Source organism: Cyrtonyx montezumae, unplaced genomic scaffold, assembly GCF_038088225.1.
Source record: "Cyrtonyx montezumae isolate F1298 unplaced genomic scaffold, pur_monq_1.0 scaffold_44, whole genome shotgun sequence".
Lineage (NCBI taxonomy): Eukaryota > Metazoa > Chordata > Aves > Galliformes > Odontophoridae > Cyrtonyx > Cyrtonyx montezumae.
In genome coordinates, this window is record NW_027072050.1 from 1,417,380 (window position 1) to 1,542,674 (window position 125,295).

At 42.7% G+C, this 125,295-nt stretch overlaps 1 protein-coding gene across 1 annotated transcript; it reads left to right on the forward strand.

Moving 5' to 3' along the window:
- The first annotated feature begins 21,429 nt into the window (after positions 1 to 21,429).
- Positions 21,430 to 71,258, forward strand: CERS4 (ceramide synthase 4). The gene is made up of 11 exons (XM_065747297.1): positions 21,430 to 21,468; positions 40,982 to 41,155; positions 57,212 to 57,329; positions 58,183 to 58,301; positions 59,604 to 59,661; positions 61,927 to 61,977; positions 65,579 to 65,671; positions 66,803 to 66,931; positions 67,196 to 67,302; positions 67,706 to 67,862; positions 71,055 to 71,258. Exons 1-11 carry the CDS (start codon positions 21,449 to 21,451, stop codon positions 71,244 to 71,246), a joined length of 1,218 nt encoding a protein of 405 aa, XP_065603369.1. The 5' UTR covers positions 21,430 to 21,448; the 3' UTR covers positions 71,247 to 71,258.
- The last annotated feature ends 54,037 nt before the right edge of the window (positions 71,259 to 125,295 follow it).

Consider the following 125,295-nt stretch of genomic DNA (forward strand, 5'->3'; position numbering starts at 1 on the left):
GATAGCTTTCCTCTTCGTAGCCCCTGAAGCAGGACACTCAGTAGCAGTCCTTTGAGGTTTGAAACATAACTCCTGCCTGGCTTCAGAGGGGAGACAAAATTGCTCTTGGCTTCTTCAGTCTGTCCTTTAAATAGCAACAAAGCTGCTCCCACATACATCCCCATAAAGCTTGAGCCTGGGGGAAAGCACTCACGGTTTCCACATTTCTCTTCTGCCTATTACACTCCCAAAGCCACCTTCTGGACAGGGTGAGGGCACTGCTGGCACACAGAGACTGCTGCTTTTGCTGAGAGAAGCACATACCCTGCAGCTCACCAACCCTGTCAGGCAGGGAAAGCTGAACAGCCCTCATGGCTCAGTTGTGTTCACCACCCATCCGAGTACCTGCATAATTGTTGGCTTTCTAGAAGGACAGCAGACAAAACTAAGGGCCTCACCCTCATCTTTTCTTCTCAAGTTCAAAAAAGCAGTGATGCGATGGCAGATAATTCCCCCTGAGGGAGTCTGACACTTAACAGGGATTTCAGACTCATAATGGCAGATGTTTTAGAAACACTAGTGACAAAATGAACACAAATATCCTCAAGTCATACAGAATGTTCATCCGTTCAGGCTGAACATCTTAATATCAAATTCACTTTCAAAAATCATTGGCAAGCAGTTTTGTGCTGTTGTTATGTGTGAACTTCCCCCAAAGCATGAGTTTCGACCACGCACCTGAAAGAGGAATGGTTCCAGAAGGTGAAAGACTCGGGTCTATGACTAACATAACACACAAATCCTTGTCCAAAACAACAGCTGAACCCTAGGTTTTGTGTATCCTTCCTTACTGACTTGAATGGTTCCCTGCTTAATGAAAGCATTTTCATTTTGAGGAAGATTCTTTCCTCACTGAGGCATTCAGTACAGATTTTGAAAGGTTACCCTTAAAACACAATAGCATAGGACCTGATTAGTATTAAGGCACATAAAAACTGGGGTATACCAAAGGCTGCTGTCTTAGGAACTGAACAGACTTCCTTTTAGAATACAAAGCTATATTTTCCCTTTTATGTTTTTGGAAATGTTGCCAGATTTTCACTCTTCCTCCTTCAGATATGTGGCTAGTGCTTACTCATTACTTTTTAACCACATGAAATGTTTTTCATGCATGAGATTTTCAAGCTTCAGCCCTAACATAGGACTGGGAGTACTGGCAGAGGGAGGGATGTCCACTCCTGAGTAGAAATGGGCTAGAGGAGGCATGGAGGAACAGCATGTGACATTAAAAGGGAATGAGATATATACAGCTAGAATTTTTTGCTTGTAACTGCAACTAGAAATCACATTTCTATCTGGTTACCATGATAAAATTAACCAACACACATGAAGAGAGTAGAAGAGTCACTCAATGCAGCTCTGCCCCATACTTTCCTGTTGAGTGTGGCTCATAGTGCCATGTTAGAGTTTAGAAACCAAATGACAGTGGAGCTGGTGTTAGCAGAGGAAAAGAGAGGAAGAGAAGCTGTGTTAATGGGCCATCAGCTGTCATCTGCAATATTTAGAGCAGAGTTCAGGCAGCAGATGGCAGTTCAGAGACAGACAAGGGGCAGGGATTCAATACGCCTGAACAAAATAGTCTGAATCAAGCATGAAACAAGGGAGGAAACTAACAGGCACAGAGCTGCAGACAGCCTAAGTGGGAAAAGGGAAAAAGGAGAGCAAATTAACAAAAACTTCCATGTAGTTGAGGCAAAGAAGTGCTGCTCATTATCCTCCTAGGAAATAACTATGTTCAGTAGTACTACAGTCTATTGGTATGATGTTGACCTCAAAAGGGATCTAGCACTCCAAGAAATTAATAGACACTGCTTTTACAGGACTAGACATTGATGGATGAAAAGAGTAAGGGACCTACAAGGCTTGCAAATATATATAATCTCTTCCTATTTAAATACTACTATATATTCTGCATTTCAGGTAACATAAGACAGCACTGCTCAAAGCACTCTGCATTATATCTAGGAGGGTATATGAAAGGACTTCCTTTGCAATATTTATTTTGCTTATTGTACTTCATGAGAATATTAACAAACAAGTTGAGATCTGGATAGAAGTCCCCAAACCAAAAACCTTTCAGTGTAACCACAACCCATACTATGCGTAAGCCAGTGTTTCCAGTGTAAGACAGCACAATCATCATAAAGTAGCCAGTAAACAGGAGCACAGTCAGAACAACTGCGTTGTCATTCCAGAACATGCTGTAAGTAAAACTAAGCTCTTGCTAATATAAATTGCAGGCTCCAATGGCTCAGAGTAGTAAGATGAAAGATCTTCTGTGTGAAGTTCTTGCACTATTATGCGTTATATTATTGCATATTTTGTTGAACTGAGCTCCTTCTGGTACACCTTATTTGAGTAAATGCCTATTACCCTGTTCATCTCAATAAAGTTCAGAGAATTCTGTCAGTGCTGAAGCTCTGCCAGTGCAGGTGTTTCTAGCAAGCATACGCAGGGGTGGCCTGAATAGAGCTAAAGTTCATGCTCTTTAAAGGAAAGGGCAGCCAGCAATACAGTTATCTACTTTCCGTGAAGACATGAGGGTTTATTTTCAGTGGCCCAGATCAGCTGACTACATAAAGGCTTTAAGAGTCCCTAGTCTGTTAGACAGGCTTGAGGAATCTCACCAGTCTAAAAGAACACTTCTAGAAGAAACTGAGGTTCATTGAAGTTAATAATAGTTAGATGTCCTCTTTTGAAATATAAATAATGTGTGACCCACAATTACCTACCTACTGTCACCCCCACTGCCTGGCCATAATCATATGCCTAACCATAACACAGAGCATGGGTGTCCAACCTTTGGGCTTGCCCAGCCTGTATAGAGTGAAGAGAAATAGGCTTGGGCTCCATATAAAAGACATGACATAGATAATAAATATAGGTAAGAAAATTTCTTCATTTTAATGTTTTGGGTTTTTTTAATTAAAAGGTAACAAAAAGAGGGCAACAAAAACATAAAACTAGTAGAATATTTGACCTTGTTTTTGCAAAGCAAATGCATCAACATCTGTTTCAATAAAAGGGGTTGCAATTCTCAGCAAGCTCTCACAGTGCTCAATAGAGATTTTTGATCTTAACTTACTCTTCCTATGCTTCATCCTTGAAAACAGTTGTTCTCAAATATGTACTGCCAGAAAGTGAAGTAGCTATAGATGGTTGAAGTCAAATGCATCCAAAGGAGATTATAGAGTTTTATGGAGATTAAATTCATAGGCAATTACATAATATACAGAAAACATTTGCTTTCTGAGTCAAAACAGGTGGAAGCATTGTATCACAGGAAGCATTTTGTCATCCCCTCATCGAGGGAAAGCACTATATATGCCAGATCTGGACTAATGCTTGCCCAGATACATGAAAGACAAAAACTTTTCTTCATTTTTTGTCTCAAAGCTTTCTTGTGATAAGACTCTGACAACTACAGTTTATTTATGGGGGTGTCATTATGCCACAGTGCCTCTGCTTATTGGTTGTAAAGATAAGCAGAAATAGAGGCAAGCAGTCTTTCTCAAGGCACGGAGAAGCTGATCACTGCAAAGGACAATAATGTTTGTGCATGGCAACAAAGGCACCACTCCCTGCTGCCTTATCTGTTGGGCCAGATATGTCACACTAACAGAGAGAAAAGAAAAAAACGAACTGAGAAACTAGATGAAAGGCCTTCACTAAACTAAGGACTTTGAAAAAAGAACTCCCAAAGAAAAAAGCCTCTTTGGAAGAACCCCTGAGGCCTGTTTGCTGCAGAGCTTCCTGTCTTTTTCCCATCCCCCCCCAGTTACCAGACAAGTTCGTGAGAACAACAGATTGGAGTAGGACAGTGTATCCAACACAAAAATCATCGTGGAGACAGCCCCTGGATTACACAGTCCTTTCATCTGTCCCAGTACAACTGCTCCTAAGGCCTTTTTAGGATATAATGCATTAAAGCACATGTGACTCCTCCCACCAAGAGAGTCCTGTAAATCTCATCAGGTAGCTGCTGGCATCTGTGGTTATCTAACACTTTTTAAAATATGTGTCAAAAATACTTTCCTCCTAAACATAGGAGATAAGCCAGAATGTATAGAACTACAGAACCACCAAGGTTGGAAAAGACCTATAAGATCCAGTTATCCATCCACCTATCACCGGTAGTTCTCACCAAACCATGTCCCGCAGTGCAACATCTAAATGTACCTTGAACACCTCCAGGGTAGGTGACTCCACCACCTCCCTGGGCAGCCCATTCCAGTGCCTGACCACTCTTTCAGAAAAGTGGTCACCCAGTCTGAATCTCCCATGGTGTAACTCAAAGCCATTCCCTCTAGTCCTACTATCAGTTACGTGAGACAACAGGCTGTCCCCCAGCTCACTAAAACCTGCCTTCAGGTAGCTACAGAGAGCAGTAATGTCTCCCTTGAGCCTCCTTTTCTCCAAACTGATGAATCTCAGCTACGTCAGCCACTCCTCATAGCCCTGTGCTCCAGACCTCTCACCAGCTTCATTGCCTTTCTCTGGACACACACTCCAGGGCCTCGATGTCTTTCTTGCAGTGAAGGGCCCAAAACCGGACACAGGATTGAGGTGTAGCCTCATCAGTGAGGAATACAAAGGGATGATTATTTCTCTGCTCCTGCTGGCACAATTTCTGATACAGGCCAGGATTACATTAGCATTCTTGACCACCTGGGCACTCTGCTGGCTTATGTTCAGCTGAGCATTGACCAATACCCCCAATTCCATTTCTTCTACGCAGTCTTCCAGTCACTCTGCCCCAAGCCCATAGCATTGCCTGGAGTTGCCGTGGTCAAAGTGCAGGACCCAGCACTTGGTCTTGCTGAACTTCATCCCATTGGCTTCAGCCAAGCAATCCCCTGTTCAGATCCCTTTGTAGAGCCTTACTACCCCAAAGCAGATCGACACTTCGAGACAACTTGGGGTCATCTGCACTCTTACTGAGGGTGCACTCAATGCCCTTATCCAGGTCATCAATAAAGATACTGAAGAGGACAGGCCCCGGCACCAATCCCTGGGGAACACCACTCGTGATCAGTCATCAGCTGGATTTAACTCCATTCACCACCACTTTCTGGACCCGGCCCTCCAGCCAGTTCCTTACCCAGCCAAGAGTGTACCTACCCATGCCATGGGCTGCCAGCTTATGCAGGAGAATACTGTGGGAGACAGTGACAGAGGCTTTGCTGAAGTCTAGGTAGACCACATCAACAGCCTTTCCCTCATCCACCAGATGGGTCACTAGATCACAGAAGGAGATCAGGTTGGTCAAGCAGGACCCTTCATGAACCCATGCTGGCTAGGCCTGATGCCCCGGTTTGTCCTACACATGCCACATGATCTTCCTCAAGACATTCCGCTCCATAACCTTCCCTGGCACTGAGGTCAGGTTGACAGGCCTGTAGTTCCCTGTATCTGCCTTACAACCCTTCTTGTAGATGGGAATCACATTGGCAAGCCTCCAGTCTTCTGGTGCCTCACCAGCCAACCAAGAATGCTGATAGATGATAAAAGAAAAAGGCTAAGCTATCACTTCTGTCAGCTCGCTCAGCACTCTCCACTCATCCGACCCCATGCACTTCTGGAAGTCCATTTGGAGTAGTACGTCTCTTACTGTTTCCTCATGAATCTGAGGGGGGTATTCTGCTGCCTAGCCAAAACAGGTCAAAAAGTTGAGTACCTTGAAGATAACTGGTCTGGCTTTTAAAGACAGACATAAAGAAGGCATTGATAACATCAGCATTTCCCTCATCCTCAGTGGTCACATTTCCAGTCACATCCAGTAAAGAATGGAGATTCTCCTTGGTCTTCCTCTTACTACTGATATATTTGTAAGAGTTTGTTTCCTTTTACCCCAGCAGCCACATTGAGATAAAAACTGTGAGGCTATAGTCAGAGTGCATGAAGTTCACACACCAAAAGATCATTCCTCATCACACAGTTGTGTGGTATAATCCAAAATGCTATGTTGAAGGCATTTGAAGTTAAAAAAAAAAACAGGTTTTTGGTGGGTTATTTACATGGCAACTGAATACACCACAATATAATAGGGCTGACTGTTAAAGAACATGATCTACCTGATGAGCAAGAGGTAGTTAGTGATTGTATATTTGCATTTATCTAGCTAAATAAGGCAGCTACATGTTAAGCATGTAACATTCTGCTCTCTTGTTCCAAGTTTAATTTGTTATTATCATCTGTCTGGGAATTCTTATTTTAATACATGCAAAGAACTCAAGTTAGCCACTTTTATCTCCTGAGATAGAATATATCTTGGCATGATTCTTAGATGGTTCACTCTCAAGGTATTAGCCACAGATAGTGCAGTGGGAAACTTAAGCCATCTAATGAGAATTTCAGAAGTGACACTGAATTGATGTGGTTGCATAGAAGAAACCTAAGACCAGATTAGCAAGCTCCCTGAAGTTCAACTTTGTAGGTCATAATCCCTACACAGCACAAAGCCAGCCTAAATGTTTCCACACCACTTCCTACACTGCAGGAGGAAACAGGCAGAACCAAGTCATGCTGAAGTGGGCAGTGTGAATGCAGACACCACCTAAGGATGTGACTGTGATCCAAGCACAGAAATCTCCAGGACACAAGAGATGCTGCAGAACAGCTGTTGGAAGGGGCTTGGCAACTGACAGGAGGACATTGATACAGACTGGGTTTCAATATTACTTCAAGGTAGTGCTATCATAAAATGGTTCAACACCACAATGCTGTTTAACTACAGTTATAATAAATACACAAATGCAGCATCACATTCTCAGTGCTACTGCTCATGCCAATGAGCTTTGGATATTCTTCCCTTGTTGGAATATAAGTTAGCAACATTTCATGCTCATATCGGGGAAACAATCTGCTGTGACAGATCAATTGTCTGGATGTCCAAGGACAATGCCTGGTCTTTGCCTATGCTGCAAGGAGAGTGACTATGAATACATCCTTCCCATCTATTAATTTGTATTAATATTTCATTGTGAGATTTCTCACCACATTGGCTTTTACATATGATTTATTTTAAATAATTAAGGCTTATCTTCAGAGACTTTCCTCCAGCACACACAGCCTTAAACCTTTCTCTAATCTTCCCAGACACAGCTGCTGAACAGACTTTCCCATGTGAGCTGTGTGATACTTGAGAAGTTTAAATTTAAAGTGGCAGTATTCCTTCTTTAGTAAAAACATCATTCTCATGTGAAAACTGAAGTCTCCATATGCTTTCAGTACAACTATTTGCTTCTAAAGTAAGCTGTCATGTCATGAAATTATTTATTTTGTTACAATCCCTGTATATACTCTCCAAACCTCCTCAGTTAATTTCTCCAGGTTCCTTACTTCTGGTTCCTTTATCTAGGACATATTGCTCATGTTTACCTTCCTCAGCCCGTGCCTTTCCCAAATCCATTTCACTTTCCAAACCTTCATCATTACACAAATTATTTCAGTTTCACCTCCAACCCTGAAGGCTTCCCATGCTCACACTGGGATATCAGTTTCCTAGATCTCTGCAGATGAAGGCCACTCTTGCTTCAAACATCCTGTTCCCCCACACCTGCTGCATTCACAAGTAATACACTGTTTACAGCACGTGTCTCCACCCACAGCCTCCCTGCCCCTCTCCCTCCCCCCCCACTCTCTTTCACTCTCTCAAAAGTTGCATTTGCAAGCTGCAGTGACTCTATGTTGGGCAACTGCTCCTCCTAGGTAGAGTCCACCAGCTTCCTCAGGGCAAGGTTGTTTACTGAATTCCTTCAAGGAACTATAACCTATATCTCCCAGCAAGATGGGAATTCCCTTTGTTAATTAATCCTAGATCTCAAACTCACCATTTTCCTTAATCCTTCTGCTGCTTTTTTCTTTTTTTCCCCCCTCTCACCCCCCCACACACACACACAATTCCACTATTCATACCATCTGTAACACTCCAGTATAAAGGAGGGAGACAAGGTTCTTTATGTGTATACCCGATGGTGAGATTAAGACACAACGGGTCAAATGTTAGCCTAACCAGTATATTACAAATACTAGTTGCTTAGGGATATGGGGAAGGGAAGGTGGGCGATAGAAAAGAGATGAAAAGCAAGGAGATTGGCAGAAAGCAAGAGATATAATCACCATCGTGGATCCAGCGAGGTTCGTAGTAGGTCTATTGATCTCAGGAACTTGTCTGGTCACCACGGGGGATGGGAGCTGGCAGCAAGCAGGCCTCAGGGTCCGTCCTAAGTCTCCTCGGGAGTTCTAATCAAAGATTTTTTCTTTGGGAGTTCTCCAAAGTTCATTTCTGAAAGTTCTTCCCCTGAAATCCTTAGTTCAGTGAAGGCTTTTTATCCCTCATTTCTCAGGTGTTTTTTCCTTTTCTTCGTTTGTGTGACACGTCTGGCCCAACAGATAAGCCAGCAGGGGATGTCATCTTCATTGCTATGCAGGAGCATCGTTGTCTTTTTGTGGTGGTCAGCTTCTCCAAGCCATACCCCACAGAAAAGACTATTTGCACCTATTTCTGCTTACAACCATAAGCAGAGACAATGAGGCACCGTAACACCCACCTAGATAACCAGCAGTTATCACTCAGAATCTTGTCACCAGAAAAGGCCATACGAAGCAAACTTTGAGACAAAAGAAAGGAAAACAGTTTCTGTCTTTCACACCATCAACTACAATTCCGTATATATCATCAATTACCCTTTTGTAGGGTAAATACCCAGATCAACAGTATCCTGTAGGTTGTTGACCCAAAAAGAATAGTTCCCAAGCAGTATATTTTTAGATTGATTATCCAGATGGTATAAGGACACCTGATAACATAGAAAGGGCTCACCTGTCATGGATGGTCCAGGCTTGCCTGGAATTCCACAGGATGGATCTCCAACAAGAGATCCTTCACTACTGGTGGTCAGCCCTTAAATGGGGTCTGGGAGAGGTGGACACAGACTCCAGCCCTTGTGGTCACACAGGTGAACTGCCTTAACTTGTGCTCCCACAGCTGACTCGGTGCTTGCCTCAGGTGATCAATCAGTGGTTCAAGCCGTGATTCAAGAGTTCCCATACACACTTCCTATACCATTAAAGTCATGAATTCCTTTTACCATCATTTAAACTTTCATATACCATCGGTTACGCTTCTGTATAACATCAAAACAGTTTGTCCACTTCCTTTGAAAACCACAAGTTAAACAATACAGTCCTCCAACTTCTATAAACATCCAGCTCTTAGTCTCAATTAGGACATTCAATTATAAAAACTAGTCCTGTTACTTCCTTTATGTTCCCGGTTTCTCATTCAGTGTTCCACGTGGCTCACCAGCGACATCTCTTCAGTGAACCAATATACAACTCAGAGGGGTCTTTTATGGAATTTCTTTAGAAACTCCTTGTCCATAACAGCTATTTATCTTGGCCGGTCTTAGCTTTTGGGTGAAAATCCCTTGTTTTGCTGGGTAATGGAATCCACCTACTTCCCTGGGGCACAAGAACACTGAATGCCCTGGACAAGTGAATGGAGGCAGAGACCCCAGTATGGTCCCTGTACAGGGGAGTTGTACAGGGGGGCCTCTATTCACAGAATTAGCCAAGGGGAGGAGCACTCGCTCCAGAGATGGAAATTGAGGAGTGGTTTATTAGCAATAGGCTGGCACTTGGGAGGATTCTGCTAGAAATGGTGCAAAGCTTTCACTTATCTATGGAACACTGTGAGGTGGTAGATTCCCTGAATTCCAGGTCTGAAGCTTTCAGATAAGAAACTGGACCAACCACTACAAAGGGAAGTCATATTCAAAAAACCTACCTATACACAGTGCATATCCAAGGAGTGGAGAGCAAGATAGTGTTTGCAGAATTAATTAGCATAGGATGACCCACTGTCTAGAAAGATTATCATTTCTCACTTTGCGGAATCATGATTGTGCATTTTGTGTGGTATGTCTGCTTACGAGCCACTGGTTGCACAATTAGGGCAATGTAAACCCCATGCGCTGGTGTGCACCTTAAACTGATTAACTACCTTCATTCTGACTCTCTGTGAGTCTGAGTGCTGTTCTGCAGGTCACAAGAGTCTTAACCAGCATGTCCCAGCAAGACAAGAGTATTTTAAACAAGAAATAGAATTCCACAAATATAACTTTTACAACACAAACATTTAACAATCACAAACACAGTGGCATTAACCAGTACAGTTTACACAATCAAGAGAAAGAAAACCAGTTCAGACATTTACTCCTTCCACAAAGTACCACCCATCACTTTTCTGCCAAGCCCCTCCTGGAAGTACAACATTACAGTGTCTTGTTTTGTCAGGGACGGTAAATGTCCTACCCAATCCAGTCCTACTGTGCCAGGGTCTTACCCCCGTTAACTTTCAGGCAGATTCATGATTTCTGTCCCATGCCAAAATAAATCACCAGTTTGGTGCCTTCTGGGCTGATACACAATTTATACTGCCCTGCACTCTGTGGTGCCCACCCACACTTACGAATCTGTCCCCAAGGCCATAACCAGAGAAAAGAACCAGATAAAAGATTCCAAACTTAAGGAATACCTTTATCCAGAGCATCTTGTCTGCTTCTACGGTGATCTGCCTGAGACTCCAGTCCTTCCCAGAAAATCTGCTGGTGGGCCCAAGGAGTCCTTCTCTCAGCAGGTTCCACAGCTGAGCAGATTCTACTAGCTGGCTCTGCAATTGAAGCTGAGAAATCCAACAAAGTAATTTGACATGCCAATGAGTCATGTCAAGCAGATATTCCCTTTATTGCAGGGCTGGGTGTGGGGGAATCGCTCACCAAGCATGCACACCAGGGAAAGCAGCAACTACACATTTATAGGCATAGTGTATACACATTCATCACATTTCCAAGAAATTGGTTACATCCTAGAATGTGGGGTAGTTTTCTGGGCCCATCTTGTGGTATTCTTGTGAAACATTTAGGGGGTTGCACTGTGTCACAACAGCAGCTCTGTCTCCATATCTTCATGGGACTCTCTCATTGAGTTGCAAACAGCAGCTCTACGTGTCTTCACTTATCTTCAATGGACCACACATTTCTATGGTCCCTGTGTTCCTTCCTAAAGTTACCTGTTTGCACAAGCTATGAGGCCTAGTTTTAACAAGTCTGTACAAGTCTCCTTGCTTCAGTGGACGCCTGTCAGATTTTTCTGATTGTCATTTTGATTGCAGTTTCCCACGTACCCCTAGTTGCTGCAGTTGCTAGGTAGCTAAAATCAGATACACATACTGGAACAACATCATGGCTTGGAGTATCTTTGTAACTATGTGAGTGGAAAATCTTTTTTTTAATTTATTTTCAGTGGCATCATGTCCTTGAACTGGTTTAGAATGCCTCTGCATGAATGCCAGTGTTGGAGCAAAGAAACTATGAGGATGATCTTTTTACAAGGTTAGTTTCTTTTTAGTTTAGCTCCTGGAACTGGGCCATCAGAAGGTAAAGAGAATGGCAGAACTGTGCCCAAGGGAATGCAAATGTCTGGAAAGGTCAGGACAGCCTCTTTTCGCTGTCAGTGACTAAGTAGTTTTGCTGTAATACAACTCTGCCCTCTGAAGAAACTCGACGCAAAGTGCCTGAGATGGGATAACTCAGAGCTGTGATTCACAACTCAGTCCTTTCCAGGTGCAGCAACTCTGTGTTTCCTTCACAATGATCTATTCTCTGTCATGGTTTCACTTTCAGTAATACAAAATAATCTTAACTATTACGTCCTCCCTCCTGAAACATGACCTACCCACAGGCAGAGCATGCTGGCAGGCTGCAGGGGCAGCTGGTTCATGTGCTTCTCAAAGCACCCAAGGAAGGAATTTCTTTTTGCTGCCACAGGACAGAGTCAGTACCTGGTCAGCTTTGGTCTTCCTTAAAATTGAGCTGAGGAGGAACAACTGCCTGTGTATCCACTGAGGGGAAAAACAGAAACTTTCCAACAAGTCCCGCAGTGTTCACAGGAGGGTTTCACACCTCGGGTCACTGCCACTCTCCCTGCCTACCACAGCACCGCAAACATTATCAACACTTGAACTGCTGAAACAACCTCCCTTTGAGATCTGAAAAGGTCACTGGAATGTGCAGTGAGGTAAACAGACTGAAAAGTAATCAAGAGCAAAAAGAATTCAGTTTTGTTCCAAAACAGTCTAGCATCACTGCAAGCTGCAATGTTTGGGATCATTACAGAACATTGTGGCACTTTTATTAGAGCTTTGGGAGTTACTAAAAAGTGGAAGTGGATCCTGTTTGCACAGCTTGTTACTCTGTGAGGTTAGTTCCTGTCTGAACTTGAGCATATGAAATCAAAGTGAGAGAGACATTTTAACAAGAAAAGACTGGCATTTGGCAAATCACAAAGTCACAAACAAAAGGTTCACAATCCATGCTGCATTTGAATTTTGGCAAAAGTGAAGCTTCATCTGTATATTATTGGAAAGATAAATGTGTGATCAACTGCCAGAACACTGGTATTGGAGAGCATCATTCTGCAGTCACACCAAACTGTCACAGTGTAGTTTGCACCAAGTCCTCACACGTATGGAGCTGTGCTGCTGCAGGTACACAGAGGTGCCACTGCGTCAACTTAAACCTCCATACCTGTTTCTAAATCCCCTGAAAGCCAATGCAGATGGGATTTTCTAACTCTCAGTAACAAGGAGTTCATGTTACAGTCAGGCATTAGCACCTCAACTTGAAGGTGTCCATTTGTTTCTAAATACATGGCAGTGACTCAGAGCAGCTTCCTACCCAACCAAGGGGTTGGGAGAACGGGCTGGGTCAGGGAGTTCCCACTGAGTTTCTGGTCATTGCAGAGTGCAAGCTCTACAGAAGGAGGTGAAGTGATGGGCAACAGTGGGCAAATGCATGGTCCAGAAAGGAAAGTGCTTTCCTTTCACGTCACAGTCACTGCTATAAAGAGCACATCTGCATTTTGCACGGAAGATAGATAAAATGCATTTACAAATCCCGAGAACAAACACAAGCTTGATTATCCCAAATTAAGTCCACAGTCAATTTCCCTTTTGCTTGAAACTGCTGTGTTCTTTGCCTTCTGTCTGATGTCTGTCTCTCTTTTTTGCCTCCCTTGTGTGCTATTGTCCATTCCTCTGTTCCTTGACCTGTATCATTCTATTAGTTTCTACTACATAAATCTTGTTTGAAAAAGGGAGGAACCCAGCCCTCATAACCTCCACATGTTCTCTATGATCCACCAGTAGGTTCATAGGTTCATAGGTACATTAGGTTGGAAAGGACCTATAAGATCATCTAGTCCAACCATCCTCCTATCACCATCCCTACCCACTGAACTACTAAATCCAATCCCTCAGCACCTCATCTAAACGCTTCTTGAACAGCGCTAGGGATGGTGCCTCACCCACCTCCCTAGGCAGGCCATCCCAGTGCCTGACCACTCTTTCAGAGAAAAAATGTTTCCTCAGGTCTCATCTAAATCTTCCCCGGCGCAACTTGTGGCCATTCCCTCTCGTCCTGTCATTATTTATCAGGGAGAAGAGGCCCACCCCCTCCTCACCACAACCCCCCTTCAGGAAGTGGGAGAGTGCAATAAGGTCTCCTCTGAGCCTCCTCTTCTCCAGACTAAACCATCCCAGCTCCCTCAGCCGCTCCTCATAAGACTTGTGCTCCAGACCCCTCACCAGTTTTGTTGCCAGTAGTAGCTTCGCAAACCATCAAAACATAACTGTGCTTTTCAGTTATTTCCCCCATGGTAATATTATCAGCTCAGTGCTTCACTTTGTAGTATACCATTTTGGTGGCATGTAACTTCCAATAGTTTATTTATTACCACGCTATTTTCCATGCCATAATCCATTAATATGTGCATAAATGGAGTTTGATCATACCAAGAGATGAGTGTGCATGTGCTTTGGTTTTCCACACGAGGGTGCTGTTCACACTGACACAGACACAGTCGGGTTTTCCAGCGCATGACAACCAGCGATTGCAGGCAAATTGACCTTTGGGTCCGGTCAGAGCCTTAGGCAGACAAGTTGAACAGAATTTCAGAGGATGACTCTTCCATGGGCTGTCACTAGAGGATTTTTTGGACATCTGAACACAGTACTGTTCACCCCACATCGAGCATTTGGTGGAAGACTACATTCAAAATAGCAGTTGTTTTTTAGTCACAGACATATAGTAATATAAATAATAACCTCAAATGAGATCAGCAGCCTATGTTCTAAAGTTATTTTTAAGTACTTCCTAATTGTTTCATGAAACAACTCGAAGATGCCTGATATTTAGAGATGGTGCGTGCTTCCTTGCATTAGACAGTGTACATCCCCCAAATGAACTGATACCCTTTAAGTGGTTAAGATAGCACTCACTTCCATTGGAATTAGAGGCACTCATAGCCACAGTTTAAATATAAATGACAAGACCTGCGCAGGTCATGTCCCTGTGCACTAGGCCAGGACTCATCAACAAGGCTGTGCGTCCTGAATTGCTTTGCTGCATGGAAATTTTCAGGTTTGTGATGTGCTTTGCTGCTTCTGTGCTGGTTACTTTGGTGATTAAGCAGAAACTGCTGCTCCTGAGTGGTATGACTAATATTACAACTCTGTAACAGAGGAAGTCAAGATGCTTTTGTTTCAGTCCTTGCATACACCAAAACGAGCAGATTCATTCTTATGGAAGGCCAAGTCCATTTTCGTTCAAAGTCAATGGGAGTTCTTCACAGATATCAGTGGGCTTTGGATCAGGTCCAGAGAAGCTGGGTTTATAAATACAGACACTGCAAGCCAAGCACTGTATTAAACTGATTTTGGTGATGTCATACAACCAGCTACAGGAATACTAATGTATGTAGGAGCACTGGGGTTCCAAAAAGGGAATATGACACAGCCAAAGATTCCTAACGTTATTATAACTTCAGGGCTGGAACTCTTTTTGTAAATATTCACCAATTTATTTACCCATATGATAGAGCAACCCAGTTACTGCAACAGAAACTAGTTTCAAGCCATCAGTCTGCTTCAAGCTTGATTCTGTCTTGTTTGATTGGAACTGAGCATGTGAAATACAATGTGTAAGAGAGAAAACTGTAAGAAGTGACTATATTTATTTTCAAATTGTTGACAGTACTATCAAGATAGGTATTTATAACTATGCTTATCATATCCATCCTGGCTACAGCTTTAGAAAAGCCTGGAAATAACAAGCTGATGGAAAGTGTTTTAGTAAGATGAGAGAACAGTCTTAAGTGCTCCAAGAATGCATTATAGCACACTGGCAAACAAGAATAGTACACATGATCTGTACTCCCAAGACTTGAAAGCAAGAATGATGGGATGGAAATTTTTTTTTGCCTACGTAATGTAGGAAGACAGAACAGATAGTCCTTGCTTTCCTATTTTTATTTTTGTTTTTGTTTTTATTTTTATTTATTTTTATCTTGATTTTTATTTTTTCTGTCCTTAAAATCTACCCAGCTATACTGCAGTGATTCCAAAGCTGTCCACTGTCTCAGCACTTCCTCTTTGCTTTGACTTGTCCCATCAAGAACTTGAAATAACATGTAGTACCCAAACCACTTGTTCTCCACATAAAGGGCAGCTGCAGTTTACTGGGGGACTTTATTCCTCCTCCTTTTTTTCTGCATTTATGAAGAAAATACTGGGTTCAACTAATCACGCTCATTGTTGGCAAGATCAGGAAGCATGAGACTCAGGATGAAGATTCCAACTATGCATTCGTTTTTTCATTCACTCACGAAAACTGCATATATATTAACAGTCTAATTCAGTAGCTCTATATTCTCACTCTGACAGCAATAAATGGCACCATGCAATCAGCAGTCATACAGTAACAGAGAATATAAGGTCTTTGGCATCTCTGTTCTGGTGCTATGCCATTCTGTTAATAGGGTTGCTGTGGCACATATGTCATACTATACATGTCCTAGCACAGTTGTCCCTTCCAGCTGACTCCTGCTTCTCTTGTTAGGAAGAACTTCTCGGAAAGAGGGGTCAGGCATTGGAAAAGGCTGGTGGTGGAGTCACTATCCCAAAGCTGTTCAAGAAAAGATACCTGTGGGCAATTAGGCTTTTAGAGGGCATGATGGAGATGGGTTGGTGACTGGACTAGATGATCTTAGTGATCTTTTCCAGCCTTCTGTAATATCCATTTGACTCTTCCTGGAGATATTTATGCTGTCAGGGGTAAGACATAACAGGCCACATTTTCCATTAATATCTTAACACGCATGGGCCTTCCTGTAACAGCCCTGTCACCTCCTCAGTGCTTTAGTCCTGCCAAGGCTCAGACTGCAGGGTCACCAGGACCAGCCTGCCCTCACTTGCCGGTGCCCCCAAACCCTCTTCATAGAATCACAGAATGGTTTTGTTTGGAAAGGACCTCATAGTCCCCCCAACCCCCACTGTGCTATGGGCTGGATGTCCCCCAGCTCCAGTTGCCCAGGGCACATCCATGGGCTAGAGCACATCCAGGGGTGGGGCACCCACAGATCTGGGCAGTGCTGGGGCCTCACTGTCCTCTGAAGAATTTTTTCCATACATTTAACCTAAATCTCCCCTCTTTTAGTTCAAAAACTATTTCCCCTTGTTCTATTGCAGTCAGCATAAAAAGCAGCTTGTTCCTTTACTCCCTTTAGGAACTAGAAGGCCGCAGTGAAGTCTCCCCCGTTCCTAGCAGCCACCAAAGCCTTCTAGCCTGAAGGACACCATTCCTAAGCTGCGGGTGGGCCGCGGGCCTCAGCCCTAACCCGGTCCTCCCCTCCGCGCGGGGAGCAGCGCCCGGCCCGGCCCCGCCCCGGGGCGCGCACAGCCCGGACGCCGAGCGGGTCTCCAGGGAGGCCGGGTCGGCGCCGCCCTGGAGGACAGAGGTGTCCGGGGCAGCAGCCCCGGGGAGGCGGAGGTGAGGGGCCAGAGCGTGGCAGCGCGGGGAGGCGGAGAGCCGGCGGCTGCGAGGAGACATCGAGGTCAGGGAGCGGAGGAGCGGGGGCTGTGGGGAGGGAAGGCGGTGCCCTCGGAGGGGCTGCGGGGGCGCGGGGTCCGCCGGGATGCTTGTTGTGTGGAGCGGCCGCGCGGATCTGCGTCCTAGCTGCTGCCGCGGGATAGAGCGGTGATGGCCGGCCTGGCTGGCGATCGGGAGGAGAAGAGCTATCCGTCGCGCCGCTCCTCTGCACGGGGTGAGAATTCCGCGAGCACAGCGAGGCAGAATGGGATGAGTACAGAAGGCGCGGGTGACACCGAGCTGCGTTTGTGGTGAGGATGATCGGAACTCCGGTCCGAACGGTTCTACTGCAAAAACCCTTCGGGTAGGCATATGCGGTGCTGCGCTCCGACCACTTCGCATAGAAGAATGATGAAATGGAAGAACCATTTCTTTCCTTGCTGGTAATGACAACTGCTCCCGGATAAGAGGAAGTACTGTATTGCTGTTCCCACTTCTGGAATCATTTGAAGCAGTGGATTTTAGGAGGCACTGGCAGTTGAATGAGGGAAAAGTTAGGTGTCAGAGAGTGAGGTGAATGCTTCCAGGTTAGATACTGATAAATAATTTGAATTAAGACTTCTGAGTTTTAGCTGGCAAAGTTTAAAAATGCTTGTTGACTTACTTATGCTATTTGTCTGCATCTAAAAGTAAAATGTTCTTGTTTTGCAAGTTTATGATGAAGTTCCATTTATAAATTTTGTGAAAGTCAGATTGAAGATTTGTTTGAAGGGACAAATGTGGGGACTGTGTCCTCCAGAGGAGCCAGTCTCCCTTCTGACTGACCAGGGACAACTGCAAGATGTGAAAATGTGCTGATGACTCATCTGCCTTCAAGCTCAGCTTTATTGAGGTATTCAAAAGAGTTACAGAAACTTACAATCACAGAGGAGCCTTTTCCCCATTTCTCCTGAAAAAAAAAAAAAGCTTTTATGTTGTTAACCCAAGGCTGTATGCTGGAAGATTACAGACAGAGCAGTCGGTCAGGTGCTCGTACCGGTGAAGAAGCTGGCAAAACTGAACCATGCATCTGATATTAAGCTGTCTAGAATCAAGACGACTATTGAGGAATACCTGTTCTGGATTATTAACTGTTACAAACTGGTGAAATTAATGTGAAATATTAATTTTATTAATCTAATTCCCCTCATGTGTTGGGATTGAAGAGATAAGAAGAGAGACTTCTCTGATTGTTGTTTCCAAGCAGGAAGGAGAGCAAATACATACAGTGAAAAATGATAATTATATTATTATTCCATTATAGTCCACCTAAGCCCACAGAAACTAGGTTTATTTTTGCAGTCTATCAGTCTGTTAATTCCGAGGGACTCAGCTTCTCTCTTCAGATAAGTCAAGGATTAGGTTCCTGCTACAAAATCCACAGGCTGTGGTTGAGAAACAATTGCTATATTTCTGCTCTAACCAAAATAAAAAATGTTTCTTCTGAGTGGGTGCCCCTTCCCCTTATTTTTAGAGTGTTTCTAAAGGAGTCTCTAACCCATGAAGCAATAAAGACAAATGGTGCTGCTTAGTGTCATCTAAGCTATCCACTCTTCCAAGTTCACCTGGGGATGCTCACTAACGTCTGAAATCAGAAGCTCAGTGGCTCTGTCCTTGTGCAGACATCACCAGAGACTTAACATTTCAGTTTAATACTTGCTTTTCTTGCAGAAATAGGACTGATGAAAGCATCTTTTTAAAACTCCCTTCTCCTCAACTTGAGCAAGTTCTTTTTCTCCTCATGAAGGAGAACCAGCTTGATGGAAGGCATTTTCATTCCAGTTCTGAAATTTACTTGTAGTTTGCTGAAATCCTTTTGAATGCAGAACTTTAATAGTGTTTGGTCTGGAATCACAACAATGACCAGGCTTTTATAGACCTGGTGCTGTCCAGTAAACATGGGACTTACTTTATGAAGTGTTCCTGCAACTGTGAGTTCTTCTGAAAGACAGCTGATTTTGATCTTTTATTATATTCATGAGCCCAAATAGGGTCAGGAGAGAAAAAGGTGTCAGGATGGAATGTCTGATAGCTTTCTGTCCTTTGAGATAGATATCCCTCTTATTACAATTTGAATTGTTTTTGTGTTTATGGACTCACAAATGGTTTGAGTTGGAAGAGACCTTTACAGATAATCATGTCCAATCACCCTGCTGTGGCATCTTTCACTAGATCAGCTTGCACAGGCCCATGTCCCACATGGCACATAAAAATTGTTGATCTACAGCTTCTTTGGACAACCTGTTCCAGTGCCTCACCACTCTCATAATGAACAGTTTCTTCATTGTATGTAATCTAAATTTACTCTTTCAATTCTTTCAGTTCAAAACTAATGCCTCTTCTCTTGTCACTACTTGCCTTTGTAAGAAGTTGCTGTTGGCATTCTGGGCTTGCAGGTGCAAGCTGCCTTGTGTCCAGCTTTTCATTCACTGGGACCTTGAAGTCCTTCTTCACAGGGCTTCTGTCAATCCATCCATCCCCTAGTCTGTGCTGACATTTGAGATTGCTCCAACCCAGGTGCAGCACCTTGCACTTGGCATCATTGAACTTTATGAGTTCTTAAGCCTGTCAAATTCCCTCTGGGTGGCGTCCATTCTGTCCAATATGACTGCATGACTCAGCTTGGTGTCATCCTCAGACTTGCTGAGGTGTGCTCACTCCCATTTCTGTGTTGTTAATGAAGATATTAAACAGCACCAGACCCTATTGGGAGCTCTGTGGGACATCACTTATCTCTAATCTCCACATAGATATCTAGCCATTGACCACAGGTTTTTGACTGCAGCTATCCAGCCAATTCCTTATCCACTGTACAGTCCACCCTTCAAATTCACCTCTCTAATTCAGAGACAAGGATGTTGTGTGGGGTCATGTTAAAGGCCTTATAGAACTCCAGGTAGATGACATTTATCTCCCTTCCCATGTCCACTGATGCATTCACTCCATCATAGAAGGCCTCCAGATTGGTCAGACATGGTCACGTGACTGATGAAGTCATGCTGGCTCAGATCTCTTCCCTTGTCTATGCTTTGCCATAACATAGCTTCCAGGAGGATCTGTGCCACAATCTTCCGAGGTACAGAGGAGAGGCTGACTGTTTTGTAATTCCTTGGATCTTCCCTTCTAACCTTTTTAAAATGGGAGCATTTTTTTCCTTTTTCCAGTCGCTGGGGCTTCACCACTCAGCTATGACTGGTTCACGTGTTGATCTACAATATCGTAGATTTGAGAGCACTTATAATATGTAAAGGAAGACCTGAAAATATATTGCTGTCTGTAGCAGGATATTTTGACTGCACTTATTACCATACAGATGGGGAACTTCATTCTTTTGTATGTACAGCTCCTTAGGTGTTTATAACAGGACATCAACAGATGCCTTCAAGAGAGATCAAAGGGCATTTTGTTGGCAGAATAGCCAATGAATGTCTGATTGTTATCTGAAGGTTTCTGAGAAGGTTCTGAATCCTCAAGCCCTAAGTTTTTAGTAACATTGTGTTGCAAGCAGAAGTAAAGATCATCAGCAATGCTAGAGCAGAAGCTTAAATAAATATCTAGAAACTTGAAAACCTAAGTGAATGTTAGTTCATCAGTCCTCAAACAAATTTTACCTGATCTTCATTTGAAAATCACTTTCTAGAATGAGCAAAAAGGAATAAACCACAACCATGTCGTACGGACAATTCCAGCTCTGTTAAGAGCTGTTCTCCCAGATCTCATATTTAGATTTACCTCAAGGCAGCAGTTCAAAGATGAAGATGAAGAAGATGCATTTTTAATTCCTTTAACAGATGTATCATTTTTCTTACTAATTCTCTTTCTTCCTGAAACAGAAATGCAATTAAGCTAGGACACATTAGCCAGTAACTACTTTGTTAATTGCTTGTAGTGTTTTCTTTTTTGTTTCTAATTGTTGACAAAGCTTTGGGAAAACTGACTTCAGAGAAGCTTCTGCACAATAAAGACTACATCTGTTTTTGTATGTTTGATGGTGAAAAGCTCTAACAAAAATTAAATATTATGTAAAGGCAAGAAAATTAGCAATGTTTTCTAAATTTTTATTCTACATTATAACAACAGTTCCTGAAATGCTCGAATAACTTGTAATATCCATGAAAAGCTTTTTGAGATTAATTTGCTTTTTGGCTCATAGATTTTGACAGATTTTTCATCCTCTTTCTAAAATTCAGATTGGATGTTATCATGTACTGTACATGTTTCTTTCAGGTCAAAGATGAGTAAAGGAAAATTTTATCAGCTTCCCATTCACCTCTATTAGAAATCCAAGATAAATACAGAGTATTTTATGTGATGTGAAGCTGCAGATTCGTGCAAGTTAGTTGAATTTACTTTGGGCCATGTATATACATACTTTGCAATTCCTTCTTCTTTTTTTATTTTTATTTTTTTTGCAGATTACTCTTCAATAAAGACTTGATGACATGAATCTGGAAATTACAAGGTATGGTGTTGCAGTTGGAGATTTGGAGTTCAGGGAAGGTGTTTTCTGCAGCAGCTTGAGCTGCATTCATGTAGAGAAGTGAACACTTCTGCCCTGCCAGGCCACTTGTGCTTGTCTTCCCTACCTTTTGGTTCATCAGAACGAATGATTTTGAAGCTAGATAGTAAAGCACTCTCATGAACTGGTATGAGGTGAAATTACTAAAAGCAGAAAGAATAAGGGTTCTAACTGAAATAATTTTCTCAGCCTGACTCACCACATGTCCACTCAAGCTGCTGTGCTAAGTACAAGGAGGTTATAGCACTGGAGTGGTTGTGCTGCTTAGGGATGTGTGGAGACCAGGACCTAGTTGAGTTGGCATTATTGGTTTTCCCTGTCTGTGTGTTATCTGAAACCAGTGACAGCAGGGGAGTCCCTTCACTCTGAAAAGAGCAGCACTTTCATTTCAAGGGAGGTGGTGAATCTCTTCCACACGTTAAAATCAAAGAATCATATTGGTTGGAAAAGAACTCCTAAGGTCCAGCCCTTAACCTGGCACTGCCAGCTCCATCAAGAAACCATGTCTGTAAGCACCACATCTCCATGTGTTTTAAATATCTTGAGGAATGGTGACTCAACTATGAGAGCTTCTCCAAAAGTAATGCCTTCTAATTTATGGTGTTGTCCCATGATGTCAGAGGCAGATGTTTGTGAGATGGCAGTAGAGGTTGAACCTTCCCACCAATATCCTGTTACATTTTCTTGCTGTGTGACAGATAGCAGCAAAGGGGCAGTCTGACAGAATGAGTCTGACGTGAATGTGTAGATGAAGCAAGGGATTTTTTTTCCACTTGGATTCCTCCACGTGGAAAAAATAGCACCTTTGTTGGCACTTGCTTGAATATGTATGGAGACCAACCAGTGGATATAAGCACAATGGGACTGCTTGGGCAATATTTTCCTGGCAATGTCACCACCATAGTAGATGTGAAACAGTGGGTCACCTCTACTTATGCAGTTTTTTACAAGTTCAGCATGTAGGCTTATTCTTCACTGGTGAAAATGCATAGGTAATATGGTGACTACATTGAAAAAATAGTGTTTTGTAGCTGAGAACTTGCCTTATCAATAGAGTAATTGTGCTCTTTGTAGTTGCTTTATTTTCCATGGAAATAAATAGGAGGCATTACTTTTGAAATGACCTGCATACTTCCCTGGAAATCTTCTTTACAATCCTTTCAGTAAAATGTTTTTTTTCCTGATACCCAACCTAAATGTCCCCTGGTGCAAATTCAGGCCATTTCATCTTGTCTCATCTCTTGTTGCCTGGGAGAAGAGACCAACACTCTTCCCTCCCTTTGAGATAGTTGTAGAATTGAGAGAATCACTGAGAAAATTGCAAAGGAAACCCTCCCTCACTGTCGTCATCTGTACTTCAGTCTGGCTGTGTTCAGGTGAAAGCAAACTTAGAAAGTCTCTAAGGACCAACATCTGTAAAATAAATAGTTAGTCTTGATTTTCTGTACTGGAAGCTCTAACTAACATGTTTGTTCTCTGAAGACTGCATAAATCTCAGCTCTCTGAAAGATATTTTTTGTTGTTGTTTGTTTATTGTTTTTTAAATTTGAATGCTTTAGGTACATCCAAGCATTTCTGTGTCATAACAAGTTCACACTAAAATCCAATGCAAACAGGAGAGCAGTTTTGATCTGATTCTACTTCAGCTGTGAAGACAGAGACTGTTGATAAGAACAAAATTGTAACGAGATTTCTGGTTTCAGGATCATTTATTGAACTATGAGTTTTATCTCCTGCTTGTACTGCTGATATCCATTCCAACTTTCTTCCCTGTAGCAAGAAAACACATATGTTCACCTGAGGGCAAAGGGGAAGGCAAGAGTTGTTATCTGATACAAGAATTTACTTAAAAACAGATTGTGTAATTATTTCTTAACAGTAAACAATTAATGAATTAACTGAGCATTTCAGACACACCTGTAGTGTAACATGTCACAGGTGTAGAATTTATGCCGCTATTGACATTGCAATGCGGTGCACTGCAGGCTGTGTTGTAAAAGTTCCAGATAGCTCAGTCTTTGGATCTGGAGGACATCTGATGAACAAGTGTATAGAAAGCTCTGCCAAGAGCTGGAGCACTGCATCCTTCCCAGCAGGATATAAAGCACAGGCAGTGCAGTCTTGTTTCATTACATAACACCAGTCAGTTTCAGGAGATGTTACTTATCCCAGGCTGATGTCTGTTGCAAGGCTGCCATGAAGGGCTAAGCTGTGCAACCCAGTGCACTCCACCAGAACATCACTGGTGTCTGAAAAGGAAGACAGCTACTCTTCCTGGACCTAGTGATGCCAGTGCCCTTGTTCCATGTCTTTAACTACTGTTGTCTTTGAAATAAAGGCTTTCATTTTATTGTGGGTACCTATTCTATGCATATATTAGCCTTTAGGATGGCTATATCAAAATTTGATACTTAATTCCAATGGCATTTCATGGTAGGGTCTTCTAAAGAGGAATTAAATGTTCTTCCCAGTTTTGAAAATCTACTGAAGGCTGTTCTGTTGAGGCTAATTTCTGTAGGTGCTTTTTTTTACTGCAGAGCACACCTCAGCATGGCTTGTCCATAATTACATAGCTTTGTCGAGGACCCTGTGAGTGTTTTCCATTCCTTTTAAAAATATGCACTGGTTTTAGTTAATCCAATTAATTTGAAAAAATTGGAAAGTATGGTTTAAGAGGACCAACTGTGGTAATCCTGTTAACTTCAAGTTACATTCATTTTCTTTTTTAAACTGGTTTTGGAAACATCGAGTCTCTTTACTTTAAAAGTCTGTTTCAAAAACCAAGAATCTCTTCAAATGTTTATGAGATAACTGTGCAGATGGCAGCTGAAAGGAGTATGGCATACACTTTCCAGCAGAATGAGCACCAGTGGGCACTGGGTCAAAATAAGGAAAAAAATCTTGAAAGAGGGAAACAGGCTCTGCTCAGATTTGTTTTGTTGGTTCTTTTTTGGTAATAAGTGTTATTTTTACCCGTTGGGTTACTGTCTGAGTTTTCTGGGGGAGCTACTTCCTTATTATCTGTCTGCCTTTGTACATGTATAAAAGATAGACTGATTCTTGAGGATTTGAAAGACGGTATGTCAGAGACTGTGTTTAGTATTTTTGAAGAAAAAATCAGAAGATTTTATCTGTTTAGAGATGATACTGAAGTGAAACCATAAATTCAGAAATCCTGAAAAGATGATTGTTACAGGATTTTTCTTGCAAAGTTATTTTCCCCTAGTAATTACATTGATATGTGGTGAACTGAAGAAAGGAGAAAATGACCCTGAGATCTGTATTTTAAAAATAAAAAATTTAAAAGCCTGAGCTCAGCCAGCATGGATTAGGGCAGTGCTCTGACAGCCAAAGACATTAACTTTGTGCAGGGAGGCCAGTATATCTGTGGCTGCCACCCAGGCCTGGGCTCCGTTTGCTCATTCAGGCTCTGTATCCAGTACAGGTGTGATTGTCTCAGCTCAGGCAGGGCTGGACTGATGACTACAGGGAAGGCAGATTGATAGATTTATTGTAGAGCAAATGTTGAGTGGGAGAAATATGGCATCTGAGTCTTCTATCACAGTTCCATCACATCTGCAGTGTAGAACAGGGACTTAGCAGAGCAGGGGCAGAAGCTGTTGCTTATGGAGGAACTGTTAATAACAGAGAGAAGGCCACCTAGGCTAAATAGTCTGAAAGAATCTCTGTGCATTTGGTGGGATTTCTCATGAAAATGATCCCATCATACATCAAATTCAGAAAGCAGGATGATAAAATTGCTGGATACATAGTGCAATGCAGTCGCAACATGAAGTGATAAATAATTGAGTGGCCCATAATGATATTTTTATGTAGTAGGTAAAGCACAACAGGGAACAGTTCTTCGTGATGTTGGATACTCTTCCAGATAAAGCGTGAAGAAGGAGAATCACTGTTGAAAGAAGTTGAGACATTTACATTCTGCATTTAAGTTGTCAGTGCATTGATATACACATATGTTTTAATAAGCATAAGAACATGTTAGATTGCATTACTGCTTAAGAAGTGATTGATCAGAGTACGATCACCGGAAATATAAGATTGTTCTCAGATAAAATTGTAAGTTTTCTGTTTCGAAATTTGAAAAAAAATAATAAAAACGTATTGAAAGCTTATCAGTTAAAGAATCTTAATTTTAAAGTAATTACATTTCATTTTTCTCTCTTAAGCTTTGAAGTTGCCTCGGGAGTTTGTGGGAACAAATAACCTGGGAAACTGATGGAACTGTTGATACTGAAATTCAGAGCCAGCTGGTAGAAAGCCTGTGCGTTCCCAGAATGAGGGAGGAGAATGGAGATTATGTGAAGAGTCATGATCTGCATCTGTAGGTGTGCCAAGGTGTTAAGTAGGATACTTCCCTCAGACTCGTGCAAACAAACTCATCTAGTGTGGAATGATTGATAAGCACTTTTGCAGTCTACACTGGCATTCAAGATGATCCAGTTCCACTTTGATGTTTCATTGTTGTTTCTTTGTCTTTCCATTTTCTTATTTATCGCAATATATTCTCTCATTTTGACCTAAGATTGTTCAGCAGTTCTGTGCTTTAGCTAGGTGAATGTTCATTGTTGTTGGTATGATGAATTAGAAACAAATATCTAGGGGAATTTCTTATTTGTGGGATACTGAAGGATAACCCAAGGCTTGACTCATTGTAGGGGCTGACTTTACAAATGAGGAGCAATTGGTGACACTTCTGCCAGCAGGAAACCAGGTGCTCTGGGTGATAGGAGGGATAAAGAGCTTCTGACTGCTGCGAACTGCAGAACCAAGTGTGTGGTAGCAGGACAGACAAGGAAAGGCCCACCTGGAACAGAACAGAAAGCCTTGCCAAGGGTGATTTCTAGAGGAGAAACTAGACCTGAACCAGATGGCTAATTAGGCATATTTATGCTTTGAAAGGGCTGAAAATCAGGTGACATGTTGGAGAAGTGCTATGTTGTTACATGAGCTTATATGAAAAAGACTTTATTGAGAGCTGTGCTGGGTTTTAATTCTGCCTTTCCCATCCTGACTTAGAAATTGTATTATTATTTTACGCTCAGTAAGTTTGCAGATGACACAAAGCTGGGAGGATGTGTCAAACTGCCTGAGGGTAGGGAGGCCCTTCAGAGGGATTTGGATAGGCTGAACAGCTGGGCTGAGCAAAATGGGATGAGGTTCAATAAGACCAAGTGCCGGGTCCTGCACTTTGGCCACAATAACCCCATGCAATGCTATAGGCTTGGGGCAGAATGGCTTGAAGAATGTAGAGAGGAAAAGGACCTGGGGGTGTTGGTTGATGCTCGGCTCAACATGAGCCGGCAGTGTGCCCAGGTGGCCAAGAAGGCCAGCAGCATCCTGGCCTGTATTAGAAATAGTGTAGCCAGCAGGAGCAGGGAGGTGATCATCCCCCTGTACTCAGCTCTGGTACGGCCGCACCTCGAGTACTGTGTTCAGTTTTGGGCCCCTCACTACAAGAAGGACATTGAGGCCCTGGAGTGTGTTCAGAGAAGGGCAACAAAACTGGGGAGGGGTCTGGAGCACAAGTCTTATGAGGAGCGGCTGAGGGAGCTGGGATTGTTCAGTCTGGAGAAGAGGAGGCTCAGAGGAGACCTTATTGCACTCTCCCACTTCCTGAAGGGGGGTTGTGGTGAGGAGGGGGTGGGCCTCTTCTCCCTGATAAGTAATGACAGGACGAGAGGGAATGGCCACAAGTTGCGCCGGGGAAGATTTAGATTAGACCTGAGGAAGCATTTCTTTTCTGAAAGAGTGGTCAGGCACTGGAATGGCCTGCCTAGGGAGGTGGTTGAGGCACCATCCCTAGCGCTGTTCAAGAAGCGTTTAGATGAGGTGCTGAAGGACTTAATTTAGTAGTTGGGTAGAGATAGTGATAGGAGGATGGTTGGACTAGATGATCTTATAGGTCCTTTCCAACCTTATGAACTTATGAACTTATGAACTTATTTCAGTTTATACAGCAGGAAAATTTCCTAACATTTATGACTGCATCAAAAAGTTTTAAGATGTGATTTAAATAAGGCCTAAGACTTGGAAAATTGAACCTACTCCCCACTACGTTATTTTCACAGGTTTTCATTTAGTTCACTGGTTGGAATTAAATATTTTGAGGTCCAGAAACAGGGATATTGATAAGCAGTTGAAAAATCAGTGGAAAAGATGGAGTATTTAAGAAAGATATGAACATGCAGTTCCTGTTTCTGCAAGCATCTGAACTTCCATGCGCTGATTGGAAGAGCAGAACTTAGAACTTGCCTTTGGAAAGAGGGTTTTTTTTAATTATTTATTTATTTATTTTTAGGATTTCCTGTAATTATTGTTTTTCATGCCTAAAGTTTTGAGGTTTATTCAGTGTAGATTCTCACAATGTATAATTCCTTTTTTTTTTTTTTTTTTCTCCCTCAGAAATCCCTACTTGCTTTTACAGTCTTTGGGGATACATAGCATTTCTGTTTTGAGGGTTTTATGACAGATATTTACAGTCTCTTAACTCAGTTTAAAAGAAAGTTCTCACTAAGACTTGCTTTGCCTAGTTCTGTTTGTTATTGATGCATTGAGAGAAAGGAAATGAGCAGTTAAGGTTGAATTAAACATCCTCTTGATTTCTTTATGTGATCTCACTGTAGCCTGAACCCAATGACTTGGTTCTCTTCCTCAGCTCGATCAGTCTGCAGAGAGGCTGGAGAAATAACAGGCATTTGAAAAAAGAAAGAATAAACTGCTAAGTAGCTGACCTGGATTTTATAAGTTCCTCCTCCTTGCATCTTATATTTGTATGCTTTCAAGGAACACAGAGATGATAATACATGCTTCTGTACTTGTGGGGACATTCTGACTGGTTCTGAATGGTAAAAGGGAGCATTTCATTTAATAATAGAGGAGTCTGAAGATCTTCAGCTTTTGTCTGCTGTTTTTCACACAGGTTTCTCAAGACAGAACTTTATATTTTTGTGACTTGTTTGACTAACGGCTGCTGTGGTTTCACCCAAGTTTCTTCAGCTTTAATAGAGAAGCATCTTTAGGGGTCTGGAGGAGCAGAAACAGTCATGGCATTTCTATTTCTAAGTGTGCTTATACGGATGACAAGCTGGGGTGAGCATGAAATTTTGATGGAGCTCAAACATAGAATGCAATTATTAAGAAGGTGGAAATGGGGACAGCTGGCCAGGAGGAATAGAGAAGTATTGTCCAAGCTTGCAAGAATTAAGGTAGGAAAGCAAAAGTTGAGCTTGAGTGAGGGATGTGAAGGGCTTCTGTAAGCAAATGGAAGGCTGAGAAAAATATGGACTCACTATTCTAAGCACTTCTTACCAAAGAGTGGAGAAGCCAGAGGTACTTACTGTCTTTTCTGGCCTTGTTTTTCACTAGTACAATAAAATCAAAGGATCTTACCCATCCCCCTCAGGAAGGGATAATAGAGTGAGAAGAGCTGTGTAATTTGCACTCTGACGTGGCTGTCTGATGGCATCCTGAATGCTGTGCTGTCGACCTGGCAGTCTACCTGGGAGTCAAGCACTCAGCAGTCAGAGCAGCAGCCAAGAAGCTGACAGAAGGTATGGAAGTTAATAAGTAATTTATGCTGGGTAAGGACAAGAGCTGTTCCTTGAAGATTTGGGTAAACAAGTTTGTAGTTTTCCTAGACTTTGAATTGTAGCTTCCAGCATTTCTTAGGGTTTTTTATGCTTTTTCTGGGACAGGGGACTCCCAGAAGTGGATATTAAAGAAACTTTTTGCCTTTAAACAGAGTGGCACGTGCCCAGCCCATGCTAAACCATGAGTCAGGTCTAAAGTTGGTGAAAACTGGGAGGTCTACGTAGCAAAGCAGAACAACCCAGCTCTCAGAGGGCTGAAAAGAGATGTTTTCTATATTATGGAGGCAAACTTTGTTATTCTGCTTTTAAATCTAGGAATGAAGAATCAAGCTTCTGTTGGACTAGTAGTGGAGGTAAACAGCCATATTTCATTGAAAATTATGAATCGCAAAATGAATTTATTCTTGTATGAGATGATTTGGTAGGAAATGTCAACTGGCAGATCAAAATGTTGGATGTTGAGGATAAACAGTCACTGGTGGAGACGCCAGCTTCCAAAGGACAAGATGTGGAGAACAAAGTCTGGGTGAGGAGGGTAAGCCTGGGAGAATTTAGTGCTGACCGATACAGAATGGAAAAAGATTTTTTTTTTTCATCTCTAATATGGGTTGAAAAACAGTCTTATTTCACACGAAAAACAAAGTGGAGATTCTACCAGAACCTGAGGACAAGAATCATAAGAGAAAAAGATGAGAATGCTGGGAAACAGAGGAGATAATATACTTTTCCAAGAGAAGTTCAAAGAAATTGAGGTGTATAGGGTGGTGGTTTTCCAAGGAAAGTTACACTGACAAAATGAGAAGACAGTCCAAGAGAGTGAAAGCTAATAGACAGTGGACTGTTACTACAAGGAAAGATTTTGGATGTGTTTTGACATCAAAGGATGTTCTTAGAAAGATATTTTTCTTAACTGATAAGTTTCAGCTGTGTTCCTTTGACACTGGCTGTCTGTGGTTAAACCTGTATAAGAAAATCTTTAAATTAAAATGGAGAAGAACTAACACAAGAACAGGGAAAGAGCAATATTAGGCAAAGGAAATACTGATAAGGTGAGATCAGAAGACAGGCATATCCCCAGGGGTGAGGAAATGTAAATGAGCATATCAAAGCTGGGATGAAATTTGAAAAGGTTAATGCTTTCCTTTCAAGAGACTGGAATTGGATAATCAGTGTCTCAGCATGCTGAAAATAATGGTGCATGTAACTTAAGAATTTTGGAGCAATTTTTTTTTTTATCTATACATTTTACCTCATTGACAATACATAATAACATGTTAGATGGAAAAATCATCCAACCAACTGATTAACTAGCCATTAGGGTGTCCAGCCTTTTGGCTTGCCCGGGCTGCACTGAGTGAAGGGGAATTATCTTGGGTCACATGTATGTATGTCACTCCAAAAGTAATGTCTCCTATTTATTTTTGTGGAAAGTATCTACAGTATTGTATATGTATCTACAGTAGATATAAAGAGCACGGTAACATTTTCTGTTATAGGTTCATAGGTTCATAAGGTTGGAAAGGACCTACAAGATCATCTAGTCCAACCATCCTCCTATCACCATCCCTACCCACTGAACTACTAAATCAAATCCCTCAGCACCTCATCTAAATGCTTCTTGAACAGCGCTAGGGACGGTGCCTCAACCACCTCCCTAGGCAGGCCATTCCAGTGCCTGACCACTCTTTCAGAGAAAAAATGTTTCCTCAGGTCTCATCTAAATCTTCCCCGGCGCAACTTGTGGCCATTCCCTCTCGTCCTGTCATTACTTATCAGGGAGAAGAGGCCCACCCCCTCCTCACCACAACCTCCCTTCAGGAAGTGGGAGAGTGCAATAAGGTCTCCTCTGAGCCTCCTCTTCTCCAGACTAAACCATCCCAGCTCCCTCAGCCGCTCCTCATAAGACTTGTGCTCCAGACCCCTCCCCAGTTTTGTTGCCCTTCTCTGAACACACTCCAGGGCCTCAATGTCCTTCTTGTAGTGAGGGGCCCAAAACTGAACACAGTACTCGAGGTGCGGCTGTAAAGAGCAAATTCTCATCTGCAAAACTCTGTTTCTCAACATACTCACTGCCAGTAGCTGTGCATTTCTTCCAGCAAGGAACAAGAGGTGCATTGCCACACTTGTAACAGTCTGCCCCATAGAAGTGAGCCACTGTTGCAGACACTGCTGCTGAAGCATGCCAAGCCCCTGCAGTGTGCTGTATCCACTGGTTCTTCTCCATAAGCATTCAGTGTTAAAAGATGTCAATGGGTGCTATTTTTTCCACAAGGAGGAATTCAATTTCACCCCTTTGTTTCATCCACACATCCACCTCAGACTCATTTTGTCAGACTGTCCCTCTGCTGCCATTTGTCACACACAACAAAATGTAACAGGATATCAGTGGGAAGGTTCAACCTCTACTGCCATTCCACCAACATCTGCCTCTGAGCCAACACGATGAAATAGGAAGCATAATTTGTAGAGCAGCCTTCATAAAATATGCCATATAGTTAATGCATCTAAGTAAAAAACCTTTAAGTGTTTTTTTTTTAATTAAGAAAAACAGCAATATAAATCTAGTGAAATTTGAGCTTGTTTTTGTGAAACTAATGCATTGGTCTAGGTTAGTGGAAGTGACTGCAATGAGTGAGGTCTCAAGGTGTTTGTTAGTGATTTTTGATAGTTTTATTCTTCCTGTGCTTCATCCTTGAAAACAGTTACTAACAGTTGTACGTACTGCCAAAAAGCAATGTCATGAATACGCCATGTCTGTGAAAGGAGAGATATTTCTCTCTGCTAGGAGAGAGCTTTTAAACATCTGATAAAGAGACAAGATCACATTTTAGATTGCAACTCTATGCATTCCATTTGAAAATTTGCAAGAAGTATATTTATGTCAATTGAATACTGAGTCACAAATAAACCAGAACACTGATTATTTTTTTGGCACTCTTAAACTATTTGCAAATTCCTTTATCAAAGAGGGGAGCAAGAGTGCTCACAAGACTGTGTTCAGATGGTGAATCAAAATCTATAAATTTCTTTGCTATAACTGGACTTGGAGTTTGGGTGGTGCTGAGTGACAGAAGAATAAGGAAAGCCTGTCTGTTTAGCCCTCTGAATTATCAAGGTTTGAAAGACTTTTTTTTTCCAGTTATTTCAGCCATAGCCTCATGCAAAACAAACAAACAAACAAAAAAATACATAAAGCGGTTTGAATTCAGAAGCAATGTAACTGCATCCATATGATGGTGTGATTCCACATTAGTTAATACTTTCCCCTGTGGCACTTCTGTGCTGCTAGTGGTTAATTAAATCCTGGGAAAACTGGTTACACCAGGAAGTCTGCCACAAGAATACCTGTGCTGGTTCTGGCAGTGAGGTAGTCAGCATGATGCTACACTTCAGTTAATTAGACTTGCAGACTTGTGCCTGGCCCAGAGGCACTTTGTGGATGTTTATGTCTGTGGCATTATCCACCCACAAATTTGGCTAATCCATCTTTGGAGAGTGGACCATCTGTGGTATAATCAAGAACTGGAAGGCCTTTGTAGGCTGAGTAAAGAGGAATCAGATTATATTCAATAGTATAAAGGGTAGGGTTGTGTATGTGGGAACTAATGACATAAATTTGTTTTAAAAATGGTGATGATAAAGGTAGACACTTCCTCAGAAGCTAAGAGTGTTAACAGTGTAGTCATGAACAGAAGAATGCACAAAGAGAGATGTTCTGTTTCTTCAGCTGTGGCTTTTTATATTTGGAGATAATTAGAAGCCATACACTTGTTTAGCTGGGACAAGTGAAAGATGAATGAAAAATACTGCTCTTCTATGAACGGTAAGAAGAACTAGTTCATGGGAAAACCCCGTACTGATACAAAGTCAAATGGCAGCGACACTCTTGATTGTAGCCACCAGAGAATGAAGTTTAGGAAGTTTTCAATGTAAGTAATTGCTGCAAAAGCCTCCAACCTTCAATAAGAAGGTTGTTCCCTGTCATAGCAAAAAGCTGAAAGTGGCTCAATGTAGTCAGGGATGTTTCTAAAATTAACTGCTTCCTCGTGTGGAGAAAGGGATGAAACAGGTTAGTGAGTTGCATATCGAAACTTGGAAAGGGGTTGAATTCTGACAGCAGAGACGTAAATCACTCTTACGTATGTGTCCTGGGTTAAGTGCTGTGCAAACGTTAAGGCAGGGGCAGAATGGTTGAGGGAGGGAATGGTGATGAGTCAAAAGACTAATTAAAAACTCCAGTATATTTTTGTATTTATTATTATGGACATTTATACTATTTATACATTGTAATTACCCAGTTCTTTAAGAAGACTTGTCGTTTCTTTCTCTCTCACTCCTATTTCACATACACAAAATTATATGAGTATTCATGTACTTATATATTAATGCTTAGCTTGGGAATAGATTCTGCAAGTGATGCGGGAGAATAACTCTTTGAAGATCTAAGCAACAGTTACACTTTCTGAGTAAACCTGCTTGGCTGTTTTAACTATGAGGCGAGGAGTAACCTTTCTAGCTAGATACTGTGCTGCTTCTCAAACAGTTCTGCTTTCAAAGTGAAACTACAGAAATATGTCCCTGAGGGCTTCAGGCATAGCAATGTTATTAAGCTGCGGCTCAGGTTTCATGGAGCCCAGTTGTGCTGTTCTTTGCTGCAGAGCTTAGATAGTGCCTCACATTCCTTCTGCACAGCACAGCCATTTCTGCTTTTCCAGGAGCAGTTTGATGCAGCTTGGTAGGAGAGATGTTTGTTAATCTAAGGGTTCGGATGGAAATCAAAAGTTAAAAAGAAAAAAAATCAAGAATGGCGAAATGTGGCAATGTCAGTGCAGGAGTCAGGACAGTTGCTTCAAGACATTTTTGTGTTGACTTCCAGGAGCCTTATCAGCTTATATATAGAATGCCTTCCCATGGTATAGGCTCAGTTATGGTCTAAGCCTTCCTCTATGCCCCTTGGCATAATTATGATACTTCACATTTCTTGATTTCATCTTCACATACATATTTTACTATAAACTTAATGCTTTTCCTTCAGTATTTAGTGTTATATTCACTGTCTGTGAAATCTTAATGCTGCTCTACTGTGTGTCACGTATGGGGGAATGTTTTCAGTGTTGTTTTTAACTTTGTTCATGTTGAACTCTCCTCTGTGAAAGAAGCTGTCCTTTTTGTTACTCTTGTACCCGAGCTAGAGATCTCCATCCAAAGTTGCAACTAATAACACAGGATGTTCTGAGAGTCCTAAAGAACTTTGCAAGAAGAAATTGTCTAGTTTATGCTTTTCTGGGTGTGCTTTTTTCAGAATTTACTATAACAGTTCTTTTATAATCCAAAATTTAGCTAAGAGGCAGTTGTCTCTTCTTGGCCACCAGGGCACACTGCTGGCTTGAGGTTACCTGTTAGTCACCAGTACACCAGGTCTTCTCCACAGAGCTCCTTTCCAGCAGGGCAGCCCTCAACCTCAGTGGTTATTCCTCCCCAGTTGTAGAGCTCTGCACTTGCTCTTGTTGAACTTGTTGCTCTTGTAGGGTTGAACTACTGTTGAACTACTGTTGGTCTTGTAGGGTTCCTCTCTGCCCAACTCTCTAGCAAGTCCAGGCCAGATTTGGCAGGCAACTTAAAATCTGTTACATCTTTATTGTTAGGCTCTTAAAACAGAATTTATCTTTATTTTATGTGTCAGTGATCTTTATCCAGAGATTGCACTGAAAGAAGTGGTAATGGAATGGAAAACAGCCTGGAAATGGGATCAAAAGTGCACTTCTCAGAGGCCCAGAAGTTGCACCAGGAAGAAAATGCTTTGTCTGTTGTCAAACTGAAATCAGGCAAAAGTACTGAGTGAATTGTCAGGGTTAGTGAAATTGGGTGCTGAATATCATTCTTGTGGTATTAGCTGTTTCTAAGTAGATTGCTCTGGAAGTAACACATCATAAAATCATAGGGGTTGGAAAGGACCTTGGGATACTAGAACAGATAAAAGGTCACAATGACATTGTTTAATAGAGAAAATTCTGAGCTATGAAACAAGATTTTTCAATATAGTTACTACCATTAGCTGTGCATTTTTTGCCATCAGTGAAAAAGACCTTCATTCCATGCTTGTCAAAATTGTCATGGCCATCCAGCATATGGCTTGTCTTTCACATTGCTGTCACCACTGCTGAAATGCACCACCCATCCCTCTCTGTGTCATATCCACTGGTTCATCTCCATAAACATTCAGCAAGCATCCATGAATGTCACTGGGTGCCTTTTTTCCATGTGGAGGTATTCAGTTCCAGTCCTTTGCTTCATACATGCTTCCGCTGTCAGACCCATCCTGTCAGACTGCCCCTCTGCTGCCATCTGTCACATGGCAACAAATGTAATGGGATACTGTAGGGAAGGGTCAGCCTCTACTGCTAAACCACCAACACACATCTCTGCTGTTGTATGCTAACATCATAAAATAGGAGGCCTTACTTTTGGAGCAGCCTTCATACTTCTGGATACAGCTTTACTGCAAGTCAGGCTCTTGATTTTTAGGAGTTGTTTCAGTCTTGTCTATTTAGATATCAAATGCTGAAATGAGTAAATGCATGATAAATGCATTTTTAGTATGTTTTCCTTTTTTTATTTTTTGATTGAAAAGGGTAAAGCATTTTCCTGCTTTGTATATCTTAAATGCTCAGAAAATTTGCATTCACTTTTTATGTCAAATATATTTGCAATAAGCTTTGTCATCATGGTGAATTAGCTGTGAATGTTCTAGGAGAAATGAGAGTCAGTGTGAAGTCCTGTTCTTCCCTGTTATAATGAGACCAAAAAACACATTGAGATCAATCACAGCATCACAGGGATTCATGGAATCATAGAATGGCCTGGGTTAAAAAGGACCATAATGATCATCTAGTTTCAACCCCCACACCATGTGCAGGGCCGACAACCACTAGACCAGTGCCACATCCAGCCTGGGCTTGAATGCCTCCAGGGATGGGGCATCCAGGACCTCCCTGGGCAACCTGTTCCAGTGCACCAGCACCCTCTATGTGAAAACATTCCTCCTAATCTCTAACCTAAACCTCCCCTGTCTCAGTTTAAAACCATTCTCCCTCGTCCTATCACTATCCACCCTCGTAAACAGGCATTCCCCGTCCTGTTTATACACTGCCTTCAAGCACTGGAAGACCACAATGAGGTCTCCCTGGAGCCTTCTCTTCTCTAAGCTGAACAAGCCCAGTTCCCTCAACCTTTCCTCACAGGAGAGGTGCTCCAGCCTTCTGATCATCTTAGTGTCCCTCCTCTGGACCTGCTCCAAGAGCTCCACATCCTTCCTGTACTGTGGCCCCCAGGCCTGGATGCAGTACTCCAGATGGGGTCTCACAAGAGCTGAGTAGAGGGGGACAATCCCCTCCCTCTCCCTGCTGGCTACCCCTTTTTTAATGCAGCCCAGAACACAGTTGGCCTTCAGGGCTGCAGGCACACACTGCCAGGTCATGTCCAGCTTCTCGTCCACCAGGACCCCCAATACTTCTCCTCCTGGCTGCTCTCAAAGAGATCTTCCCCCAGTTTGTATAAATACATGGGGTTGCCCCAACCCAAGTGCAGCACCCTGCACTTGGCCTTATTGAACCTCATCAGGTTTTCATGGGCCCACTTCTCCAGCTTGTCCAGGTTCCTCTGAATGGCTTTCCTTCCTTCCAGTGTATCGACTGCACACTCAGCTTTGTATCATCCACAAACTTGCTGAGAGTGCATTCAATGCCATCATCTGTGTCATTGATGAAGATGTTGAAGAGCACCAGTCCCATGACCGACCCCTGAGGGACACCGCTCGTGACCGGCCTCCACCCTGACACAGAACCACCTATCACAACCCTTTGGCTGCGTCCAGCCAGCCAATTCCTAATCCATTAAACTGTCCATTCTTCAAATCCACACCTCTCCAATTTAGAGAGAGGGACGTAGTGAGGGACCGTGTCAAAGGCTTTGCAGAAGTCCACGTAGATGACATCCATTGCCCTTCCCCCATCCACCAAAGCCGTCACTCCATCATAGAAGGCCACCAGATTGGTCAGGCAAGATCTGCCCTTGGTGAAGCCATGCTGGCTGTCTCAAATCACCTCTTTGTCTCATATGTGCCTTAGCATAGCTTCTAGGAGGATCTGTTCCATGATCTTCCCAGGCACAGTGGTGAGGCTCACCGGACTGTAGTTCCTCAGGTCTTCCTTTCTCCCCTTCTTAAAAATGGGAGTCATATTTCCGTTTTTCCAGTCTCCAGAGACTTCACCAGACAGACAGGATTTTTCAAATATGACGGAGAGTGGCTCAGCAACCGCATCAGCCATCTCCTTCAGAACCCTAGGATGGATGCCATCCGGTCCCATGGACTTATACACGTTCAGTTTCATGAAGAGGACTCGGACTTGTTCCACCATTACAGTGTGACAGAAACCACTCTGCACACCCTCACCTAGAGGCTCATGGTCCTGGCAGACATGAGAAGACTGAGGCAAAGCACTCATTGAGCACCTCAGCTTTTTCTGTGTCTGAGGAATCCAGCTCTCCATTACCTTTCATAAGGGGGGGAACACTCTCCTTGGCCTGTCTCCTCCTGCCTATCTACCTGTAGAACCCCTTGTTATCTTTCACATCCCTCACCAAGTTCAGCTCCATCTGCATCTTGGTTTTCCTAGTTCTATCTCTACACACATGGACAACAGCCCTGTATTCCTCCCAGGCTACACAACCCTGCCTCCACTTCCTGTACATTTCCCTCTTTTCCCTCAGTTTAAGCTGCAGGTCCTCGCACAGCCATGATGGTCACCTGCCTGCCCTGCTCGACTTCTTCTGCTGGGGTATGGAGAGCCGTTGCACTCTCAAAAGGGTGTCCTTAAAGAGCTGCAAGCTCTGTTCTGCACCCATGCCCTTAAGGACAGTTTCCCAGGGGATCCCACTTGAGCAGCCAGAAGTTTGCTCTCCTGAAGCACAGGGTCCTAGCTCTGCTTTTTGCCAGGTCCACATTCCTCCAGATCACAAACTCCACCAAGGCATGGTCACTGCAGCCCAGGCTGCCTCCAATCTTAACCCCTGTAATGCTCTCCTCCACATTTGTGAGGACCAGGTCCAGTAGGGCTTCACCTCGGGTCGGTCTATCTATTACCTGCAACAGGAAGTTGTCCTCAACAGACTCCAGGAATCTCCTGGATTGTCTGCCACCCGCAGAAGAAACAACCTGGATGTCTGTTCCATCAACTACCCATCCCAGTCCCCTGAAGTCTTTTATGATAGTCCTCACACTTTTCTCAGTGACTTCATCACTGCCAGCCTGAACTATCAATAAGGGGTTATAATCCAAAGGGCGAATCAGTCTAGGAAGTTTCCTAGAAATGTCGCTGACCCGTGCCCCAGGGAGGCAGCACACCTCCCTGCGGGTAGGGTCAGGCGGACATAAAGGGCCATCCATTCCTCTCAGAAGGAAGTCACCTATGACAACTGCCCTTCTGTCCTTCTGGGTGGAGGCAGTCTTGAGGCATGGGGCCGGGGGCTTCACCCGAGGCATCCTAACAGGTGGTTCTCCCCCCATACCGCCACTCACTTCTCCCTCGAGTTCCAGGGCCTCAAACCTATTTTGCAGAGGCACCTCATCCTCAGCCACCTCACCCTCCAGTTTCCATGCTTCAGATCTGTTGCGTAGAGGCATCTGAGGATCCGAGGTAGGTTGGGATGGGCGTTGCCTGCGTCGCCGAGCTGTTGCCATTCCTCCTCTCCTCTCAAGTTGTCTCTCTCTGCATGACTATGGCAAGGGAGAGGGTCCACTACAGTTTGGGGAGTGCAGTCTCTGTGCCTTTCTTACAGAGAGTCACACCACCGGTCAGTCTCCCGCTCGCACTCTCTGATGGTTCTTAATCTCTCTACCTCCTCCCTAAGCTCCACCACCAGGTTGAGCAGCTCATCCACCTGCTCATACCTCACACAGGTGGTATCCTTCCCATCCTCTCCTGGCAGCAGCAGGCTTTGGCACTCCCTGCAGCCAGAGACCTGAACTGCTGCACTTCTTGGAAGGTCCTCCATCTGGGTCAATACAGTCTTCTTGAGGCAAGCTCGCCATCTGGTAGAGGCCATGTTTGAACCTGTCACCTCAGGGTCTGTCAGTAGGAGAACTGGATTGCATGAGGCCTTAAAGATCATCTAGTCCAATCCTTTGCTAAAGCAGTTCCCTACAATATGTCATACAGATAGACGTCCAGACAAGTCTTGAATATCTCCATAGGAGGAGACTTTGACACCCCTGTAGGCATTCTGTTCCTGTGCTCCATCACCCTTACTGTGAAGTTCTTCCGCGTGTTAGTACAGAATTTCCTGTGTTCAAGTTTTAGGCCATTACTCCTTTCCTATTGCTATGCACCACTGAGAAGAGCCTGGCTCATCCATTTGCCTCTTGTCTCCCTTTATATTGGGAGGTATGTTATGTATATATATCTATACGGATATACACATGTATGTACATATATATGTATTTATACATTTATTGGATCCACCCTCAGTCTTCTTTTCCCCAGGCTGAATAGACCCAGGTTACTGTGCCTTTCCTCATACGGGAAATGCTCCTTGTCCTTCTGGGACATCATCCTTTATCATCTTTGTGGCCCTCTGCTGGACTTCTTCTAGGAGATCCCTCTATTTTTAGAAATTGGAAGCCCAGAAGTGGACACAGTGGTCTAAATGTGGCCTCCCCAGGGCAGAGCAGAGAGGACCACCTCCCTTGCCCTACTGGCCATGCTCTTTTTATTGCACCTCAGGATCCCATTGGCCTTCTTGGCCACCAGTGTACGCAGTGTGGCTCATGACCAACCTGTTGTCCACCAGGACCCCCAGTTCCTTCTCTGCTGTGCTCACTTTCAGCACGTCGTCCCCTACCCTGTGCTGATGCTTGCAGTTATTCCTCCCCAGGATCAAGACGCTATGCTTGCTCCTGTTAAACCTCATCAGGTTTCTCCCTGCTGAACTCTCCAATAATGAAGTCCAGATCGAGAAGAAAGTTTGTGCTTCAGACTGTGTATCCCTCAGACTCTACAGAATTCTGGAATAAACCTGATCTTCAGTTTAGCTAACAAAGCATCTATTCAAAAATTGAAGATATCTTCAAAGGCAAATGTATGATTCATTTTCAACCTGTTATGCACTTCTTGCAGAAAATGGGCCAGAGTTTGGCCCTCCTCTGGATCATACGTTTTACGATAATCAGGTCTGAATCTATCTTACCACATAGATTCTTCCTTGGATGCACTTTCCTTAATTATTGAAAGTAGAAGATAAGCCTTTTTTTTCTTCCTTTTTTAAGGGAAAACTTCAGAATAATAGTAATTACAGTGCAAATGAAATTGCAGTGTGCAAATAGATACAAATAAATACAAAAGATCAGAGGCTAGATAGTACAGATATTGTACATATAGAGGAGAAATCTGAAAGGTAAGGATATGTACATATAGAGGAGTGCTGATAGCCAGCCTGGAAGCAGACTTGCCATATCTTCATGACATCTTTCCTGTAGAAAGGACTTTTCCTTGTGAAGTTGCAGTATTAGGCTTAAATTTCCTGAGCGTTACACTAGTGTTCTGTTGAATTTTGAGACACGTAATCTCCATTTTAGCTTTTTTTTTTTTTCCCTGTGTTAGGAATCTGCAATCACTGAGCACCTGATAAACATCTCTTAGTAGTTTATCAGTTCCTTGGGCATTGATGTGTTCCACACCTCTTCTTGTTTCATAGTCAGATGCTACCTCAGCTAGGGTGTAATCTTTTCTCTGCCTCACTAGCTTGTGTTGACAGGTTTCCTCAGTGTACTCTGGTCTCCCTTCCAGGATGGCACACTCTTTGAATGAATGGCTATGGCAGCACAAGTTCTGGCTCCCCCCAGGAATTACATGGGAGGACATGAAAGAATCTGAAGACATCCATTATCCTCAGCCTCGTGATCTCCTGCTCAGTATCCCTTTCGCCTTAATCCTGGTTGTCATTCGATGTATCTTTGAAAGGTAAGTTCTTTAGTGATGTTTGTGGTGTTTTAGGGATAACAATGTCCAAACAGGGTCCAAAAGCTGGCTTTGTTGTCTGGACCAATGCATGTTTGAAGAGGTTCACAGGAATGTCAGATCACAAATTCTGGTGAATGTTTCAGCGCATACTTCACAGCTGTGTTTATTTACTGAAGAAGCATGTTGAGTATAGAGCACAAATCCTACCCTTGAGATCTAATTATAAGCATCATGACTTCCTAGACTTAAAACAGGTAAGCCCTAGAATTAGTGCTTCTGCTTCAGAAGGCAGACATACTGTTTCTGTTGTATATTGCTTGCTGTTTCTGGGTCAAGTGCAGTGGTAATAATGTTCAGACTTCCCAAATACAGCTGATTTTCTCTTATCTTGGAAAATGGGGATTTGGAATATCTCACATGACAGGGGAGCCTAAATAACATGCATTGAGATAAGCTGAGACATGTCCTCAGAATCAGCACTGCATAACAGCATGAACATACACATTTCACTGACCACAGTTTGGGATTTAGGAGTGTAATTTTCTTCAGAGCACCATGCAGGGAGGTTTGTGACTGCTTCCTCCAGGTCAGGGCCTTCTAAAGCTGCTTGCAGTGCTGGGCTGCCAGGATCTCTCCTCCTCTTCCCCTTTCATTGCCAGATCTGCTTTGTGGCTGCTTTTAGGTTCTGGGATATTATCTTCCAGGATCAGCACAAGAGTTGCTCTGGTTCTAGGATCTTTCTGGCCAAAACCATTTGAAAATGTTACTCTTCAGGACAGAAAATTTGGGAATTATGGCAAAGGCACAGCTGGAAATCCATCAGCATTTGTTTTCTGGGTTTCATAAAGGTCCTTAACTGCTACTGTTGCTATATGAGGTTTAGCTGTGGTTGGTGTGGTATGCAACATGATGTCTGCAGATTAACTGAGAGTTACCATCAGGGCCGCAGAGTAAATCCACATGAATGATTTTGAAAATTATTTAGAATGGTCTTTGCTGCTCTGAAAAATCACTATTCCTATCTGCTATCTGAAGAGGCGTTCTTTTGAAATATGATGGCGGCTCCAAAAGTAATGCCTCCTGATTTATGATGTTGTCCCATGACATCAGAGGCAGATGTTGGTGGGACAGCAGTAGAGGCTGAACCTTCCCACTAATATCCCATTACATTTTGTTGCTGTGTGACAGGTGGGAGCAGAAAGGCAGTCTGACAGAATAGTGTATGACTTGAGAGTGTGGATGAAGGAAAGGGGTAAAATTGAATTCCTCTATGTGGAAAAAATGTTACACACTGACATTCATCGACATTATGGAGACCAACCAGTGGATGTGAGCACAGTGAGTGGTGGGTGGTGTGTTTCAGCAGTGGCTAGAGTGAAAGTAGGTTACCTCCACTAGTTCAGATTTGTACAAGTGCACCTTTCAGGTAATGTTGGCAAAAATGCACAGCTAATGGTGCTGACTGTGTTGAGAAATAGTGTTTTGTAGCTGAGAATTTGCTCTATCAAATAGTGTTTTTGTGCTCTTTGTATCTATTGTCCCTGGAAATAATTGGGAAGCATTACTTCTGGAGCAACTCACATAGTTTAGTCAAAATCTGTGGTGGTTTTAAGCTCAGAAAAAAAGTTTAAAAAAAAGTTTATATTTTGTTATTCTTTTCAAAAAAGAGTCTGCACTAGAAAATGGAAATAGACCTCTCTATAGACTAGCAACATATTTCTTCTCTGGTTCATCTGTGATATAAGAACATAATGGAAAACCTTTTAAAAGTTGATTCTGATCTCTGCTGTGAAAACACTTCTACGTAAAATTTCTGGCATTCAACTAGATTGTTATTAAAACCAAATACGTGATTGAATATTTAAAGAATCTTTTTATGATGATAATTGGAATTGTTTGTAAAGAATATGTTTAGTGTGCATTCCATAAATTCTACTGTTTTTATCTTTCACTTAGTGAGGACCTAAGTGTCTCAGTTACCTCCACTCATGAGGGAACCAAGGCGCTGTAGGAAACTATTAAAACAGAAGTGAATCACATTTCTTCCTTGCTGACCTGTAGGACTTCTTTGGATAGGTAATGTTAGCTGGTCACTTAGACATGCTTGGGGAGTGAAGCTAGACATTACCATCCATGTTCTGTATTGACCAGAATTGCCCCATTCTGGGCCCTTCAGACATAGACATGAAGACAAAGGAGCCAAAATCTGCTCAGTGATGCCTAGTAGCAGGATAAGAAGAGGCATCAAACACAAACTGAAACATGTGGTATTCCATCTGAATATAAGGAAACACATTTTTACTGTGAGGGTGGTCAAATACTGGGACAGATTACCCAGGGAAGGAGTGCTCTCCCACTGTGGAGACACTCAAAACCCAGCTGGACTCTCAGCAGCCTGCTCTAGCCACCTCAGCCTGAGCAGCAGTTGGGCTATGTGTCCCTTCAAGCTGCAACAGTTCAGTACTTTTGTCCTTGTATTCCTCTTCCTCCTGCTGCATTAGTCCTAGTCAGCCTAAATATCTTTTCTATCTTCTATCTTAAAGATCACCCTGACCATGTAAAAAGATTTTATTTTCTTTTCTATCCAAACACTGTGTCAGCTGGAAGAGTTTCCATGGGCCTAGACCTGCTCATGCATTTTAAAGCCATTTTAATTCATAAACTTCATTAAATAAAAGCTTCTTGCCACACCCTTAAAAAGATAGTATCTCAAGCCCATTTTACAGGTCCAGGAAACCTGTAATCATGTCTCTATCTTACCTATGCAAATTACAAGCTAATGTTCTGAGATTTATTACTGTTTGCCCTAAATCTCTACAGTCATCTATTTCAGCATGGAATTTTCACTTTGTTAATCATTACTGTTTCACATTCAATTCATCCTGGAAAAATAGCTTCTCTTAGAGAGGTGTGAATAAAGCCCTCTGTCTCTCTGTTAAGTTGTACCAGTGGGCTATAGGATGGTTTAAACTCATTTGTAGAGTTTGGAGAAATGCAGGCTGGAAGGATGTGGATTATTTCTAATTTTCCATGCAGATGGCCCTGACTTTGTAGTTTTGCACATTTGTGGGTCAAAATGAGTGTGATTTTGGAGAATGTAAATGAGCTACAAGATTGGCTTCAATGGTTTTCCCTTGGCCTCAGTCAATTTATTATTGACTTGCAACTATACACCAGGTGCAAAGCATTTCTTTTGTTTAGGTGTGCCCTCTTGTTTCTGGTGGTGCCTGGTTTGGATAGCAGAAATGCTGTGTCAGAATTCCAAGAAAATTCTCAAGAGGCAAGAGAAGCCCAGATAATTTTCTGTGAGCCTTATTTCAGCAGCTACATTGGACACCTTGTTTGGCATTTCTTAATGATGCCATCTTCTTGTTTTGGATATTATGTTTTATGATATTATGTTTTGGATATTACCTGGGGAGTACCCTGCTACCTCGAGTGGGTTTTTTTGTTTGTTTGTTTATTTCTTTGTTTCTCTTCTTGCCATGTATGGGCTGAACATGGATAAACTGAGATAGAAATATCCAACAACCAGTTGTTCAGAGGATTAGGTGGTGACTGGGTGGAGGCCTGGGAGAACTGAGGATATTATGAGTGCAACCCTGGAGGAAAAAACTCACACTTCAGTGAAGCAACTCCTCTGTGAACTGCTATGATCTGGGTAAGGTGGAAAAGTAGGGGGTGTTGAGGGCTGGTGAGCAGGATCCAGAACTCTTTGTCTCCCTACTGTAGTACTGAGGCAGGTCATAGAATCTTAAAATCGTTCAGACTGGAAAGACTGAAAAGATCATCTTGTCCATCTGTCAGTCCATACTTGTGACCACCGTAGACCATGTCACTTACTGCTACATCTCCATGTTTCTTGAATACCTCCAGGGATGGCAGCCTGTTCCAGTGCCTCACCACTTGTTCTGAAAATAAATTTTTCCTAATATTCAACCTGCACCTCCCCTTGAGCAACTTCAGGCCATTACCAGATGTTGGGGAAGGTAGGTAATTCTGTCATAACACAAGACAGGTGCTAAGGGTTGAGAACCTCTTCAGTTCCTCTGATTGTGCTTGTACATATGAGGTGTGTCCTGGACCCATAATTTGAAGCCTGATTTTAAACACTTGTGTGCCTTAACAGAACGTTTCCCTTGGTGGTATCAAGTAGTACAACAAATGACAAAGGCAAGAAACTGCAGCCTGGAAGATTCACTTTGGGCTTTAGGAAAAACTTCATTCCTGGGAAGATGGTACAGCCTTGGGACATGTCACCAGCGACATGGAGAATCTTTGTACTTGGTGTCCTCAAGACTTAGCTATGGTTCATTTCCAAGACTTCATGTTGAAACCTCTATTGTCATGATCTGATGTTAGCGATGGTCTCACCTTGAGCAGGACATTGGACTGGAGAAATCCAGAGGTCTCTTTCAGCCATTGCTAATTTATTGGACACTACTTTGACAGCCTTATACCCTGCCTTTCTGTAATGGTTAGCAGCCTGACAAGCTCTACCTTATACAGGTTTCTGTACAAGCTCAGAGTTCCCTCTGGATGGATGCTTCTGAGCCTTAGCACAAATCCTGCTAAGCTGGCAAGTCTCCTGTATCACTGCCTGTTATGTTGTCCTTTCCTGTGTTTCTGTCCATGTTTTTTTACAGGACGCTGGTGCTTAAAGGTTGGTTTTGAGTCTCTGTATCCCATACTTGAATTGTGGTCTCCTGATATTACCCAAAATTTCCCATAGTTGCATTTAAAGGCCAGGATCTTAGATGCACTGTATTTGTTTCAGCGGTTATGTATCTCCATGCAGATGTACTTTGGAGCTGTCTCAGTGACTCATTTCTTGACTACATGGGAAAAACTTAATGATTTTGGAGCTTATGACATTAACGTTTCCACAAGACCTGTGTACTTCCTTTGGGGGAGACAACTGCCTCTTAGCTAAATTTTGGATGATAAAACAACTGTTCTAGTAAATGCTGAAGAGAGCTTTTAGTAGGAGAAAACGATAAAAGAAATCCCAAACCTTACATGTTCCAAAGTGATTCAACAAGTGATAGCAACATCAGGTTTCAGGCACAAGTAGACACCGAAATTCTAGATTGTGAAACAATTTTCTGAAGGAAACTGGAGCTGAAACAGGCTTGGAATTGCACAGGGGTCTCTTTAAATCCACTGGAGGTGCTATTGATGTTAGAATACTTCAATCTAAAGTAACTTTTTCTCACCATTAGATTCTACTTGGACTGTAATCTCTAAACTCATTTATCTTTGTGCATGTTTCTAGATAAGTTGGATTGTATTCAGGTGCTACACAAATAGCAGTCATTAAACAATACACATCAAAATCAAAGCATTCTATCTGAACAAAAACCCAAGGAAACTCTGGTTTTTAGTTGTTACCAGTGCAAAACTACAAGACAAAAATTATTTTATACTTTAAAAATCTTGATTATCAAGTAATAGAACCATTGATTCTCATTCAAGTTAGCTAAAATCAGCTTAAATAAATCTCTCTACTATATAAATGCATACATGCATGTTTGTGTATATACACATGCACTTTATACTTCTATATCAGTTTAATCTGGACTCTATAGCATTGGAAATAATTTAGCGTTCATTTAAATATAGCTCCATCAACTACACTGATGTCTTTAAAAGTGCCTGTTGTGTCCTGTTTGCAGAAGTCTTTACTGAGCTACTGCTCAGTAAGTAATCAATTTGATTTACTCAAGACCACTTCTCCAGTAGGAGAAGTGTCATTGTTCAACTCCTCAGAGCAGGCAAGCAGAGAATTGCTACTTGTGGTGTGTCTGCTGCTCTCCTGGGTGTGTAGGTAGTAACAGTATCATTCAGGGTTGACAGAATGAATGACACAGTAAAGTATGGGAGCTGCTATTTTTGTGCTGGGTTGGGTTGCACTAAACATATTTCATGAGGAGATTTCAAGCATTATTTCTGCATTATTAAAATGTTTTGAGTTCTTTCCAGCTTGTAATGGACATGGCTGGGTATGGTGCATTCTGCTGCTCATTTTGAATGGAAGCTTAGCTTTGCTTCTGCTTGTTGCCCTTTCCGAAGCTGAAATATCACCAAGGTTCTGTGGAGAGTGAGTATGAACCCCATTCTCTGAGCCTGGAGATTTTGCAGAACAGATTTTTTTTTTTTAGGCTGGCTCCTAGAGTTCTCATTTTTTACCGTCCCATAGGAATGAGAAATAAATCTACTCTGGATTTCCTATCCTGGACTTTCTCACAAAAGATATATACTTATAAGCCAGAAAGGTAATGCTGATGCAAATAATGTTTGAGGTTCCAGAAGAAGTTCCTGGCCACATATATGCTTGTGGGTGTATCACTGAGAGCCAGTTCAGTAGCACTGGAGAACCAAGGGTGCAGGGCCCTGTGAATGTCATGCCCTAAAAATACCTAAATAGTCAGTGGAGCTTTAAGCTCCAGAAGCTGACCTCCTGGAAAACTGCAGTCCTGTCAACCTCACCTCCTTTTCTGGGAAGGTGATGGAGTGGCTTACTCTGGGTGCCATCTTCAAGCAGGTGGAAGAAAATAAGGTTATCAGAAGTAGTCAGCATCGTTTCACCATGCTTGACCAACCTGGTCACCCTCTGTGATATCATGACCAGCTGGGTAGTTGAGGGGAGAGCAGTGAGTGTTGTCTTCAGCAAGACTTTTGACACTGGTCTTACATAACATCCTTGTAATGAAGCTTGGGAAGAGTGGGATAGATGAGCAGACAGTGAGGTGGTGAGAACTGGGCAGAGCTCAGAGGGCTGTGATCAGCAGCACAGTCTGACAGTCCTCTTGGAGGCTGTAACCAGCGGTGCCCCCCAGAGGTCCGTGCTGGGCCAGGTCTTGTTCAGTGCCTTCATCGGTGACCCTGGATGAAGGGACAGAGCACACCCTCAGCAAGTTTGCTGATAGTACAAAGCTGGGAGGAGTGGCTGACACTGCAGAAGGCCGTGCTGCCATTCAGCGAGAGCTGGGCAGGATGGAGAGAGGAAGAGAGGAACCTTAGGAAGTTCACAAGAGCAAGTGCAGAGTCTGGCACTGGGCAGGAATAATGCATACATCAGTGCAGACTGGGGGCTGCCCTGCTGGAAAGAAGCCCTGCAGAGAAGACCTGGGTGCCCTGGTGGCCATGTACCAAGAAGGCCAATGGGACCCCAGAGTGCATTGCACAGTGTGGCCAGTAGGGCAAGGGGAGTGCTGCTCCCATCTGCTCTGCCCTGGGGAGGCACATCTGGAGCACAGCCCAGTGCTGGGCTCCCAGTTCAGGGAAGACAGGGAACTGCTGGAGAGAGCCCAGGGGAGGATGCAGAGATGGTTGGGGCCTGGAGCATTTCCTGGTGGGGATAAACTGAGAGCTATGGGGCTGCTCGCCTGGAGAAGGAGAGGCTGAGGGGGATCTGATCAGTGCTGATCAATATCTGAAGCGTGGGAGTTAAGTGGATGTGGTGTCTCCTTTCAGCCGTGCCCAGTGACAGGACAAGGGACACTGGGCAAAACTGGAACCCAGGGAGTTCCATCTGAACATGAGGAAGAACTTCTTTATTGTGAGGGTGGCAGAGCCCTGGCACAAACTGCCCAGATTGGTTTTGGAGTTCCATCTGGAGATATTAAAAATCCTCTTAGATGTTTTCTTGTCCACCTGCTGTAGGGAATTGCTTCGGGGGAGTCAGACTGGCGGGTCTCCAGAGTCCCTTCCAGCCTCTATGGTTCTGTGACTGAGCAACTGTTTTGGGGTGTTTTACCCCTTGGTTATGGCATTCATGAAAGCCTGCATAAAGTCTTCAAAAAGGAAGGGAAAAGAAAGGAAAGGAATTTGAATCCTGGAGCAGGATTTTGAAGAGGCATGTGGAGAAGATAGCTGTGCTTCTCTTTTACAAGTTTAGTACAGATAAAGTGCTTGAAAACTGAACCCAGATATACCTTTTGATCCTGGACAAATTATCTCAGTTTACAAATAATTCACAAAAAATTTCTTTCAAGATATCTTTTAATTATTATTATTTTAACTTCTAGTTTTTGGGTTTGTTGTTGCTGTTGTTCCTGAAATTGAGTGTACAGTTGCTTTTATCATCTCTTGTTAGTAATCAGTAGCTGGACTGACACCTCTGATACTCTTTAAACTAAGTAGCATAGAGTGATTAAAGGACATCTTGTAAGGACTACTGTTACAGGATTTTTTACCTGTGCTCTGCTCCGAAATGAAGAGCATTCTGAACAACTGCATTTGAAAAAAAGAAAAAGAAAAATCTCTTAGTGTCGTGACTGCTGATTTCTAGAAAGCATGACCGTGGAAGAGTCCTGAAATAAGTGAGAGCATTAATGTTTTGCTGTTCTGATCGCAGTGAGGGAGTCAAACCTGCTAAAAAATAGCATCTGGGAGTTATCTTGTTATACCCACGGCCATTAGTGTAGCAGAGTCTTGCACCATGTTCACAGTTCTCTGTGATGCTATCTGTCACCTTTGCTCAGTTTGCACTGTGCATGCTGTGCTTTCTCTTATTAAATTGTCAAATTCAAGGTTTCTGGAGTCTAGATTAAAACACCTTTCTTCTGTCCTTTAAAGTGATGCACTGTGAGTCATTGAATACTAGTTGGAGAAAATTTATTTTGAATTAAATTCTTGGAATATGAAGAAGAGGAAAAAAAAGGAAGTTTTAGCTGTGGAGCTCTCTGTGTCTGCACTGTCCTTCCTCGGGCTGCTCCTGTGCTTCAGCCACAACTCTGGTGTGGAAGGAGCTCCAGTAGAGCAAATTGTGGCCTTCTGAAAGCCCAGAGCTCCTCATCCCAGAGTCCAGTGGTTGAGAGACTATATTGTACAGATTATTAATGCTTAACCAGTTAACCAATCAAGTCCTATTTAAAATTAGAGAAATTCTCACAAGTGATTTTCCTGCTCCTTCTTCTTTCCCATCACGATACAGAGTAAAATGTTAAGTGATTTCCATTATCTCTCAGCTTAGCTGGAACCTCTGGTATTTCTGAAGAACTAAAGATGTGAAGAATTTGGTGAATTCTTTTTTATTTTTATTATTTTTTTTAATGAATGTGATGATATTTAAAGGTGTGCAGTACTTAGCTCAGGTCTGCTTCACATTTCCTTCAAGCTTCTGCTCTGATCTTCCATTTTATTCTCTGGATTATCATTTCCCTCAATTAAGAAAGTATTTTGATTTCTTTGTGTATGTTTGCAACAGATTCATATGGGATGAAACTGATGTCATATAAACAGAAAATAGAGTTTAATGGAAGATTAAATGATGTTTCAAACACAGAAAAACTGTAAGACAGATCTCTCAGTTCAAATCTTGCCAGACGGTGAACTGCAGGTTAAATACTACCCAGGGATTTCAGATATTCTGAAAATTGATTTGCATTCTGTTGAAAATAATACATTCATCCTGGTTGCCTGCAATGGTTTTCTTAGCTGAAGCTATAATGGCTTAGAGATTTCTTCTCAAATCTTGTCATAAGGTCATGCTTCATCAACACTGGGCATCAGCAAGTGAAACATAGTGAAGTCCAGACCAGTATTTAGGTCAGATGTTACACTCCCACATTCAAAAATCAGCAGTGATCCCAGTGCAGGAGAAGTGAAGTTCTGCTTCCTGAACTTCTAGTGTCCTCTTGAGCCATCTCCCCAGCCCTACTGGCTGGAAAGCTTCTGGTTAGCTCCTAAGCTAGCTTTCTGATTTGCTTCCAATCAATTTAGCTTCATAAGACATTCAACTTCTTTAGCTTTAGCAACCTCACTGTAAGTATACCTACAGAAAGAGATGCATTTGATGGATGTACTTGTATTTAAATATGAAGGTTGTGGTGGAAATTTCTGCAGAAACAAAGCTCGTTTGAAATTTCCCAGTCCTTCTCTTCAAATGCAAACTATGCTACTGAATGCATTATTACACCAAAGTAATACTTAATATTTGAAATAAAACCTTACAGAAAACAATTGTTGTGCCAATCGTTTACTTTGGGAAAAGAATAAAAAGGATAAAGGTCAAATTAATGCAATGTCTGCTAACAAGTGCTCAGGTATAATCAAGATGAGTGCAATGTCACCTTTATATCAGAGTTTAAAGCAACAGATCTTTGTACAGCCCAGAGCTCTGGATTTCTGCGTGAGCTCAGAACGAGCCCATGGACACTCTATCCCCATTGCTGGGTGAAATTCCTCTTAAATGGGGAATTTGATAACTGAGTTTCATTTTTCATTAGATGGAGAATCCACCTGATTTAGTTGTGTCTTTCAAAACTTCTTGGCTGGAGACAGTAGGTGTTTGTCACCTCTGCTGTTATTTGTGCTTGGCAGCATTAATTGGGCGCATGAGAGAAAAAGTTCAAGCTGGAAAGCAGCTACTGTCTTCCCTCTCACTTGTTCCCATGATGCTGAATGATATTGTTCTCCGTGCAGCAACAGGTTACACTGATGCTAGAACTCTAATAATAATTAATGCAGATGGTGCAGAATTCAAAGTAAATACTGCAGCAAAGTGCTATTTAGTTAATGCTTCATTTAAATGCAGTTTCACATTCCATGACATGCTAGCTCATTCAGCTGCTGCCTATTTCATCCCAGCTGTAGCCAGCTTGTTCCCATGGCATCTGTATTCTGTACCATGCTCTTTTTATGCCTGCTGTGAGGTTTACGGGCTGTGAAGTGACGGTTGTTAGTAAGTACAGGGAATTCTTTCATTTAAGCAGCTGCTCTGTGCTTGCCCTTCCAAAAATGATTCAATACAAGGGGCGATGGGCACAAAATGGAACATTGGAAATTCCATATGAACACGAGGAAAAGCTTCTGTACTGTGAGGGTGACAGAGCACTGGAACAACCTGCCCAGAGAGGTGATCGAGTCTCCTTCTCTGGAGATATTCAAAACCCATCTGGACTCAATGGTCAGTGGAGGTCTCTTCCAATCCCTACAGTTCTGTGATTCTGTAGCAGGAGGTGCTTTGGATAGCAGTGTACTTTATCTTTTCCAGTCCTTTAGTGTCTGTGGTTCCTGCACTGACACTGAGATATTTTTATACATGAAGACTAATAATTGAAATATATCCCTACACACAAACAATAGTTTGCAGGTAACATATCTTGTTATTATGGGCAGAGAATAAATGCTGCATCCTGAGCACTAATTGCAGCAAGAGCTGTTAAAACAAGTCTTAAAAGATTTTTTTTCTTTGTTCAGAGAGAAACTTGCTCCCTCCCACTCTAAACATTTGCCCTAGAATTCCTTTGCCTGTTTGGGCAGCAGCAGCTGACTGCAGTGTGAGACAACGGGCAGCTAAGTTTGTTACTAGCAGTCTCCCCTGGCTGAGCTCATGGTGAAGTTGTAGGAGATTTGCAGCTCGCTGTCATAGCACAGCTCAGCCCAGTAGTTCTGGGTGAATGGAAAGGCAGATGAAGTTCAGAGGGAAGGGAGAGACGAACAGGTCTCTAGCTTGGGTATCCTGAAAGATTATCTCAATCAGAAATTACAGCTATAATGCGAGAATTAGCGTCTCAACATGGGACCTGCTTTATTTGGGGATCAGTCTGCGTGCAGACAATTTAAGGGCAGATTGTTAATGTGAATGACAAGAACTGTTCTCCTTGCTTCACATATCCTAATGCTTTCTTCAGGTGCTAAGATCCATAAATCTGCTGATCTCTATGCATCTTTCCTTGGTAAGCACACAGAACAATGAATTAGTTGCAGCTTACAAGAACAGAAAGCACAATAAACTGCTCTGTGATGGTGACTTGACATTGATTTTAGATATTGTCTTGCAGAGAGAGCTGAAATAGTTCTCTTCCTGAGTCCTTGTGACGTTTCAACAAAGCCATGGGGTAGGAGGAGAATTTGGCATCTAGTTTGCCTTTGAAGAAGGGAGTTTCCCTGCTGATGCACATGATAAAGCAAAAAAAAAAACAAAACAAAAAAAAGTCTCTATCCTCTTGTGCAATAGTGGAAGTAGAACAAGCTTTACAAGGTCCATAGCCATTTAGGACAAATTTTATTGGCCTAAATTTTGTATGGAAGCTTAGGACTAACACATTAATTTACAGAGGATCAAACGCTAAGGAATAAATGAAGAAATCTTAAACACAGTCTTACTCACAAATGAAATACATTCTAACAAATATGCCTAAATAATAGTATAACTTTGATTCCTATCATGGGAATTTTTAACTCTCTGTGACTCAATCAATATTTAAGCATTTTCTTCCAAGTGGAAATGTTTAAACTGGAAAGTCTGAGGGCAAATGTTCAAAAATACCCTCCTCCATAGTCACGATACTCTGTTGGCTGTTACAGTCTTATATCTTCTGAGTCGTAGGATAGAGCTGCACCAAAGTGCCCCACATTCTGGAGAAAGTCTTTGCCGTGATCGTACCTGTTACTCCCTTCTAATTTGTTGATTTACTTTCATTTAGACTCCCCAAGTGCTAGAAGAATGGGAGAACAATAGCTTTATTTTAGTTTAGCTCCAGTTCTTTCCTCCATCTGCCTGCCTCTGGCATTCCTCAGTTCTATAGGGTTGGAGGAGGCTGGCTGTTACACTGTTGAGATAGCTTACTCTCCATGAAAGCCCATTAATTCAGATGTAACTGAGTGTACTGCCAATGAAAGGTGAATGACTGTAGCCCATTGAATATAACTCTTCTACCAAGTAAGTAGATTTTGGATAATTTCTATTTCTATAAAAGGGGAAATGCCTGTTGATGTGAACTGGTGCATCTCTCATGGGAGCAGAACTGTAAATCAGGATTATTAACAAGAGAAATAGTAAATTTTATTTCACTGCTTCTTTTTCAAATGTAGCTAATGCAGAAATTTCCATGGTGATAGTTGTGTGGAGGATGTGGAGAGGTCATGGCAAGAAGTTATTGATGGGACATAAAGGAGCATTAGGAGCATGCCTCCTGTCTTAAATCAGGACTGTTTTTAATGACTCTTTAAACAGACTCCTTGCTTAGTCAGAATGGTTAGGTCTCTTCTTTAGGAGATTGGTGGTGGTTTGTTAACCATACTTTGTACATTATAAGAAAGGAATATTGTTGATCTGCAGAGAACATAAGAACTCAGAACCAGAAAAGAGATGGAAGATAAGACCCTTGTCAAGTTGCTTATTTTAAAATGTATTCATATGCAATTCATTTTCCACAGAGATCTTTGTTATTATATAGAAACTAAAGTGTCTGAAAACATCTTTCTCTTAGATGCTCTGGGTGTGTTGGGTTTTTTTTTGATGCAAAGTTGTAATCTGACTGTTCTGTGCAACATAGCTGTGATGATAACTTCTTGACAGAATTTTCCTGGAACCATGTAGAAGAGATTTGTGGAGCAAAGAGAGCCAATACAGTGTATGAGGCTTCAAGAGATTGTGCAATTCCAAGAGAGGACATTGCCACATTCACTGGTTCTTGGTGCTGGAAGATATTGGCAGAGTGGCATCCTTATAAATTCAGTAACATTTGTGGAAAGTAAGCCCACAAAAGCTAAATTATTTTGTCTCATCCTAACTCTGAAAGCCTCTGCAGGTGAGGGATTACGGATTTATGCCCCTTCATCCATTTAGTTTCAGCTTCAGCAGGTTTTGCTCAAGACAGTTTGCTCATTGGTGGTTATTGAATAAAATGCCTTTGTGTGGACTTTCTCTTGTAAACCTTGAAATTGGAGAACCTATCTTCACCTCAACCCAACAGAAGAAGAAACAGGGTTGAGTTGAGAGTCATGTCACTGTCTGTGTCTTGTCGTACGTAGCTATGGAATTCTGTCCAATATAGTCTTCAGGCTTTCTTCTTCCATATTCCAGAAAGCTGTTAAAGATTCCATTGGTGAGACGATCCCCTGCAATTGACACTACGAACGTGTGATGTTGAAATCAGTACAAGCATCATTCTCTTAGGGTTGTGTTTGGAACAAGATTCAACTAAAAAGTGAGTCAGAGCACACATTCAACATGTACCAACATCCCTTTGGAGGAATTTCCCAATAATGTTCATAAAAGTAGGATTGGTTCTATAATTCATAGTTTAATTCAGTACCTCAACAACAAGGAAATTGGACCTTTGATTACTCATACTCTATCTTCTTCGGCTGCAACTGGCTTGTTTTTACTACAGTGAGATTTTGTACTATGACCATGACAAAACATCAAGAAAGAGAAAATAAGGAGGAGTCAGTCAAGATAATTTAAATAGCTTTTCAGGTCTGTTGACTGCCCTGACACCCAGCAGAAATATTCTCTTTAATCTGTCGGGAAAATTTTAGATCATTCTGTTTCCATGTGCATTGATAAGAAGTTGCCGTAAGGTTCTTCTTAAACAACAGAAACTGATTACATCTTCATTTTCAGAGAAGCTTGAATCAGCCTTCTTGAAAAGGTAAAGAGAAGGTAAAAAAAGAGGAACTGAAATTCAGAGCTGGCATGCAAAAGAACGTTTGAAATCAAGTGCTACACAAAAGAACTGAATGTGCAAGCCATTCTGTATTTTATGATTTGATGTAATAGAAGCTGCAAAATTCCATATCTAGGTGATCTCTTCAGGAAGCTGGTTCTGATATCTGTCTATTAAATGATGATACAAGTTCTTGAAAAGAAAACTTCCAGAAGAACCCCTGATAGGATATTTGGTCTAGAATAGTCCCCAGGCACATGAACACATGGGGTACAGTCCATATAGCTAGAAGAGGTAACCACAGGCAACTAGCATATCACAAACTATTTTTAAGTAAAACATCTTTAAAAAACCTGCATAGTGAATGTTCCACAGCTTGTTTGCTGCAGTGGAAAAAGAGAATTCTTGTTAGTTGTTTGAATCGTTTGGTATAAATGACCAGAGGAGAGAAGCTACCTGAACAGAATTAAGACTGGCTAGGCAGCTGCATATTCATCAGCTCATAATCATTGCCAGCACTGATGTACAGTTCATAATTCAGTATCCATTCAAGAAAGCTATTAGCACTTTGAGGGAAAAAAAGAAAGAAAAAAAAGAAATCTCCAAAATGCAGAAATAGGGTTTTCCATTTTGCATGTTTCATGTTCAGAAGCAGGAACATGTACCCTTGGTAGAAGAAGTTCTGTTCAGAGAATACTTACATAAGCAAAACCGTGGGCCCTGATGGGATTCTTCATGCTATTGACACTGTTATTTCCTACTGCCATGGAAGAGAAGAGGGTTTGTAGTGCAGAAGCTGAGTTGTTAAGCACAGGAAGATTTGTCATCTCTAGGTCCTTTTCCTAGTTATACAGATATTTTTCTTTGCATTGTTTCACTTTGAAAGAGTGAAGGTGCACAGCTGGCATAAGTCCTTATGATTAAGTATCTAGTTGTTGTGCCCTAATTTTCCCACAGTTTGGCTTGCCATAGGAAAAACTGAAGAACATTCTTCCAATAAAGACCAAGTAGCCTCCTGTTTCTTATGGACATTTCTTTTACATAATACACATAGTCTTCTTCCTGATCCTGAGCCGAGTCCTTAGTTCAAGTGAGTGCCTTATATGCACAACATCAAAACTGAACAGCATTTCACAGGAACACAGGATGCCAGAGATTGGAAGGGACCTCCAGAGGTTATCTAGTCCAATCCTCCTGCCAGAGCAGGAGCACCTGAAATAGGTCGTATGTCCACATGGGACAGGGGCACGATGTTCCCAGTGTTACCCATCAGTCTCTTTGCACCCCTGTGTCCATAACATCACCCAGATGTCCCTGTGGGACCCCAGTGTCACCTAGATTTAGGTCTCACCATCAGCGTGGCACTCTGCATAAGCTTCAGGTAAGGCAAAAAACAATGGCAGGGATCACAGCTGTCTCTGCAAGCACTGACAAAGCAGGATGTGGTATTTCCAAACTCATTCAACACCGAACAGAGCTCAGGCCTGTATAATACAAGACTCACTGTTTCTGCTGCAAGGTTTTGTACTTGATTTTCTCACCTGATACTTGTGCTGTGACTCAGAATTGTAGGAGGAAACTGTTATGTACTACACAATGTTTTGCACTGTTACTGTTCTGTTTTGGGCTGAATCTTTATTTTTTCCTCTTGCAGAGCCATAGCCCTGCCTCTCAGTGCCAAACTGGGTGTGAAGGACAAGCTGAGACCTAAAGCTCAGCCCATCTCTGTTCTGGAAACATTCTACACTACGAATTGTAAGAACCCTAAAGAGGTGAGTCCTTTACTCCTTTGCTTTCTTCTAGGATTTCGCCTCCGTATATTTACCTCAATGGAATCACACTTGGAATCTTGCATTTGGACACTCAACGGACTGTAAGGAAGCACTGTAGCACTGGCCACCTGACACCAGCCAGTCACATCGTCCTGCAAACGCTGTCAGTCTGCTTCTGAACATGTGGGAATAACAGCTTTCCAGACACAGCACTCAAAAAAATTGAATCTCAGACTTGTTTGGACAGGAAACTGCTCTCCAAACTCCTGTTTCCTCTTGTTTGCCTTGTACAAGGCTTTTTCTTCATGTATTAGCAAATCACTGTCAGATCAGGTCACTTGGAACTGACTGCCCATTGCGAATCCTTGCAGCTTAGCACATGTGGATTGCATGATTCTTTTAGGTCTGGGAGGCAGAGCATTCTGTTGCTGTACAATCAACAGGTTTTTGGTTGGTCTTTAAGGAAGCCTGTTAAAATCTTCTCTGTCATCAGAGACACAATAAGCACCATCAGAATACTGCAAGACAAATGAAGTAATTCAACAAGTAGTAGCCTGTGAGTAGAAGAGACCACAGTTTGAAACTTGAAATGTGAAACTTTGACATACAAAACAAAATGTAAAGTTTTAACATTTAGCATTAATAATTGTTGCTCGTAAGCAGAAGTGAAAGATTTTTTATTACCTGAAATCTCTATGCTAGGAAAGGACAACTTTCTGAATGATGCCTCAGTCAGACCCGAGCTTGCCAGGAACCTCCAGCAAGGTTCTGTGGTGGCCTCAGATCAGAAGGCCCTGGAGCCTTCTGACCTTCAAACCTGAATCTGAACATGACTTCCTCACCTGTTTTACAGGGAGAGCTGATCAGTTTAGCCAAACAGTGTGACCTGCCATTGAGAAAGGTGGAGAGGTGGTTCCGGCGCCGGAGGAACACTGACCGACCAAGCCTATCGAAGAAGTTCTGCGAGGCCTGGTGAGCAGGAGCACAAGCTCGGAGCTGTAAGGGCTTCTCACTGGCTCTGAGCTTGGCAGGCAGCTTGCTGCCTCCAGCCTGCCTGCACTCATGCACAGAGAGCTTCCTGAGCCTTCCAAGCCCCACCTGATTCTTCTGTGTCTCTGCTACTACTTCCCTGTTCCTGAATTGTTCCTTGTTTCTCCCCTTTATTTTCACTTCCAAGACTCCTTTTACTCCTCTCTCACTTCATTCCTTATAGGGTGCCTGTTTTTGACTTTGAAAGACTCCACTTTGAAACATGATAACTGAATATTCAGTATTGTTTTGCTTCCTACCGCTTCCTACTGCTTAGTTGCTACTCTTGTGACTCCAGAACAGCCTACCATTGCCTCTGTGTTTCCTTCCTATTTGCTTCATTGCAAGCTGATACCTTCTGCTGCATCTTTCCTGCAACTGTTCTCCACAGTGCTGCTTTTTTTGCTCGGCTGCCTTGCAGTAAATAGTTCCAGTAAACACTAGACAGTAAATAGGTTTCTAACTCAGCTCACTGACAGTAATGTCTTTCTGCCTGCCCTCTGTTGCCATTTGCAGTCTACAGATCAAATGCCCTTCTAACATAAAATAGTAGCTTGTCTTCCTTGGAATCCTGGGTGGTTCATTAACAAATGGAATCTTTCAAAACATAAAGCTGCTTCCAGTTTGTTACAGATATGTTTGGTAATTTAAGAGCTGTTGTAGGCAGTTTGACTCCTTTGCAGATTTTCTGTGTTCAGTCTATTAGCTACTAATTTGTTCTTCTGGAATGAAATTTCCCTCATTTCTTACTGTAGGTGTAAATATTCAGTATGACATTTCTATTTTATACATATCTTATATGTACTTCTCTGTTGGTTTAATGTGGGTAAGTCATTAGCAGCTCTCACAGAGGCTGAACATGTTTTGTTTTTTCTTTTTCATTTGCTTTACATGATAATGAACTTAGCATACCTAATCTTCAAAAGCCTAAGAAGGAGATAGGTACTGTTTTGAGTTTTACGCATGCCTCTAGTTGGGCTTGGAAGGTTTGGGATGATTATCTGGGCAATTTCCAGGTAATCATCCAGAAAACGATGGTTTTCCTAGATGGTTATCTGGGTGATTTCAACAGCCCTTGTGACCTCTGTTGAATTTGCTAACTATACAAAATCTGTTAGGATCTAGACAAACCTTGATGTTTTTGTTTGCTTCAATGGCATAATTCTCTGAATGAGTGGGACTGATACACAGAAGTGAATCTTGGTGGTTAATGGGTTACTGACATGCTTCTTTCTTTCTTTGTAGCTGGAGGTTTACGTTTTATGTCGTTTCGTTCTTCACTGGGCTTGCTGTACTCTACGATGTGAGTATACAAGCAGTGCCACCTGCTGTCCTATCTAGGGAGTGCCTCAGAATGGCAGATGTGGGTGCCAAACCTGTGTCTTCAAACCTGATGACTTTCCCATCAGATATATCAGCTGCACAGCACACTTCTGAGAACACAGAAATAGGGAATCATGCTTACCTTAACACAACTTCAGCAAGAGAAGGCTGAGACTTAAATGTTATGAGTTGGAATAACTGAGACAGAAGAGGTAGTGGAAGTCATGCCATACGCTCACTTGATCATGAGGGGCACCTGTCCTCTGTCTGTGGGATGAAGTTTCCCCTGGCTCTTGTGCTGTTTCCTTTGCAAAATGTTCTCCCCTGTGATCTTCTGGAGTGTTGAGGAATGGGAGCTCTTCAAATCTCAAGTCAGTGGGCACAGACTGTGCTAGGGCTGCTTGTTATAAAAACTGAAGAGCAATGAAACTTAACTTTCAAGGCAGAATGTAAGATACCTGACATGTACGGGGATTGCAAGATGAACTAGCATAGGAGTGGAGGCGTCTAAATCCTAACTACACTGTGTTGTGGTTCTTTACATCAAAATAGAAGGGTGTTCTGTGAAGCCAGCTCTGAAAGGTTAGAATTAATGACCTGTTCAGCATAGCTCAAGATCCCCGTGGTGACAGAAGGGACAAAATCCTGTTCTGAATGTAACCTTCCCATTCTGGGAATGAGACTACCTGTACTTTTCATGAAAGTTTTTCTTCATTCATGAGATGTTTTCCAGTTTCCACAAAATAAATTGTTTTGTGAAATACTTTTGTTTGTCTAAAAAAAGAAAAACAACAAACGCTGAAGTTTAAATTCAATAGTATATGTTGTTGCTAAAGAGCTGGAATTTGGCATTCCTAAAATTAAGTTTCCTGGTTTTATTCTTTGTCCAATATCAGTCGTGAGTGTGAACTCCTCCATTGCATGGTCACTGCAGCCAGGCAGCCTCCAATTCTGATGTCACCAGTCAGTTCACGCACACTGGTGAGCAACTGGTCTGGCATTGCATCACCCTTGCTGGGGCTGTCTATCACTTTACTCAGGAAGCTGTCCTCAGTGCATTCCAGGAGCCTCCTGGATTGCCTACAGATCGTTATTGTATTTTTCCAGCAGATGTCCAGGTGGATGTGGTCCCCCAGCAGGATGAGAGCCCGCAATCACAATACTTCCTATAGCTAGAGGAAGAAGGCTTCATCGACAGGCTCCACTTGATCAGATGGCCTGTAGTAGATACCAACCACAAGGCTCCCTTTGTTGCCTCAGTCTCTAACTCTCACACAAAAACTTTTGACTTGCCTTTGTCCCTTCTTCAAGGACAGCTCTTCACACTGTATTCCTTTTTTTTTTTTATGTAAGGGCAATGCCTCCTACTCTCCTTCCTTGCCTGTCCCTTCTGAACAGCTTGTAGCCATCAGGAGCCACTTTGCAATCATGGAATCATCCCGCTGCTTTCAGTGACAGCAATTACATCATGGTTTTCCAGTGGCACGGTGGCTTCCAACTCCTGTTTCTTTCACAAACTGCATGCATTTGGTGTAGATGCAGTCCAGATGGGCAACTGGTCTTGTCACCTTGAAGGATAAGGCCTTAATTCCTTTGATATTTTTACCTTGAGTATCCTTGTTGCCTTCATCATCATAAGATGCAGAAGGTTGAGAGCCCCCACTAGCACCTTGTCCCTCTGAGCTATTCCATCCCACACCTTGTTGTGCGCAGACTTGCTATCACCCCTTTACCCCTTCAAACCTCATTTAAAGCCCTGTGAAACTACAAGTTCTACATTACAGTTTTCTTTGAAGTGTAAGCAGCGCTTTGAAGCAATTGTCTTTTCAGAGATTCATTACTTCCAGCCTGCAGCATGAAAAAGACATATTCCTGACAGGGGTGCTTAGCCTTTTTGCAGTACTCAACAATTGTTGTACGATCCATAGCAATACATAATGACATACTTTTCAAAATACTTCAATATATTCAAAATAGACCCCCTAGAAATCTTTCCTAGGCTGTTTTATTTGGAAATGAGCTGAACAACATATAAAATTTCAGCTGGGTGGCAGTTCGTTGGTAGCATAAGAACAACTGCAAGCTGTGCAGTAGAAGTTTCTTGACAACCAAATTTCAGACAGCACAACCAGCTCTGTGATAACATGCAGCAAATCTGTGATAGCCAACAAGTAAAAGATTTAGTTTGTTGATAAGAAAAGACTTTCTTCGGCATCCTCCCATTCATGTTGCTTTTTCTTTCCAGAAGCCTTGGCTTTGGGACCACAGAGAGTGCTGGACAGGATACCCACAACAGGTGAGTCATCCAGGAGTGAAAATTGCTGTTATAAATCGTGTATTGTCCTGGTATATCTTTTGAACGTCAGATTTCATTACAGATACAAGAGGTAGTGCTGAACACAATTCAGACTGATGAGCCTTAGGAATTCAAATCCAATCCTTGTCAGTAGATAACATCTCAATATCTGTCTTAATCTAAACACGATAGGAGTCAGTATAGCAGAAGAAAACTTCTTTAAGGAAAGGGAAAGTGACACTTTGGACCAGGTAAGCAAAGAACTGAAAAATAAGCATGCTCCTTGTTTAGTTTATAGAGTAGACTGAGGTTAGACACTTAGCCAAAGGAGGAGAAAACTTCTGTGTAGAGCAGAGGACATGCTCTGAGAAATACACTCCTTCCGCTACACCAAAGAATCCTGTCCACAGTGCTCTCCCATGAGCTCGTTTCCCAGAGGAACTGGCAATATGGCCAGTAGCAATAAAGCACAATTTCCATTAATTTTGGAGGTTGTTATTTTACAGTTCTACAATGTATATTTTGTGCTTTCTTGTGCCACAACAGCGCTGTAAGAAGCTATCCCAGGGGATGGAGAGTATGCATCTCTTACCTGCTAAGGGCAAAGTAACCTCAAAGAAAATTGTCAGTTAAACACAAAATTTGTTCCTTTGTTACCAGGTACACAAGGAGCAAGGATGGCCACAAAAAAACAAGTATACTCATGCTTATTTGCCTCCCCAGATATTCATAAGTTCATAAGTTGAGAAGCTGAAAGAGTTAGAATGGGGCTTCACCCACTGAGCTTGTGAACCATTGACTATTCCACCCTTCCCCTTAAGTTTTTATGACTGTTCTGTAGCAGCAGCCTTCGTATATACAGGCTTGATTAGCGTTATGAACTAATTAATGAGACACCTGGGTATCATTCCTTCTCTAAGAGTGAACAATTTTTGATTTGCTGTAGGACAGTGTCCTTGTCAGTGAAAGGCAAGAATCACCACAGAGCTGACAAAGCCTTTGCAAACTACACAGATCCCACAGAGATCTTTAATACTCCCTTGCCTTCATCTCCTGGAAAATATTTTCAGAGTGCTGTGGCAAAACTAGAGGAGTCTGAACTCATGCCAGAGCTAAGAAGAAAAAAGCAAGCACTTTCCAGTCTGTAAGTGACCAAGTGCTGGAACCCTCTGCCCAGAGTGCTGTAAGCCAACTGAACGTGGTACTGCACTGCTCTGGGTGGCCCTGCTTGAGCAGGGGTTGGTCCAGATGGCCTCCAGATGTGCCTGATAACCTCGGCCTTTCTGAGATTCTGTCAAACGTAGTTCAGTATCTTTAGTTAAGCTACTTCTTCCTAAGCAGACAAAACCTGCCTTCTGTGAGGTGTTGTCAGGTGCCAGAAGGAGTGTGTTGCCCTACAAGGGAAACCTACTGCAAGAAGAGGGTGACAGCAGCAGTCAGCTGACAAGAGGAAAAGAACAAGAGCAGATACAGCTGGGATCAGCTGAGGATTCAGGTCACCAGACAAGTCTGCAGTTAGATGACAGGTCCAAAATCAAGTGGGAGGATCCAGGATAGTGAGGTACAGCAGCACACACAACGTATCTATAACATTGTTCAAGTGACAACAAAGGCTGAAACTGAAACACAGATCCTGAGCTGAGGGATGAAGGTTACCTGATGAGTTACTGACTGCTCTTTCTCACACAGCTCATTCAGCACTTGTGATTTGAGGTGAAACAGATAGACCGTGTGAGAAGTGACCTTGACCACAGGCAGCCAAACCCCCTCAGAGGAATCCTTTGCAGAGTCTGCTGGTATGCTCAGAGCTCTGACAGTGCAATTCAGAGTTCAGTGAAGGAGACACAAAGGATCCCGTGGACTTGGAAGACTTTGATCCCTTTCATTTTTTGCTCATTGCGATCCAAAGGCTGCTAAGTATTTCTGGCAGGAGAATGATTTCCACTGATACCATGCAGGGAGCTCCCACGCACATAGTTTTACAACGCTAGAATGTCCTGTGTGAGAAATAATTATTTCATTAATTGAAGGAGAGGTTGGAGGACAGTATGATCCCAGCACCAAGACAGACTGAAGCCTGCTTGTGCTTCAGGGCTGCTTGGCCTGTCAGTCAGTATTAGAACATTTGAATGTACATTGAGATTTACCAACCTGTAAAGGGAAATATAATGCACAGGTTTAACCACAGAAACGATAATGGAGCAAATGAGTGAAGAATGAGGTACTGTCTTTCAAGCCAAGTCTCCAAATTTCTTTTGTCACCCATAGGCAGAAATTTTAAGGGTGAATTTGTAGTTCAGAGTAGAAGTCAAAACATCCAGACAGGTGATGTTTGAATAGGACAGTATGGCAAAGAGAATCACTGAGATCTTTCTTTCTTTCTCTGTACATCTGCAGTACATGAATTTTCCAGAAAAATTTATATCATCGTAACAAAGCAGCTTCTAAGAGCTGTAATAAATAGAAAAGACCAGAACTAGAGCTAGTAACATTCCACAGGAAAAGAGTAGAAAGTCCCAAGAACATACCTGTGTCCTAACAGGAGCCAAGAATATTTTAAATATAATTTCTGCTAAACGAACCATGCTCTGTCGTACAGACAAGGGCAAAAGAAGCATCAATTCTCCCAAACAATCTATCTTTGGGAAATAAAAGAATCCCTTCTGATCCAGAGCTCGCATTTGGATGACCCGCAGAGCACAGAGAGCATGAACCAACCTGAGAGACACACTGGTACCCTCCAGCAGCAGCAGTGTGTCCAGCCATGCTTCCTCCTGCTGCACTCACTGCTGTATTAAAGAAAAACAAAGCAACGTCTACAGAACCATCTATTGGCATTTTGGGTAGAGAAAACCTAAGGAATAAATTGGTATTCGGGAGTGACATGCTCCAAGATTATTAAGAAATGCTAGTTGCAAAGTTCTAGTTATAGCAATATTTTTATCAGATGGGTTCTGGTTTAAAGAGGCCATTCAGTGCCACAACAGAAAAATTACTCCTTAATTGGCACGAGCTTGCTGATTGTGTCTGAGCTTTTAGTTTACCATGTATAAAACCCCAGAACAAATTACTCAAAAGAATGTAGATGACTGCTCGCGCTGTACAATCCCCTGTTCACACAGGAGGACTGTACTTTTTCCTGACAATTTCATTAGATTGAAAAATCTGTCACAGAGTCCAAGAAATCTGAAGTGTCTCCCTGAATGCTATCAAACAGAATGATTTATTCAGGTGCCAATCTGTTCCACCATAGTGAAACAGTGTATAGAGTTTGTAAGGTTCTACAGTGATGGCTTGTCAATTCACACAGTGCTGAAGAAAACCTAAAACCATTCTGGATCTTCCCTGAGTTCCCAGATGTTCTCCCTGGTAAGGCAAAGTAGAGTAACCCCTGCTGTTTGCTTTTACCTCAGCACAAGCTGATGTTTGTTTAGTGACTAGATTGTTCTGTTGATTTTTGTTTCCGGAACGTTGTAGGAGCCAGATCTTTTCATGATGGTGATCTGATAGGTTGTATTTTGCATAGAAAGGAGTTGTCATTTCCATCTCTCTTTCTGCCTTATCTGATGGGTATATCACTGTCTCTCCCTTGATGTTGCAGCCTCTCCAGCCCTCTCTGTTCTGGTACTACCTGCTGGAGCTCTCCTTCTACTGCTCTCTGGTTTTCACCTTGCCTTTTGATGTGAAGAGGAAGGTGAGTGACAATGCCAGGGAAGAATCAAGTGCAAACACAATGCAAGCTTAATACTTGGGAGAGTGTTCTTCAAGAGTATAATGCATACAGTGCCAGTCTGATGTTCTGTGGGACGCTGTCCTTGCTCGTTGCCAGGCATTTCCATCCCAGTCACTGTCTTCCTTCTCCTCTGGGAGGTGGGGATTGCAAACCCTGTCATGGAAAGGTGTGAGCTACCGCACGGGATGCAGTCGTCACACCAGAGGGACAAGATGACATTCAGAGGGACCTAGACAGACCTCATGAGGTTCAGCAAAGCTAAATGCAAGGTCTTGCACCTGGATCAAGGCATTCCCCACTACCAATACAAACTGTATGATGTAAGGATAGAGCACAGCCCTGCTGAAAAGTACTTAGGGCTACTGGTGGATGGGAAGCTGGGCATGAGCCATCAATGTGCCATCACAGCCCAGAAGGCCCTGGGCTGCATCCAAAGCAGCATGGTCTACAGAGTGAGGGAGGTGCTCCTTCCCCTCTTGCTCTCTGCTGTGAGACTTCACCTAGAGTACTGTGTCCTGATGGGGTGTCCTCAGTACTGGAGGGACATGGACCTGTTGGAGTGCGTCCAGAGGAGGGCCACAAAAATGACCCCAGGGACAGAACACCTCCCCTGCAAGGACAGGCTGAGAGAGCTGGGGCTGTGCAGCATGGAGAAGGGAAGGCTCTGAGGAGACCTGAGAGCGGCCTGTCAGTATCTAAGGGGAACTACAGGGAAGAGGTGGACAGATTCTTTAGCAGAGTCTATGGTGATAGAACAAGGGTTACAAACTAAAAGAGGGAAGATTTAGACTGGATATAAGGAAAAAGTATTCTATAGTGAGGGTGATGAGGCACTGGCACAGGTTGCCCAGAGATGTGGATGCCCGTCCTTGGAGGCACTCAAAATCAGGCTGGACAAGACTCTGAGCAACCTGATCTAGATGTGGAGGTCCCTGTTCACTGCAGGAAAGGTGAATGATTCTGTTATTCTGAGACCTTACAGTGAAAGGTTTTTTGCCTCATTGAGAGATTTTATTACCTGAAAGAGACGTGCTTAACCAGGACAGATAAAACACTGTGTGTTTCATTCTCTCCTGTCCCCTTTTTCTTTAGGACTTCAAGGAGCAGATAGTCCATCATGCTGCAACCATCTTCCTGATCAGTTTCTCATACTGTGCCAATTACATCCGCATTGGGACACTGGTGATGGTGATTCATGATGCGTCTGATTGCTTCCTAGAGGTGAGCTCCAGTTATTTGCCAGGCAAAGCCTAGTGGTCAGCGATGCTTTTCAGCCAAATGCTGTCTTTTGATCTAGCACAGCAAGGGCTAAGCATTATTTCACTGATAACTCAATGCTGATCTCTCAACCTAGCTTAGGTGCCCTACAGAGGAGAGATGATTACCTGCATGTGGATTGTATTATATCTGGCTCATTAGCCTCTTGGAGCATGTGCAGATGCAGTGTCTTGGCTTGCTTTGTCTTATTGTTCTTTCTCCTTCCAGCCAACTAAGATATTAAATTACATGAAGTGGAAAAAAACTTGTGACAGCCTCTTTATGATCTTCTCAGCTGTTTTCCTCATCAGCCGCCTGGTCATTTTCCCTTACACGTGAGTCTGCTGCAGTCAAGGAAAACGAAAAACTGCCTTCTCAGAGGCAGGACAATTCAGCTGTGGGCTGAATCTTTTGCTACAGCCTTTGCTTTTTGATTCTTGAGCTCATGTCTCTGATCTCTGCATAGATTACAGTGCCATATGGCTGTTGCACCTGCCTTGGGGTAAACAAGGGTGGTCTGCTTTGGAGTTCATAGAGGAGTCATAAAGACCTGATATATACTGTAGAAGAGTCCTTAGCTTTTGGCTCTACTCTGCTTATTTCCAGTGGGGAACTCACATGCTATATAGAAGAAGGAAAAGACTGACCTGTAACTTCCTCTGTGACAAGAGCTTATGGGGGCTTACAGTCCTGCTAAGAACACAATTGCCCTTCAGTGCAACTTTTTCTCTCTTGCAGAGTGCTCTATAACACCTACTATTACTCCATGGAGATATTCCAGCCCTTCTTTGGATACTATTTTGTGAATACTCTCCTGATAATTCTACAGTTGCTTCACGTCTTCTGGTCCTGCCTCATTATTCATATGGTCTACAAGTTCATGCGCCAGGGCACGGTATGAATCAACTTCTAGTCCCTTGCACATCACATGGGGAGGGAGGGTGCCCTAAAACTACTCGGGAGCACAGAAGTTCATCTGGGATTGATTCTTTCTTGTTGTAGTGTAATTGTACATGCAGACTCCTGTCCACAAGGTAAAAGGAGCACTCAGTAAGCATAATCCATTCAAGACTGAAGCTAGATATTGTCTTTCTCTATCAGTCGTAGAGCAACATTCCATTCCTGAGATGCAGCTGTATAAACTTAAGACAAATGCATCCCCATTCTTTCTGTCTACAGCATTTAGCATCTGCTGTGCAACCAAACTGCTGTTCAGCATGAAATTCTTCTCAAAATCAAAGGTGTGACCTAATGTCATCAGGTTGGCCACCTGCCAGTGTAGGAGAAACAACTTTATGCTCTGTGGGAGTTGACCTCATGCCCTGGGATGAGTTGTTTTGTTACTACCCAACTGGGGAATTCTGTCTTAGGGGAACTGAGAACAAGCATGGATAGCTCATCTTCATCCATATTGTCCAGAGCTTCCTTATTAGCCTTCCCTTAAGGTAGCACAAAGCAAATTACTTGCAAATTAAAACCAGAAACTTCACACGCTGCAGAAAACGAAGAGGTGACTGAGGAGGTCCTACTTCTGTTTTCCTAAATCTAGTGCAGGGTGAAATGCCACTGCATTTATTGCAGTGAGAAATGATGAGGCAATAAATAGCCTTATTAGAAATAAATGAGCCATCAGGAAGGCTGGAGCACATCCAGATTTTTTCATATTTTATCTCTAAGTGTCATGGTTTAAACCAGGCAGGTATCTAATTGCCACACAACCACTCACTGCTCACCACAAGCAGGATGGTAGAATCAGAAAGGGAAAAATATGAGAACTGTTGGGTTGAGATGAAGACAGTTTATTAGGTAAAGCAAAAGCTGCATGCACAAACAAAGCAAAACAAGGAATTCATTCACTACCTCCCATGGACAGGCTGCTTCAAGGAAAGCAGGGCTTATGCATAATGATCTCTTGAGAGCAAACACCATCACTCTGCAGATACCCTTCTTCCTCCTTTCCAGCTTTTATTGCTGATGTCAAATGGTGTGGCCATATGACATATACTTTGGCCACTTTGGGTCCACTGTCCTAGTTCTGTCTGCTCCCAGCCCCTTATGCCCACCCAGTTCCACACTGGCAGGTAGTATGAGAAGCAGAAAGGTCCCTGACTCAGTGCCAACACTGCTCTGCAGCAACTAAAACACAGCTACTTTCATCAAATATCCAAAACACAGCATCACATGAGCCTCAGCAAAGAAAGTTAACTGTATCCCAGCCCCCCCAAAAATCCCAACCCACAATATAAATTACCTGCTATATTTGATATGAAAAAATAAAATTGAGAACATGACATATTGAGCCATCAATAGCAAATTAAAATGGTCCTGAAGGGATGTCTCAGTGATGATTTCAGACATGCAATTTAATTTTTATGTAGTCCTGTGTGGAGCCAGAAGTTGGATTCAGTAATTCTTATGTGTTCTTTTCAGCTCAGGATATTCTCTGATTCTGTGATAATAGCACAAGGCAGTATTAGGAGAAATACAGAGCACTGTCTCCTTTCCATACCCTTGAAACTCACTCCAGTTCAAAAGTTCGTATTCTTCTTATGAGCCTTTCTGACCCCCACGGTTTTCTACCATGGCTACAGCCTTATCTGAACCACCTTTTCATATGATGTTCCCTTATCCCAAGTAATTAGGATTCAGCCAAATCCTGAAGTAATAGGTTTCACTTCCTCATAGAGGCAACCATCTTTTTAGTCCATGCAGCTGTCTAGTTTCTTTAGAAACCTTGCAATGTGTAAGACCTCAGCCACATTCTGCACCTCCGAATAAAGAAAAAACAAAACTTAAAAGAGTACTGATCATTGCTTTCACTTATGCTGCAGATCAGTGCTCTTTGTGCATAGTTCTGCAGTTGCCAATTCCAGAATGACATAGGTTGCTCACAAAATTTGGCACCTCCTATTCATATTGTTCTTGCAGGCAGTAAGAATTCAGTGCAAGTTCAGAGTCTTACAATTCCTGACTGCTCTGTGGTGTGGGGATTTCTAAAAAAGGCTTCAGGCTTCATGGACACTGTGAATGTTGTGGGGCTACCCTGGGATGAATCCCATCAGGCCCTATGGACTGAACTGCATCCAGCTGGATGGAGGGCCTGATGGGATTCATCCCAGGGTAGTCCAAGAGTTTTCTCAATTTTTTTCCAACAGTCTTGGGGGTCTGGAGAGGTCCCAGTAAACTGGAAGTTGGCAAATATTCTCCCAGTTTTCAAGAAGGGCAAGAAAAAGGATCATGGTAATTACAGGCCTTTCAAATTGACTTTAGTGACCGGAAAGAAAACAGCTTGCATTCATTGGAGGAGCTGTTGACTCCCTCAAGGGCAGGGAGGCCTTGCGGAGACCTCGATAAATGGCAGGGCTGGGCAACTCCCAGGAGCATGAAGTTCAGCAGGAGCAAAGGCCGAATCCTACCCGTGGGTGGGCAGACCTGGCCATGGGTACAGGCAGGGGATGTGAGGCCAGCCTGCAGAAAGGGACTGGGGGATTCTGGGTGCCAGTGAGTGGAGTCTGAGGCAGCAGCATGCCCTGGAGCCCAAAGACTCAGGGAGTGTTGGGACACCATTCTCAGCCAAAGGGTTTGGGTTTGGGTGGTGCTGCAGAGCTGGGAGCTGGACTCAGGGATCCTGTGGGTTCATTCCAACTTGGGCTGTGCTGTGATCCTGGGACTCTGTATGGTCTCCATATCAGAGTGCTCAGCTGGTAGCACCCAGAAGCTATAGTCATGTCCCCTTTGGAAAATGTAAGATTTTGATCAACTGCCTTGCCCCTTCCTTCATCTGCACGATGATGCCCAAAGCAGCAGTGTGGATCTCTTCAGTCTGACGTGGCTGTCCTCACTCCCGGGCAGCTGTGATCTGGGGCTGCTTCAGCCTGTTTGTGTAACATACACCAGGATCACAGTTAAGATTTAGTTGGGGCAGAAATCAAATTGCTTGCAAAGGTGAACTAAAGCTAAAAGCACACTGCAGAAATGCATGCCACAGGCAGGTGGCTGAAGGAACAGTTTCAGCCTGTGGCTCAGCTGGCACTGCTTCTTGAGCACTTCTGCATTTGTACTGTTTCTCATTTACATTGTTCTGTAGATGGAAAAGGACATGAGAAGTGAAACAGAAGAAAGTGACGTGGATGAAGAAAGAGAAAACATGACGGAAAAGGAGAAAAATGGGATTGCACATTTCAGCAATGTCACGAGCAGCAATTACATCCAGAGGAATGGGACCGACCCACTGAATAACAGAGCCCATCTCACCAACGGCCACGTCAAGGAAAGATAGCCACTGCTATTATCTGTCATGAGTCCACTTCACTGTCTTTAGAAGTAGTTCTGTTCATTGTTTAGGTATGAAAGATTGCAATTGCAGTATCATAACTGAACTCCTTCTTATTGTAAACAGAATTGTGTATAGTCATTGATACCTGAGGAGAGTTTTTGGTCTCTCTTCAACAAACGCTTACTATATGTTGTAGCCTTGAGGCAAACAGAAAGGGATCAAAGTGTTTTGACTTGAATTAGACTGCACCATAGCAATTGTTAAATGTGTTAATCCTGAAAAATACTCAGAACAGTGGATGAACTTTGGCAATGTCACATCTTAACTGCCTAATGTTGTTTGATAGGAGTTTAGCCTCGAACGGCCTCTGAAAGCCTCAGCCCATTGCCACTAATGACTATTATTATGACCTGAGAAAACGTTTTCTTATGGTAAATGCCACTGTGCACCACATGATTGGTTTTGTACTGGAAGGGATCTCATTCCCTTCTGTTATCAGCATTATTGCCACAAAGGGGTGAACTCCAAAGCCTGTACTGAAGAAAGTTCCCACCCAAATCATGGTTGGAGAGCTGGAAAATCCAAGCAGCTGTGTCTCAGCTGCCAGAGAATCCATTAATCCTACCTTGGAAAGTTACACTGTCAGGAGAAGAGAGGGGACAAGGAAATATCCATTTGAGAAGAAAACACTGAAGAAGTATTCATGTTTTTATCTAAGATAATTGGTACAGTGGGAGATATTTACAGAGACAGCTTGTGGTAAGAAGGGAATAGATTATCCCTGTTCTCAAAGGGAGAAGAATCAGAGAAGATCTGCTGAACTTCTTGACACAGTGCTTTAACTTAGTCTTCTAATTCTGGGGCCTGTGCCTAGATGTGTAGAGTTTAAAGCAGTAGGTGATGAAGTCATGATGCAATTCTGATTCAGTTTCCTTAGACATTCTGTATCTTATATCTTGTGTAGTCTTAGACTTTTGATTCTGTAATGCCTTGAAGGAGTTAAATAAGTATGGCATAGATTTCTATTTTATAGATCTATGAAACAATGAAATGGTATTATTAACAGATTAGCTGTTAGGACATCAGGGACTTAAACTGCCCAGGCTGTGCAGACACGAGTGACTGACAGAGTCCAATGCTAAGTGAGGGCCATGGACCAAGGAAATGCCCTATTCCAGGAGGTGATGCCATTTATATAATTATGACCCAAATGACAGTCTAGTAGGATGAGGGTTTTCAGCAGCTCACCAAGTTCACCTGAAATATAACAGGGGGAGCTTTGATTTCAGCTTTTGGTCTTAGGTTTCAATCAAAATGTATTGGATAACTTCAGAGGAAAAAGTGGTTCTAGCTCAAGTGATTCCAGGGCAGTGACATGCAGAGTCATCAGCAGAGCATCTCTTCCTGCACTGTCGTTGAAATCAATGTTTATTGAGGACGGCTTCTCTCTGGATGTTGGGGCAATTTGAAATTCGGAGTACATGTTCTGAATACTGTCATGTTTCTTTAATCCACATGTACAATCTTGCCACTCCTCTGCACGTGGCGAGGTGAGGAGGAATGGGTCTGTACTGTTTTGTACTGAATGTAAAAGTTCTTTATAAATTACTTTTGAATGGTTTGACTCTCTGGGCTCTTTTCTACTTCTTGGACTCACAGGAGGTGTCCTGGCTGGTTGGGTGAGTGACAGTAAAGACACGTCTGGGTGCTGTTGCCATGGCTGTTAAACATGCAGCATGCATGGAGGTGATGTTGCAGACCCAGAGCATTCAGTCATATTAGGCCGTGCCAGTAAAGAACAGCAGCTGCCTCGTTTGTGTCCTGCTGGGTGAAGCTTCATTTGGCCCTGAAACAGTTTGGAGCACCCCTGTGATAAATCTGGAGGCAGCCCAGGTGACATGACACTGACAGAGCAATGGCAAGTCCACAGCTTGGCAGATGATTTGGAGCTGTGAGGACGTGGGAAGGGAAGTGCGTGTCTCTTTTTCTTTGTCATGTGGTTTCAGAGGATGGGAAGGATCGATGTTGTAAAATCGCAACACATCTGAGGAGCAGAATGATCCCCGGAGACTGCACCACGTGCTGTGGAACCAGTGCAGACATATAGTGATGCCAGCTGTTTCATCCTGTTTCGCTGTCCCACTGACTGTTGAGAGAAGCAATTTCTCATTATAAGCCCAATCTGATCACTGTGAAAGGATACATCAAGGATTCAAGAGGGCTCTTGGAACTGAATTAGGACACTTTAACTGAGTAACCAAGCGTGGCAACAGTGAATCACTGGGACCCATGGCGCAGCAAACGTTTTCTTGTCATCAAATTGCTATGGCTCAGTCAAGTCCTGCGTGCAGTTTTCTTCCCACAATGGCTCCACATTCTGTGTGTGCTCTGGTGTCAGGAATTCTGTGAGTGCTGTATTAGTATTTCTGAATTCACCCTCTGTCACCACCACCACCCACTGACACAGTTCCTCTTGGAGCATCACAGACCTCAAAACTTGAAGCTACTGTAAAAAGCTGCAGCAAGATGCCACGTTATGTCTGATAAATAACCCAGCAGAGCAGATGGAGCACAGGGTGCCACAGCCTGGCAGTGAAATAGAACTGCACCAGCAGGACAATGAATTGCAATCTTCAGTAACATGGACACCAACCTTCTCTATTCTCAACAACGGCCTCTGCAGGAGTTCTGTCCCATACGAGATGGCTGTGCCTTCATGGCTGCTGTGGTTTTGTGGTTTTGATGCTGGTATTCCACATCAAACCAGCATGCTGGGAGTTGAAGAGTTGAAGAGGGATGGAGCTCCAGACCGGATGCCGTCCTCCCTCGGCTGCCGCGGAGATGCAGTGTGTGAACTTCTGCTGCAGTTTTTCTAATGTAAGCTCTTAGTTTTTGGTTTGGAAACTTTTGTCTCTCCCAATTGTTCCATTCTGTTAGATTTAGTAAAGTTACTGTTCCTCCTCAAAAAGATTTTTCCTTTTTTGACCCATCTGTTATCTCCATACCCTTCCCCTCTTCCTTCCTTCCCCCTCCTCCCCCCACCCCGAGTGTAAGGCCACCAACGATGCATTTTTTTCCCTTTTTTTTCCCCTTGTATCCCTGTCGTCACAGATAACACCGTGACAATGGCTGTCCAAGTTACAGTCGCAACATGAAATAAGCGGTACAGTTACAGCTGCAGAATTCCCTGCCTGCAGTGTAAATTGGGGTGAGCACTCAGAAAACGGTGTTAATTCTGATCTGTTCATATTTCATCTCAAAATAAGTACTTCTTTCTCATTAAAGACAATGTGTTTTACCCTAAACATATCACACTAGGCCAGTTAATTGGATAAATTGCATAGCTCCATGGTTGCCAACCAGCATTTAATTCCAGGGTTAACTTCTGCATTATCTGATAGGAGGAAGTGCTGCTTTGCAACAGGCATAAGATAACACAGAACCTAAGGCACATGCAGTAAGACAAGTTGTTTCCTAGGGTCTAAGCCCCAGCATCATCTCAATTCTTTGTCTGGTCTGCTGGACTTACATGTGAGATTCCTACTCTTCATTTCCTACGTGGAATGGAAACCTCTGAGGGGAAGGCATGGCTCAGTGGGCACAGGAAGGTTGGGCTGAAGGTTGACTGATGATCTTAGAGGTCTTTTCCAACCTTAATGATTCTGTGACTCTTATCAAGTTGTTCATATGAAATATGAACAACAACTGCAAACAATGCCTTAAAAGCCTGCATGGCATAGGGTGCCTTGGGACTACAAACTGTCTTTTTGCAGGAACCTGCAAAGCTGTGTGTAAAGGTTGTAATGGTATGAAATGGTAATGGCTGAACCATTGCACCAGTAAAATGGGTCCGTTGGTTGCTCTTGATGACTTGAGGTGTCCCATAGGCAGCCATCAACTCAACAAGTGGGTCCCTTGATAGTAATGCCTGGTTTGCTCTTGGCACTGGATAGGCCTGCATTAGCCCACTTGCTGTGTTGAAACAGGTCAGGGCATATCTCGCTCCCTCAGACTGAGGGCAGGGCCTCATGTAATTGACTTGCCATTGCTGGACAGGACTGTGTCCTCTGGCAAGATGGGCTGTTGTTTTGGGCAGTAGTCTCAGTCTCATCTTGGAGCAAGTACTGTGGTCTCAGCATGCCTGGATGATATCAGAGAGTCGTATGGGCAGCCCCCATGCTTTAACAGCTGCCACATTGCCTTTTGCCCAGCATGCCGCAGCTTCTGATATAACCAGCAGGTGCTGTTCTGGATGGTGTATTCTCAATCTATTGAACTCAGGCCAGTGTGCCAGCTTCATCATTTCCTGGTGACTGTGGAGGTCGGTGCCCATATACATGGTAGACATGTACAGTCCCATGTTTAACTGCATTCCATATGTCTAACCACGTATCTCTTCCCCATATCAGTTGGGTGCAAATAGTCAATTCCTGGGTGCTGTGCAATCCAAAGAGTGAGCCCCCAGTACGCAGCCCAACTACCTTTGTTGATGCTCAGGTTACCATCACTGGGTTCCTTGGTTATAACCGTCCACACAGCTTGCAGTTCTGTCCATTGGCTACTCTGACCATCCCTCTCTTCAAACCAGACTGTTTCAGTGGAGGGATGGTATGCCACTGTTCTCCACTTGCTCATATTACCCTTGCTGGACTCAATGTCTGGGGTGAGGTGAGTAGCAGAACCTCATCCAAGTGTTGGCTGAAGGTCCCCTCTGGTGCAGCCACCTGATGCAGTGTGGCAGCAGGAGAGCAGGTAGGGCTCATGGCTGCCTTGCTCAGGATGAGTCCTGAGCTGGATGAAAAAGCCTTTCCTTGTCCCCAGGCTGAACACCTCCAGTTTCACACAATGGCCCTTGTCTTTTGTCCTCCCACTGTGCACCACAGTGCTGAGCCTAGCTGTATCACCTTGCACGTACTATCAGACTGCAATGCAGTTACAAACATCCTGTTGCACCTTCCTGGCTTGCACGTGTCACCAAGGGCACAGACTGATCTCCTCTCCCCTGCACCTGCTGATCTTGTGTCCTTCCTGAATCCCTAGCTCTGCTCCACAAAGCCCTTGCGCAAATCCTCACCCTGCATCACCACAGCTCAGCTAACAGTGGTGTTTCCTTCTGTTGGGAACATCCCAGACCAGTTCCTCCCCAGCCTCACTCCTTGCCCTCTCCCCAGCCCAGCAGCCCAATGGCAGTGCCGGCCACTGGTTATGCAGAGCTCTGGCAGTGCCACCACAGCCCTGCACTATGAAGGCACAGCAGCTGCTAGTCAGGGGCTGTGTCCTGAAGGAACAGGTCAGTGAAGCTCCCAGCCCAGCAGATGGGAAATTTTCCCCTGGAAATGCCTGCAGAAATAGCTTTCCCTTTCTCATCTGACCTTCCCTGAAGGCACAGAAATGCTCTCTTGGTCTTCACCACGGCCATCCCTGCTCCCAGAGAGCCAGAGAATCACTAGAAGGCAAACTAGGCAGGAGAGCGGTTGGGGAAGAAAACTTTTTTAAGAAAACTTATTTAAGAGAAATACCAGTAGCTACTGGGGGACCAAACCCAGGAGTTGGATATGTTTCAGTTCCCTTAAATTCAGGAGATCTGAGGGAATTTAAAAAGGAGATAGGAAATTTGTTAGAGGATCCTTTAGGGGTCTCCGAGAGGCTAGATCAATTTTTGGGTCCCAGTCTCTACACCTGGGATGAAATACAGGCAATTTTGGGCATACTATTTACAGTAGAAGAAAAGGATATGATTAGGAGGGCAGGTATGCAGATTTGGGATCAGCAACATCAGGCTGGCCCAGGAGCAGATATAAAGTGTCCCCTACGGCGATGCAGTTGGGATAGTCAGAACCAGGAACATCGCACCCACATGGCAGATTTGCAAACCATTATTATTTAGGGAATAAATAGATGAATTATTAAGAGAGGCTCAGAAAGTATACGTAAGGAGAGAGGAGGAGACTCAGAAGAGGCAAGCTAGAATTCTGGTAGCCGTGGTAAGAGAAGGACAGAAGGGGGCGTTCCAGGCAAAGAGAAGAGGGAATATTCCTCTAGCAGGGGATGCGCCTCGACCTAACCAGACGAGACCCAGAGATATGAAGACAGTAGAATGCTTCTACTGTCAGTAAAGGGGACTGTAGAAGGAGAATCCAGGGTGAGAAAATGTTTAAGGAAGACTGAGGGGGTCAGGGGCTCTATGTGCTGGGAACCCCGAAAGGAAGTGAGCCCTTGATAAAATCTAAATTGGGTCCTCAGCATCAGCAAGTAGAATTTTTGGTAAACTCTGGGGTGGAAAGATCAACCGTCTAATATTTACCTTGAGGATGTTCTTTATCTGTAGGATATGATTTGTATATGTAGGAGTTCAAAGAAAATATATCCTTCTGTAACACCCTTAGAACAGAAAACTACTCAGAGCTTGCTATGGAAAATGGTATTGGCATCATATGAGATTTTGAACGCTAGCCATCTTAATGTGACTACAGGATATTGGCTTTGTTATGATACAAACCCCCCTTACTACGAAGTTGTCAGAGTGAATTTCACTTATAGCCTGCGTGTAGAAGAAGCACCTTCCCTATGCCAGTGAGGAGATAGGAGGGAGGGACTAACCATGAAACATGTCACAGGCTCAGGGGCATGTATAGGGCGAGTACCAAAAAGGAAGAAATCACTTTGTGGTTCCTTCTGAACGTCAGTAGTTAAAACAGATAAGAAATGGGTAATTCCAGCACCAGGAGCTAAATGGATATGTTCAAAGACAGGGCTTACCCCTTGTATATCCCTACGTGTATTTAGGACCTTCAGTCCCTGTATACTGAGTAATTGCGGTAGTGAAGAAGCGCCTGGAGGCAGCACACTTAATGGTACACAGGAAACAATATGAACAATTGGAAGGAAATGATGATCATGTTTTAGCCCGAGAAGCAGTGGCTTGGTTTGAGGAACAAAATGAGAAAAAGAAAAAGGGGGGATTCTGGTAAAAATTAATTTTGTACTTGTTAATCAAACCAACTCAAAATAGACACGTCAGTGTTTTTTTAAGAATTATGTAGTTTGTAAAAGTCTTGAAATAGATATATAGATGTTTTGTCTGGAAACTATGTAGTTTGTGCAAATTGGAGCCACAGCACTTAGTTCTAACATCCTGTACAATGGACAACAGATAACAATGACCTTCTGAGAAAATGTGAGAAATATGTGTCACATCTAATCCCCTAAATCTCCTCTTGAGTGCGCATGATCAGAGCTGAGGAAGACTTTGGCCTTCATCACCTCGACCACCAGTAGGCAAAGAATGACCCCCAAGTAACAGCCAGCACAGCTGCAGAAAGAAAAGAAGATATGCTATGAATGTGGAAGTAAGAGACAATAAAAAAAAGGCATGGGAGGTCCTGGGCACGTGCCTTTGGTGGAGCAGAGACTCCCCACCACCCAGTGCTGTTTCACTCATTTATTCCTTACTTGATAAAATTCTGAACTAAATTGGTATTGATTGGAGCGTACCTTTCTCTCAGCACTTCTAAAAAACCTAGCCCTGGCCCCTCTAGCTCAAGCCTTAGCCCAAGCCCTAATAATAGCCCTAGCCCCTCTAACCAAAAACCTAGCCCTAGCCCCTCAAACCCTAGCCCTAGCCCTAGCCCCTCTATACCTAGCCCTTGTCCTAGCCCTCACCTTAGCCCTAGCCCTAACCCCTCGAGCCCTAGCTCCTCTAATCCAAGACCTAACTATAGCCCTAGCCCCTCTAACCCTAGCCCTAGTCCTAGCCATATCCCTAGCCCCTCTATCCCTAGCCCTAGCTCTAGCCCTAAGCCTAGCACTAGCCCCTCTAAGCCTAACCCAAGCCTAACCCAAAGCACTAACCCTAGCCCTAGCCCCTCTTATCCTAAAACTAGTCATAGCCCTAACCCTAGCCTGAACACATGTAACACTACCCCAGCCCCAAAAACCCTATCCCTATCCCTAGCCTTAGCCACAGCCATAGCCCTTGCCTTAGCCCTAGCCCCTCTAACCCAAGCCCTAGCACTAGCCCTAGACCATCTAACCCTAGCCTTATCACAAGCCCTACACCTAGCCCCTCTAATCCTCACCCTAGCCCTAGCGCTAACCATAGACCAAACCCCTCTAGCCCTAGCCCCTCTATCCCTATCCCTATCCCTATCCCCTCTAAACCTAGCCCTAGCTGCTAGGGCTGGGATAGGTCTAGGGCTGGGACTAGGGCTAGGGTGGGTCTAGGGCAAGTGTGGTGCTAGAGCTAGAGGGGCTTGGGCTAGGGCTGGGGTAGGGCTAGAAAGGCTAGGGCTAGAGAGGTTAGGGCTACAGGGGTTAGAAATAGAGGGGCGAGGGATTGAGGGGCTAAGGTTAGGGATAGAGTGGCTTGGGTGAGAGGCTAGGGATAGGGCTGGGCTAGGGATAGGGTGGGGCTAGGGTTAGTGCTGTGCTAGGGCTAGAGGAGCTTGGGCTAGAGGGGATAGGGTAAGGGCTGGGCTAGGGATAGAGCTGGGGTAGGGCTAGAGTCGCTAGGGCTAGAGGTGCTAGGGTGGGGCTAGGGCTAGGGCAAGGATAGGGCTAGAGGGGCTAGGGTTAGGGCTGGGCTAGGTCTAGAGAGGTTAGGGCTTTAGGGGCTAGGGCTGGACTAGGGCTGTGGCTGGATTAGGGCTAAGGCTGGCCTAAGTCTAAGGCTAGGGATAGGGCAAGAAAGGCTAGGGCTAGGGCTGGGCTATGGCTAGAGGGGCAAGGGCTTGTCTAGGGCTGAGCTAGGGCTAGAGTGGCAAAGGCTAGAGGGGCTAGGGCTAAAGGGGGTAGTGCTAGGGCTGGGCTAGGTCTAGAGGGATTAGGGCTAGAGGGGTTAGGGCTATGGCTGGGCTATGGCTAGGGCTGGCTTAGGGCTAGAGCTAGTGCTAGAACTAGAGGAGGTAGGGCTATGGCTGGGCTAGTGCTAGAGTGGCAAGGGCTTGAGGGGCTAGGTTTAGAGAGGGTAGGGCTAGTGCTGGGCTTGTGCTAGAGGGTATAGGGCTAGAGAGGCTAGGGGCTAGGACTGCCCTAGGGCTAAGACTGGGCTAGGGCTAGAACTGGGCTAGGTCTGGGCTAGGGTTAGAGGGGCTAGGGCAAGAGGAGCTAGGGCTAGGTCTAGGGCTGGGCTGGGCAAGGGCTATTGCAGGGCTAGGGCTGGGCTAGGTCTAGAGGGGCTATGGCCAGGGTTGGGATTGGGCTAGGGCTAGGGCTGGGCTACGTCTAAGGCTGGGCTAGGTCTAAGGCTAGAGGAGCTAGGTCTAGGGCTGGGCTAGAGGGTCTAGAGCTAGCCTAGGGCTAGAGGGGCTAGTGCTAGAGAGGCTAGGGCTTGTGCGTGTGGCCAATCGTGGTGGCAGATATCTCCCGGAAAAAAGACCAGGGCGGGGCTTGCGTATGATAGGCAACAGCAGCAACCAGTGAGAGGAGGGCCTGAAGGAACATCTGGCCAATAGGAGAGGCGGAGAGGCGGGCAGTGTCGTTTGGTTCGGGTGGTGCTTGGATGCCTGCAGAGCAGTTAGGAGCTGACTTACACGCTTCCTTATTGAGTTGGGTGAGATTGATGAGTACATTTGGCTAGGGTCATGCCATTACCTGTTCCACCACATACTGAACGTGCAGCTCTTCTGTTGCATCCCTGTTCATTTACTTGTTTGATTGCGTTTGATACTGTACACTGTAATGGGCAAATAAGTGATGGATGTTGTTTCATTCTAAAGGTATGCAAATTTTAGAAAACAGGCCAATTTCCATCCAGTCATAATTTTGTAATGGGAACCATCAAGGTTTCGATCAGGCTTTCAGACATATAATATTATAAGATTTATGAATTATATTTTAATATTAAAATTCCATTGGTTTCTATGAAATGTAGTTATGTATGTTTCCTTCTTTAAAGTTTTCTTAAAAATTACCCACTTATTTTACTGTGAAGTTAGTTTTTTTTTCAAATTTCTTACTCTATCTGTTTTTATATTCAGAAATAGCTTTATAGATTTATATTAAAGAAAATTTGAAATTCAATGACAAATCATAAAGAATGTTCAACATGATTGTAATTTTTATGGTCCTGTTGGATTAATTCTATAAATGCAGTGTTTGTCTTTTCTGAAATTGTGTAGCTCCTTTGCAGAGAAAATCTTTGCTGGAATTTCATGAGAGAACAATGTTTAGATGTTCAAACTGAGCTGTCTGTGTTTGTGTGTGATGCCATGCCCCGTAGGCTGTTCAGAACACTTCTATCTCCAATCTTGGTGATTCTGTGGACTTTTTCTTCCTCTAGGAACCCGCTGTAGCAGGTTGGACTACATGATCTCCTTCCAACCGCTACGATTCTGTGTGTGATTCCACCCATACAACTTGACTGGTGATATAATTACCCTGACCTCTGAACTCTGGAGCTGATAGCAGCACTGTGAGTGAGTAAGGGGGGGCTGCTGATTCTGGCTTCCTCTTGAGAAGTGAGAAGAGCATAATAATTTTACATAATAATTTTAAATTTGTATATGTTGTGGAATACGATTGGTAATGTTTATTGAATCAGAGAATCGGAGAATATCCTGAGTTGGAAGGGACTCATAATGACCACCTTGTCGGGCTCCTGGCTATACACAGGATCAACCAAAAATCAGACCATAGATCTGAGAGCACGGGCTCTGCTGCTGTCACAAAGAGCAGAGCTCAGCACTGCCCCACCACGCCCTGTGAAGAGCTGCTCAGCCTGCTCTTGCACCTTCCCCTCCAGATCCTTCTCCATCTTCGTAGCCCTCCTTCAGACACTCTCTAATAGCTTTATGTGATTCCACAAATACTGATGCATCAGTGTCACACAGCTTTGAGTGTGTTCCAGGAGTGTGTGGTATGCATAAGGACCTTAGGAAGTTTGTGATCAGGCATGCCTATGAGAAGCCCACTACTATCATGTCTCATCCTGATCAGAAAATAATGTTTATATATATCCCAGAGAGATTTATGTTTAAAAATAAACCAAATAATAAGTTGATGCCGAGAAATCCAACAAAGTAACTTGACACACCAATGAAATATGTCAAGCAGGTATTCCCTTTATTGCAGCACTGGGTGCATGGGGAATTCCTCCTCCAAACGTGCACACTGACAAGAGAAACAACTGCACATTTAAAGGCATAACACATTCATATTCATCACATTCCAAAGATATGGACAAAAATTCCAAAGTGAGTGTCATATCTGGTGGTCAGAGGATTAAAACTAAATTTCCAGATGTTAAGGGGATTACGTTATGTTGCAAGCAAATCTGCCTCCTTGTCTTCACAGACTCCCCCACTGAGTTGCAAACAGCAACTTCACTTGTCTTCTCTGGACCCTCTCCTGTGTTGTAAACAACCACCCTACCCACCATTGTGTTGTCCTTATCTTTATGGGACCTCCCTTGTATTGAGTTGCAAACAGCAGCTCTCTTCAGCAGTACTGCATTTCTGTGGACCCATGTTTCTTCCTAAAGTTTCCTGTTTCTTCAAGCTGTAATGCCTACTTTAGATTCAATCCAATTCAATTCCTTGATTCAGTTCCCCCTTTTCTATGTCCTAGGCAAAAGAATTTGCCTACTGTACCTCACTTGGTGCATTAATGTCTTCCTGAATTATTTCCCTGTTTCCACCTGGTGCATTATTTGCCAGGCCTTTTCAGCAGCACCAGAAGGTAACACTGTATTCAAAAATTCTCTTCTTGCCCTACTATCTCTGTATAACCACCATTTTCCTGGTCCCAATCTGCACTTTTTGACACCTTTGCTATGATAAAACAAACTCCCTGTTCTGTGTTCCCTGAAGTTGTACTTAAAATCCTTACCTCCTGACTAGAATGTGATTGGTTCCTGTGATATATTACCCTTCTCTTATCCCTGTAGGATGAACCTAGGGCCTAAGACTTTTTTCATATATTGTCCATAGGTACAGTTCAACCTCCTTCCTGTCCCAGTTCATGCATTCTCCACCCAATTTCTGCTGAGGTTTACATATCCTAGTGTCTAAAGAGACCCTGAGGCTTGACAGTACATACCAATCTGAAAGACTAAAACCTTGTGCTATTTTTCTGAGCCATTATCAAAAGTTTCAAGGGTTCTTTGATGGCAGATGTCCACTGAGTGCCTGGAGCCTTCTTGATCCACAAGTAGCGTACCCACAAAGTGCTTCCTTGATCCTGATCACTGTATAAGTGATGAGCAGGACTTGATAGGGTCCACCCAACTTTCTTCTAACAAGTCACCAACTTTCTTCTAACAAGTCACCAACTTTCTTCTAACAAGTCACCTTAACATACCCTCAGTCCCCTGGATTAGTTGAATAGTCCCCTGCCTTGTACTGTGTATCTTGTCTTACGGTTTCTGAGTCTCATAAAACTGTTTCCATTCCAGAAATCCTCAGCACCATCCAATGGTTCCTCCTTTAGGTCTGGCTGACTGGCATAGATGGTCTCCAAGCAGTCACACTGCTGGATCATAGGGAGCTCCGCGTCGGTGTTCTGGGTGTTCAGCAAATTACTTCCTTCTGTTCTGTTCAAAGTCCTCTTTGATCAGTTGAGCTTTCTGTTGAGAAACTTGATAATCATTTAATCCAAGAAAATTCAGCAGACTCGCAGTCCATTGTACACAGTCCTCTTTTGTTACTGTGACATCCATGTACTGCAGTAAAGTTCCACATTGGGATGGAGGATCCCAAGTCTCAAGCTCACATGCTGACTGGTTCTCAAACATCACTGGGCTATTCTTATAACCCTCGGTAACCCTGTCCAGGTTAATCGAGTCTTTTCTCCCCTTACTGGGATTTTAACTTTTGGCAAAACCAGGCTGAGAAAGGCAGCCTTCAAATCCAGAATGGTAAATCCCACCTACTGGTTCTTTAACTAGGTCATTAAAGTGTATGGATTTGCCTCCACTAGGTGTATATCACAGAATCATAGAATCACCAAGGTTGGGAAAGATCTGTAAGGTCATCCAGTCCAACCATTCACAAAGATTTTGCAAAGAGGTCCCTAGAGACATCAAAACAAGAAAGCTACAATAAAATTCACTTGTAAGAAGAATGTCTCTCTGCCTTAATCTATAGCTCTGCTCTGCAGCTGTGTGGCTCCTGAGTGAGTGATACCTGAGTGAAACACATTGAAGGAGAATCAGGGGAGCAAATTTCAAGTGAAAAGACAAAGATTTTTGATACTTAAAAGTTACTCCATGCTCTTCTTTCTGTGTAATTCTGTGTGTTTCATTTATTCACAGCTCTGATGCTAGCTCAATTACTGGCATGGTTTTGTATATGCAGAACATTTCCTTTCATGTATAAGGCAAAAGAGACTTAAAGGAGTTTATTGTCCCACAGCAGTGTAGATGTTTTTGTTTGTTTGTTTTGTGGGTGGGGAGTAATTTAATGCTTTTTCCATGGAATTCTTAACTATGAATGAAAAAGTTGTGTGAAATAGATTCTACAAGGAAGAAATTATGCAAAAATATTGTTCATGTATTTAATGGTATAGCTATATAACAGTATAGGTAGTATAGTTTAGTTTCTACGGTACTGTTCTTTCATTAACCAGTATCAGTATGTTGCTGCTTAGACTAATTGTTTGTGCACAGGTAGAGCAGGAGCGTAGTGTTTCAATAATTCAGAGCACAGCTGTAGATGGATCCCAAGCAATTTGTCATCTTACCCTTTGTGCTCATACTTGAAGATGTGACTGGTGTCTGAGTGAACAGCAGGCCAGGAATTCTTAGTGCATTTCAGTAGTATTTGAATCATAGAATCATGAGGTTGGAAAGAACCTACAAGATCATCTAGTCCAACTGTCCACCCATTCCCACTGCTACCACAAGCTGCTAAACTATATCTCCTAGCTCCTCATCCAGATGCCTCTTGAATGCCGCCAGGGACGGTGACTCCAACACCTCCCTGGGCAGGCCATCCAAAACTGAAAACGGTACTCGAGGTGCAGCCACTCCAGTGCTGAGTACAGGGGGATGCTCACCTCCCTGCTCCTGGTCACTATTCCTGATGCAGGCCAGAATGCCGTTGACCCTGTTGGCCACCTGGGCACACTGTTCAGCTGAGCATCAACCAGTGCCCCCAGGTCCCTTTCCTATCACAGTCATCCAGCCACTCAGCCCTAAAAAAAAAAAAAAGAAAAAAAAAAAAGAGAGGCTAAAAGCTTTACTATACAAGAGAAAGAAAAGTCTGGTGGTACAACGGCCCCCACTAGATATGGCAATACAACAAATCAGTCCAGGAAATAAGGTATTAATTAAAACATGGAAAGAGTCGTCTCTAACTCCTCGATGGGAGGAACCTTTTCTTGTTTTATTAACAACAGAAACAGTGATCCGGACAGCTGAGCATGGATGGACCCATGCGAGCTGAGTGAAAGGATCCATCCATGACACAGAACCCCAGTGGAAGGTGTCCAAGACTTTGGATGATCTAAAAATCACTCTAAGAAAAATGTAAAACTGTTGCTTTTCCTTTAACAGATAAGATAACTCAGTCATTTCATCGCATGCTTTATATGTATATTGTATATGTATTGTGCATTGTATATGATGAATATTGGTGAACTCACTCTTCCTATGAATACCTTTTAAGATAATTGGGAGATAGTTTTGTGAGCAATCAAGAGGCTAAAATTTAAAAAGGAATTAGAGAATGGGGAGACTTATAAGGCAAGGAAAAAGGAGGTTCCCCTGAAGAATACGACTGCTTCCGAGAAGATCATACACCCTGCTGCTCTAAGCAAAAGAGTAGGCGAGGGAGGCAGAGGCGTACAGCGGTGGGGCTATGAGAATGACCTCCGAGGTGAAATCACCTTGACCTTTGTCTCCTAATCTGGAAGGCCTCACGAAGCCATACTGAAAGTGCTCACTGGATTTAGAATGTTCTCACTTAATTCAGATTGGCTATGGAAAATATATAGATATATATAGATATATATAATAAAAAAAAAAAAGAGGAGAAAAGAGAAGGGCTAAGAAAGAACTTGGAAATATTCATTCTAGAAAATGAGTACACCAACAATACTGAATAAGATAACTGCAGCAATGTAAAACTGCTGGAACAATTGAAAGGAAAAGAACATATTTTCCATCAAAATGCAGTGATATGGTTTGATGAACAAAATGAGAAAAAAGAAAAGGAGGGATTGTGATAAAAATCAGTGCTGTATTTGTTAATCAAACCGAATCTTTGGAACTTTGGATTTGTGCAAATTGGAGCCACACCACTTAGTTCTAACAACTGGACAATGAACAACAGACAGCAGTGACCTTCTAAGAAACTGAAAAAAGAAAAATAAGTGAAAATCTCCTCTTAAGTGCACATGATCAAAGCTGAAGAGGCCTACGGCCCTTTACATCAAAATCATCACGTGGCAGAGAACGACACCCACGTAACAGCCAGCGCAGCCCAGGAAGGGAAAGATAAAAACGAATGCAGAGATAAGAGACAATAAAAAGTGGGATCGGGAGGGCCCCGTTGCGCACCTCTGGTGGAGCAGAGACTCCCGGCAGCCCAGCACTTTTTCTTGCTTGTTTATTGCTTGCTCAATAAATCTTTTACTGTTGGTAACAATTGGTGTGTTTTGTTCTTCACAACTATAACAATCCTGAAGGTGAGCCATCTTCTCTTTTCTATTATTTGTATACTATCTATATAGAAAAACTCAAAATAGACCATCCTCTATACTATTTCTTTGTGAAGAACTGTCCTTAGGAGATATATACCCGACACTAACCCTAAACCTAACTCAAGCCCTAACCCTTACCCTAACAACTACTGTAAATGTAAAACTATATACATAACACTCACCCAAAACCTAACCTAAACCTAGCCCTAACCCTAACCATAACCTTAAAAAAAACCCTAAAAATAACCCTAACCCCAACCTCAACACTAACCCCAAAGCCCTAACCATAAACCTAACAGTAACCCTACATTCTAACCCTACTTTCTAACCCTTACCATAACCCTAACACTAACCCAACACCAAACCCAAACCTAATCCCAACCCTAAACCTAACCCCAAACCAATCCCCTAACCCCAACAACTAACCCTAACCCGAACCCTAAGTCTAACCCGACAAAGTTACTTTAACCCTAACCCTAACCCTAAACCGAAAATAACCCTACTCCTAACCTCTACTCGTAAACCAAACACAACCACAAGCCCTAACCCTAACCCAAACTCCAACACAAACCCCAAACGCAGCAACAAACACCACCCCAACCCTAAAACCTGACCCCAAACCTAATATTAATGCTAACACTACACCTAAAACAAACCCTAATCTATGACCCTAAACCTGAAGCCTTACGCTAACCCTGAACCTAGTCCTGACCCAAAACCAAACTCTAACCCAAATCCTAACCCTAACCCTAACACTAAACCTAACCCAATCCTTAACACTAACACCAATCCCAACCGCAACACCAACCCAAACCCATACCTGTAACACCTAACCCTAACGCTAACCCTAACCCTACCCCAAAACCAACCACAAGGACTAGCTTATACCCTTAAACCCTAACTCTAACCTTAACCCTAACCCTAACCCTTCCCCAAAAGCAACCACAAGCATAAACCCTAACCATAACCCTAACCCTAACCCCAACAATAACCCTAACCTTAATCACATACCCTATACCATAACCCTAATCCTAACACTGGCACTACGCCTACCCCAAACCCAACCACAAGCCCTAACCATAATCCTATCCCTAAATTTTAACCTACCCCTAACCCTACCGCCAAAGCAACCACAAGCATTAACCCTAACCCTAACCATACTCCTAAACCCAAACCTAACACTAAACCCTACCCTAACCCTAACCCTAAACTTAATACTAACCCTAACACTAACCTTCACCCAAACCCTAATCTATAACCCTGAACTATAACGTTAACCATGACCCTAGAACTGTCTAGAAATTTTTATAGTGGTTATAAAACTTCAAATATTTTCAAATAATCAAGTCTGAATCCACTGTTTTCCCTCCGGAAAGTCTGGCTGTAATCGCTCATAACAGTGGAATAAGGTTGAAAAAATTTGTGTCTGCTACAGTTCCGAAGACAGAATGTTAATCAGTCGGCTGCCTTGCGCTGTAATGCAACTTATCTCCAACTGCCAAATGAGGTCTGATTCCAAAATTACGCTGTTTACTCTTATAACAGACTCCGTTCATGGTGTTTTTAGAAAAGAAGCGGTGCCTCCCTTTGTTAGTGAGGGGGAAATATCTGTTCTCTGCCAGCTCAGCAAGCATTTGCAAAGAATGATAGCATCAGACCTTCATTTCAGTACACATTCTCACAGTTTTTCTTTAACTTTACTTGATGACTTTCTAGATTCCTCAGAAACACAACTTCTCTCAATTTTTCCTTTTCATACACACGGACATAACTTATTCCTTCCCCAAAATTGTATGCTCTTTTGATGTTAGTAAAGGCGAATTGTGAGTTAAACTGGCACTTCTAGCAGATTATGCCGTCTGCGACAGCGGTTCGAATATTTCCCCAAGAAACTTCATTACCGGAGAGTCTCAGATGAGCCCATACGAAACTGAGCCGAATCGGCAACGAACGTCACACTCGAATCGCTCTTAACCGCGGATTCCGCTTGAAACGCATCAACCGCGGTTTCTGCTGCTTGAGCCGCTGAAGAATGACACGACTCAGCCTGCTGCCGTGCACTGAAAAGCGGCTTTAAGCCGCAGCCTACTGAGGTCTGACTCCAACATAACAGTGATTACCCGTATGACAGAATCCGTTCCCGGCGTTGTCGAGAGAGATGGGGAGGACCCCGATGTTAGTGTGGGGGAAAGATTCTGTTCCCTTTCTGCTCTGCTACCGTGTTCAGTGTATGTTTGCTTCATACGTTCATCTCCGTGTACACTTTCATACTTTATTTCAGAAACTTCTTGATGCCTTTTTCTTCATGAAACATCGTCAATCCTGTTTCCTATTCGTACACAAGGACGTTTCTGATTCCTTCCCCAAAACTGTATGCGCTTCTGATCTTTGCAATGTAGATGCGAAGTTAGAGTGAAGCTGGCTCTTCTCGCAGATTCTGATGTATGTCCCACCGGATCGAATATTTTCCAACAAACATCATCACCGGAGAATCTCAGATGAGCACGTACGAAAGTGAGCCGAATCAGCAACGAACGTCTCACTCGAATCGCTCGTAACCGCGGATTCCGCTTGAAACGCATCAACCGCGGTTTCTGCTGCTTGAGCCGCTGAAGAATGACACGACTCAGCCTGCTGCCGTGCACTGAAAAGCGGCTTTAAGCCGCAGCCTACTGCGGTCTGACTCCAGCATAACGGTGTTTACCCATATGACAGAAACCGTTCCCGGCGTTGTCGATAGAGATGGGGAGGACCCCGATGTTAGTGTGGGGGAAAGATTCTGCTCCCTTTCTGCTCTGCTACCGTGTTCAATGTATGTCTGCATCAGAAGATCCTTTTCGTCCACGTATTCATGCTTTTTTCTGAAGTTTCTTGATGTCTCTTTCTTTCAACACTGAATCATCGTCTCTCCCCGTTTATTTTTCAATCACTAGAACATTACTGATTGCTTTCCCAAAATTGTATGCTCTTCTGATCTTAGCAATGTAGATGCGAAATTTGAGTGAAGTTGGCTCCTCTCGCAGATTCTGATGTCTGTTGAAACGGATCGAATATTTCCCCAAGAAACTTCATTACCGGAGAGTCTCAGATGAGCCCGTACGACAGTGAGCCGAATCGGCAACGAACGTCAAACTCGAACCGCTCTTAACCGTGGAATCTGCTTGAAACGCATCAACCGCGGTTTCTGCTGCTTGAGCCGCTGAAGAATGACGCGAATCAGCCTGCTGCCATGCACTGAAAAGCGGCTTTAAGCCGCAGCCTACTGCGGTCTGACTCCAACATAACAGTGATTACCCGTATGACAGAATCCGTTCCCGGCGTTGTCGAGAGAGATGGGGAGGACCCCGATGTTAGTGTGGGGGAAAGATTCTGTTCCCTTTCTGCTCTGCTACCGTGTTCAGTGTATGTTTGCTTCATACGTTCATCTCCGTGTACACTTTCATACTTTATTTCAGAAACTTCTTGATGCCTTTTTCTTCATGAAACATCGTCAAACCCGTTTCCTATTCGCACACAAGGACGTTTCTGATTCCTTCCCCAAAACTGTATGCTCTTCTGATCTTTGCAATGTAGATGCGAAGTTAGAGTGAAGCTGGCTCCTCTCACAGATTCTGATGTATGTCCCACCGGATCGAATATTTTCCAACAAACTTCATCACCGGAGCTCGTACGAAAGTGAGCCGAATCAGCAACGAACGTCACACTCGAATCGCTCGTAACAGCAGATTCCGCTTTAAACGCATCAATTGGGTTTTTGCTGCTTGAGCCGCAGAAGAAACACGCGACTCAGCCGGCTGCCGTGCACTGTAGCCTATTCTGTCATGCTTATCTGAAGAAATTAGATAAGTTTTTATACCATTCAAAAAACATTTATAAACTTTTTGGAATTGCATTTCTATTTAGTTTTGAAAGTTTTTAAAGTTTGTCAATAATTCTATGTAATGTAGTCTAAAGTTGAAATATGTTTAAAATTAATTGTTAGGATCTTTTACATCCCATAATAGATGCATTTTCTTTGACTGATCATGTGTGATTTTTAAAACAAGAGAAAAGAGTACAGCCACAGATTTCTTGTGTGTGTAATGAACAACACTTATGCAGAGCTTTATTTCAAGTGGAACAAAATGTCATGTTCTACAGTATGTCGATTTGAAGCTCAGTATTTGCCCACACCCAAAATTGATTTAACAATGTCAATAACATTCAAACTCATCCCAATCCTAAATCTAGTCATAAAATGCAAACAAAACCTGTCCCTTACTTTTTCTCTGAAATCTCATAATGTCTTTTTTTTTCAACACTGAATCATCGTCTCTAACCGTTTATTTTTCCATCTCACCGACATTACTGATTCATTCCACAAAATTCTACACTCTTCTGATATTAGCAATGTAGATGCAAAATTTGAGTGAAGCTGACTCCTCACACAGATTCTCATGTCTGTCTAAACGGAACGAATATTTTCCAACGAAATTTATCACCCGAGCATCGCAGATGAGCCCGTGCAAAACTGAGTCCAGTCGGCAACGAACGGCAAACTCGAACCGCTCCAAACCGTGGAATCTGCTTGAAACGCTTCAATCGCGGTTTCTTCTTGTTGAGCCTCTGATGAAACATGCGAATCAGCCGGCTGCCTTGCGCTTAACAGCGGCTTTAAAACGCTGCCTGCTGCGGTCTGGTTTGAACATAACAGTGATTATTCCTATGACAGACTCCGTTTCTGGCGCTTTTGATAGAGACGGGGAACTTTTGATAGAGACGTTTACGTTTTCATACCTTTTTTTCAGAAAATTTTTGATGCCTTTTTCTTACACCACTGAATCATCGTCTCTCCCCGTTTGTTTTTCAATCACAAGGACATTACTGATTCCTTCTCCAAAATTTTTCGCTCTTCTGATTTTCGTAATGTACATACGAAGTTTGTGTGAAGCTGGCTCCGCGCACAGATTCTGATGTCTGTCGAACCGGAACGAATATTTTCCAACAAACTTCATCACCAGAGCATCGAAGATGAGCCCGTGCAAAACTGAGTCGAGTCGGGATCTTAACCGCGGATTCCATTGAATCGCATCAACAGCGGTTTCTGCTGCTTGAGCCGCTGAAGAAAGACGCGAATCAGCCTGCTGCCGTGCGATTAACAGCGGCTTTAAAACGCAGCCTGCTGCGGTCTGACACCAACATATCTTTGTTTACCCTTATGACAGAATCCGTTCCTGGCGTTGTCGATAGAGATGCGGAGGATCACGATGTTAGTGTGGGGGAAAGATTCTGTTTCCTTTCTGCTCTGATACGGTCGGCAATGTATGCCTGTGTCTGACGTTCATCTCCGTCCACGTTTTCATAATTATTTTCAGAAAATTTTTGATGCCTTTTTCTTCGTGAAACTTCGTCAATCCCGTTTCCTTTTCATAAACAAGGTCCTTACTGATTCTTTCCCCAAAATTGTATGCTTATTTATTCTTAGTAATGTAGATGCGAAATTTGAGTGAAGCTGGCTCCTCTCACAGATTCTCATGTCTGTCTAAACGGAACGAATATTTTCCAACAAACTTCATCACCGGAGCATCGCAGATGAGCCCGCACGAAAGTGAGCCGAATCGGCAACGATCGTCAAACTCGAACCGCTTTTTACCGTGGAATCTGCTTGAAACGCATCAACCGCGGTTTCTGCTGCTTGAGCCTCTGATGAAACATGCGAATCAGCCTGCTACCGATTCTGACATCAGCTGAAGAAATCAGATAAGTTTTTATAACACTCAAAAAACATCTATAAATTTTGCGGAATAGGTTTTTTCATTTTTATTTAATTTTGAACGTTTTAAAATTTGTCAGTACTACTTTATAATGTAGACTAAAGTTGAAATATGTTTGAAATTCTTTGTCAGGATCTTTGACATTCCATGATAGCTTCTTTTCTTTGACTGATCGTGTGCGATTGTTAAAACAAGAGAAAAGAGTACAGCCACAGATTTCTTGTGTGTTTAATGAACAACATTTATGCAGAGCTTTATCTCAAGTGGAACAAAATGTCATGTTCTATAATATGCCGATTTGAAGCTCAGTATTTGCCCACACCCAAAATTGATTTAACAATGTCAATAACATTCAAACTCATCCCAATCCTAAATCTAGTCATAAAATGCAAACAAACCCTGTCCCTTACGCAAATATTAAATCAAATCCTAACCATAACATAAAATCCATCCCAAACCCTAACCCTTATCGGAAACGTAACCTTAGCTTTAACCATAACACTAACACCCTAACCCAAACTCTACAACAAACCAAAACTCTAAACACAGATGGATAGCACATCATACCCCTTCCCCTTACTCTAGGACTATAAACCTACTAAACTCAAAGTCTCTCCCTATGCCAAATAGAAGCGCTAAACTTGTACAAAACACTATTCCTATTCCTATTTTTGAACCTTAACCAATCACAAAACAAATCCAGGGATTAACACTTCTTTCACAATAAAGCTCAAAATTACCCCACACTACACAAGAAATTTAACACTACCTCCATTCTTGAAACCTAGCACTAACCCTTTACCTATCTATAACTTAACCAAACCCTAAGCTTAACCCTAATGCTTACCCTAAACCGAACCCCTACAATGAACCCTAAACCTAAGCCTAACATTAACCCTGAACCTAACACTAACACTACATCTAACACTAACACTAAATCTAACACTAACCCAAATCCTGACCCAAACACTAACGCTAAACCTAAACCAAACCATTATCCAAAAACTAACCCTAACCCAAAACCAAACCCTAATCCTAAGTCAACACTAACCCTAACCGTATACTTTAACCCTAACCCTAACTCTAACCCCAACCCCTAATCCTTACCCTAACCCTAACCCTAAGCCAAAATTGTACCCCAATACAAATCCAATTCTGAACATAAAAATATAACTAAAGCCAATCTTCACCGAAGCCGTTGAAATTACCTAAATCATTCCCTAACACTTACTCTAAGACTAATTCTTTAACCCTAACACTTACCCTAACCCTAACGCTACCACTTACCCTATCTTAACACAAAGTCCAATCGTACACCCAACCCTATACGATAACATAAAACTTACTTTAAAACTAAATCTGTAAAACTAACACTAACCCTAACAAGAATCCTAACACTAATCCTAACCCCTAACCTAACCCTATCCCTACCCTAACCCAAAACCTCTCTTCTCAGAGATCCCACGTGGAGTCCCCTGCGAGCTTTATCATCCTGATGGTGAGCCATCTTCTCTTTTGTACTATTTGTATGCTATCTATATAGAACAACTCAAAATATACCATCATCTATACTAGTTCTTTGTGAAGTACCATCCTTGGGAGTTATTTACCCCACACTAACTCAAACCATAACTCAATCCCTAACCTAAACCTAACAATGGCTATAAATCTTAATCTAGAAACCTAACACTAAACCTTACCCTAACTCTAAACCTAACTCTAACCATAACCCTAACCCTAACCCTAACACTACCCTAACCCTAACAGTAAACCAAAACCCTAAACCTAACCCTATCCCAAAACCAAACCGAACCCAAAACTTAATCTTCACCCTAATTTTAACCATAACTCAAGCCCTAAGCCTAACTCAAGCTCTAAACCGAACATAAAAAGCAACCCTAACCGTGATTCTAAACCTAAACTTAATCCTAAAACTACCCTAACCCTAACCGTAAACCTAACCCTAAATCTAACTCTAATCCTAACCCCAAACCTAACCCTAACTGAAACCCTAACCCTAAACCTAAGCCCTAACCCTAACATAATCCCAACAACTATCAAAACCCCAACACCCAACAATAGACCCAACCCTACCCCTTACAACAACAACGCCATCCCAAACAATAACATCTAAAACCTAACGCTAACATTAACACTAACCATAACCCAACCCCAAACAAAACCCCAAAGCAAATCCCAACCCAATCCAAACCTAAACATAATCCTAACCCGAACCGTAAACCTAAAGCCTAACCTTAATCCAAGCCATAACCCTAGCCCTAAAACTAAACCCAGCCCCAGACCCAAACCAAACCCAACATAAATCCCAACCCCATCCCCAACCCCTACCCTTACCATAACCTAAACCTAAACTTAACCCTAAGCCTAAGCCTAACACTTACCCTAACCGTCACCCTAAACCTGTACCTAATCCTAACCCTACACTAACCCTAAAATAAACCTTAACACTATCCGTAACCCTTATCCTAACTGCAACCCTAAACCAAACCTTAAACCTGAGAGTCATAACCTTACAAGGAGTCTTACATTAACAAACCTAAACCTTTTTAACAAACCTAAACCTAAACCTAACAAACCTTTTTTTTAACTCTAACACAAAACCAAACCCTTAATTTAACCCTAAATCTAACCCATACCCGAACCCTATCCCTACCCTAAACCTAACAGTAACCCAATCCCTAACCCTAATCCTATCCCAAACCCAAACCGAACTCAAAATTAGCCTTCCCCCTCACCTAAACCCTAAACCTCTCCTTAACACTAAAAATAAACATAATTCTAACCGTAAACTAAACCTTAAAACTGACTGTAAGACTAAACCTAACCTTAAACCTTAGACAAAACCTTACCTTAAGACTATTTCAAAATCTAATCATAATATTATTACTAAAGCCAATCTTCACCTAACCCTATGAAATAATCTAAATCCTTCCCTAACACTTACTGTAAGACTAAATCTTTAACCTGAACTCCTACTCTAACCTAACACTAATTCTAAAGCTAACAGAAACCCTAACATTAACCTAAATCAAATCATACACCTAAACCTATCCAATAACATAAAACATACCCTAACACATAATGTAAAACTAAACATTTAAACTTAACATTAAACCTAAGCCTAAAGTTTACTCTAACCCCAGAACTATACCTTAAACCTAACCTTAACCCTAACCCTAACCCTAACCCTAACCCAAACCCTAACTCTAGTCCTAACCCTAACCCTAAGCCAAACCCTAACCCTAACCCTAACCCTAACCCTAACCCTAACCCTAACCCTAACCCTAACCCTAACCTTAACCCAAAACCTAACTCTAGTCCTAACCCTAACCCTAACCCTAAACCTAACCCTAACCCTAACCTTAACCCTAACCATAACCGTAACACTAACCCTAACCCTAAAACTAATCGGGGTACCCTAACCCTAACCCTAAACGAAACCCTAACCATAACCCTAACCCTAACCCTGACCCAAACCCTAACCCTAACCCTAACCCTAACCCTAACACTAACCCTAACCCTAACCCTAACCCTTACCCAAACATAAAACCCTAACCCTAACCCTAACCCTACCCTAATCCTAACCCTAACCCTAAACCTAACCATAACACTAACCTTAACCTTAAACCCGAAACCCTAACCCTTACCCTACCCTCACCCTAACCCTAAACCTAACCCTAACCCTAACCCTAACCCTAACCCTAACCTTAACCCAAAACCTAACTCTAGTCCTAACCCTAACCCTAACCCTAAACCTAACCCTAACCCTAACCTTAACCCTAACCATAACCGTAACACTAACCCTAACCCTAAAACTAATCGGGGTACCCTAACCCTAACCCTAAACGAAACCCTAACCATAACCCTAACCCTAACCCTGACCCAAACCCTAACCCTAACCCTAACCCTAACCCTAACCCTAACCCTAACCCTAACCCTAACCCTAACCCTAACCCTAACCCTAAGCCTAACCCTAACCCTAACCCTAAACCTACCCTAACCCTAACCCTAACCCTAAACCTAGCCCTAACCCTAACCCTAACCCTAACATTAACCCTAACATTAACCCTAACCCTAACCCTAACCCTAACCCTAAACCTAATCGGGATACCCTAACACTCACATTAACACTAACCCTAACCTTAATCGGGGTACCATAACCCCAATCGGGGTACCCTAACACTTACCCTAACCCTAACCCTAACCTTAACCCTATTCCTAACCCTAACCATAACCCTAACCCTAACCTAAACCTAACCCTAACCCTAACATTAACCCTAACCATAACCCTAACCCTAACCCTAAACCTAATCGGGATACCCTAACACTCACATTAACACTAACCCTAACCCTAATCGGGGTACCATAACCCTAATCGGGGTACCCTAACCCTTACCCTAACCCTAACCCTAACCCTAACCTTAACCCTAACCCTAACCCTAACCATAACTCAAACCCTAACCTAACCCTAAACCTAACCGTAACCCTAACCCTAACCCTAAATCGAACCCTAACCGTAACCTTAACACTAACCCTAACCCTAACCCTAACCCTAACCCTAATCCTAACCCTAATCGGGGTACCATAGCACTAATCAGGGTAACCTAACCCTAACCCTAACCCTAACCCTAACCGTAAACCTACCACTAACCCTAACCCTAACCTTAAACCCTAACCCTAACCCTAACCCAATCCCTAACCCTAACCCTAAACCAAACCCTATCCCTAACCTTAACCCTAACCCTGACACTAAACCTAAACCTAATCGGGGTACCCTAACACTAACAATAACCCTATCCCTAACCCTAATCGGGGTACCATAACCCTAATCGGAGTACCCTAACCCTAACCATAACCCTAACCCGAACCCTAACCCCTAACCCTAACCCTAACTTTAACCCTAACACTAACCCTAACCCTAACCCTACCCCTAACCATAACCCTAACCCTAACCCTAATCCTAACACTAACATTAGCCCTAACCCTAACCATAACTCTAATAGGGGTACTGTAACTCTAATCGGGGTACCCTAACCGGAACCCTAACCCTAAACCTAAACCTAAATCTAACCCTACCCTAACCCTGACCCAAACCTTAACCCTACCCCTAACCCTTACCCTAAACCTAACCCTACCCTAACCCTAAACCTAACCCTAACGCTAACCCTAGCCCTAAACCTAACCCTAATGGTTGTACCCTAACCCTAACCCTATCCCTAACCCTGACCCAAACGCTAACCTTAACCCTATTCCTAACCCTAACTCAAACCCTACCCTAACCCTAACCCTAACCCTAATGGGTGTACCCTAACCCTAACCCTATCCCTAACCCCAACCCTAACCCTACCCTAACCCTAACCCAAGTCATAACCCTAGCCCTAAACCTAAACCCAACCCCAGACCCAAACCAAACCCAACATAAATCCCAACCCCATCCCCAACCCCTACCCTTACCATAACCTAAACCTAACCCTAACCCTAAGCCTAAGCCTAACACTTACCCTAACCGTGACCCTACACCTGTACCTAATCATAACCCTACACAAACCCTAAAATAAACCTTAACACTATCCGTAACCCTTACCGTAACTGCACCCCTAAACCAAACCTTAAACCTGAGAGTCTTAACCTTTCAAAGAGTCTTACCTTAACAAACCTAAACCTTTTTAACAAACCTAAACCTAAACCTAACAAACCTTTTTTTTAACTCTAACACAAAACCAAACCCTTAATTTAACCCTAAATCTAACCCATACCCGAACCCTATCCCTACCCTAAACCTAACAGTAACCCAATCCCTAACCCTAACCCTATCCCAAACCCAATAAAAACTCAAAATTAGCCCTCCCCCTACCCCTCACCTAAACCCTAACCCTCTCTGTAACCCTAAACCTAAACCTAATTCTAACCGTAAACTAAACCTTAAAACTGACCGTAAGACTAACCCTAACCTTAAACCTTAGAAAAAACCTTACCTTAAGACTATTTCAAAATCTAATCATAATATTATTACTAAAGCCAATCTTCACCTAACCCTATGAAATAACCTAAATCCTTCCCTAACACTTACTGTAAGACTAAATCTTTAACCTGAACCCTTACTCTAACCTAACACTAATTCTAAAGCTAACACAAACCCTAAACCTTAATCTAAATGCAAACATACACCTAACCCTATCCAATAAACTAAAACATACCATAACACATACAGTAAAACTAAATATTTAAATTTAACATTAAACCTAAGCCTAAATCTTACTCAAACCCTAGAACTATATCTTAACCCTAACCCTAACCCCAACCCCAACCCTAACCCTAACCCTAACCCTAAAGCATTCCCTAGTACTTACTGAAAAACTAAATATGTATACTTTATCCTTAAACCTAACCCTAAATCTTAGCCTAACCCTGACCCTATACCTTCACCCTAACCCTAACACTAAACCCAATCCTAATCTGTACCCAAACCCTAACATTAAGCCAAAAACTTACCCTAATACAAAATCTAAACATAACACTATTATCAAAGCCAGTCTTCACCAAACCCGCTGAAATTAACTAAATCCTTCCCTAACACTTACTGTAAGACTAAACCTGAACCATTACACTAGCCTAACACTAATTCTAAAGCTAACACAAATCCTAAACCAGACCCTAAATCCAATCATACACCTAACCCTATCCAATAACCTAAAGCATTCCCTAACACTTACTGTAAAACTAAATACTTAAACCAAATCCTAACCTTAACCTCACCCTAACCATAAATCTTAGCCTAACCCTAACCCTATAACCTTAACCTTAACACTAACGCAAACCCCAACAGTAGTCAGCACCCTAACCCTAAGCCCTAACCCTAACCCTAACCCTAACCCTAACCCTAACCCTAACCCTAACCCTAACCCTAACCCTAACCCTAACCCTAACCCTAACCCTAACCCTAACCCTAACCCTAACCCTAACCCTACTCTATCCCTAACACTAACCCAAACCCTAACCCTAACCATAAATCTTAACCTAACCCTAACCCTATGCCTTAACCTTAACACTAACGCAAACCCCAACAGTAGACTGCACCCTAACCCTAAGCGCTAACCCTAACCCTAACCCTAACCCGAACCCTAACCCTAACCCAAACCAAACCCTAATCCAAACAACACTAACCCTAACCCTAACCCTAATCCTAACCCTAACCCTAACACTAACCCTAAACTTAACCCTAACCTGAATCCTAACCCTAACCCTAAATTTAATCCTAATACTAACCCTAACCCTAACCCTAACACTAACCCTAACCCTAACCCTAACTCCTAACCTTTACACTAACCCTAACTCTAACCCTAACCCTAACCTTACCCTAACCCTAACCCTACCCTAACCCTAACCCTAACCCTAACCCTAACCCTAACCCGAAACCTAACCCTAACCCTAACCCTAACCCTACCCTAACCCAAAACATCACTTCTCAGAGATCCTTCCCACGTGGAGTCCCCTGCGAGCCTTATCATCCTGATGGTGAGCCATCTTCTCTTTTGTATTATTTGTATACTATCTGTATAGAACAACTCAAAATATACCGTCATCTATACTAGTTCTTTGTGAAGTACCATCCTTGGGAGTTATTTACCCCACATTAACCCTAACCATAACTCAAGCCCTAACCCTAACAACTACTGTAAATCTAAAACTATATACCTAATACTAACCGTAAACCTAGCCTTAATGCTAACACAAACCCTAACCTTAAGCCTAAACCTAACCCTAACACTATCCCAAACCCAAACCGAACCCAAAACTTAACCCTCACCCTAAGCATATCCTTTATTAACAACTCCAATACCAACACCAACCCCAACCCCAAACAACTGCCTAAACCAAATGCCTAACTCTAACCTTAACACATAACCTTACCCTTATCCTAACTGAAACCCTAAACCTGACCAAAACCCCAAACAAACCCCTAACCCTAAAACCAAACTCAAACCCGAACCCTAACACTAAAACTATAACCCTAACCCTAACCCTAGCCCTATACCCTAAACATAACCCTAAAACTAAACCAAAAATTAACCACAACCCTAACACTAACCTTACCCCTCCAGCCCTGACGGAGTAGCAGTATTGAAGGTCAATGTGCCGGGCTGGCTGCATAGTCTTGTGGCTTTTTATTTATATTGTTTTTTGGTTTTTTTTTTGATTGGTTGGAAATAGAAATGCTGAGGGACTGACAAGCTGACTCCTGTTCTTTCCCCTGCCATCAGAATGGTTCCAAAGAATGTTTATCAATCAGGTGATAGGCGCTTTATATATAAAAATACAAATATATATATTAAAAGAAATATTTTATTTTAAAATATATCCCACAGCTCCAGTACTGCTTACCAGAAGTGGCCCACTGAGCGCTTGCATTCCACGGCCTGGCTCCACGCCAGCGAGACTGGCGTCTTACCCATTGAAAGCTGAGAATAGGTTGAGATCGTTTCAGCCCCAAGACCTCTAATCATTCGCTTTACCGGGTAAAACTGCCCACGCACAGAGAGCGCCAGCTATCCTGAGGGAAACTTCGGAGGAAACCAGCTACTAGATGGTACGATTAGAATTTTGCCCCAATAGCCGGGTTGGATGACCGATTTGCACGAAAGGACCGTTACGGATCTCCACCAGAGTTTCCTCTGGCTTCGCCCTGCCCAGGCATAGTTTACCGTCTGCAAACTATGACTGCATCAGACATTCCTTTCCGTCTACTTTTTCATACTTTTTTCTGAAACTTTTTGATGTCTTTTTCTCACCTCCTGTTTCATTGTATCTCCCCGTTTATTTATCAAACGGACATTACCGATTCCTTTCCCAAAATCGTATGCTCTTCTGATCTTAGCAATGTAGATGCGAAACTTGACGGAAGCCGGCTCCTCTCTCAGATTCTGATGTCTGTCGAACCGGAAAGAAGATTTTCTTACAAACTTCATCACCAGAGCATCGAAGATGAGCCCGTACGAAAGTGAGCCGAATCGGCAAAGAACGTGAAACTCAAACCACTCAACCGTGGAATCCGCTTGAAACGCATCAATCGCGGTTTCTGCTGCTTGAGCCGCTGAAGAAAGACGCGAATCAGCCTGCTGCCGTGCGCTTAACAGCGGTTTTAAAACGCAGCCTGCTGCGGTCTGACTCCAACATACCTTTGTTTACCCTTATGACAGAATCCGTTCCTGGAACTCTCGATAGAGATGGGGAGGATCACGGTGTTAGTATGGGGGAAAGATTCTGTTTCCTTTCTGCTCTGCTACCTTCGGCAATGTATGTCTGCATCTGAAGTTCATCTCCGTCCACGTTTTCATACTTTTTTTCAGAAAATTTTTGATGTCTTTTTCTTTCACCACTGAATCATCGTCTCTCCCCGTTTATTTTTCAATCACAGGGACATTACAGATTCCTTCCCCAAAATTGTACGCTCTTCTGATCTTAGCAATGTAAATGCAAAATTTGAGTGAAGCTGGCTCCTCTCGCAGATTCTGATGTCTGTCGAACCGGATCGAATATTCTCCAGCAAACTTCATCACCGGAGCATCGCAGATGAGCCCGTAGGAAAAAGATCTGATTCGGCATCGAACGTCTAACTCGAATCGGTCTTAACCGTGGATTCCACTTGAAACGCATCAACCGCGGTTTCTGCTGCTTGAGCCGCTGAAGAAAGACGCCAATCATCCTGCTGCCGTGCGCTGAAGAGCGGCATTAAGAAGCAGCCTGCTGCGGTCTGACTCCAACATAACAGTGATTACCCTTTTGACAGAATCCGTTAGTGTGGCGTTGTCGATAGAGATGGGGAGGACCCCGATGTTAGTGTGGGGGAAAGATTCTGTTCCATTTCTGCTCTGTTATCGTCAGCAATATATGTCTGCATCAGACGATCCTTTCCGTCCACGTATTCATACTTTTTCTCTGAAATCTCTTGATGTCTTTTTCTTTCAACACTGAATCATCGTCTCTAACCATTTATTTTTCCATCTCACCGACATTATTGATTCATTCCCCAAAATTCTACGCTCTTCTGATATTAGCAATGTAGATGCAAAATTTGAGTGAAGCTGGCTCGTCTCACAGATTCTCATGTCTGTCTAAACGGAACGAATATTTTCCAATGAAATTTATCACCCGAGCATCGCAGATGAGCCCGCACGAAAGTGAGCCGAATCAGCAACGAACGTCAAACTCGAACCGCTCTTAACCGTGGAATCCGCTTGAAACGCAACAACCGCGGTTTCTTCTTGTTGAGCCTCTGATGAAACATGCGAATCAGCCTGCTAACGATTCTGACATGTTTAGCTGAAGAAATCAGATAAGTTTTTATAACACTCAAAAAACATCTATAAACTTTGCGGAATACTATTTTTCATTTTTATTTAATTTTGAACGTTTTAAAATTTGTCAGTACTACTTTATAATGTAGACTAAAGTTGAAATATGTTTGAAATTCTTTGTCAGGATCTTTGACATTCCATGATAGCTTCTTTTCTTTGACTGATCGTGTGCGATTGTTAAAACAAGAGAAATGAGTGCAGCCACAGATTTCTTGTGTGTTTAATGAACAACATTTATGCAGAGCTTTATCTCAAGTGGAACAAAATGTCATGTTCTATAATATGCCGATTTGAAGCTCAGTATTTGCCCACACCCAAAATTGATTTAACAATATCAATAGCACTAATCCCAATCCTAAATCTAGTCATAAAATACAAACAAACCCTGTCCCTTACGCAAATATTAAATCAAATCCTAACCATAACATAAAATCCATCCCAAACCCTAACCGTTATCGGAAACGTAACCTTAGCTTTAACCGTAACAGTAACACCCTAACCCTCTACAACAAACCAAAACTCTAAACCGAGCACGATAACAATCATACCCTTATCCCTTACTCTAGGACTATAAACCAACTAAACTCAAAGTTTCTCCGTATGTCAAATATAAGCACTAAACGTGGCCAAAACACTATTCCTATTCCTATTTTTGAACCATAACCAATCACAAAACCAATCCAGGGCTTAACACTTCTTTCACACTAATGCACAAACTAACACTACGCTACACAAGAAATTTATCACTACCTCTATTGTTTAAAAATAGCACTAACCCTATACATAAAAATTAACCAATAGCTTAACTTAACTGTAAGCCCAACCCCAATGCTAACCCTAAAACGTACACCTAAGCCTAAACCTAACCCTAACATTAAACCTGAACTTAACACTAACCCTAAAATTAACAATAACCAAAACCCTAACCCAGACCCTAACCCAGAACCAAACAAAATGCTAAAACTAAACCAAACCCTAATCCAAACAACACTAACCCAAACCCAAAATCAAACCCTAAACTTGACCCAACACAAAGCCTAACGCTAACCCCAAACCTAATCCTTACCCTAACACTAACCCTAACACTAACCCTAACCCTTACCCAAACCCGAAACCTACCCCTAACCCAAAACCTAACCCTAACCCTAACCTTAACCCTATCCCTAACCCCAACCCTAACCCTAAACCTAACCCTAATCGGGGTACCCGAACCCTAACCCTAATCGGGGTACCCTAACCCTAACCCTAACCCTAACCCTAACCCTAACCCTACCCTAACCCTAACTCTAACCCTGACCCTAACCCTAACCCTAACCCTAACCCTAACCGTACCCTAACCCTAACCCAAGCAATAATTCTAACCCTAAACCTAAACCCTACCCCAGACCCAACACAAACCCATCATAAATCCCAACCCCTACCCCAACCCTTACCATTACCTAAACCTAAACCCAACCCTAAGCCTAAGCCAACAATTACCCTAACCGTGACCCTAAACCTGTACCTAATCCTAACCTTACACTAACCCTAAAATAAACCTTAACACTATCCGTAACCCTTACCCTAACTGCACCCCTAAACCAAACCTTAAACCTGAGAGTCTTAACCTTTCAAAGAGTCTTACCTTAACCAACCTAAAACTTTTTAACAAACCTAAACCTAAACCTAACAAACCTTTTTTTTAACTCTAACACAAAACCAAACCCTTAATTTAACCCTAAATCTAACCCATACCCGAACCCTATCCCTACCCTAAACCTAACAGTAACCCAATCCCTAACCCTAACCCTATCCCAAACCCAATAAAAACTCAAAATTAGCCCTCCCCCTACCCCTCACCTAAACCCTAACCCTCTCTGTAACCCTAAACCTAAACCTAATTCTAACCGTAAACTAAACCTTAAAACTGACCGTAAGACTAAACCTAACCTTAAACCTTAGACAAAACCTTACCTTAAGACTATTTCAAAATCTAATCATAATATTATTACTAAAGCCAATCTTCACCTAACCCTATGAAATAACCTAAATCCTTCCCTAACACTTACTGTAAGACTAAATCTTTAACCTGAACCATTACTCTAACCTAACACTAATTCTAAAGCTAACACAAACCCTAAACCTTAATCTAAATGCAAACATACACCTAACCCTATCCAATAACCTAAAACATACCCTAACACATCCTGTAAAAATAAATAATTAAACTTAACATTAAACCTAACCCTAAATCTTACTCTAACCCTAGAACTATACATTAAACCTAACCCTAACCCCAACCCCAACCCTAAACCTAACCCTAACCCTAACCGTAAAGCATTCCCTAGTTCTTACTGTAAAACTAAGTATGTATACTTACCCTTAAACCTAACCCTAAATCTTAGCCTAACTCTATCCCTATACCTTCACCCTAACCCTAACCCTATACCTTCACACTAACCCTATCACTAATCCCAACCCTAATCTGTACCCAAACACTAACCCTAAGCCAAGAACTTACCCTAATACAAAATCAAAACATAACACTATTATAAAAGCCAGTCTTCACCAAACCCACTGAAATTAACTAAATCCTTCCCTAACACTTACTGTAAGACTAAACCTGAACCGTTACTCTAGCCTAACACTAATTCTAAAGCTAACACAAACCCTAAACCATACCCTAAATCCAATCATACACCTAACCCTATCCAATAACCTAAAGCATTCCCTAACACTTACTGTAAAACTAAATACCTAAACCAAATCCAAACCTTAACCTCACTCTAACCCTAAATCTTAGCCTAACCCTAACCCTATACTTTAACCTTAACACTAACGCAAACCCCAAAAGTAGTCTGCACCATAAACGTATGCCCTAACCCTAACCATAACCCTAACCCTAACCCTAACCCTTACCAACACCAACCCTAATCCTTACCCTAACCCTAACCCTAATCCTAACCCAATCCCAACACTATCCCAACTCCAACCCAAAACACTAACACCAGCCCCAACACTATCCCTATCAGCAACAACAACCCCAATCCAAACAATAAAATCTAAAACCTAAACCTAACCCAAAAACTAACCCTAATCCCAACCCCAAACAAAACCCCAACTCAAATCCCAACCCCAACCCTAACCCTAACCCTAACGGTAAACCTAATCCTAACCCTAACCCAAACCCTAACCCTCAACAAAACCCTATCCCTAACCCTAACCCTAACCCTAACCCTAACCCTAACCCTAACCCTAACCCTAACCCTAACCCTAACCCTAACCCTAAACCTAAACACTAAAACTAGCCCTAACCCTAACCCTAACCCTAACCCTCACCCTCACCCTAACCCTAAACCTAACACTAACCCTAACCTTAACCCTAACCCTAACCCTAACCCTAACCCCTAACCCTAACCCTAAACCTAATCCTAATAGGGGTACCCTAAACCTAACATTAACGCTAACCCTAACACTAACCCTAATCCTTACCCTAACCCTAACCCTAATCCTAACCATAAGTCCTAACCCTAACCCAATCCCAACAACAATCCCAACTATAACCCAAACCACTAACACCAGCCCCAACACTATCCCTAACATCAACAACAACCCCAATCCAAACAATAACATCTAAAACCTAACGCTAACCCTAAAACTAACCCTAATCCCAACACCAAACAAAACCCCAACACAAATCCCAAACCCAACCCTAACACTAACCCTATAACAAACCCTAACCCTAACCCTAATCCAAACCCTAACCCTAACCCTAAACCGAAACACTAAAACTAGCCCTAACCCAAACCCTAAACCTAAACACTAAATCTAGCCCTAACCCAAACCCTAACCCTAACCCTAACCCTAACCCTAACCCTAACCCTAACCCTAACCCTAACCCTAATCCTAACCCTAACCCTAACCCTAACCCTAACCCTAACCCTAACCCTAACCCTAACCTTAAACCTAACCCTAACCATAACCCTAACCTTAACCCTATCCCTAACCCCAACCCTAACCCTAACCCTACCCTAACCCTAACCCATACCATAACCCTAGCCGTAAACCTAAACCCTACCCCAGACCCAACCAATCCCAACCTAAATCCCAAACCCTATCCCAACCCTTACCATAACCTAAACCTAACCCTAAGCCTAAGCCTAACACTTACCCTAACCGTGACCCTAAAACTGTACCTAATCCTAACCCTACACTAACCCTAAAATAAACCTTAACACTATCCGTAACCCTTACCCTAACTGCACCCCTAAACCAAACCTTAAACCTGAGAGTCTTAACCTTTCAATGAGTCTTACCTTAACAAACCTAAACCTTTTTAACCCTAACCCTAAAGCATTCCCTAGTGCTTACTGAAAAACTAAATATGTATACTTTATCCTTATACCTAACCCTAAATCTTAGCCTAACCCTAACCCTATACCGTCACCCTAACCCTATCACTAACCCCAAACCTAATCTGCACCCAAACACTAACCCTAAGCCAAGAACTTACCCTAAAACAAAATCTAAACATAACACTATTATCAAATCCAGTCTTCACCAAACCCGCTGAAATTAACTAAATCCTTCCCTAACAATTACTGTAAGACTAAACCTGAACCCTTACACTAGCCTAACACTAATTCTAAAGCTAACACAAATCCTAAACCATACCCTAAATCCAATCATACACCTAACCCTATCCAATAACCTAAAGCATTCCCTAATACTTACTGTAAAACTAAATACTTAAACCAAATCCTAACCTTAACCTCACCCTAACCATAAATCTTAGCCTAACCCTAACCCTATAACCTTAACCTTAACACAAACGCAAACCCCAACAGTAGTCAGCACCCTAACCCTAAGCCCTAACCCTAACCCTAACCCTAACCCTAACCCTAATCCTAACCCTAACCCTAACCCTAACCCTAACCCTAACCCTAACCCTAACCCTAACCCTAACCCTACTCTAACCCTAACACTAACCCAAACCCTAAACCTAACCCTAACCCTAACCCTAACCATAAATCTTAGCCTAACCCTAACCCTATGCCTTAACCTTAACACTAACGCAAACCCCAACAGTAGACTGCACCCTAACCCTAAGCGCTAACCCTAACCCTAACCCTAACCCAAACCCTAAATTTAATCTTAATACTAACATTACCGATACTGACATTCCTAATACTAACATACCAATACTGACATTACCGATTCCTTTCCCAAAATCGTATGCTCTTCTGATCTTAGCAATGTAGATGCGAAACTTGACGGAAGCCGGCTCCTCTCTCAGATTCTGATGTCTGTCGAACCGGAAAGAAGATTTTCTTACAAACTTCATCACCAGAGCATCGAAGATGAGCCCGTACGAAAGTGAGCCGAATCGGCAAAGAACTTCAAACTCAAACCGCTCTTAACCGTGGAATCCGCTTGAAACGCATCAATCGCGGTTTCTGCTGCTTGAGCCGCTGAAGAAAGACGCGAATCAGCCTGCTGCCGTGCGCTTAACAGCGGCTTTAAAACGCAGCCTGCTGCGGTCTGGTTTGAACATAACGGTGATTAACCTTATGAAAGAATCCGTTAGTGTGGGGGAAAGATTCCGTTTCCTTTCTGCTCTGCTTCCGTCGGCAATGAATGTCTGCATCTGACGTTCATCTCCGTTTACGTTTTCATACTTTTTTTCAGAAAATTTTTGATGCCTTTTTCTTACACCACTGAATCATCGTCTCTCCCCGTTTGTTTTTCAATCACAAGGACATTACTGATTCCTTCTCCAAAATTTTACGCTCTTCTGATTTTAGCAATGTAAATGCAAAATTTGAGTGAAGCTGGCTCCTCTCGCAGATTCTGATGTCTGTCGAACCGGAACGAATATTTTCCAACAAACTTCATCACCAGAGCATCGAAGATGAGCCCGTGCAAAACTGAGTCGAGTCGGGATCTTAACCGCGGATTCCATTGAATCGCATCAACAGCGGTTTCTGCTGCTTGAGCCGCTGAAGAAAGACGCGAATCAGCCTGCTGCTGTGTGATTAACAGTGGCTTTAAAACGCAGCCTGCTGCGGTCTGACTCCAACATATCTTTGTTTACCCTTATGACAGAATCCGTTCCTGGCGTTGTCGATAGAGATGGGGAGGATCACGGTGTTAGTGTGGGGGAAAGATTCTGTTTCCTTTCTGCTCTGCTACCGTCGGCAATGTATGCCTGTGTCTGACGTTCATCTCCGTCCACGTTTTCATAATTATTTTCAGAAAATTTTTGATGCCTTTTTCTTCGTGAAACTTCGTCAATCCCGTTTCCTTTTCATAAACAAGGTCCTTACTGATTCTTTCCCCAAAATTGTATGCTTATTTATTCTTAGCAATGTAGATGCGAAATTTGAGTGAAGCTGGCTCCTCTCACAGATTCTCATGTCTGTCGAACAGGAACGAATATTTTCCAACAAACTTCATCACCGGAGCATCGCAGATGAGCCCGCACGAAAGTGAGCCGAATCGGCAACGAACGTCAAACTCGAACCGCTCTTAACCGTAGAATCTGCTTGAAACACATCAACTGCGGTATCTTCTTGTTGAGCCTCTGATGTAAACAGCCTGCTACCGATTCTGACATGTTTAGCTGAAGAAATCAGATAAGTTTTTATAACACTCAAAAAACATCTATAAACTTTGCGGAATAATATTTTTCATTTTTATTTAATTCTGAACGTTTTAAAATTTGTCAGTACTACTTTGTAATGTAGACTAAAGTTGAAATATGTTTGAAATTCTTTGTCAGGATCTTTGACATTCCATGATAGCTTCTTTTCTTTGACTGATCGTGTGCGATTGTTAAAACAAGAGAAATGAGTGCAGCCACAGATTTCTTGTGTGTTTAATGAACAGTACTTATGCAGAGCTTTATCTCAAGTGGAACAAAATGTCATGTTCTATAATATGCCGATTTGAAGCTCAGTATTTGCCCACACCCAAAATTGATTTAACAATATCAATAGCACTAATCCCAATCCTAAATCTAGTCATAAAATACAAACAAACCCTGTCCCTTACGCAAATATTTAATCAAATCCTAACCATAACATAAAATCCATCCCAAACCCTAACCCTTATCGGAAACGTAACCTTAGATTTAACCGTAACACTAACACCCTAACTAATAGACATATAAAGCATGCGATGACATGACTGAGTTATCTTATCTGTTAAAGGAAAAACAACAGTTTTACATTTTTCTTAGATCATCCAAAGTCTAAATTTCTTTAGATCATCCAAAGTCTTGGACACCTTCCACTGGGGTTCTGTGTCATGGATGGATCCTTTCACTCGGCTCGCATGGGTCTATCCATGCTCAGCTGTCTGGATCGCTGTTTCTGTTGTTAATAAAACAAGAAAAGGTTCCTCCCATCGAGGAGTTAGAGACGACTCTTTTCATGTTTTAATTAAAACCTTATTTCCTGGACTGATTTGGTGTATTGCCACATCTAGTGGGGGCCGCTGTACCAACAGATTTTTCTTTCACTTCTATAGTAAAGCTTTTAGCCTCTCTCTTTTTTTTTTTTTTTTTTTTTTCAGGGACTATCAGCTTGTATTTCCTTTAGGATCAATAAGGCCGCTAAATTATTTCTCCTTATTTGAGCCAACAAGTACTACTGCGATTTTCTCTGGTTCTTTTATTTTCTTTAGGTTTAGAGTAAGTGTTAGGGTTAAAGTTTTAGTCTTACAGTAAGTGTTAGGGAAGGATTTAGATTATTTCATAGGGTTAGGTGAAGATTGGCTATAGTAATAAGGTTATGTTTAGATTTTGGAATAGTCTTAGGTTAAGGTTTTGGCTTATGTTTAAGGTTTGGTTTAGGGTTGCGGTTAGGATTAGGGTTACGGTTAGTGTTAAGGTTTATTTTAGGGTTAGGGTAGTGTTAGGATTAGGTTTAGGTTTAGAGTCACGGTTGGGGTTGGGTTTTATGTTAGGTTTAGAGCTTGAGTTAGGCTTAGGGCTTGAGCTAGGGTTAGAATTAGGGTGAAGATTAAGTTTTGGGTTCGGTTTGGTTTTGGGATAGGGTTAGGTTTAGGGTTTGGTTTACTGTTAGGGTTAGGGTAGTGTTAAGGTTAGGGTTACGTTTAGGGTTAAGGTTAGGGTTAGTGTTATCTTTAGCGTTAAGGTTAGTTTAGGGTTAGTTAGGGTTAAGGATAGGTTTAGAGTTAGGGTAAGGTTTAGTGTTAGGTTTCTAGATTAAGATTTATAGCAATTGTTAGGTTTAGGTTAGGGATTGAGTTATGGTTAGGGTTAGCGTGGGGTAAATAACTCCCAAGGATGGTACTTCACAAAGAAATAGTATCGATGATGGTATATTTTGAGTTGTTCTATATAGATAGTATACAAATAATAGAAAAGAGAAGATGGCTCACCATCAGGATGATGAGGCACGCAGGGGATTCCAGGTGGGAGGGATCTCTGAGAAGAGATGTTTTGGGATAGGGTAGGGTTAGGGATAGGTTAGGGGTTAGGATTAGTGTTAGGATTATTGTTAGGGTTAGTGTTTACAGATTCCAGATGTTTTACAGATGTAGTTTTAAAGTAAATTTTATGTTATTGTATAGGGTTGGGTGTACAATTGGATTTAGTGTTAAGGTTAGGGTAAGTGTTAGTGTTAGGGTTGAAGAATTAGTCTTACAGTAAGTGTTAGGGAAGGATTTAGGTAATTTTAGTGGCTTCGGTGCAGATTGGCTTTAGTAATATTTTTATGTTTAGAATTTGGATTTGTGTTGGGGTAAGATTTTGGCTTAGGGTTAGGGTTAGGGTAAGGATTAGGGTTGGGGTTAGCGTTAGGGTTAGGGTTAAGGTATAGGGTTAGGGTCAGTATTGGGTTAGGGTTAGGGTTTGATTTAGCGTTAGGGTTAGTGTTGTTTGGATTAGGGTTTGGTTTAGGGTTAGCATTAGTGTTTGTGTCTGGGTTAGGGTCAGGGTTAGGGTTTTGGTTAGTGTAAGGTTTAGTGTTAGTGTTAAATTCAGGGTTAATGTTAGGGTTAGGTGTTGTGTTAGATTTAAGGTTAGGGTTAGTGTTCATGTTAGGGTAAGGTTAGTTTTAGGGTTAGAGTTAATGTTAGGGTTAGGGTAAGGTTATGGTTAGGGTTCGGGTTAGGGTTAGAGTGAAGTTTGGAGTTAGGGTTGGGGTTGGGTATGGGATTAGGGTAGTTCGGATTAGGATTAGGGTTAGAGTTAGGGTTAGTTTAAGGTTAGGGTTAGGGTTATGGCTTGGGTTAGGGTTAGGCTTAGGCTTAGGCTTAGGTTTAGGTTTACGTTTTGGGTTAGGATAAGGGTTGGGGTTGGGATTTGGGTTGGGTTTTGTTAGGGGTTGGGGTTTGGGTTAGTGTTAGGGTTAGCGTTAGGTTTAGATGTTATTGTTTGGGTTGGGGTTGTTGGTGGTGTTAGGGATAGGGTTGGGTCTGGTGTTGGGGGTTGGGGTTGGAGCTGCGGTAGTTGTTGGAGTTGGGTTAGGGTTAGGGCTTAGGGTTAGGATTAGGGTTAGGGTTAGAGTAAGGATTAGGTTTGAGGTTAGCGTTAGGGTTAGGGTTAAGGTATAGGGTAAGGGTTAGTGTTGGGTTAGGGTTAGGGTTTGATTTTGGGTTAGGGTTAGTGTTGTTTGGATTAGGGTTTGGTTTAGGGTTTGCATTAGTGTTTGGGTCTGGGTTAGGATTTGGGTTAGTGTTAGTTTTAGGGTTAGTGGTAGGTTCAAGGTTAATGTTAGGGTTAGGTTTAGGGTTAGGTGTTGTGTTAGATTTAAGATTAGGGTTAGTGTTCATGTTAGGGTAAGGTTAGTTTTAGGGTTAGAGTTAATGTTAGGGTTAGGGTAAGGTTATGGTTAGGGTTCGGGTTAGGGTTAGAGTGAAGTTTGGAGTTAGGGTTGGGGTTGGGTATGGGATTAGGGTTGTTCGGATTAGGATTAGGGTTAGAGTTAGGGTTAGTATAAGGTTAGGGTTAGGGTTTGATTTTGGGTTAGGGATAGTGTTTGGATTAGGGTTTGGTTTAGGGTTAGCATTAGTGTTTGGGTCTCGGTTAGGGTCTGGGTTAGGGTTTGGGTTAGTGTTAGTTTTAGGGTTAGTGTTAGGTTCAGGGTTAATGTTAGGGTTAGGTTTATGGTTTGGTGTAGGGTTAGGGTAGGAATAGGGGTAGGTTTAGGGTTAGGGTATAGGTGAGGGTTAAGTTTAGGGTGTGGGTTAGGTTTATGGTTAGGGGTTAGGTGTTGTTGGTGTTGGGTTTGGGGATGGGTTTGCAGTTGGAGTTGCGTTAGATTTAGGGTAGTGTTTGGGTTTGGGTTACTTTTTGAATTAGGGTCAGGGTATGGGTTAGGCTTAGGGTTAGGTTTACGGTTATGGGTTAGCGTTAGGTTTAGGGTTAGGGTAAGTGTAAGGCTTAGGGTTTAGGGTTAGGGTTAGGGTTAGAAATCCTTCCCTAACACTTACTGTAAGACTAAAACTTTAACCCTAACACTTACTCTAAACCTAAAGAAAATAAAAGAACCAGAGAAAATCGCAGTAGTACTTGTTGGCTCAAATAAGGAGAAATAATTTAGCGGCCTTATTGATCCTAAAGGAAATACAAGCTGATAGTCCCTGAAAAAAAAAAAAAAAAAAAAAAGAGAGAGGCTAAAAGCTTTACTATAGAAGTGAAAGAAAAATCTGTTGGTACAGCGGCCCCCACTAGATATGGCAATACACCAAATCAGTCCAGGAAATAAGGTTTTAATTAAAACATGGAAAGAATCGTCTCTAACTCCTCGATGGGAGGAACCTTTTCTTGTTTTATTAACAACAGAAACAGCGATCCAGACAGCTGAGCATGGATGGACCCATGCGAGCCAAGTGAAAGGATCCATCCATGCCACAGAACCCCAGTGGAAGGTGTCCAAGACTTTGGATGATCTAAAAAAAATTAGACTTTGGATGATCTAAGAAAAATGTAAAACTGTTGTTTTTCCTTTAACAGATAAGATAACTCAGTCATGTCATCGCATGCTTTATATGTCTATTGTATATGTATTGTGCATTGTATATGATGAATATTGGTGAACTCACTCTTCCTATGAATACCTTTTAAGATAATTGGGAGATAGTTGTGTGAGCAATCAAGAGGCTAAAATTTAAAAAGGAATTATAGATAGAAAATGGGGAGACTTATAAGGCAAGGAAAAAGGAGGTTACCCTGAAGATACGACTGCTGCCGAGAAGATCATACACCCCGCTGCTCTAAGCAAAAGAGTAGGCGAGGGAGGCAGAGGCGTACAGCGGTGGGGCTATGAGAATGACCTCCGAGGTGAAATCACCTTGACCTTTGTCTCCTAATCTGGAAGGCCACACGAAGCCATACTGATAGTGCTCATTGTATTCAGATTGTAAGCGCTCACTGGATTCAGAACGTTCTCACTTAATTTAGATTGGCAATGGAAAAAAAAAAAAATATATATATATATATTAAAAAAAAAAAAACGGAGGAGAAATGGGGGGCTAAGAAAGAACTTGAAGATATTCATTCTGGAAAATGAGTACGCCAAAAATACTGAATAAGATAATTGCAGCAATGTAAAACTGCTGGAACAATTGAAAGGAAAAGAACATATTTTACCTCAAAATGCAGTGATATGGTCTGATGAACAAAATGAGAGAAAAGAAAAGGGGGGACTGTGATAAAAATGAGTGCTGTATTTGTTAATCAAACCGACTCGAGACAGAAGTGTCAGTGTTTTTCTGTCTTTTGCTTTCTGAAAACTATGTAGTTTGTAGAAGTCTCAAAATAGATGTATAAATGTTTTGTCTAAGAACTTTGGAATTTGTACAAACTGGAGCCACAGCGCTTAGTTCTAACAACTGGACAATGAACAACAGACAGCAGTGACCTTCTAAGAAACCGTAAAAAGAAAAATAAGGTAAAATCTCCTCTTAAGTGCGCATGATCGAAGTTGAAGAGGCCTATGACCCAATTACCAGGTGGCAGAGAACGTCCCCACATAACAGCCAGTGCAGCCCAGGAAGGGAAAGATATGAATATACGAATATACGAATGCAGAGATAAAAGACAATAAAAAGTGGGATCAGGAGGGCCCCGTTGCGCACTTCTGGTGGAGCAGAGACTCCCACAGCTCTGTTTCGCACTTTTATTGCTTGCTCAATAAATCTTTTACTGTTGGTAACGATTGGTGTGTATTGTTCTTCACAACTATAACAATCCTGATGGTGAGCCATCTTCTCTTTTGTATTATTTGTATACTATCTATATAGAACAACTCAAAATAGATCATCTTCTATACTATTTCTTTGAGAAGAAACGTCCTTGGGAGTTATATACCTGACTCTAACCCTTACCCTAACTCAAGCCCTAACCCTAACAACTACAGTAAATCTAAAACTATAAACCTAACACTAACCCTAAACCTAAACTTAACGCTAACACAAACCCTAACCTTAACCCTAAACCTAACCCTATCCCAAACCCAAACCAAACCCAAAATTTAATCCTCACCCTAACCCTAACCCTAATCCTAACCCTAACCTATACCATAACAATAACCTTTATAAACAACCCCAACCCCAACACCAACCCGAACCCCAAACAACCACCTAAACCCTATCCCTAACCCTAACCTTAACCCATAACCTTACCCTTATTCTAACCGAAATCATAACCCTTACCAAAACCCCAAACTAACCCCTAACCTAGAACCAAACTCAAACCCTAACCCTGACCCTAACCCTAAAACTAAACCTAACCTTAAACCTCAGCCCTATACCCTAAACATAACCCTAAAACTTAACCTAAAAATAACCCAAACCCTAACCCTAACCCTACCACTAACTAACCCGAACCCTAACACTAACCCTAATCCTAACACCAACCCCATCTCCAACGGTAACGCCAAAACTCTAACCCAAACCCTAACCCTAACCCTAAACCTAGCCCTAACCCTAACCATAACCTTAAAACAAAACCTAACCCTAACCCTAACCCCAACCTCAACACTAATCCCAAAGCCCTAACCATAAACCTAACCGTAACCCTACATTCTAACCCTAAACCTTACCATAACCCTAACACTAACCCAACACCAAACCCAAACCTAATCCCAACCCCAAACCTAACCCCAAATCTATCCCCTAACCCCTACAACTAACCCTAACCCTAACAATAATCTAACCCTAAAATGTTACTTTAACCCTAACTCGAACCCTAATCCTAACACTAAACCAAAACTAACCCTACTTCTACCACTACCCCTACTCCAACACCAAACACAACCACAAGCCCTAACCCTAACCCTAACACAAACTCCAACACCAACCACAAACACAAAAACAAACACAACCCCAACCCTAAAAAACTAACCCCAAACCTAATATTAACCCTTACACTAAACCTAACCCTAACACTAACCTTAAACTTAATAGTAACCCTAACACTAACCTTCACTCTAACCCTAATCTATAACCCTGAACTATAACCATAACCATGACCCTAGAACTTTCTAGAAATTATTATACTGGTTATTTAACTCTTTCAAATCTTTTCAAATAATCAGGTCTGAATGGAGGGCGAAAGTCTGGCTGTAATCGCTCATAACCGTGGAATAAGCTTGAAAAAATTTGTGTCTTCTACAGTTAAAAGGCAGAAAGCTAATCAGCCGGCTGCCTTGCGCTGTAAAGCGACTTATCTCCACTGCCAGATGAGGTCTAATTCCAAAAGTTTAATGGAGGTTAAGAGACGGGCATCTCCGTTCATCTCCGTTCATTCCGCAGTTTACTCTTATAACAGACTCCGTTCATGGTGTTTTTAGAAAAGATGGGCTGCCCTCCTATGTTAGTGAGGGGGAATTTTCTGTTCTCTGCTGGCTCAGCAAGCATTTGCAAATAATGATAGCATCAGACCTTCATTTCAGTACGCATTTTCACAGTTCACAGGGGAGGACCCTGATGTTAGTGTGGGAGAAAGATTCTGTTCCCTTTCTGCTATGAAAGGTGAACATAGGCACCTGGGCGTCGTTGTGTCACAGTGCAAACTGTTGCCATTCACAATAAGTCTCCCTCCAGTCCTGACGAAGTAGCAGTATTGAAGGTCAGTGTGCCAGGCTGGCAGCATAGTCTTGTGGCTTTTTATTTTTATTGTTGTTTTTTTTTTTCAATTGGTTGGAAATAGAAATGCTGAGGGACTGACAGGCTGACTCCTGTTCTTTCCCTTGCCATCAGAATGGTTCCAAAGAATGCTTATCGATCAGGTGATAGGCGCTTTATATATATAAAAATATAAATATATATATTAAAAAATATATTTTATTTTAAAACATATCCTGCAGCTCCAGTTCTGCTTACCAAAAGTGGCCCACTGAGCGCTCGCTTTCCACAGCGCGGCTCCACGCCAAGGAGATGGGCGTCTTACCCATTGAAAGTTTGACAATAGCTTGAGATCGTTTCGGCCCCAAGACCTCTAATCATTCTCTTTACCGGGAAAAACTGTCTTCGCACGGAGAACGACAGCAATCCTGAGGGAAACTTCGGAGGGAACCAGATAAAAGATGGTACGATTAGTCTTTCGACCCTATACACGGGTGAGATGACAGATTTGCACGTCAGGACCGTTACGGATATCCACCAGAATTTCCTCTGGCTCCACCTTGCCCAGGCATAGTTCACCGTCTGCAGTGTATGTCTGCATCAGACGACCGTTTCCATCCACGTATTCATACCATTTTTCTGAAATTTCTTGATGTCATTTTCTTTCACCACTGAATCATCGTCTCTCCCCGTTTATTTTTCAGTCACACGGACATTACTGATTCCTTTCCCGAAATTGTATGCTCTTTTGATCTTATCAATGTAGATGCGAAATTTGACTGAAGCTGGCTTTTCTCGCAGATTCTGATTTCTGCCGAACCAAATCGAATATTTCCCAATAAACTTCGTCACCGGAGCATCGCAGATGAGCCCGTAGGAAAAAGATCTGAATCGGCATCGAACTTCAAACTCGAACCGCTCTTAACCGCGGATTCAGCTTGAAACGCTTCAATCGCGGTTTCTTCTGCTTGAGCCGCTGAATGAAGTTGGGAATCAGCCTGCTGCCGTGCACTGAAGAGCGGCTTTAAAACGCAGCCTGCTGCGGTCTGACTCCAACGTATCAGTGATTACCCTTATGACTGAATCCGTTCCTGGCGTGCTCGATAGAGATGGGGAGACCCCGAACTTCATCACCGGAGCATCTCAGATGAGCCCGTACGAAACTGAGCCGAATCGGCAACGAACGTCACACTCGAATCGAAGCGCATCAACCGCGGATTCTACTTGAAACGCATCAACGTCGGTTTCTGCTGCTTGAGCCGCTGAAGAAAGACGCGAATCAGCCTGCTGCCGTGCGCTGAAGAGCGGCTTTAAAACGCAGCCTGCTGCGGTCTGATTTGAACATAACAGTGATTACGCTTATGACAAAATCCGTTCCAGGTGTTGTCTATAGTGATGGGGAGGACCGCGATGTTAGTGTGGGGGAAAGATTCTGTTCCCTTTCTGCTCTGCTACCGTCTGCAATATTTGTCTGTGTCAGCCATTCATTTCTGCATACTTTTTCATACTTTTTTTCTGAAATTTTTTATTATCCTTTTCTTCCCCCCTGAATCAACGTATCTCCCCGTTTATTTTTCAGTCACACGGACATTACTGATTCCTTTCCAGAAATTGTATGCTCTTTTGATCTTATCAATGTAGATGCGAAGTTTGAGTGAAGCTGGCTCCTCTCGCAGATTCTGATTTCTGCCGAACCAAATTGAATATTTCCTAATAAACTTCGTCACCGGAGCATCGCAGATGAGCCCGTAGGAAAAAGATCTTAGACCTAACCCTAAATCTTAGCCTAACTCTTTCTCTATACCTTCACCCTAACCCTAACCCTATACCTTCACACTAACCCTATCACTAATCCCAACCCTAAGCCAAGAACTTACCCTAATACAAAATCAAAACATAACACTATTATAAAAGCCAGTCTTCACCAAACCCACTGAAATTAACTAAATCCTTCCCTAACACTTACTGTAAGACTAAACCTGAACCCTTACTCTAGCCTAACACTAATTCTAAAGCTAACACAAACCCTAAACCATACCCTAAATCCAATCATACACCTAACCCTATCCAATAACCTAAAGCATTCCCTAACACTTACTGTAAAACTAAATACCTAAACCAAATCCAAACCTTAACCTCACTCTAACCCTAAATCTTAGCCTAACCCTAACCCTATACTTTAACCTTAACACTAACGCAAACCCCAAAAGTAGTCTGCACCATAAACGTATGCCCTAACCCTAACCATAACCCTAACCCTAACCCTAACCCTTACCAACACCAACCCTAATCCTTACCCTAACCCTAACCCTAATCCTAACCCAATCCCAACACTATCCCAACTCCAACCCAAAACACTAACACCAGCCCCAACACTATCCCTATCAGCAACAACAACCCCAATCCAAACAATAAAATCTAAAACCTAAACCTAACCCAAAAACTAACCCTAATCCCAACCCCAAACAAAACCCCAACTCAAATCCCAACCCCAACCCTAACCCTAACCCTAACGGTAAACCTAATCCTAACCCTAACCCAAACCCTAACCCTCAACAAAACCCTATCCCTAACCCTAACCCTAACCCTAACCCTAACCCTAACCCTAACCCTAACCCTAACCCTAACCCTAACCCTAAACCTAAACACTAAAACTAGCCCTAACCCTAACCCTAACCCTAACCCTCACCCTCACCCTAACCCTAAACCTAACACTAACCCTAACCTTAACCCTAACCCTAACCCTAACCCTAACCCCTAACCCTAACCCTAAACCTAATCCTAATAGGGGTACCCTAAACCTAACATTAACGCTAACCCTAACACTAACCCTAATCCTTACCCTAACCCTAACCCTAATCCTAACCATAAGTCCTAACCCTAACCCAATCCCAACAACAATCCCAACTATAACCCAAACCACTAACACCAGCCCCAACACTATCCCTAACATCAACAACAACCCCAATCCAAACAATAACATCTAAAACCTAACGCTAACCCTAAAACTAACCCTAATCCCAACACCAAACAAAACCCCAACACAAATCCCAAACCCAACCCTAACACTAACCCTATAACAAACCCTAACCCTAACCCTAATCCAAACCCTAACCCTAACCCTAAACCGAAACACTAAAACTAGCCCTAACCCAAACCCTAAACCTAAACACTAAATCTAGCCCTAACCCAAACCCTAACCCTAACCCTAACCCTAACCCTAACCCTAACCCTAACCCTAACCCTAACCCTAACCCTAATCCTAACCCTAACCCTAACCCTAACCCTAACCCTAACCCTAACCCTAACCCTAACCTTAAACCTAACCCTAACCATAACCCTAACCTTAACCCTATCCCTAACCCCAACCCTAACCCTAACCCTACCCTAACCCTAACCCATACCATAACCCTAGCCGTAAACCTAAACCCTACCCCAGACCCAACCAATCCCAACCTAAATCCCAAACCCTATCCCAACCCTTACCATAACCTAAACCTAACCCTAAGCCTAAGCCTAACACTTACCCTAACCGTGACCCTAAACCTGTACCTAATCCTAACCCTACACTAACCCTAAAATAAACCTTAACACTATCCGTAACCCTTACCCTAACTGCACCCCTAAACCAAACCTTAAACCTGAGAGTCTTAACCTTTCAATGAGTCTTACCTTAACAAACCTAAACCTTTTTAACCCTAACCCTAAAGCATTCCCTAGTGCTTACTGAAAAACTAAATATGTATACTTTATCCTTATACCTAACCCTAAATCTTAGCCTAACCCTAACCCTATACCGTCACCCTAACCCTATCACTAACCCCAAACCTAATCTGCACCCAAACACTAACCCTAAGCCAAGAACTTACCCTAAAACAAAATCTAAACATAACACTATTATCAAATCCAGTCTTCACCAAACCCGCTGAAATTAACTAAATCCTTCCCTAACAATTACTGTAAGACTAAACCTGAACCCTTACACTAGCCTAACACTAATTCTAAAGCTAACACAAATCCTAAACCATACCCTAAATCCAATCATACACCTAACCCTATCCAATAACCTAAAGCATTCCCTAATACTTACTGTAAAACTAAATACTTAAACCAAATCCTAACCTTAACCTCACCCTAACCATAAATCTTAGCCTAACCCTAACCCTATAACCTTAACCTTAACACTAACGCAAACCTCAACAGTAGTCAGCACCCTAACCCTAAGCCCTAACCCTAACCCTAACCCTAACCCTAACCCTAATCCTAACCCTAACCCTAACCCTAACCCTAACCCTAACCCTAACCCTAACCCTAACCCTAACCCTAACCCTACTCTAACCCTAACACTAACCCAAACCCTAAACCTAACCCTAACCCTAACCCTAACCATAAATCTTAGCCTAACCCTAACCCTATGCCTTAACCTTAACACTAACGCAAACCCCAACAGTAGACTGCACCCTAACCCTAAGCGCTAACCCTAACCCTAACCCTAACCCAAACCCTAAATTTAATCCTAATACTAACATTACCGATACTGACATTCCTAATACTAACATACCAATACTGACATTACCGATTCCTTTCCCAAAATCGTATGCTCTTCTGATCTTAGCAATGTAGATGCGAAACCGGAGCATCGCAGATGAGCCCGTAGGAAAAAGATCTGAATCGGCATTGAACTTCAAACTCGAACCGCTCTTAACCGTGGATTCTGCTTGAAACGTTTCAATCACGGTTTCTGCTGTTTGAGCCGCTGAGGAAAGAAGCGCATCAGCCGGCTGCCGTGTGCTGAAGAGCAGCTTTAAATCGCAGCCTGCTGCGGTCTGATTTGAACATATCAGTGATTACCCTTATGACAGACTCCGTTCCTGGCGTGCTCGAAGAGATGGAGAGGACCACGGTGTTAGTGTGGCGCAAAGATTTTGATCTCTTTCTGCTCTGCAACAGTCTGCAGTGTATGTCTGTATCAGACGTTCATCTCCGTCCACGTTTTCATACGTCATTTCAGAAAATTTTAATGTCTTTTTCTTCTTTAAACTTCGTCAATCTCCGTTTCCATTTCGCACATACGGACGTTACTGATTCCTTTCCCAAAATTGTATGCTCTTCTGATCTTAGCAGTGTAGATGCGAAATTTGAGTGAAGCTGGCTTTTCTCGCAGATTCTGGTGTCTGTCGAACCGGAACGAATATTTTCCAACAAACTTCATCACCGGAGCACCTCAGATGAGCCCGTACGAAACTGAGCCGAATCAGTAACGAACGTCACACACGAATCGCTCATAACCGCGGATTCAGCTTGAAACGCTTCAATCGCGGTTTCTTCTGCTTGAGCCGCTGAATGAAGTTGGGAATCAGTAGTCTGCCTTGCGCTGATGAGCGGCTTTTAGCCGCAGCCTGCTGCGGTCTGACTCCAACATAGCAGTGATTACCCTTATGACTGAATCCGTTCCTGGCGTGCTCGATAGAGATGGGGAGACCCCGAACTTCATCACCGGAGCATCTCAGATGAGCCCGTACGAAACTGAGCCGAATCGGCAACGAACGTCACACTCGAATCGAAGCGCATCAACCGCGGATTCTGCTTGAAACGCATCAACGTCGGTTTCTGCTGCTTGAGCCGCTGAAGAAAGACGCGAATCAGCCTGCTGCCTCTACTGAAGAGCGGCTTTAAAAAGCAGCCTGCTGCGGTCTGACTCCATCATAACAATGATTACCGTTATGACAGAATCCAACCGTGGCATTGTCGATAGAGTTGCGTAGGACCCCGATGTTAGTGTGGAGGAGAGATTCTGTTCCCATTCTGCTCTGCTACCGTCAGCAATATATGTCTGCTGATATCAGACGATCCTTTACGTCCACGTATTCATACTTTTTTTCTGAAATTTCTTGATGTCTGTTTCTTTAACCCCTGAATCATCGTCTTTCCCCGTTTATTTTTCAATCTCACGAAAATTACTGATTGCTTTCCCGAAATTGTATGCTCTTCTGATTTAGCAATGTAGTTGTCAAGTCTACCGCTGAAGAAAGACGCGAATCTGCCTGCTGCCTTGCACTGTAGCCGATTCTGACATGCATAGCTGAAGAAATTACATAAGATTGTACACCACTCAAAAAACATCTAAAACTTTGCGGAATATTATTTTTCATTTTTATTTAATTTTGAACGTTTTAAAATTTGTCAGTACTACTTTGTAATGTTACGAAAGTTGAAATATGTTTGAAATTCGTTGTCAGGATCTTTTACATTCCAGATAGCATTTTTCTTTGACTGATCGTGTGATATTTTTAAAACAAGAGAAATGAGTACAGTCACAGATTAATTGTGTGTTTAATGAACAATACTTATGCAGAGCTTTATCTCAAGTGGAATAAAATGTCTTGTACTATAATATGCCGATTTGAAGCTCAGTATTTGCCCACACCCAAAATTGTTTTTAACAATAACAATAACATTCCAACTAATCCCAATCCTAAATCTATTCATAAAAAGCAAACGAACCCTGTCCCTTACGCAAATATTAAATCAAAACCTAACCTTAACAAAAATCCATCCCAAACCCTAGCGCTTACCGTAAACGTAACCTTAGCTTTAACTATAACACTAACACCCTAACCCAAACACTACAACAAACCAAAACTCTAAACTGAGCACTATAGCAGATCATACCCCTATCCCTTACTCTAGGACTAAAAAATCAACTGAACTCAGTCACTCTCTATGTCACTCTATGTCACTCTCTATACAAGCACTAAACGTGTCCAAAAAACTTTTCCTATTCCTATTTTTGAACCTTAACCAATCACTAAACAAATACAGGTCTTAACCTTTCTTTCACACTAACGCTGAAACTTCCCATACACTACACAAGAAATTTACCACTACCTCTATTCTTTAAACCTAACACTAACCCAATACCAAACAACGACCCTATAACTTAACCTAAACCTAAGCCCAAACCTAAAGCTTACCCTAACCCTAACCCCTATACCTAAGACTAAACCTAACCCTAACATTAACCCTGAACCTAACACTAACCCTAAAAGTAACACTAACCCAAACCATAACCCTGACCGTAACCCAGACCCAAACACTAATGCTAAACCTAAACCAAACCCTAAACCAAACATTAACCCAAACACAAAATCAAACCCTAACCCTAACCCAACACTAACCCTAACCCTATAACTTAACCCTAACCCTAACACTAACTCCAACCCTAATCCTTACTCTAACCCTAACCCTAATCCTAACCATAACCCTAATCCTTACCCAATCCCAACAACTATCCCAACTCCAACCACAACCAACACCAGACCCAACACTATCCCTAACATCAAGAACAACCCCAACCCAAACAATAACATTTAAAACCTAACGCTAACCCCAACCCAAATCCCAACCCCAACCCTAAATCTAAACCTAAACCTAAAGCCTAAGCCTAACCCAAGCCATAACCCTAGCCCTAAACCTAACACTAAACCTTATCCTACCTTCACCCTCACTCTAACCCTAAATCTTAGATTAACCTTAACCCTATACCTTAACCATAACACTAACGCTAACCCCAACAGTGGTCTGCACCCTAACCCTAAACCATAAGCCTTACACTTACCCTAACCCTAACCCTAACCCTAACCCTAACCCTAACCCTAACCCTAACCCTAACCCTAACCCTAACCCTAACCCTAACCCTAACACTACCCTAACCCTACCCTAACCCTACCCTACTCCTAACCCTAACCCTAACCATAACCCTAACCCTAAACCTAATCCTAACCCTACCCTAACCCTAACCCTAACCCTAACCCAAACCCTAACCCTACCCTAACCCTACCCTAACCCTAACCCTAACCCTAGCCCTAGCCCTAACCATAACCATAACCCTAACTCTAACCCTAAATCAAACCCAAACCCTAACCCAACACTGACCCTAACTCTATACCTTATCCTTAACACTAACGCTAACCGCAACAGTGGTCTTCACCCTAACCCTAAACCCTACGCCTTACACTTACCCTAACTCTAACCCTAATGCTGACCCATAACTGTAAACCCAACCCTAAGACTAACCCATACTCTGACCCTAATTCAAAAAGTAACCCAAACCCAAACACTACCATAATCCTAACCCAACTCCAACTGCAAACCCCAGCCCCAAACCCAACACCAACAACACCTAACCCCTAACCATAAACCTAACCC

Coding starts and splice junctions, on each gene's coding strand:
- CERS4 (XM_065747297.1), top strand. CDS start 21,449: ATGAATCTGGAAATTACAAG. Junction 59,662..61,926: donor GGCTTGCTGTACTCTACGAT/GTGAGTATACAA, acceptor TTTTCTTTCCAG/AAGCCTTGGCTTTGGGACCA. Junction 67,303..67,705: donor CTGGTCATTTTCCCTTACAC/GTGAGTCTGCTG, acceptor TCTCTCTTGCAG/AGTGCTCTATAACACCTACT.